The sequence below is a fragment of the Cenococcum geophilum genome (genome assembly GCF_001692895.1).
Source record: "Cenococcum geophilum 1.58 unplaced genomic scaffold K441scaffold_35, whole genome shotgun sequence".
NCBI lineage: Eukaryota > Fungi > Ascomycota > Dothideomycetes > Gloniales > Gloniaceae > Cenococcum > Cenococcum geophilum.
Window position 1 is genome coordinate 1,418,668 of NW_027137593.1, and position 143,362 is coordinate 1,562,029.

The 143,362-nt window shown below is 40.1% G+C and overlaps 17 protein-coding genes across 17 annotated transcripts; 11 read left to right on the forward strand and 6 right to left on the reverse strand.

Annotated features, from left to right (window-relative positions):
* Window positions 1-15,231: 15,231 nt before the first annotated feature.
* K441DRAFT_728136 (PP2C-domain-containing protein) lies at window positions 15,232-18,374 on the reverse strand (the record flags this gene model as incomplete). The annotated part of the gene is made up of 4 exons (XM_067654172.1): window positions 15,232-15,978; window positions 16,038-17,488; window positions 17,892-18,052; window positions 18,325-18,374. The coding sequence occupies 4 exons, from the start codon at window positions 18,372-18,374 to the stop codon at window positions 15,601-15,603; spliced, it is 2,040 nt and encodes a 679-aa protein (XP_067501438.1). The 3' UTR covers window positions 15,232-15,600.
* A 124-nt stretch (window positions 18,375-18,498) lies between these two features.
* Window positions 18,499-20,085, reverse strand: K441DRAFT_698178 (SNF7 family protein). The gene is made up of 7 exons (XM_067653043.1): window positions 20,058-20,085; window positions 19,775-19,991; window positions 19,506-19,720; window positions 19,358-19,418; window positions 19,243-19,306; window positions 18,996-19,204; window positions 18,499-18,944 (listed from the first exon to the last, which is right to left on the reverse strand). Exons 2-7 carry the CDS (start codon window positions 19,778-19,780, stop codon window positions 18,822-18,824), a joined length of 678 nt encoding a protein of 225 aa, XP_067501439.1. The 5' UTR covers window positions 19,781-19,991; window positions 20,058-20,085; the 3' UTR covers window positions 18,499-18,821.
* A 101-nt stretch (window positions 20,086-20,186) lies between these two features.
* Window positions 20,187-26,184, forward strand: K441DRAFT_706977 (uncharacterized protein; the record flags this gene model as incomplete). The annotated part of the gene is made up of 7 exons (XM_067653697.1): window positions 20,187-20,548; window positions 20,610-20,658; window positions 20,709-22,843; window positions 22,894-23,204; window positions 23,679-24,370; window positions 24,420-24,676; window positions 24,707-26,184. Exons 1-7 carry the CDS (start codon window positions 20,242-20,244, stop codon window positions 26,182-26,184), a joined length of 5,229 nt encoding a protein of 1,742 aa, XP_067501440.1. The 5' UTR covers window positions 20,187-20,241.
* A 345-nt stretch (window positions 26,185-26,529) lies between these two features.
* On the reverse strand, window positions 26,530-27,964 carry K441DRAFT_640828 (uncharacterized protein). The gene is made up of 2 exons (XM_067646629.1): window positions 27,520-27,964; window positions 26,530-27,462 (listed from the first exon to the last, which is right to left on the reverse strand). Exons 1-2 carry the CDS (start codon window positions 27,548-27,550, stop codon window positions 26,981-26,983), a joined length of 513 nt encoding a protein of 170 aa, XP_067501441.1. The 5' UTR covers window positions 27,551-27,964; the 3' UTR covers window positions 26,530-26,980.
* Window positions 27,965-28,493: 529 nt separating this feature from the next.
* K441DRAFT_572671 (glycosyltransferase family 15 protein) lies at window positions 28,494-30,240 on the forward strand (the record flags this gene model as incomplete). Its single annotated transcript, XM_067644026.1, has 5 exons — window positions 28,494-28,795; window positions 28,850-29,239; window positions 29,291-29,377; window positions 29,431-29,848; window positions 29,899-30,240. 5 exons carry the CDS (start codon window positions 28,494-28,496, stop codon window positions 30,238-30,240), a joined length of 1,539 nt encoding a protein of 512 aa, XP_067501442.1.
* Window positions 30,241-30,684: 444 nt separating this feature from the next.
* K441DRAFT_195544 (uncharacterized protein) lies at window positions 30,685-34,135 on the forward strand. Its single transcript, XM_067640454.1, has 2 exons — window positions 30,685-30,859; window positions 31,017-34,135. Exon 2 carries the CDS (start codon window positions 31,098-31,100, stop codon window positions 33,633-33,635), a length of 2,538 nt encoding a protein of 845 aa, XP_067501443.1. The 5' UTR covers window positions 30,685-30,859; window positions 31,017-31,097; the 3' UTR covers window positions 33,636-34,135.
* Window positions 34,136-34,553: 418 nt separating this feature from the next.
* K441DRAFT_688654 (putative Ran-specific GTPase-activating protein 1) lies at window positions 34,554-37,258 on the forward strand (the record flags this gene model as incomplete). Its single annotated transcript, XM_067652217.1, has 10 exons — window positions 34,554-34,853; window positions 34,907-35,174; window positions 35,239-35,367; window positions 35,426-35,475; window positions 36,262-36,302; window positions 36,378-36,526; window positions 36,586-36,737; window positions 36,793-36,918; window positions 36,982-37,102; window positions 37,170-37,258. 10 exons carry the CDS (start codon window positions 34,554-34,556, stop codon window positions 37,256-37,258), a joined length of 1,425 nt encoding a protein of 474 aa, XP_067501444.1.
* A 1,728-nt stretch (window positions 37,259-38,986) lies between these two features.
* On the forward strand, window positions 38,987-41,007 carry K441DRAFT_663994 (t-SNARE). Its single transcript, XM_067649281.1, has 4 exons — window positions 38,987-39,151; window positions 39,226-39,456; window positions 39,536-40,090; window positions 40,158-41,007. Exons 2-4 carry the CDS (start codon window positions 39,319-39,321, stop codon window positions 40,521-40,523), a joined length of 1,059 nt encoding a protein of 352 aa, XP_067501445.1. The 5' UTR covers window positions 38,987-39,151; window positions 39,226-39,318; the 3' UTR covers window positions 40,524-41,007.
* Window positions 41,008-42,913: 1,906 nt separating this feature from the next.
* Window positions 42,914-44,882, forward strand: K441DRAFT_688656 (argininosuccinate synthase; the record flags this gene model as incomplete). The annotated part of the gene is made up of 8 exons (XM_067652218.1): window positions 42,914-43,033; window positions 43,112-43,326; window positions 43,492-43,498; window positions 43,593-43,861; window positions 43,952-44,129; window positions 44,352-44,522; window positions 44,578-44,710; window positions 44,797-44,882. 8 exons carry the CDS (start codon window positions 42,914-42,916, stop codon window positions 44,880-44,882), a joined length of 1,179 nt encoding a protein of 392 aa, XP_067501446.1.
* Window positions 44,883-45,627: 745 nt separating this feature from the next.
* On the reverse strand, window positions 45,628-47,182 carry K441DRAFT_195748 (uncharacterized protein). The gene is made up of 2 exons (XM_067640456.1): window positions 45,760-47,182; window positions 45,628-45,698 (listed from the first exon to the last, which is right to left on the reverse strand). Exon 1 carries the CDS (start codon window positions 46,945-46,947, stop codon window positions 45,931-45,933), a length of 1,017 nt encoding a protein of 338 aa, XP_067501447.1. The 5' UTR covers window positions 46,948-47,182; the 3' UTR covers window positions 45,628-45,698; window positions 45,760-45,930.
* A 4,837-nt stretch (window positions 47,183-52,019) lies between these two features.
* On the forward strand, window positions 52,020-53,992 carry K441DRAFT_664000 (glycoside hydrolase family 72 protein). Its single transcript, XM_067649282.1, has 4 exons — window positions 52,020-52,372; window positions 52,431-52,484; window positions 52,533-53,139; window positions 53,196-53,992. The coding sequence occupies exons 1-4, from the start codon at window positions 52,237-52,239 to the stop codon at window positions 53,752-53,754; spliced, it is 1,356 nt and encodes a 451-aa protein (XP_067501448.1). The 5' UTR covers window positions 52,020-52,236; the 3' UTR covers window positions 53,755-53,992.
* Window positions 53,993-54,191: 199 nt separating this feature from the next.
* K441DRAFT_572504 (GTP-binding protein) lies at window positions 54,192-56,187 on the forward strand (the record flags this gene model as incomplete). The annotated part of the gene is made up of 8 exons (XM_067644018.1): window positions 54,192-54,259; window positions 54,471-54,739; window positions 54,880-54,973; window positions 55,040-55,071; window positions 55,131-55,342; window positions 55,483-55,688; window positions 55,809-55,994; window positions 56,049-56,187. The coding sequence occupies 8 exons, from the start codon at window positions 54,192-54,194 to the stop codon at window positions 56,185-56,187; spliced, it is 1,206 nt and encodes a 401-aa protein (XP_067501449.1).
* Window positions 56,188-56,501: 314 nt separating this feature from the next.
* On the reverse strand, window positions 56,502-58,114 carry K441DRAFT_688659 (Pex24p-domain-containing protein; the record flags this gene model as incomplete). Its single annotated transcript, XM_067652219.1, has 3 exons — window positions 56,502-57,633; window positions 57,684-57,761; window positions 57,876-58,114. 3 exons carry the CDS (start codon window positions 58,112-58,114, stop codon window positions 56,502-56,504), a joined length of 1,449 nt encoding a protein of 482 aa, XP_067501450.1.
* A 1,183-nt stretch (window positions 58,115-59,297) lies between these two features.
* On the forward strand, window positions 59,298-64,049 carry K441DRAFT_572607 (uncharacterized protein; the record flags this gene model as incomplete). The annotated part of the gene is made up of 4 exons (XM_067644025.1): window positions 59,298-59,358; window positions 59,443-59,641; window positions 59,735-62,834; window positions 62,895-64,049. The coding sequence occupies 4 exons, from the start codon at window positions 59,298-59,300 to the stop codon at window positions 64,047-64,049; spliced, it is 4,515 nt and encodes a 1,504-aa protein (XP_067501451.1).
* Window positions 64,050-65,530: 1,481 nt separating this feature from the next.
* K441DRAFT_706988 (uncharacterized protein) lies at window positions 65,531-66,738 on the reverse strand (the record flags this gene model as incomplete). The annotated part of the gene is made up of 3 exons (XM_067653698.1): window positions 65,531-66,319; window positions 66,372-66,572; window positions 66,627-66,738. 3 exons carry the CDS (start codon window positions 66,736-66,738, stop codon window positions 65,799-65,801), a joined length of 834 nt encoding a protein of 277 aa, XP_067501452.1. The 3' UTR covers window positions 65,531-65,798.
* Window positions 66,739-76,349: 9,611 nt separating this feature from the next.
* On the forward strand, window positions 76,350-76,909 carry K441DRAFT_664009 (uncharacterized protein). The gene has a single exon (XM_067649283.1). It carries the CDS (start codon window positions 76,540-76,542, stop codon window positions 76,759-76,761), a length of 222 nt encoding a protein of 73 aa, XP_067501453.1. The 5' UTR covers window positions 76,350-76,539; the 3' UTR covers window positions 76,762-76,909.
* A 26,188-nt stretch (window positions 76,910-103,097) lies between these two features.
* Window positions 103,098-103,568, forward strand: K441DRAFT_679339 (uncharacterized protein; the record flags this gene model as incomplete). Its single annotated transcript, XM_067651252.1, has 1 exon — window positions 103,098-103,568. One exon carries the CDS (start codon window positions 103,098-103,100, stop codon window positions 103,566-103,568), a length of 471 nt encoding a protein of 156 aa, XP_067501454.1.
* Window positions 103,569-143,362: the final 39,794 nt, after the last annotated feature.

A 143,362-nucleotide genomic window follows, 5' to 3' on the forward strand; every position in this document is an offset into this window, starting at 1 on the left:
CTTAGCGGAGTAAGGAGTTTAAGTAGCAACTTTTACTACATATTACCTATAGACAAATAGCCAAACGGAAAGATTAAATTAGACACTAGAGCAGTATCTAAGGCATTATGTCAATTATGCACAGAATAATTAGGTATTACTATTACTAGTTATATAATTTATATATAATATAATACCTTAAGAAGGAATAGGCATATTATATAACGGAACCTTATAGCAAGAACTACGATAGGCTCGTTATTAGGCTAGGTGTATAGGAAATACAAGTACAAAAGTCAACAACGTAATAATAACTGGTGGAGTGGTTGCCTAATAGATTAACTCTAATTATATTCTAAGAATTACTATAAGGAAGGAACTATCTAGGTAGGGACTAAGGGTCTTTAAATATATAGCCGTACTCCTATAAAATCCTCCTTGTATATAATATACATCTTATCTATATTAAACGTAGCGTTCCTTATATTTAACGCAGTTAATATATTTAACTATTATATAACTTGCTTACCATTCTTTATTATATAGTTCTACGGGTTCCATCCTAGACCGTACCTAAATTAACCAACTAGCTTCTTCTAACTCTTCTCTAAGTAGTTATAATATTATACTTAAAGCGTCCATAACACCATCTCCCTCCTCTTTATCTTTGTCCTTAAAGATACTTAGTATCTCTAGGTCATTTACTAGAGGTATAATATCTATCTAATTAATTTAGTTAATATTATTACTTATTATACCTAAAGCAATTTCTTCTCTATCTTAGGTTAAGCGTTACCTCCGTACTGTTTCCTTAATACTATTATTAGGTAAAGTAATAGCAATTCCTTACTCTTATTATGCGAAAGAGGGGTTAAGTTATGTTATAATTGCGAGTCCTTTTAGTCGCCAACCCTCTTCTTGTTCTAAATGCACTTGCGCCAATATACGTTTATCCTATAATATTTATTCTATATTTAATGCTAAATATACGTAACCTATTACTCTTAATAGTTGTCTAGTTCCCTAATTAATTTGTCTTAGGGTCTTATATTTAATCTATTACTGCAAAGCTTAATAATAAGCTAGCCTCTACGCTGCTTAAGGTTTAGCGTGCCTTAAAAAAGTCCGCACGTGTCCTTAAAGCTTAATGTTTAGCTTATACTTATCTTTAGCGTCTAGAATGTGTTTATAAGAAGGTTTATTTAAAGGAGTAAAAGCTTATTTAATAAGGTCTTTAGGAACTAGGTAATAAAAGAACGGATTCTCCTCTAATAGAGAAGGAAATAGATCTAAGTAGTTCGGCAACTGCTCTTCTTAGATCCCCCTTAGGTAACTTATTTTTTAGCAATCCTTCTTTATTAATACTGCCTAACCTAATCTCTTCTAATACTCCTATACCTTTCCTATAGTGTTCTTTAGATTCTCTAGTAGCTTTTAGGTAGTCTTAGTATAGCCTATCTACTTAACCTTATACTATATTTCGTTGTTAGTGTCTTTATAATTAATAATCCTTAAAACTTACTATTTATCTTCCTCCTATCCTCTATACGTATCTACTTTATAGACTAGTAGCTTAACATTCCTATATGCTAGCTCTAGCATTACAATATGCTATATAGGGTAGATCTTTATTTTAGCTAATAGGTTTAACTTAAACGTAACTAGTGAAATCCTCTGTATAATTTTAAAAGGTCCTAGTCTAACGTAGTCCAATTTCTTACTTAGTCGTTAACTCTTAAAATTTTTGTATAGTAGCTATACTTTATCTCCCTCCTTAAGATCTAGTCCCTTAGATTTCTTAGCATTATAGTACCTTTTTATTCTTTCTTATACTTTCTTTACTAATTCTATAAGGTCTATATAAAGATTTATTAAATCCTTTATTCTCTTTTTAGCTGTACTACTTGTTTTCTTTACTTATTGTAGTAATAATAATATTCTTAGCTTATATCCGTAATTTGCCTTAAATGGTAATATACCTATCCCTTCTTAAGGTGTTATATTGTATATAAACTATATAACTAGTAATAGTAATACCTAATTATTCTATATATAATTAATATAATGCCTTAGATACTGCTCTAGCGTCTAATTTAATCTTTCCGTTTACCTATCTGTCTATAAATAATATATGGTAAAAGTTACTACTTAAACTCCTTACTCCGCTAAGAATACTTCCTAAAATACTGCTATAAATCTTAGATCTCTATCTGATATAATTTTACTTAGTACTCTATATCTTATAAACACTTCTTTAATATAGATTCTAGCGATATCTTCCGCTGAGATTTCTTCTATATATACTATAAAGTATCCCCACTTTGTAAGCTTATCTACTATTACTAAAATTGCGTTATAATCTTATCCGGTAATAGGATCCTTAGATCTTGGTAACTTAATAATAAAGTCCCATAATATAACCTCTTATAGTCTCTCTAGTATTTTAATAGGTTATAGCCCTCTATATAGCTTATACCTCGTTAGTTTATTCCTTTAATAATCTAAATATTCCTTTATAACTTTTTTAGCTATCCTCTAAATTCTGTTAATAATATACTTTTCCTAAAGTCTTAACACTAAGCTTATAGCTCCATTATGTCCTTAAGTTAGTCCCTTATAGAAGTCTTCTATAAACTATTTTGCTATACTTTTTAGGATATACTTTACTTCCCAATTTTTATATATATCCGTTTATAGATCTTCTAGCTATACTTCTAAAATTCTTTATACCTAAAAGCTTTCCGGTATCTTATAGACTTTCTCTAGTTTATTATCTTTTTAAGTTACTATAATTTTTAGATAATTATACCTAATTAATCTGTCTATATCTTTTTATAATAAAGCCCCTAATAGCTTTTCCTTATTTTATAGTTTAGCTTTACGGCTTAGAGTATCTACCCGCATATTATCTATACCTCTAGTATACTAAATTTTAAAATAGTATTCCGTAAGTATCTCTACCTATTTAACCTATCTTTAGTTAAGTTCCTTTATTATTAGGAATCCTATTAGGTTTTTATAATCTATTTTAACTATAAATAGTTTCTCTATACCTTGTAAAAATACTCTTTATTTCTTTAATACTATAACTATACCTAATAACTCCTTATTATAGATATTATAGTTTAACTCTAGTGGTGTTATCTTCTAACTATAGTATGCTACTAGGTGCCATCTATCTTAATACCTTTATATAAAGTATACCCCTAGTATATAGTCTAATATATTTATCTTTATAACCGTCTCTAGTCCTAGTTAATAGATCTTAAGAACTAACTTCTAGGTAAATAACTCTTTAACTTTCTTAAAAAGTTCTTTTTACTCCTTTCCCTATAGCTATAGTTCTTCTTTCTTTATTAACTATATAAATAGCTTAATATCCTTTAACTACTGCGCTATAAACCTTCTATAGTAATTATAAAACCTTAAGAATAATCTTAACTATATAACGTTCTCTAGTTCCTATTAATTTACTATAGCCTTAATTTTTTTTAGATCTATACTAAGTTAGCTTAGTTTAATAATAAATCTAATAAAATCGGTCTTTTTAGTAAAGAACTCGCATTTTTAATTACTACTAGCATCTATTCCTTTTATAGTCTCCTTAAAACCTATTTAATATATTCCTTATATTCTTCCTCTATTATTAAGTAGATAATAATGTCATTAAGATATACTATAACAAATTCATCTAAGTATTCTTTTAATATATTATTAATACGCTTTTAAAACGTTGCTAGTGCGTTTATAAGCCTAAATTATATAACTAATAGTTTATATAGTCCTTCCTTTAACCTAAAGGCTGCCTTCTATTTATCGCCTTCCTTAATCCTAATCTAATAGTACGCCTATCTTAGATTTATCTTTATAAAGATTTACGCATTGCCTATTCTATCTTAAATTTCGCTAATTAAGAGTAAAGGATACCTATCCTTTCTGGTAATACTATTTAACTGTCTATAGTTAATATATAGCCTTAGTTTACTATTTTTCTTTAGTATAAATAGTACTAGATAACCTACTAATAACTATAATAGTCTAATATATCCCTTTCGTAGATTCTCCTAAATAAACTCTTTTAACACTCTACTTTTTTCTTTAGTAAGCTTATAAATTAGAAAAAACTTTAAACTTATTTCTAGTTCTAACTCTATTTTATAGTCCTATACTGCATATTCTAATAGCTTTTTACTTTCCGGTAACTATAGTTTTTTACTATACTTATAGTATCTCTTTAGTATATAACTTAGTCCTTTTTCTATTTCTTTATAGGTTGCTCCTACTTAGTACTATACTAACTTAGCTTATTATCACATTTTACAACGTTAAGTATCTTTTATATTAACCTAACTTATAATCTAATCAATCCTTAAATTATATTCCTATAACCAAGGTATGCCTAATACTGCCTTATCCCGTCCTAATAGTAGGATATTAAAAAACATCTTAATTTATCTCCCTTTAATAGTTATCTAAATAGGTCCTGTTTTAAGATTAATAATCCCTCCTCTATAGGTTATTAGATCTCCTAAAATTATAACTAATAGGTAAGATTGCTCTTTTTGTTTATAAGGTAGTCCCATTCTTTTAACTACTGCTAGTAAGATATAGTTTTGTATTACTCTACTATCTATTAGCGCTTCAAACTATTAATCTTACTACTTAATCTATAAATTTAGGTATTATCCTTAAATTCCTTTAAGGGTTTAAGGCTTTACTACTAGCTTTCTCTAATCCTATAGGCCTCTACTTTTCCTAACTACTAGCTGCTTAATCCTAGTGCACTTAGCTTACTCTTTAGCCAATACCTAATTCGCTTTTTATCTTTAATATACTATAGATACGTATTTTCTAGGTATTTCTACTACTATCGTCCGTCTAAGTATTCTTTTATAAGGAATCTTCCTAGTTAAAGTACTAAACTTCCTTCCTTTTAGACCTCTGCTGGATACCATCCATATATATATTTAGCATTCTTATACTATTACTTGTCTGTTATCCAGTATATCCTTATAGGGTATTTCCAATTCTTTTCCTTCGGATTCTTATATATGTCGTATATATCGTCCACGCACGCAATCCATAATAACGTATAGTGTGCTAGGTGCTTTAGGTTAACTCTTAGCTTATCTTTATCCCTAAGTTTAAACCTTTATTATACTAATCTAAACGTTGCGACTTTATTCGCAGGTACTAAGATACATCTTTTACTTCTCTAGTCCTCTAAACATTCCTCTAGATCCTTTAACATTATAATTAAGGCTCCTTTAATATGCGTTATAGCCTTTTCTATAATTAGGTGGTCTTAAATAACTTTTTTATCTAACTATATATAGAAATCTTCTTACTTATTATTATACCTCTGCCTATACTACTTTTGGTATAGCTACTAGAGTATATATAGCTTATCCATAAGGAAGTATCTTCTTATTACTATATTGTAATAGCCCTTTATATATTGTTCTTCAAACCTAGTTAAAATCCCTAAATCCTCTTTATTTTCTAGTTTAGTAAGCTATTTAGCTCTTAATATGCCTACTCTCGGCCTATTAGTAATTCTTTATACTAGTACTCTGTCCTTTATACGTCCTAATATACTAGATCTCTTATCTAGTTTCTATTCTTACTATACAATAATTCTTTACCTAAACTCTTCTATAGTTTCTTTTAATTTATGCCTTACGCTCTAATCCTTAAAGTTATTTTACTTCTTAATCCTAGTATTAAACTTTTAATCTTTAGGCTAAACACTACGTTCCCCTAGTAAGTCTTCTAAGTCTATATATCTATCTCCTAGTCTAACTACTGTTTATATTACAGATTCTCTAATCTATAAAGAAGCTCCTTACCTCTTACCTATAGGTGTCCTTATTTATACTCTAAAATCTTAGTCCCTTAGATTCTTTAATCCTAAGCTTGCTTCTAACTTAAGCTTAGCTCCCACCTTAGTCTAACTAGGCGTCTATAGTGTTCTCATCTCGTCTTAAGAGTCTTAAATCTTATTTATCTCGTCTTAAGAATCTTATGCTTATAGGAAACTCTATCCCGAGCTTATTTATATATTTCTAAACTAAGCTACTACCCTACTCCATTAGTTTTCGTCTATTATAGGTCCTTAGGTATACCTTATCTCTTCTTAAAAATCTTAGTTATTTGGCCTTTTGCCTTTATTAAGTGCCGAAGTAGTTTACTATCCTACTTCTTTTATATCTTGTAAAGCGATAGACATTATATCTAGTGGGGTTTCGATCCCTACTAATATTCCCTATTCTATAGTAGAATTATCCTCTACCTCTAGTATAATATTTCCGAGGTCTACTTACTCCTAATAAGCGGCCCTTATTGCCTTATTGTTACGGAATATTTTACCTATATTAAATTTATCGTCCTTAATATCCGATCTATGAACTGGTTCGTTAGTTCCTCTATATCCTATAGGTGCTAGCTCTTATAGCTAATAGCTTACGCTATACTTAGCGTCCTTATAAATTTAGTATGCGTTATTATAACAAAACGTAAAACTTCTAATTAAACATTCTTTTGTTCCTTGCAGTATATTATTATTCCTCTATACGTATATATCGTCTACTAGTCTTATACCTTTTACTATATAATAACTCTACCCACTTCTACAGTCTCTAACATAATAACCCTATTTTCCGCAATTTATATAAGCTCCCTCTTTAAACCATTTCTCTTGCTATAGAGTCCGCCTAAATATCTTCTACTATTAAGATCCCTAATTTAGCCTCTATTTCTTAGACCTTTAATTACTTAATCTTTATTCTCTAGGTTTCTATAGTTTACTCCCTCTCTTATAGGCTTCTTTGGTACTACTTAGGTTTATTAGCTCTACGCCATACCATATTTTCTAACTTAGCTTTAGTTATTACGTGCTTTACGCCTTATATAACTATAGAACTCTATCTTAGCCTTTCTTAGCCTATTCCCTTTAGAAGATCCTATTATTAATCTTAATTACTTAATTTATTAATTCCCTTAGAGTATCCACATCTTCTATTAGAATAATTACGTCCTAAACTTTAGCCTTAAGTCCTTATTTATACTATGCTATAAGCGCCCTATTATTCTACTCTACTTATATTACTAGTGTCTAGAACTATATTATATACTTAATTGCTAAAGTTTATTATATAAGGTTTTAGAGTTTTCTTTTTACTATAGTTATTTCTTCCAGGTCTCTAAATATCTGCGTAAGCCGTTCTATAAATTCTTTCTAACTTAAGAATATAAACCGTATATCCTAATTAGTGGTTATTATTCTATTTGCCTATATCTCTATAAGGTAAGATTTAAACCACTTAAGTACTTTTCCTAATAAGAATAGTCCTACGTAGGCTATCCAATCTATAGGTGTAGGTAACTTTACTCCCTTCTATAAGACCTTAAAATACATCTACGTAAAAAATCCTTTAAGCTTTAACCTCTCTCCTATAAATCTCTTAATTAATAGTAGCTTAATCTTTGCTACTCCTATCCCATTAAGTCTTTCTTCCAACACTATATTATTAGCTATTAGCTAGTTAACTATCTCCTATAGCTATCCGACCGTCATAGGTTGCTATAAGTTAGTATCTACTATACTGGTATTACCTCCTATCCTTAAAGTAGTTGCTGCCGTCGATGGCGTTATAGTAGCTACTTTTAGTAGCATATTGCTTAACTTCTTATATTAATACTATAACTAGGTAGTAATTATATAACGGAACCTTGTAGTAAGAACTACGATGGGCTTATTATTGGGCTAGGTATATAGGAAATATAAGTATAAAAGTTAACAACGTAATAATAACTGGTGGAGTGGTTGCCTAATAGATTAACTCTAATTATATTCTAAGAATTACTACAAAGAAGGAACTATCTAGGTAGGGACTAAGGGTCCTTAAATACACAGCCGTACTCCTATAAAATCCTCCTTGTACGTAATATACGTCTTATCTATATTAAACGTAGCGTTCCTTACGTTTAACACAGTCAACACGTTTAACTATTATGTGACTTACTTACCATTCTTTATTACATGGTTCTACGGGTTCTATCCTAGACTATGCCTAAATTAACTAACTAGCTTCTTCTGACTCTTCTCTAAGTAGTTATAATATTGTACTTAAAGCGTCCGTAACATATTACTATTTAAGGCAAATTACGGATATAAGCTAAGAATATCGTTGTCACTATAATAAGTAAAGAAAACGAGTAGTACAGCTAAAGAGAGAATAAAGGATTTAATAAATCTTTATATAGACCTTATAGAATTAGTAAAGAAAGTATAAGAAAGAATAAAAAAGTACTATAATACTAAGAGATCTAAGGGACTAGATCTTAAGAAGGGAGATAAAGTATGGCTACTATATAAAAATTTTAAAAGTTAATAACTAAGTAAGAAATTAGACTATATTAGACTAGGACCTTTTAAAATTATATAGAGGATTTCACTGGTTACGTTTAAGTTAAACCTACCAGCCAAAATGAAGATCTACCCTATACAGCATATTATAATGCTAGAGCCAGTATATAGGAATATTAAGCCACCGGTTTATAAAGCAAACACATATAGAGGATAGGAAGAAGACGAATAGTAAGTTTTAAGGATTATTAATTATAAGGACATTAACAACAAAATATAGTACGAGGTTAAATAGATAGGCTATACTAAGACTACCTAGGAGCTACTAGAGAATCTAAAAAATGTTATAGGAAAGGTATAGGAGTATTAGAAGAGATTAGGTTAGGCAGTATTAATAAAAAAGGATCACTAAAGAATAAGTTACCTAAGGGGGACCCAAGAAGAGCAGTTGCCGAACTACTTAAATCTATTTCCTTTTCTATTAGAGGAGAATCCGTTTTTTTATTACCTAGTTTCTATAGACCTTATTTTATAAGTTTCTACTCCTTAAAACGAACCTTCTTACGTACCTTCTTAAGACGGATTAGCTGAGCGGACGCCGCCAAACGAGACTTAAGAGCCCGTTGCTGAGCATCGGCAGCCTCCTGTTCAGCGTCCCAAGATCGGTATAATTTAGCAAGAGCAACAGACAGTTTATTATCTAGCCGCGTAGCAGCAGATTAAATATAAGACCCTAAGATAAATTAATTAGGGAACTAGATAACTATTAAGAGTAATAGGTCGCGTATATTTAGTATTAAAAGTAAAGCAAACGTCGCAAGACGAATAAATATTCGCTTTAGTACACTCTAAGTAAGAAGATGGTTGTTATAAAGATGGGTTCGCCAACGTAATATAAACTAACCCCTCTTTTAAATAGCGAGAATATAGAGACGGTATAATCTCACTAAGAGACAATATTGCAGCAATAGTGCGAGCACGACGAGCAGTTAAGGAAGAAGAAATTGCTTTAGGTATAATAAGCAATAATATTAACCAAATTAATTAGACGGATATTACACCTCTAGTAAACAACTTAGAGATATTTTAAATCTTTAAGGACGAAGATAAAGAGAAGGGAGATAGTATTACGGACGCTTTAAGTACAATATTATAACTACTTAGAGAAGAGACGAAAGAAGCTAGTTAGTTAATTTAAGCACGGTCCAGAATAGAGCCGATAGAACTATGTAATAAGGAATAGTAACTAAGGTTATATAATATAATCTATGTAATCTATATAATTTATGTAATCTATATAATTTATGTAATCTGTAATAAAGCAGATAGAGTACGCGTATATTATATACAAGAAGGATTTTATAGGAGTACGGTTATATATTTAAGGACCCTTAGTCCCTACCTAGATAGTTCCTTCCTTATAGTAATTCTTAGAATATAATTAGAGTTAATCTATTAGGCAACCACTCCACCAGTTATTATTACGTTGTTAACTTTTATACTTGCATTTCCTATATACCTAGCCTAATAACGAGCCCATTATAGTTCTTGCTATAAGGTTCCGTTATAAGTAAGATCTTTAGACCCAGAGTTTATCTTAATTTAGTAAAAGGCCTAGCGGATATTAAGCTTTATAAAGACCTTAGCTCTACTTATTTAGGCTAAAGTCTTATTAAATAGAGGTAGTAGATAGCGATCCTTATGGGTTATATTATTTAGCTTATAGTAGTTAATATAGAAGCGGAGTCCTCTATTTGGCTTTTTAATAAAGAGAATAGATAAGGCAAAAGGGGCTTAGCTAGGCTTAATAAAGCCCTTATTTAGGTTATTAATAAGATACTACTTTATGGCCTATAATTCGGTAATAGACTGCTTATAAAGGGGGCTAAAGCTAAGGGTGTTTTTTTTGCCCTACTTAATCTCAATCTTATAGTTATATAGTTAGTGAGGTGGAAGTATATTGGATACTACTTTAGAGAATATGTTCTTAAATTTCTGGTGTTAATAGGGCAGCTTTTGTTTTACTAGTTCCTTATCTATAAGCTCGCTTTCTTGTCCGCTAAGCTTATTTTTTTTTTCTTTAATTATTTGATTAATTTTATATAAGCTCGTTATAAAGGCGACGGTATTAGGCTGAACTAAGTTCTGGTAGAATCCTATGGTACTAATACAGCAGATATTAACTGGTGGGAGGTCTACTGGTTTCCTTATAGCCGTTTTCCGGACCGTATTTTACGGTCTAGGGTTTATAATCTTTCTTAGCTCCTATTCTATCTTCCGCAGGTTATCCCTTTAATTTATTAGTTTAGTATAACGTCCGATATCCCTTGCTATTTTTTGTAGCTATATAGGGCCTAAGCTCTTTATAGGGGGCTTTTCTGGGTTACTACTAACTCCCTAGGTCTTTAATATGGGTGGCGTAATATAGGTAGTCTGGGGGCAACGTAGTATATAGATCCGTTGCGAATTAAGCTATATATCTTTCTTAAAGGCCTAGTCCTTACGCATAGCATTGGCCTAGTAAATAGTATTAATCTAGGGCTGTATAAGGTTTTCTATTATAATGCTAATTTCTTTTATAAAGGAAGGGGTTAGGGGTAGGGTTTTGGGCTAGGTAAGCCGTCTACTCTATATATTAAGCTGTAAGCCTAAATAGGCTAGCCATTTTCGCCTTAAGATTATATTATAGCTACCTAGGTCCGTAATAAGGAAGGGGGCGTTATACTACCTTTGTTTATTAACACAGAGGTAAATCTATAAGATAGTTATAATAGGTGGTCCTATCCGCCCATTATACCCGCGGATAGGAATTGGTTTAGGTAGTTTTTTAATAGGTATATTTAGGAAGTTAACCAGCTTTACAGCATACTAGGTGTCTATTAAGGTAAAGGTATTTACTCTAGAGTTAGCTAAAGTAGAGGTTAAAACTTAGTATCTATTACGGAATAAAGTATAAGGGATAGTGCAGCTTCTTTTACTAACTAGCTAACCTAGATTAATATCTAACATGTTAATCCCTTTTAACCCTAGAAAGGAGTCTTTCTCTAGGGTTCTTCTTTTTCTAACTCTGCGCTATCCTCCTAAATTAATAGAACCTTGTCCACTTTCGCGTTTATTAGGCAATCCTTTATATAGTAACCTTTCTGTCTATAAGAGAAGTAAGCTCCTTAATTACTAAGGGCCTATATATAGGGGTTACTATATATAGGCCGAGCATTTGCCGGACCTATGGTAGGGCTAGCCGTACGGCTAGCTGCTAAATTGGCGGTAGGCTATACAGGTGGTGCTGCGGGGGTTACCAATTGTGCTAGGGTATTATAGGCCGTTCTTATATTACTTATAGTCTAATTTAAAGGGTTTCTAGCTTTATACTATTTGGCGTATACTTTAATTCGGCGGAGGCCTTAGTTAATAGCTAAGCACTAGTCTATAAGTTCCTTTAGCGTCTATACAGTAGTAAAAACTAGTAGTACGGCTCGCTATAGGTCTAGGGTAAGCTTATTAAATAGGTTTAGCATTAGATCTTCCTAGGGAATTTAAGCCTGGCCAGCTAGGTGTAAAAAGCGGGTCTAAAAGGCTAAGAAGGTCTCTATCATTTTCATATTTAGGCTTTTATAATTAAGTTAGGCGTTTTATACTTTAAAGGGGTCCTTATAAATAGAAGATAGGTAGACGATTATCTCTTTTTTAGAGAGGAAGGGCTCTACTAAGTCCTATGCGTACCGCGGACGTAGGTGCGTCTGTGCGTCCCCGCCGGTACGGCCGAAGACGTAGGCTATTTTAGCCTAAGTGGTAGGGAAGTAGTCCGTATTAACTTTAAGCTTATTCTATAATTAAAGCTTCTAATTATTAAATATAGGGTTGGTTCCGTCTGTAAGTAATAGGGGGTCCGTAACCTTTACGGACCGCAATAATGCTAATGCTATATGTTAGGCTAGAGCCTTAAGAACTATAGCAAGTCTCTAGGTATCTGATAATTCCTTACTAGGCGTAGAGGGTTCTCTAGCTTTAAGTAGCTCTTAAAGTTATTTAATTTCGGCATTAGCTGCTATAAGCTCTACTTAGGAGTTTAAGTTAGTTACTATTTCACTATTAGAGGTATTTAAGGGTCTTACGGCTGCTTTGCCGGCTGCTATATTTCTTAGCATTATAGTACAGTTGTTAGGGTAACCTCTAGTAGGATTCTATAGGGGTTCTGGTCTATGCGTATTCTATAGGTCTTATTATTCTTTTTTGTTCTTTTAGTTCTAGTAATATTCTTTAGGTCTAATTCTATATTCTGTTCTAGTTTATAGTCCGTAGATATATTTAAGTTCCTTCTTAGAAAAAAAGGGTAGTTAAGCTTTAGATAATATTAGCGACTTAGTTAATTAAGGCACAAATACGGCAAGAGGGACGCGCAAGCCTATATAATTGGTAGTCTATAAATGAGGATCTAAAGCTAAAGAAAGGAAAGGAGAAGAAGAGCAGCGCCGGTCGAAGTAGGGTTCTTTTATGCGGCCCTCTAGTCACGTGACCGCGAAGTTCTGCCAAGTTCTGCCAGTGCCGTAACACATAATAGTTATACTATATATGCTTAATATAATAGATACCTTAAGTAATTATCTCCCTCCCTATATATATTAGAGCCCTATATTAAGGCATAAGATATATTATTATAAATAGTAGATATACCTCCGTCGCGCTGCGCGGCTCCCTACTCCGCAGCTTTCCTAAACATAAGGTTTTGTGCAGAGCCTCGTGCAGAGCTTCTCTATAGAACTTGTATTTAGGCTTGTTTTTGAAGGCCTTGTAAACGGCTTTGTATAGAGTTTTAAGCAGAGCTTTATATAGGCATTTGTACGGACATTTGTAGAGACGGTCGTTGTGAGGGGATCTTGTAGACAGGGGGCTATAAGGACACGATTGGAACAAGATAGATTGGTGAGAGAGACGAATCCTTGAGGAGGTAAGGCCTCTGGGATCGTGGAGACTATATACTACGGGCACGTGCCTCCGGCACGTGACCGGCGACCATCCGAGGGGCGTCCGGGGGTTGTCCTGAGGGCAACCCGAGGTGTCCGCAATAATATCCCTTACAGTCGTAGAGACGCTTATATAGACGATTATATGAGCAATTATAGAGCCGCTCTTAGAGACGATTATAGAGACTTCCTAGTATATTAGTGCTGCGTGTTAGTAGAACTTTGGAGTTCTGTGTCAAGCTTCGAGTGGAGCTCCAAGTAGAGTTTTGAGCTCAAGGGGGAGACCCCCTTGGACCTCCCTGCGCGCTGCGTGCTCCATTCACTGCGTGGCCAATTCACTGCGTGGGTAGAGCTCTTGTAGAGGCTTTGGTAGAGCGTTTAGTAGAGCGTTTAATAGAGCTTTGTCCTCCATATAGAGCTCCGTGCACGTTACCCCTTTCGCAGAGCTCTCTCAAAGCTCTTGCAAAGCTCGACGCCTCTACGCAGACGCAGAGCTTGAAATTCTATCAGGGCCTCCACCACAGCTTTCAGAGGGGTGCGAGATAGATTCATGGCGTAAGCGGAGAGTTATCTATAATTCTATGGAGCGATTTTCGTAATATCAGCAGGTGAAAAAATATTTGCATATAAACGGGGCGTAAATCCGTGAAGTTCGCCAAGCGTCGGGTAAGTCTTGTTGGAAAGATGCAGTCAAGCCTAATGCAAGGGCATTGCAGATTATCTCATAAATCAGACCCTCATTGGTACGTGCACTAAGCGCACGTGCGGGCATACTGCTCCTTATTAGCAAACGAATTCTCCCGGAGTGTGAGGCATATTTGCCTAGGTGTACGGTAGGGAGCAGGCAAGCCGAGCATGAGTCACGGAGAGTCGATGGAAGAGAGGATGATATGGTAAAGGTATGGCAATAGCCTCGTACAGAGACGCACCGATGAGGACAGGAGGGCTGCAAGCCCGAGGAGCTTATAAGGAGGTGCCAAGGGCCGAAGGCTAGCCTTGGCAGCCCCTAAGAGCCCCGGGGCGTGCACCCGAGTGAGGGGCCAAAAGAGCCCTTACACCGAGAGTCTGAGAGCTTATGGGCCTCATTTTGGTACAAACTAAAGGTTTTAAAAATCGAATTTTGTATATTTCTACGAGCGACGTCCTGACCATGAGAGTTATTATATATTTTATTAATGCAATAGATTCTTCAGGTAATTATATCTATATATTTATAGATTATAACTCCATACTAAGAATACTAGGGGGCGAGATACATCTTCGTGGATTTTAAACTAAAACCGACCGATTGCCTATATCTAACTTCTTATAAAATAAAGCTACGATATTGCCGTAACGTGGAGGCGATAGAGAAGATAAAGAGTTTTTAGCTTATAGTATTTTTGGTTGGTTCGCTTACGATAGCGCCTTTATCAGCGGCGCATGCGATAAGATAAATTGCAGATAAAAACAATTAATCCATATTTATATGCCATGACTATTTTCTCCGCGGTATTAGGCTCGGTTGTAACCATAGAAAACTGAGCCCGCGCTCCACTGATTATGGATTTTAGCATTACGCCCTACAGTTTCATTTACTGAGGAGGTCGTGCAGGGTGTTAATATAACCTAATGCTATCCCATGTGCTCTTTCAAATGTGGCCCGTGCACGAACACCAAAACATTAACAATCGTCTCTACAACCTATTATACAATATACACATCTCCGCGCATAGGCCTTGCTGGCAGGAACACCTCGATCGAATCAAGCTACAATAGGAACAGATTATATATAAAATCTAAGCTTTATTATCATAATACTAAGTTGCAATCAATTGATTAATCCACGGTTTCATTTTGCCAAGACTTGATTGAATCTAGAGCCCTTGGCCGGCTCGGTAAAAGGAGCACCTTTCTCAGGAACTGTGGGTCACAATAAGGCATGTAAAGACTCAACACTGTCATTTCGAGCACGCATAACAACCCGTATATTCCTATCCATCTCCAAGATACCACATATTCTAGCGAATGTGAAGCCCACACAATCCAGCATCGTACAGCCTCGCAACGCCCCACTCATGCCCGAACAAATTTGAACGCTGAATTGGTTAAAACAAAGGAAAACTTAAACAGCAGTCGAGAAATATGGTGGCCTTTTAGCATAAATCATGCACGGATAGACATAATAACTATGAAGGAACTCAGGTCAATATCTGTGACACCCCATCTCAAATAGTCACGAAGCGAAGCAAATTCCAGCATCAAGAGAGGAAGAAGGAAAGAGAAACAGCCAGGCGCCAAACTAAGGCCTCAGCTACTCTTCTGGGCTGTTTTTAGAGCCTCCGCATTTAGCTCAGGCCCCGGCTCTGATTCCTCCATAATCATATCAGCGACAACCTTTTCAACGGTCTCGCCAGAGTCGCCTAGCTGCTTCCTTGCTTGCGAAACTATAGCGTCTGCTTCGCTGATGCCACCTTTCGTACTGAACTGATCCCCATCGACCCCCATAGATGATTCATTCCTGCGTTGTTTCAGTGCTTTGTTGTCGAATCGTACTATCATGCATGATAAATTGTCGGTAGAGAATCGTGCAAGCGCGTGATCAACTAGTTGTTTTGATGCGGCTTGAGGGTCCTGAATATGGCGAACCAAATCTACAGCTTCCTGGTCGGAGCAAACATCCCACAACTAGATAGGTAAGGTGTTAGTATACACCAAACTAGGTGAATAAATGGAAATAGGCGTACCCCATCACATGCTAATATTAAAAACTCATCTTGGTCCGCCTGGATCACTGTTTCGGTAGTGTACGGGTGTCCAGTCACAAGATCCTTCATATAGGCATCCCCAAGCGCTCGTGTAACAGCCAAAACACCGTTCACGCGGTTGTTCAGGATTAGGCCGCCTGCGCTAGCTACACGTCGTCCCTCGTTCTCATCGCTACCCTTATGATCGTAGGACAGTCGAAGAGCTCTACCATTACGGCAAAGGACTATGCGCGCATCACCAACATTAGCAGTATAAAGCACCCGCTGACGGCTAGCGCTGTCCCGAAGTTTTGCTTCTGAAGGATGCTCAATACGTGATTCTGGGTAGGCGGGGGTAGCGGATGTGATATCAGGGTTTGTTTGAGATGAGACGGGTATTTCTGATGCTAAAGCCTGGGCCCCAGTGGACTCAGGAGCACTCCTAACTGCTGCCACGGCTGCTGGAGCATAGAGAATGGACCCAGTGCTGGACTGAGAATTCGGGACCCTGTCCTCCCATCTAAGAACAGCTATCACTGCAGTGCATCCGCTATTTTTCAAAGGAAGCTTCTCAAGTTGTTGATCAACGGCGGTAAAAGTTTGGTCCAGAAGTTCGGGAATTGGAGTATTAGGGTTCTTCCGAATTGTGTCTTCTAGCAAAAGATGCAATTTCTTCCCACACCAATCTGCCGCAAAAGTGCCTGCATGTCCGTCAAAAATCGCAAAATAGCCATTGTCAGTCTCCACAACCGGCTGTACGGCAGGATCTGATAGACTAGAACTAGAGTCAGAGACCGAATTTCTACTCCTAGAAGCAGTGTCTGGGCCATAAGCGGGTGCGGGTGTGCTCAAAAAGTTGTAAAGATACGCATGAGTATCCTCCATGGTTCTGCGACATTTCTTGTTCTTATCTTCGGTCACACCAACCCTGAACGTTGACCTTGGGCCAGGTGCCGACTCGCCTGCAGAGTTGTTCAAAGAGCCCTGAGGTACACTGAGTGCAGGGTCCGACTTGCCGAGCTTTTGTATGGGCGTTTGCGGAGTTTTGTCTGAGTTATTGGACGGCGATGTAGGGGAAGATCCATGGAGATGAAGCGACTGCTTCGCACTAGAAAGCATATCTCTCGCTCGTGAGACTCCACTACTCCTCCTCTTCTTTTCACCGCTGGGATTGCTATCATCATTTGCTTTCCGACTCGAGGGACTACCACTACCGCTGGACCTTTTTTCACCTCCATTATTTGGGTCATTGGAAACAACAGTGTTAGGTGGCTTTTGTACGTCCGTTATGGAAGTAGAGTCCACAGCGGTCTCATCTTCCTTTCCAGGTGTGGCAGAGGTGCCAAACATCCTGTTCAACAGTCCCCCTTGGCTGGAGAAACTCCTGCGCTTACTTCCTGCCAGGTTGATAACTCTGAAATAGAACTCTGCTTGAGTACCGTAGATCGAAACTACACGCGCTTAGGCTACTACGTCGGTGGCGGCTAGATTGTAGCGTCTAAGAGTCGTCGGACAGCGGGCACTCCGGAAAAAGTGATAATAAGCTGTATGTCTATTTGGGAGAATAGAGTCAGCAGGGTTCATCGGAATGGTCTCTATTTTGCGGGAAACGGAGGCCGGAGATGACGATGCACAGGGTATGTAAGGAAGCGGAAGAACGATCAAAGGCTCTATCGCGGAATCCCAGGCTCCACCAACGCGCAAATCGTCGGGGTGTTTGCAAGCCTATTGAACTAACAATTTGATCAAGGCAGGCTTCGCATCCCTAAGGCAATAATAGGTTTATGTGGCGGACGTGGAATAGCAAGAAGACGGACCCTGCACTGCAGATCCGGGACTAGCAAAATGACGTACGCAAAAGGTGGTGCACTTTGAAGGGTGTGGAGAATGGCAGAGCGGCAGTCTGGCGCAAGTTCTTGCGTCTACTTTTTGGAGGGCTATTGTAGAAGTTGACGAATGGGCGGTTGACAAAGCGCGTGCAGTTCTGAGGAGATGGAGGAGGGGTTGCGAAGGACCTAGGAGGATTTGTTCCTTAGAGCGAGTAGTGGGGAGGTTAGATCTCCGAATAGCCTCAACTCGTGGCGGTGCAATCGAGTACTAGCAGGAATCGGCCAAGGCAGACAAAGACAGACCGAAAAGTGGCAGTGCTGAATTTGAGAGATGCAGGGCGGCTTTCAGGCATCTGCCGTGACTTCAGGTTTGCTGAAAGGCAGGCTAACGATCACCTACGGCAATGGTTCATGTCATGGATCCGCGCTAACAGCGCTATTAAGAAATGTTCACTGACATTGTTCCACGGGCAATGCGGTGAAGTGCCCGTCTTCGGTTTTCAATCATGTGGCTTCAGGCCATTTTAACGTAAGGTCAAAACCCGCAGGCTTCGATACATCTTGCCTGTCACAGAACAGTGAGTATTCCGTTGCTCTCCCATCACAGCTCGGCTCCATAATATAGCATCGTAGTGGAATCCTCCCTATAGCACGAAATAACAGGATATAACTTAAAATGATACAGGCGCACTTATAGTGCTACAATATACGTACAGCGTGCCTTATAGCATTCGACTAAAACCGCTATATAAGGTCTCGGATAGATAGGTAGCAACACATATGTTTCTTTACGCATCAAACGCAGCAGATCATCAAGTCAAGACCCAGAAAGCTGGGAAAGCCTCTTTCTAAATTTCCAGCTGTCGGCTTAGATCTACCCTTCGCTGTCATTCGACTCCTAAACGCCATGGCTCCGGTGCAAGCCTACCATACTAAACGTGACTTCAAAATATTTTCATCGTCGAAGACTATCCAGCCTGGCCTGGAGGTCATCGTCACCTGGGTCTCCCCCAACAACCTGTGCCACTCTTCCATCTGCAACGGTGGTCTTCTGTAATCCAGACGGAGTTTCTCCGAGCTATAGGACATTTGTCAGCACAGAGATTGTAAAGAACGCCATCAGACGTACGGCTTGTCCAAGATCTATCCCTATCTCATCCAGAACTTGATTAACAACTTCCTCCCCCTCCTCCTCATCTTCCAGCCCTGTGACATCATCAATAGCGTCGTCCATCATCTCCTGTCGCTGGTCCATAATGTCGTTTTCCTTTTCAAACTCCATAGCGATTCGCTGAAGAGCTGGGAGATTCATTTGGCGGTTCATGCTACCTAACAAGGCTGGATTACGGTATTAGCATTAGTATAGTTGAACGAACAAGTGGATGATATACTAGTAGCGCCTTTCATAGACTGCATCATTTGTTCGTTGCTCCGCACCGTCTATAAATTAAATAAGAATTGCTTCGTAAAAAAGGAACCAAAGATATAAACCTGTATCCTCAACGAGATTGCTTGTAGCTGAGTCCGCATTTGATAGAACTTTTGAATGTACCTAGAGGCGACAGTGATCGTAAGCATGGTGTCCAAAGAAATGAATGCCTTTAGTATGACGAAAGCGCTGGCGACTCGTAATCCGTACCTTCTGGTCCGCACCAAGTCCTTTGCCTGAATTCTGAGAGGTCCCATTTGTCCATTTTTTGCGCTCTTCTTGATGTCCTGGACTAGCTTCTTCTCCTGATTCTCTAGTTTGACCCTTTCTCGATCCAACTCTCGCTGAGTCTTTTCAAGGGCTCTCTGATGCTTCCGCAGCCGCTCAGCTGGTGTCATGCGCTTGCCAAAGGCCCACTCAACGATCTGATGGCACTGTCAGTAGGCTGATCAAGAAGGTAGTGAGATCGCTATCCTGACATTCATCTTGCCCAAGCTTCAGATATTGAATATGCAGGAGGTGCAATGTGTGGGGTATATCTAATGTGTTGAACCGCAGTGGTATTGGGTTTGGTGGCTTGCTGCGGTGATAAGGCTATGAAGTCGGAGGCTGGCTTGCTTCTTAATGGCCTACCGACCTAAGCTCAAATTAGAACGCCCTGCAATTTTCAAAGTCTCGACACAGAGCTCTAGATATCTTCAAAGATGTTATGTTAGCGTATTTATATTAGATTTATAACTTATTAGATTAACGATTGCTTACCCTTTAATTTGTGGTGGCATTCGTAAAGATAGCGGCATAACTCCAAGCGTACAGCCGCGAAAGTCGCCTTGGCATTCGTCGCCACCGAAAAACGTCCGCGCATCATCAATCCCGCATTCCTCTCTTCCTCTACATCTCACGACATGCATCTTTACCCCCCAACGCATGTTCCGCTGCAGTCGCAATGAACCCAGATCGCCATTCAGATGATGGTCATGCCCCAGAAGGCTCTTCCTGCCGCACCGCGGACCCACAACCAGGCTCTATTCTTCCTCATCATGCACCCAGTCGTCCCAATTACATGACAGTTGGGTCGGGTTCGACCCCCGAAGCTGCGGCACGCCTTGTTGCGATGCTTGATGATGATTCTGGGTATGGAGGAAGTCTGGCAGACGGGGAGAGCCTCAGTCGAGGGTGGCACCCGGGACTCACGAGCGACCGGCCAACACCAAGCCATACGCCCGTTCTGCCGGGTGGGAACAATCCTAGCGGTACGCATATACAGCCCATAATAATAATTTTATGTAGCTAGGACTAATTATGTGTTCGCAGTTGAAAACGAAAGACGAACAGTTGCGAGCCATGTTCTACAACTCTACTAGTATAGTCACCTCCATCCAATCGATATTCTCTCGTACTAACCAAAACTAGCAACCAGAATAAGATAGCACTGGGCCGTGCAATTCACGGTACTATTGATACCTTAAGGAAATTCCAAGATATGAACTTAAAGTGGCCTGCACATTACCCTTCAGTTCAAACAGATCCTTCACCGCTATCTCAATCACGCAACGACCCCCGCCCCGACCTTCACCACACCCAATCAACACTTAACAGCCACCTTGATCTAGAGCAGGGCCCACCAAGGCCTCCAGGTCCCCGGCGTGCAGGTACTTCTCTTGGCGAGGACTCTACCCACGCCGAATCCAGCTCTGCCGCGGCTCGAAAACCAGTTACAGAACCCAGACTAGTTTCTCCACAGCTTGCCCATGACTTTTCAGTTTTAAAACTAGAATTGAAGATGGGAGGCCGAAACCAGACGGATCTTGTTCACTCGCTAGAAAAAGGCTCAATAGCATCCTTGCTTGATGGCCAAATCCAACAAAGTATCCGACATCTATATGCTCTAAAGGAAAGAATCGAAGACACTTCAAGTAAGGTCCTCGTAACTGGAGACCTTAACGCTGGAAAGTCGACGTTCTGTAACGCTCTGCTGCGTAGGAAGGTTCTTCCAGAGGACCAGCAACCATGCACCAGCATATTTTGTGAAGTGCTTGACTTCAGGGAGAACGGCAGTATTGAAGAAGTTCACGGGGTCCCCATCGGGTCCGTGTATAATCGGCATGACGAGAGTACTTACACGGTCTTCTCTTTAAATGAGCTCGAGAGAATTGTGACGGACAATGAACACTTCTCACAATGCAAAATATATGTCAAAGATATACGCTCTGTGGACGAATCTCTGCTTAACAATGGCGTCGTGGACATAGCACTTATCGACGCCCCGGGATTAAATAACGACTCGTTGAAGACCACAGCAGTATTCGCTAGGCAGGAAGAGATCGACGTCGTTGTTTTCGTGGTTTCTGCAGCAAATCACTTCACTTTATCTGCTAAAGAATTTATATTCAATGCTGCCCGCGAAAAGGCTTATATTTTCATGGTGGTAAACGGATTTGACAACATCAGAGATAAAAAGAGATGCCAGGAGATGATATTAAAACAAGTGGCACATTTGAGTCCCGCAACGTTCAAAGAATCCGCCGAACTTGTTCACTTTGTTTCTAGCAATGCCATTCCTGTCGCCACAACGGGTCTTCAGGGAGGTGATGGCGGGTCTTCTGGCTCCACTGGCTCTGGCTTCAATGGACTTAGTGATGAACCCGATGATGGAGACGACGACGATGATGACGATGATGAGCTGAAGGGCAAGCATGGTGAGCCCGGTTCCCCCGGAGGGAAAGGCAAAGGCAAGGAGCGTGAGAAAATACGGGACTTTGAAGAACTCGAAGCCTCTTTGCGGCGATTTGTTCTCGAGAAACGCGCACGGTCAAAATTGGCCCCTGCTAAAACGTACCTTATGAACGTTCTCAGTGACATTAACAGCCTTGCCTCGGTCAATCGGGATGTTGCCCAGGGAGAGCTGGACCGCGTGCGCAAGGAACTGGATGAACTAGAGCCAGCATATGAACAGTCTAAGAAATCGAGGACTGAAGCTGGCGAGGCTGTTGACCATACGGTCGAAGAAGTTACCTCCCAGGTCTACGGGTATACTAGGGACACACTCAACAGCTCAATTGAACAAATTGCGGAACGGGACCTTGGAATACCTTACCCTGGTCTACTGAGTGCCTATCAGTACGCTGAAGATATCAGAGACGCTATGCTCCAAGAAATTTCGGAGACTGCGAGATTGTGCGAAGAGCATGCCCGCAATCGAGCAGTGCAAGGCTTCAATGGAATCAAAAGCCTGGGGATTCTCCACCTCGGTAACAAACTATACGCTGACGTTATGTTTCTTCCTGAAAGGATGTTTAGGAAGCCTATGCATGCTCTCGCACGACAAGTTGACGTAGACGTTGAGTTATGGGATTTTTTCGACGTAGCAAACTTGTGGGAGCGGCAGGAAAAGGTTGCAGGGACAGGCATGGCAATGACAGTTGCGGGCGTCATTGGCAGTAGGATGGTCGGAGGCGTTGGTTGGCTCGATGGTGCTCTCGGTGCTATGAAGATCATGGGCTCTAACAACATGCGGAGGCTAATCCTTCCTGGCCTTATAGCGACTAGTAAGAGGGTACTTTTTTTGTCTTGTGTTCATGGCTAACTTTCATTATAGTGGTTATTGGGGTCTCCTACGCACTGACTTCTATACCTCGATCACTACCCCGTCGGCTGAGTGCTAAGCTGTCTACCCAACTCGCTGTGCTTGACTATACTCATACAAACGCATTGCGCATCAGCTCAGAAGTCCGCAGGGCGCTTAAGGGACCTGCAAATGACCTTCGCATCGGCCTGCAGCGAAGTGTAGAGAAGCTGCAGATCAAGAAGGAAGAAACAGCTAAATTTAGGACGGAGGCAGAAGTAGCGAGGAAGTACTTTGCGAATCTCGTTCGTGACAGTAATGACATTAAGCACGGCGTAGAACGAGTAGATCTCGAAGGGTCTCCACCTGGCCTAGCAGCCATGTATGGTAATTAACGACATGGAGAGCGGTTATAAGGGATTTGTTTCCGTGGTATAAACTTTGCCACTTCTGTCATTTCTAGAGTCTTTAACGGCATTGGGTTGGTGTTCGGTGATGGTATTCCCTCAAAGTCCGCTTTGGAATTTTTGGCTTTCAGCTTCTCGTGAAACCCTCAGTCCGCTGGAAGCAAGGCTACCGCAATTCCTCTCAGCACACCTAAGTACACGCATTGAATGCAGAAATCAAATTAGAAAACTTAGTATTGTTTAAATACTTCTGTGTGAAATCCCGACCGTGGTTGAGTCTTGTAATGAAATATAAGGTAGAGTATTATGTAATAAGGCCCAGCATTTACGATTTCCCTATGCGCTCAACATTGTCCTCACCTCTCTCCTCCAGCCCTCTCTATGGCTAGCGACGTTGAATCTGGGCGATAGATGGCGAACACGCGGGATCCTCGACCCTTTATTCTATTCTTAATACTCATATTTCTTTTGAATTCTGCAGAACAGCAACAACAATCCTTCGGTCCCCACTCTCGGTATGATGATGCCATCGCTCGAGAACGTGACGCACTGGATGTTCTGAACAAAACCCATTACGGAAGCTTTGATACTGAACAAGGAAGCTGGTTAAATCTGACAGGATTCAGACATGACGATGGGCTAGCCTGGAGTCTGTTCAAACCTGTTCAGCAGCGAGTGAGGGAACAAACGGTGGCTTTACTAGGGGCGCAAACCGAGGCATCGTTAAACGGCTCCCTAGAGGACTCCAGCTATACTGCCGTATACCACAATGTCACTGGCCACGTAAAGGGGGAGTGGGTACGGTCAAAAGTTGGCCATGGTCTACCTGCACCGCACCTCAACATCTCCTCCATGTTGCCGGAAAACGCCTATCCTTTCTCAGACTATGATAGAAACCTCACCGGCACCGGTGGTAGTGTGCGTCTCCACTTCAATGAGGCAGAAGGACGAACACGGGCAGATATGAATAAATCCATCTCTGACATCAGCGCTCGCATGGTCATTGGGGATGATACCTCTCTGGGGGACTGGTGGGAATTTACGCTTCATGGTGTACATTTCCTCAAGTTTGGGGGCATGTTACTAACGACTACAAGCGAGAAGTAAGTTCTTTCCACATTGTTCCCGCATGTTGTGTGCTCACAACCTTAGATTCTCCGGAATCTTTGCGCTTCCACATCTCACGTTAAATGAGCACCTCTACTCTATCTCTCAAGAGATATTAAATCTTACTATTCAAGATATGATTATACGTCAAACATCTCGGTCGGTCGTTACATCGAATCCATGGTCCTCTGCAGTAGATGGCTCAAGTGACAGCCTAGTACCGGCGCTGCATTGCGAGTATGTAGTGTATTTACAACAGCATCCAGTTCTCTTCCATTCTCCCTCCAAACTATACCCTAGCAGTAATCCGTACTATCTAAAGTTCATTGAAGATGAGCTGCGGTATCCCACCGGATCTCCCCTTCCTGGTCCGTCTCAGTTGTCTATGTCTATGGTTGCATTTTCGCCCGATTGTGGGTTCGTCATAGAATCAAAGGGACCTCCGGATTACACGCGGCAGGAAGGCTCTCATTTAAAGGGATCTAAACTCGACATATCCATGAGCTTGGCAAGACGTAGTACCCTCATTTTTGCCGTTGTGATAGCTGTGCAACTCATGTTCCTCGTGAGGCAAATGAAAGAAACATCGACACCATCTACACGCAGCCGTGTTGGCTTTTACACAATAGCTACGCTAGCTTTAGGGGACGGCTTCGCCTTTTTAACGCTTGTTTTCATGCACATCTACTCTGGGACATCGCTTCTCGCTTTGCATGCCACTACATTCCTCGCATTATTCTCGGTGGTTTTCGAGTTGAGATTTCTGATGGACATTTGGACTGTCCAGGCTACTGAACGGAGGCGGCAGGAAAGGCAGGAAGGCTCTGAAACCGCCACGAATTATATGAGTGCCCGAACACCCCAAGATATGCAGCCAATGGGACCAGTCATATCAGCTGCAGGTAGTGACAGCCTGCCACTGCCAGTTACAGCAAATCGACCTGGGGTAGATACCGGGACAACGCCTATCATTCTTCCACCTGATCAAGACGGAGATGAAGCAACGGAGAACACAAACGTCGCAGTTACTGGCGCGGCTGGAACCGCTCCAACTGGTGCTGAACTTGGCGCTCTATATACACGCTACTGCTTCCTCCTGTTCGTGACTTGCTTTCTAACTTTACACTCTACCTCTTGGCCCACCGCCGCTCGCTCTATTTACAGCAACACTCTTCTATTCATTTATCTGTCCTTCTGGTGTCCACAAATATACAGGAACATCATGCGCAATTGCAGAAAAGCTTTACGTTGGGACTTTGTCATCGGCCAAAGCGCTGTCCGACTAATTCCTATCACATATTTTTACGCAGTATCCGGTAACATCTTCTTTGCCCAAACTGACCTTCGAGCGCTATCGGTCTTGGTCGGATGGATCTGGATCCAGATCATGGCTCTTTTAAGCCAGGATATACTTGGCCCACGATTCTTTATCCGGGAAGGGTGGGCGCCACCCGCCTACGATTACCATCCTATCCTGCGGGAAGATGAGGAGGGCGCTAACATGCCCATCGGATCTACCCAATTGCCTGAAGATGATCCTGTGTCGCCTTCTGCCATAAAGCCAGGAGAGTCGAAGGAAAAGGGCAAGAAAATTTTCGACTGCACTATCTGCACCCAAGATATTGAGGTGTCAGTAATACCAGCTGGGGGCCCTGTTGAAGGCACCTCTGGCATCGGTGGCAACATCTTATCTCGGAGAGCGTATATGGTTACCCCATGTCGGCACATATTTCATACGCCGTGTCTTGAAGGCTGGATGAGATATCGATTGCAATGTCCTAACTGTCGCGACATTCTTCCCCCTCTCTGAATTATTCCAGAAGAATTCATGGACCGGATGGCTCGAAACATCTAATGCGCCTCCGAATTTGCATCAACACGCCAATCAAAAAGATTGAAGGATACGAAACACTTCTTTATCCTTTCAGTAAACTAAGCAACTACATAGTAATCAAAGTAGCCTTTTATTAATACTAGGCAACCATTTAAGATCGCAGTTGCTCGTCTAACTGACACCTGGAAAACTCGTTCACTTATACTTTAGTAATACTTGATTGGGTTCCGGTGTCTATGTTGTCTTGGAGAGTTACAAGGGCAAACATACGAATGATGAAAGCTGCACAAAAGCTTAGACCGATCCAGGGAGTGATCGTCTACAGTGCAGAAGAGTAACAATTAAATTGATCCGGTGTTGTTGTATCAACTCCCTGCCTAAAGAATCGGTTACCCCAAGTCTCAAGACTCTTTACATGAGTTGATGATGCTATATGTGATTTTACCTCCTTTAGATACCAATGATTCCTTAGCGGTTCCATTGAGCCACCTAGGTGTCTCTACACTTGCTCAATTAAACAATAGCGTTGTGCACCCTTCCCTACTACACCCCCAGGTGACCATCTTAAAATCGACCTTGACCTAAGCAACGAATCCTAATAAAAGGCGTAATACCATAAATAATTAGCCAACGCTAGCCCGAGGCGCGGACAAAGAACATTGAGATTTGAGGCCGCCTATTAACAGAAGCCGTGCTTTGCAGTAACAAAAGACACCAATCTCAATGATAGATCTAACAGCCAAAAGCACTAGAACCGCATCATTTGATATGTTTATGCCGTTGCATCTTCATCAAACGATAATTTGATGGTCTTCGCTTTCTTTTTCGGCTTGCCGACAGGCTTGCTGTTCCCGACTTTAACATCTACATCGTCATCTTCACCAATAACTTTGACGGCTTTCCTCTTCTTAAGGCCTTTTCCAATTTCCGTTAGCCGTTGCTTTGCTGATAGATCTCCCTTCTGGTTGGATGGATTATCTGCAGGTAGTGCAATGGTAGTAGATAAGCCCTCCTTTTCGTCAGCGTCCGCACTTTGAATTCCGCGCTCTTCGTTAAGGGTGTTTCCTGCTAACAGTGCTTCATATTCGGATTTTGACAGGGCCATGTTGCTATCTTCGAGAACATACGTTGGGCCATCATCCTCGTCTTCTTGCTTTTCCCGTTTCGGCCTTGCGAAAGGGCGATCATGGCGATCCGAGTCCGTACCGCTCACTTCACCTTTCAACCTCCGCAAGAAAGCAGGCTCTTTGGCATCTGTAGATATTACTATGTAAATAGTATGTTACAAACAACCACGCGGGGAGATAGTACCATAGCTGAGGTTTTTGGCTTTGAAGCTCATTTTTTTTACGACTAGACTTGTGTGGCAATAAATAGATATTTGCAAATTAGGTATTTTTCCTGTTTAGATACAGAGCATGATGATGTCACGTGGTGTTGAAGGCCTGATTAAAATTTTGGCTTGACGCGTAACCTCGACGGGTGGCTTCAAAGAGTGATACGAATTGACTTGGTCGACCTGGCCTTGGACTTCCCGAGCGTGCGAGCTTGTAATTAGTACCGTGAATGTATACAGATTAGACGCGCCGTGTGAGGGGCGCTATTGTTGAGGTGGCAATAGAAGTAGCAGCAAAATCGAAGGAAAGGGGCGCCCATTTAGGCGCGCTCTTGGCGAGGATCCAAGGCGGAATTGGCATGTCAATTTTGGTGTTGACCTCGATGGTGCTCCGTGATTGATAGTAGGACACATTGCTGTGTCTTACCCTCTTGCAACAAAGCGCCTTTAGGCTCAGATCTCTCCAGTATCGTTGTCGCTGCCGGACCGTTGTTCGTTGCCCGTCCCTTGTCTCTTGGCATCGACCTCCTGGGTGAGATACGCTTTCCTCACAACGGCGACACCTCAGCATCAAGACCTTCGTCTAGAAAAGTTTCACCCTTCCACCATACCGCTAACACCTCCCACCCACGACTCTAGCTCTGTCTCGCAATTCCTGTGGGCTTCACATTGGCGACCCTGCCACCCTCGCCGACGGGCACTTTCAGACCTGCTCACATTTTGGAGGATTCTCCAGCCGTTCGTTACTTGCCTCACCTCTTATCTACTTCAACATTCTGTTACGGAACGATCTCCCAGTCACATACGCCCTGCGCTGCTGGCTCCTAGTTCCCTCCGTTCTGATCTTGGTCTTCTTGTAGAGCATTCTGCTCCACTGGCTGGATCCAGAGCGGCATAGTCGCAGCACTTCCCCCGGGCTAAATTGACGCGCCATCGACATCCAGCACTGATGGGGCTTGTACAAAATCTTGTCAAGAGGATACCATCTTCTCCCAGTCTGCCTTCCCTCGATGATCTCTCACGCAGAGCAGACAAATTGTCCCCTCGATTAGCCTTTTTCCGCCGCCGCATACGCCTAAAAGGCAACTCCTCCATCTCGATACCCCTTGGGCTTGTCCTACTTTTCCCTTGTATTGTCATAATATTAATACTTATTCTCTTTGTACGGCATCCCCAATCGCCTGGCATAATATTGATGCCCGCTGGGGCACCTCCGTCAATACGGTATGACCGACAAACCCGCATGCAGCTGTCCCCACATATAATATTAGTTGCTAATAAAAACATTATCTATAGGCGAATAAGTGACAAGCACGACAAAGTTTTCGTAACTGGCTGCTTAGAACCTCAAGTAAACGCTCCCCGGGCGAATGCGGCTTTCGTCGTGCTAGCAAGGAACAAAGAGCTAGAAGGAGTAATACAATCAATCAAATCGATCGAGAGGCATTTCAACAGGTGGTTCCACTACCCATATGTCTTTCTCAATGATGGCGATTTCAATTCTACCTTCAAGGAGACAGTCCTGAATTACACTAGTTCAAGCGTAGAATGGGGGAAGATAGATTCAACCATGTGGGGATATCCGACATGGATGGATATGGCAGTTGCAAAAGAAGGAATTCAAAAACAGGGAGACGCTGCGATTATGTATGGAGGAATGGAGAGCTATCACCACATGTGTCGGTTTTATTCTGGGTTAGTCATGTGCCTCCGTTTTGCATGCTTCCAAACTAATGCTCTGTACAGGTTCTTCTACAAGCATGAGCTCCTCCAAAAGTACGAATGGTATTGGAGACTGGAGCCGGAAATCAAATACTTCTGCGATATTACTTAGTATAAACCACATTATCTCGACATATTGCTCAAACGGCGCTAACAACTGACAGTGACCCGTTCATTCATATGGAACGTGAGAAAAAAACGTATGGTTTCACAATCGCTGTCAAAGAACTGAAGGAAACGGTGCCGAATATCTTCAGGTACGCGTCGGCGTACAAGCGAATGAACAACCTCACCTCTAAAGGCCTGTGGGAAATGTTTGTAGAGAAGCCTGAAGAAAAGCCCGATGCGCTCCCGAAAGACGATCTAAAATATAAAAAGCCTTTGCCTGAAGAGATCCTTAGTACTGAGCCTGGGACAGGTTCATTACCTGATATTGATCCAGAGGCGATGGAGGGAGAGAAATACAACATGTGCCATTTCTGGAGCAATTTTGAGATTGCCCGCCTGGATTGGTTCCGAAGCAAGGAATATAACGACTTCTTTGAAATGATGGATCGTAGTGGAGGGTTTTGGATGGAGCGGGTAAGCTACCACTTGAGAATTTGGACAAGCTCAAGCTAACATTCAATCAGTGGGGAGATGCGCCCATCCATTCACTCGCCGCCGGAGCTCTCCTAGGGCCAAAAGATATCCACTACTTCCGTGATTTCGGCTATCGTCATACTACCATCCAACATTGCCCAGCAAATGCACCAGCACGTCAGCTTCCTCGGATACCTTTTCTTGAACAAACAACGCTAGACGAGAAGAAGCGCATCGAAGAAGATGAATACTGGGCATCGTACGATTCTCCGAAGGAGAACGGCGTTGGTTGTAGATGTAAATGTGATACGGACATTGTGGATGTAGAAGGCAAGCAAGGTAGTTGCCTTTCGGAATGGGTCGATGTCGCTGGTGGTTGGTCGTCTCCATAGACTGGACAAGGCGGTCACGGATGTGTTTTATTGCTTCATAATACCTTTCAAACATGGTTTCATCTTGTCACTGCTTGCTACAGCCCGGTGGCTTGTCTTTTTTGCGCAACCCTTTCGTCTGGATGAGGTTGCATACTTCTGGGATGTATCATGGAGTTTGGAAGGCTGCACAATGTACTTATTGCTCGATTTTTACTGTCGGCTCGACAGGACAACAATACCACCATAACGTCGAAAGGTGAGGAGACAGTTCACCCGGGCGGCTGTTAGTTAAATGCATGCTTGCAAGACTGGAGAATGATACTCGGCTGAAGATAAAGTCGACGCTTATTTTTGACCTTTCTGGTGGCCTTCGTGGGAACTCCGGCATGTGGTCCTAGTGGATGTGATATCGCCGATAAGCTTGACCTCTATCGCGGGGCTCCTCCCCGCCTTACAATACTCAACACCTGCACGTCGAGCATAAATCCGCATTACGGCTTGCTGCGGATAGGTGCTTCCCTGAAGAAAGGCGTTTACCCTACAGCCAACACCAGCAACCGTCAGACTCTTTGGCCAACTCAACGCTCGCCCCGCTCTGCGTTTCACAAGGCTCCGCTAAGAGCCATTTCACTTTAAGGTTAGGCAGTCACCCCCGACACGTTGAGCACCGAAGGATATCCTCTCTACTTTCCCTTAACTTCTCTCCTTTCTTTCTATATCCTTCCCTCTTCCACCATTTCGTCGAGTCTGCTCCTTCTTAGGACACCTCGCTAATTATGTCTGAGGACAGCCAGTCAGCATCTTGTCACGCCCTGACGTATCCCGCTGTCGCCGTGCACGGCACACTTGCCAGCCTTGCTTCCAAAAATCTCGATATGCGTTCAAACACGAAGAGTCATGTTGAGGAGACGCCCAGCTCGTTGGAAGATAGCACTTACGAGGTGTTGGGTGACAGCTCCTTCGAAACCTCCGATGACGAAGAAGGACGCACTGAGTCCTTAGCCTCAACCGACGGTCATACACCGGACGACATATCAAGCATTGCAGATACAGAAGAGTCCGATGATAGCTACACCTTGGGGGCTTCTGAACATCACCCCGACCCTCTTGCCGACTCGGCAGTGGCGCCATTCAATCACCACGTTTGCGATGAAGCCGGTACTCATAGCGATATAACCACTCGAGCTGACGTTCGCTCAGTAACTTCATCATACATTCAGTTTGAGGAACCGCAACCTAGCTTGAGGGAGGATGAAATGAATGTATGCCGTGTTATTCGGGCTTTCGATGCACACGAGATACCTGATGTTCTACGACTCTACAACTGTCCGCAAATCCGAATTACTGCAAGACAAGCCCTATCGAAGAACTACCTTACTCTAAAGAGGCCATTCCGTATAATGTACGTCGGAGAGGCCACTCATTGGGCTAAAGAGGATATCATTGGCAAGATTGCTTCTGCTTTAACCGCCGGTTCCGATTCAATGCTAGACTCACATTCAATATCTGAGAGTTCCTCAAGATTCAATGTATTCCCAATCACATCCTTTGGTGAGGAAGGATCTTCGCCTCAAGTGGAGCTTATTGATTCCTCTGGCATTGAGCTAGTGGTTCATCAATGTACAAGTGCTCTCAAGATCCATTCTACCAACAGCGACACATCCTCTACCATCCAGCTTACACTAAATGATAAGACTCGCCTTATCTTCACCCCTGACAACTCAGTAGAAGTCATAGGTGAAGCACCACTTACTCATTACCTACCTGACCTTACAATTATCTGTCATACCTCTGGGAGCCGTCTTTCAAGCTCCTATGAAGAATCGGGCCAGCACCAACTGATCCGAGAAGCGTTGAGGTCTCAGTCGATACCAATTCTAGATATTGCCATGGTTGTACCATTCCACCAATGCCCCGATTCCTATACCTTCAGCTCCAAAAGCCTACGTCTGTGCGTCGAGGGTCGTAGTTCTGAGGAGCCCAGCCACCGTATCCTAGAAACGCTCCCCATCAATATCTCCTCTCTCCTTGAGATTGATGCTGGCCAGTTGAATCGGCATCTGGCGTGCATTACCAAACTTAATCACGAGGCCAGCCAGAACCCAACGCAAGCTCTGACAGGTGGTCCTCCTCAAGATTTAGGAGAAACACTAAAAGGGAAGGCCGTGGATTCCAAATGGAATATCACCGATATGTTTTCCAATAATGCTGGACCGAAGAACTGGTGCGGATATGCGAAGAACGCGGCACTTGGAAGGGGCCACTCGACGACATTACGTCGAACCCTAGCTCTTGCTGCTCTGGTTTTGATGGCTGTCTTAGCAGCCATCTCTCTGCAAGCAATCAATTATTGGGGCACCAGGATTGAACCAGTATGGGAAGATGCTGCTCTCAGCTCTGCAATATCAACACTCACTTCCTCTTCGAATCTATGGGCCCAGGCTCCTATCACGGAATCGCCCAAGTTCCCAATCGCAACGATTCAACTTCCATCCAATCAAGTCACTAAAAAGGAGCTCAGTATGGTTAATCCGGACAAGTCGTTAGGACGACCCTTAGTTCATACGTTGTCGCCGAGAGCAAACGACTCAGACCAGTTTAAGATCCATGTTATCGGTGACTATCACTTTGTTCTCACACCCCCGCAGCATTTCGCAAAGCTGAAAAAGCCACCACAACTCCATGTACGAATCTTCCGAGGATCTAGATCCATCCCATCACAGTTATCAAAATTAGTCGAAGGGGTCCATGCCGTGGAACTCGAAAGAGAAGATGCATACGGCCTTCTTAACGTGACAATATGGACAGATTCAAAGCCTGTCATTTTGCAAACTTTTGGCATTAGGCTTGGTTCTCCTTGGCTCAAGCTATCTGCGTGGACCAATAGGGCTGAGAGGCTGTCAAATATTGTCAAACGCGACATAACTCTGGCGCAAATCGGGCTCAGAAGCGTTCCCGGCCAGTTATACCAGAGTGTCTTTGCAGGGATGAGTCAAGTCGATGAGGGCACCACAACCGCATTCAAGCACACGAGATATTGGAAGGAAAAGGTCAAATCGTCGACACGGGGTATCTCCGAGCAAATCCAAGCAACGAAACGTGAATCGATACAGCAAATAGCCAACCAATACCGAGCAAGCAAAGATATCTCGAGGAAATTTCGTCAATTCAAGGACTTGTGTGCCGGACAGGCTTCTGAGCTGGCTCAATCAATACGCATCATGGATGTGATGAAGGTTTGGCGGCAGACTTCGTCGTTGAGAACGTCGCGACCTCTCTTGGATGCTCGTAGGAATGCATTGAAAATGTGGAGAAAGTTTGGCAAAGAGTCGCGGGAAGAGCCCGCAGTTCTTATCAAGGGAAAGAAGGAAGGGAGAACTCGTAGGGGATGCAAGAAACAGAGTGGGAAATGATATGGTCATAACGCGGCGTTTTATTTATTTAGGGGGATTGTGGAATAGCTTACCGGTAAAGGCGTTCACTCTAACCTGCCCTTGCTTTCTGAATTTAATTATGTGACCATGTTGAGGGCTACATCTTATCGATCCAGCTGATAGAAAGAGTAGTTCAACGGATTGCATGGGCCACTGGATACAGGGCTGGGTTGAGAGTGATAAGCGGCTTCATTGTTAGTGCCCTCAGGAACTGTGTTACATGGGCCACTGGATACAGGGCTGGGTTGAGAGTGATAAGCGGCTTCATTGTTAGTGCCCTCAGGAACTGTGTTATGCCAGGACTAGATAATTATTTATCACTTCAAGTGATCAAAGTAACCATCGCAGCCTCAAAATACTGCAACAAATCTGGAAGCGGTTTTATTGCCTAGTGCAAAGTACAATAGATTTAATGCTAGGTAAAACTTGGTGGTCTACCAGAGCCTAGCTGGTGACCGGGGCCCACCTTGTTTAGTCGTGACCTTGTAAAACCATGTCACAACTGTTTAGCTGTAAAGTCTTCTAACAAAATTAAAAAAAAAATAGCTGTAATATATTTTATTACTAATATTATTGACATAGAAGTTTTTAAGCTTTTGAAATGAGCTATTCTAAAGTTGTAAACCTATCTTAAACCGGTGGGTTTTGGTATGAGCGAGGCCACGACTACACGGACATTCCAGATGTCGCCAGACACGTGCTCGGCTCTGCAGCCTGCAGAAAGCCAAGATATCGTTTTGCTGTTCGGAGGGGAGGGGCATGTCAAACCACTCCCACTTCACCTTCTAGCTAAACTTGAAACTTTTATCACGTTTTTCTCCACCATAATTTTGCAAGCTTTACCCAATCCCCGCCATCCTTGTTTGCAAACTGTGATACAGCACTACATCCTTCAAAATGGCTGACACCGAGACCAAACCTGAGCCTGCCCCCGAACAGCCTGCAGCACCTGGTCCTCAACTTGCGGAAGATGAAACGAATAGAGTCACTACTGCCACCACCGAAGCGTCTAAGCCCTCAGAAGAAAAATCGGTACCCTCCATTTCGGAAATAGCTTCCAACGCAGCATCCTCCGCTACCGCAGCTGTTAAGGATAATGTCTTTTCAATGTTTGGTGGAGGTCCCAAAAAGGAGAAGAAAGAAGAAGCAGAGGAGGTTGACGAGCCTTCAGGATCATCAAAGGCTAAGGCTGCAGATGTGAGTCAAGCCTTATGCTAATGCCTGCCGTACAAATTCCAATAACACCACAGGACGACGAGTCCCCTGAAAACCACGAGCCCGACATTCACTTTGAGCCTGTTGTGCGCCTCACTGAAAAGGTTGAAACGAAAACCAATGAAGAACTCGAGGAACAAACCTTCAAGATGCGCGCCAAACTATTCAAGTTTGATAGAGAATCGAGGGAGTGGAAGGAGCGAGGCACTGGCGATGTCCGATTACTGAAGCACAAGGAGAACGGCAAGACGCGCTTGGTTATGAGAAGAGATAAGACCCTCAAGGTTTGCGCCAACCACTATGGTAAAAAAAAATAATATAAAGATCTCCATTCCCTCATTATGAACAATTGCTGATACACAGGCAGTTGTTCCCGACATGAAGCTCTCCCCAAATGTAGGCAGCGACCGAAGTTGGGTCTGGAATGCTGCCGCAGATGTTAGCGAGGGCGATCCAGAAGCTCAGACTCTGGCTATTCGCTTTGCCAACAGCGAGAGTAAGCTAGCTACTGTTTTCGTACTGAGAGCATATTCGTTGACCTTCTATAATCCCAGATGCGAACCTGTTCAAGGAAGCCTTCATCAAGGCTCAGCAGGAGAATGAGGTCCTATTCAAAGCGGCTGAGTAGTAAGGTTTTGAGATGCTAAGGTGTGGAGAGCTCGGAGGGATGGTGAGCTTTGAAGAAGCTATGGCGATTATTCGGGAGAATACTATAGAGCACTCATACTGCACATACTAGCAACGAAACTGGCTTGGCTATACCTGCAAGATCTCTGGGTATGGTCTCTTTACGCCCTTAACATGCGAGTATTCCACTTCCAAAACCATTCGCGAAGTAGGCATGTTAGGATATGCTCCCAGTCGAACCCATCTCACGTCGTTACTTGAGGCCAAATTTAAACAATTGTTTAGCAGTAGCAATACACGTGTTGAACGGCTGCTTGGAACGTCTTGCGCCCGTAGAATCATATTTGAAACCTTGTATACTGCTTCTCCTGTGCTTCAACTCACTGTCTCGCTCTCTTAGGAGCGACTACTTTTAACTATTTGTACCCGCAAATCATGTAACAAGCCCCACAGCCCGTNCATGCGAATGGCGCCGGATAGTCGAAAGCCGCCTGGCAGCCAGGCAGCTTGGCTGTTCGTCGCTTCGTTCCGCTCGGCTAGCTCACCCCGCCAGGCCCGCCATCTTTCTTACGCATCCAAGCATCAACCTTAGGGCAACCTCATTGCATCACCTTGCCCATTGCCGTGGCCACGAGTCTAGCCTCCCGCGCTTCCTCTACTATACATCATTTTCGCAATTGCGGCGACAAGAGGTCCTCAAAATGCCTGACGTGAGCTACCCGGCTGCCATAGCGTGCGATAAATATTGATTCAACTGGTCCAGGTCAAACGCCAGGTCAAAATCATTACCCGCCAGAGGGCCATGTATGTTAAGTGCCAGCTTGCGATCAGCTATGTTTTTGTTTTCCTGCGAACTTGTCGCTGACTCTCCCGAAATAGAGATGAGCCATCGCCAATGGAAGGCTTTCCAATGCGCTCATGGAGTATCGAGATATGCCTGCTTGATGAGCATGGGCAAGAAGTGCCAGCCAATGTTTTCGAGAAGGCTGTATACAATCTCCATCCCTCTTTCGAGAGACCGAAACAGAGTATGATGCTATCTCTATCCACGGACCCTTCAGCCACAACTAATGCAGCTTGTGGCTAGCCTTCAAAAAGCCGCCATTCCGGATCGAAGAAAAAGGATGGGGAGAATTCGATATGCAGATTGTTCTTAGTGCGGTGCACAAGGGAGGTGACCACACTCTCGAGCACGATCTGAACTTCCAGAGCGAGCGCTATGACGCAAAACACACGGTCGTAAGTTAATGCTAGACAAGGCGCGTTTTAATGGATACGCTGACACCTAACATAGACTTTCAGGAACCCCAAGCCAGATCTTCTCGCTGCGTTGAGAGAATCAGGACCTGCAGGAGATGAAAATGGTGTCCGGGGAAAGCGCGATGATCCATCAAGGAAGAAGAACCGGAGAGAAAAGAATGTAAGCCTAGGCTACACCCGCCCAACTGTTTTAGCGTTGCTGACGCTTTCCCCGTGGAACTAGGTTGATATGGAGAAGCTCGCGGACGGTCTGCAGAGGCTTGGCGAGGATGATCTCCTCCAAGTCGTTCAGATGGTTCACGACAATAAAACGAATGATACGTACACAAAAAATGATGTGGAAAGTGAGTTACTTAACCGAAGCCAAAAAAAAGAACCCTGGCACAATCAGAAGATTAACATATTACTCAGATGGTGAATTTCACGTCGATCTTTACACACTTCCTGACAGTCTTGTAAAAATGCTTTGGGATTTCACCGCTTCGAAAACCGATTTATAGAAAGCGGCGGTCGCCCTTCCTTGTCCTTGAATCTTCTCTTCCTCCTGCTAAAAGACAGGGCCCTATTTCATGACCTCGAATCCTACAGTTCTGAATATCCCTTGAGACCACCACTAATTGGGCACCTTTGTCACCTTTACATCATTTTCATATTTCTGTCCTCGACTACCTATGAAGGGACGTACCGGCATATTCTGGCAGAAACCCTTTGCCCAGGTATGATCACATTACAGCTGAGAAATTTCAATTACCAGCTCGTATTTGCACGAGCATAGAGGTAGCTTATATTTCTCTTCCCTTCTGGTGGCCTCAAATTCTAGCATACCCTTCTCCGGACCCATTTATCTACGAGCGCTGGAGTTTAAAGGCGGACAAAACAGTTTAGGTGGCATGTCATTATCTTCAAATCGGAACTTTCATAAAATTGATCATTATTCTAACCTCTAGTTACTCCTGGACCACCCTGTATTGTGTTCAGTGCGAAATCGATACCTTTTTAACGACATCACTCTTAGCAAGTCTAGCATAGTCAAATATCTAGCTCTACACTTGGCTTATGTTATGCTATTATCGGTGGTTTTGCATGAAGGACTTGGACGGCTAAGCATGCAAATTTCCAATAATTACCAATAATCGCCAGACTCGAAATAGGTTCAACATTTGCCAAATCTCGCCCCAAGAACTCCGATACGGTCCCCAAATTTTGCTAGTATAGTCGTAGCCAAGTTTCACAAGATACATTAAGAACAATAACTTTAATAAAGTTAAATCCCTCTACGCGATTAAATTAATTCATTGCCAAATGCTTGAAATGAGTATAATTAGATCAGCCTTCCAGTAAGCAGGCCTTATTCCTTACAACCCTAAATCGTCCTTGATTCTACGCGAGGCGCATCCCACTACTTCCCCCCTCTACTATCTTATGACCTACCATCTATACTATATATACAAAGATCTTTGCGTACAGTTTAAAAGAAAGGTTTCCGCTGGCTTGGGAGGTATATAAAGATAATAAGGAGGCCATGAATATCTTTATAAGATTTTGCAAGAGGTAGTTCGGCAGATATGCATGCATAACTATCCCTTGCAACGTCAGGGTCCTCAGAGCAAGCGGTCTGTGCGGGAACACCGTCTTTAACACAACCCGTATATCTATATAGAATTTAATTATCAATTACACCTATATCTAAAATACCGTTCTGCAAGAAGGACGGCTGACAGAGGCCTTATATTGAGTAACTTAACTCCAAAAATTAATCTTATATAACAATTTTATATAGTATATGATGAATATCACCAGCCTTGTATATCTGAGTACGGGCGCCGAATCTAGCTAATTTAATTGGCTGGTCCTTATCGATAACCTGAGGACCCGATAAGCCAAACGCAAGCTTGTAAATACATAAGCAGTTGCTAAAGCTCATCGGCAACGCTAAAAAGGTAACAGAAAGATTGTATAAAAGGGAGGAGTTGTATATGCGGCAAATTCACGATCAATTGTACAAAAGCGTGAGCAGGAGGAGACTCTGAAAGCTGCGCGTGCATTACTGAGGAAGGAACGGGCAACTGCAAAGCAGCTTCTTCAGGAGAGGCCACAAGGCGGCCAGAGCCTTAATCTATTGTATATAGAGACTCCATCAAGAAACCAGTACTACACCACGAGATTCTAAATATTTGGCTTTTGGATAGAGCTCTACGGCTTCAAAACCACGGTCTTGGCAATCTATCGTTGAGGTGGGCTCTACTCGTTGACCGGCACTTACCGGAGGTAAGTGCGATCACGATCAAGTCAGCTCTTGACCTTCCAAAGGGCTGTGCTCGACTGCTGCGTTGCACACAACCCACACAAGCTCAATTGGCATTCCTGCGTAAGCTCTGAACATAGTTTGAATGGTGAATACCTTGCGACTCTTGCTAATGTAAAGGATATCGGCACCCGAATTGCTAACTTGACCTTTCCGTCGCAGGTCCACTGCCTAGTCACATCCGTCAGGCTCCGAGAGATCCACAACTACTAAATCCAGCATCACGACTACTTCTAAAACATACTTCAGCGCGTCATGTCTCACGGCGGATATCAACAATACGGAGGTAACCCATACGGACAAACTGACGAGAGTGGTTATGGCGCCTCCAATCCCTACAGCCAGGGTAACGAAGAAGGTGGCTATGGAGCTTCAAATCCATATGGCGCTCCTGTAAGCACATAATTGAAGCGCTTAGTTGTGTATAAGCTCGGTTAGAAGTCAAGGATTTCATAACTGACGAGTTATCTAGCAAGGACAGCCTCTTAATCGTCCACCACCGTTGAATCACCAAGAAGCGTCGAACTATTCTCAAGGCTCTCATTACTCAACGCCCGCTGCACCGGTGCCATCCCAATCAAGCGCTCCACTCAGTCAATCCGATTTCCTCGCACGTATTGAAGGCACAAAATCTCGAATTAGCCAGTTAACGACCAACATTTCATCGATTGCGAGCATTCATCAACGTATGCTTGCTTCTCCAGATAGCAATGTGTCTGCACAGCTTGAGAACATCGTGACGCAAACCCAAATTCAGAACACTGGCATCAAAGACGAGATCAAGTTTCTCGAGAGGGATGCAGCGCGAAGCCCCGATAGTACTTTCAAAGGCACCCAAATTGCAAACCTCAAGCGGACATTCAAGAAGCAGTTAGAAGACTATCAGAAGGAAGAGCAAGATTACGAACGACGGTATCGAGATGCGATTGCAAGACAATTCCGTATCGTGAATCCAGATGCAACGGAAGCCGAAGTGAACGAGGCCGCGAACGCGAACTGGGGTGACGAGGGCGTTTTCCAGACAGCTGTATGAGTATACCCTTCCCCCGGATTTTTCGCTACTCTGGTACGATGCTGATGTTCTTCGTTAATAGCTGAAAAGCAACCGTAGTGGTCAAGCGTCAAGTGTGCTGGGCGCTGTCAGGGCGAGACACAATGACATTGTGCAGATCGAAAAGACATTAGGAGAACTGGCTCTACTCTTTGAACAATTGAACGAGGCTGTAGTTTATCAGGAAGAAGCAGTAACTCAAACGGAGAACCAAACGGCTCGTGTCAAGGATGATACCGAGAATGCTAATACGCAGCTGGACAAAGGAATTGCAAGTGCAAGGCGGGCTAGAAAGCTTAAATGGTGGACGTTACTCACTGTTCTTGCCATCATCATTGTTTTGGGGCTGGTACTCGGCCTGTACTTTGGGCTGCGTAGCAATAACAAGAGTAGCAACAATGGGGCCTAGACAGGCTCTGATATGGTTAGAGGAACAAGATGGGAGGGCCTAACGATTACTAGTAATATGTGGGGGTAATGATAGTTTCACTCATGATGAGCTTGGAAAGGAATGTATATCAAGTCATTCGCTCGAACGGAGCTCGATATTGTCTTCGTGTCGTGGAATGCTTCGTTCGATAGGGAAGGGTTTTTTCTGGAAGACGGACTTTGATTATGACATCTCGATTCAAAGCCAACTGTTAATTTTAGCATATTGCGGCAGAACTTGAACAACTAGTCGTCTCAGGGCTACAGGGTTCCTTCGGTGTCAGACAAATACTCTGTCTATTAATTTATCCCTCAATCTTCAGTCTGAGAGATTACAGGGTACAGACTCTTGATATACGGGTGTGTTTGTGTTTGGATTTCTGCTTGGACCTCTGCCTGAGGCTGTTGTGACGACATCGCTTTGCCCGGTTTCAAAACGCTGGGTGCATGACAGGATCAACAAGGCACGAGCTTGTGTGCAAGGGCTGAATCCCTCCTGGAAGCTTTATCTGCACCATCTTGATGTTTCTTCATACTTTTAGCGTGATGTAGTGATAATGGAATAGTTATTTGGATTTTTGAGGTTTCATCTTAGGCTCTTCTCCGCCTTCGCATTTTCTGGCACCATCACAGTGCCAAGACATTGGTTTCCCGACACGCGAATTCTCACCAAAATCGACACAACTTTAAACAATAGTATAACGCCGCAGCAATCAAATACAGTCAAATGAGTATGTAGATTATTTAATTATTATTATTTTCTGATTAACGTCTGATGGCCTATCTTGCCCCGTCTGCCATTCGTACCATGCTTCCGTGCTTTTATAGATTGCCGTAAGATTGCCGTATGTATTGTGAGCCTGACCCCCCTGCCCTATATACGTGTATACGCCTGTGGTCCCCCTGCATGCAGCATGATCCATTTCCGTACGACCTGACCTTCCACCCCAAAGGAACAGCGGGATAAACTAGGTGTCTTGTCCTAGGCCCCCAACCTAGGTTCCCTACTGTATCTCCCAGCCAAAAAGATGTGTAGAGGAAGACGAAAGAAATATATCGTTCGATTGCGCGTATAGTGGTTATACCGTACAGAAGGAAGGGGGTCGCCGGAGGTAGAGATTGCCGCGGTTCGATGGCTTGAACGTACGTCGAGGCATAGTAGTTGTAAGTCTTCGCTGGGGCTCACCCTCCCAGCAAGAATTTTTTTTCCGGTCACCACTACGTCGCAGCACCCGCGATGCGCTGCCGTACGTCTCTGCATTTGCCCTAACAGTCTATTGGCACAATCCTGATGGAACGCCAATAGTAGCTGCTAGGTTCCCGAGCTCCACCACGTGGAGGTGCAGGGGCCGATTTCATGGAGCCCTAGATTATTTAATTATATTTAATACTTTGCCAGTTATATGCTTTTCTTACTGCCCTTAGCCTTCGTTCTATACTGTCGATTAAGCGCTGTATAAGGCCTTAATTAAGGGCTATCTACGCCTCCTTACACGCCTTAATTACACGCTCTAAATCCTCCGAACTTTGTCCTATTTCCTCGAGCTCTAAAGCTTAAGGATCTTCCTTTTTAGTGCTAGTTTAAGGTATTTAATTGGTTTAAGTTTAGGTAAGTAGGGAGGGAATTCTAGGGTCTAAACGCCGTGCGTTTCTAACTACTTCTTCACGAGATTCGATTCATAGATTAGAGTGTTATCTATCTAGTAAATACCCAAAGGGTTATAGATTGGTATAAGACCGTCTTTTAAGGCCTAGACGTAGCTTCGGGCGCTATAGCCTTCTTTTGCTGCCGAAGGATCCCTTTCTATAGTAATTAACTCCGAGCGACCGTTATTAAAAACAAGTGTAGAATATCCAGGTAAGATCCTTTCCGTTAGACACCTCTTTAATAAATTTGTAATACTACTTTTATAGAGACGTTCGGAAGACCTAAATGGGCTTCTTTCTAGAGCCACGTTTGTAGGAATATTCGTTAGAAAACTTAACTTTTGTCCAACGAAGCCTTAATCGAGCTACCGCTGGCGTTAGCTTTAGTCTCCTCTTAGCGCGCCAGTTCGTAAACTTCTGTCCAGGTGCGCTACCTCTTTAGATTTAGCGGGTCTCTTCTAACCTATTTCGGTATAGCGCTACTCTGCCATCCCTTCCAAAGATAATCACGTGCAAACTATGCAACCTACTGCGTAAAAAGGGTTTTCCCTGCAATGCACATGGCGAACCGCTGATCGAGCAAACCTGAAAGCAGCCCCGCAAAATTGTGAATTTAAATACCTTCTCAACCTGCTCGTGCTCCCCTCACTCCCATCCTCAACAATTTCAATTTCAATTTCAATTCTCGCCACAACAAAAGCACACCCCAAATTAACGGTAGAAATGACGTCCAAGGGAAAAGTCTGCCTTGCCTATTCTGGTGGTCTCGATACGTCCTGTATCCTGAGATGGCTCCTAGACCAGAGGTATGAGGTGATTTGCTTCCTTGCCAATGTCGGTCAGGTGAGAACATTCCCTTTCCCATCCCTCTTCCTTAATCTAGGCCAGGACATATACAATTGCTGACTAGAAGGTTTGTAGGAGGAAGATTGGGACCAGGTCCGGTCTAAGGCGACAATGATAGGGGCATCCAAAATTTTCATCCCTGACCTGCGCCGCGAGTTTGTAGAGGATCTATGCCTCCGTGCCATTCAGTGTAATGCACAGTATGAAGGCAGATACTTGCTTGGAACTAGTCTCGCTCGCCCTGTCATTGCTCGTGCTCAAATGCAGGTTGCTGCGCAGGAAGGCTGTGAGTTTCTACCTCAAATCCAGGCTTCTTGCTTCTTCTAACAGCGCTATAGGCGAATATGTTAGCCATGGGTGAGTCTCAACTTCTTTTTGGATTCCACGCCAGTAACCTTGCTTTGGGTTCTTAACTGAACTACGAGAAAGAATATTTGCTGACTTCCCTAATCCAGTTGCACGGCAAGTAACCTGCTTCTTATCGGAACCCTTTTCTCTCAATTTGGGCATTTTGATCTTTCTTCTCGAACCAACCTTTCCTAATAGGCGATAACAGGGCAAGGGCAACGACCAAGTCCGTTTCGAGCTAGCGTTTCTTACCATCAACCCCAAGATCAAGATAATCGCCCCATGGAGAATGCCAGAATTTTTCGAACGTTTCGAGGGCCGTAATGACTTGCTGAATTACGCCGCGGAGACAAACATTCCAGTCACCTCTACCAAGGCTAAGCCATATAGTATGGACGACAACTTGGCCCACTGCAGCTACGAGAGTGGACAGCTGGAGGATCCTTCCCAGCCTCCGCCGAATGATATGTGGACTCGGTACGTGACTCCTCGAGGAGATCGTTCGCCTCTGTTTCTCGGCATTCTACCTGTCTAGCGGATAGTGGAGCAAACTCTAATATGTAATAGTACCGATGATCCCATGACTGCCCCAGATACTCCCCAAGATATTACTATTCAATTTGAAAGAGGCATCCCTATTAAGCTTCTCTTAGAGGATAGGGAAATTACGGATAGCCTAGAGCTCTTCGTCGCTTTGAACGCAATTGGTAAGACNCATGGAATCGGTAGGATTGATATCGTCGAGGTTTGTATTTTATGGCGTAATCACCGTGACAGCTGCTAATCAGGCTTAAAGAACCGCTATGTGGGAATCAAGTCTAGAGGATGCTATGACGCACCTGCTATGACAATCGTGCGTACTCTCGATTTTCCTTTTTACTCTTTCTCCGAACGGACCATAAAGCCTGAGTCCCTCTTCCTGCGTTTAAATTTTAAGTTCACTATAGGAACTAACTTCCAGATGTAGCTTCGACTAGCGCACTTGGATCTTGAAGGTCTCGTTATGGACGGAAAGGTCCGGTCTCTTCGGGATCAGTTCGTGACCCATTCGTGGTCCGAGATTCTGTACAATGGACTCTATTTCTCGCCGGAACGCGAGTTTATAGAAAATTCCATCATCTTCTCCCAGCAGCGCGTGGTAATTATATACTAACGTCTGTATTATCTTATAGTCCTATTTCTAACAACTCTAGAACGGCGAGGTACGACTGCGCTGCTATCGCGGCAATTGCTTTATTCTTGGCCGATCCTCTAAGACTGAGAAACTGTACTCTGAGGTGGAGTCTTCGATGGATAGTTTAGTTGATTTTAGCCCAGTTGACACAAGTAGGTTAACTGTTTCTCTTTGTTCTTTCCGTTATAGCTTGTCCGACTCTATATTTACTTATCTAACTATTTCTAACACCGAATAGCTGGCTTTATTAACATTAACTCCATCCGTTTAAAGAAGTACGGTCTTCAAAAGTTGGAGGAAGGTAATAGCCTTGGAAAAGTCTAAGAACCGGGACGGACATGTTTGGGGGTGCTGAGATGAAGTGAGCCCTTTTGGGAAAGATATAATCATGCTCGGACTAGAGACCATTTCTCTTCTTGAGGTGACAGACTCCAAGTTATTACCAGTCCTTGGCATCTGAGTTGGGTAGGCAGGATGAAAAGAGCTCATATTTTAATTGATATCTACACCAGCTGAGTAGAAGCGCGCGTTCTATGATCGAGGGGGCTCCGAACTATTTCGGAGTTTGACAATATTGGTCCTGTGTCTCAGTGCGGACGGGGTTCGGCGAAATCTAAATTGGGCCTTGAACAGAATAGCCAGACCCTCCCAATGCCCCGAGCGGCTTTTGTTCCCATCATATGCCTGTGATACCAACCATGACTCCTGCTCACCAGTCCATACACTTGGCACGGGTGATTTTGGAGAGTGCATTCTCCGGCGGCCCCCAACTGCTGTGGAAGTGCGGCTGATACCGAAGGTAGCATTCAATTCGATCGCGATTTCCATGAAAGACTTGTTCTCGGCTTTCAGTTGAAATAGAAGTTCCAACTCCTCAGCGGACCAACGTTTCCGTGATGAATGTACGAATGCAATTTTGCCGCCAGAGGTCGATCTCGTGCCCAGCTTGATCGCTCGTGGTCGGGTTTGGCGGGATCTGTCTGTTCGACCAAGCTCTGGTGGAATAGCTTGAGGTCTTCACTGGACCATGACGCTCTGAAGTACTGGTTGAACTCATTGCTTATATCCTCCCAGTTGCTGCTCTTTTGTGCAGCGTTGGCAATCCAGTGACGCTGCTCCACAGTCCAGGCTGTTTTGTTTCTGTGCAACCTCTTGTCGATGAATCTGCGGATGTCACCTGGAGTCTTGGATCGACCCATACTGTTAAAGGCAGCTTCGAATCTGGCTGCGAGTTCGTTGAAAGTGGTGTCCACACCTATCGCTTGATCAACCCACTCTGCTTCGTTCTTGTTCCAACCTTAACTATCAGGGTCTGCCCGTTTTAACTTCATCCCGCTCCTACTCAATCGTTGTGCCTCACAAAACTTTGACTTCAAAGCTTCTTTTTCTGCTGTAGTAAGGTCTGACTGAAGGGAGCGCTCGTGATTATGGAGAAGACGGCTAAATTGGGGTCGTCATCCTTTTCCTCTCCATCAGGACCGCTTTCCATTGCAGGCTTTTCCGGCGCAGACAGCCTGGTCAGGTGATCCGCTTCCTCCCAGACCTGTGTAATCAGGATGCCATAGTGAGTCTTTAGTCGGGCCTCGTTAATGTGAATATCGTGGTGTTTCGAGAGCCACTCCAACACCTTGGCTGCCAGTCCTTCGCGCGCCATGTAGAAGCCAAGCCAACCGGACGCCAAATCAGGGTTGAAAAAGTTCTTCGCCGTCTGGCTTTGGCGGTAGACTTGGAAAGGGTGGTCCTCAGGTGGTCCTGACTTCCTGTTTCCGTGCATGATTTGTAGCATCGCGTGTTTTACAGAGAGCGCTTCAACAGGCATGCTGCCTTCCAGAACATACTCCAATATCCATGCGAATCGGTCTTGAAGTTGGGTCCCATTTTGGACCCCCCAGTTGTTCTCTAGACGAAGGTAGAGCTGTTGCCAGAATTGCGGCTCGGACAAGTTGTGCGTTCCATCGAAGGCTCCTTGGTGGACTTCTTTTATGACGCGTTTCAAAACTCGGAAAGTAGAAACATGATTCTGGATTATATTTTTTTGTGCCATCAAGTCGTACGCTGAAGTCAGGTCTAAAGTGACGTGCCGTTCTGCCTGTTCAGCTGGTGCCTTCTCCGCAGCGGCCTCGTTGACGGTGAAACATTGACCCATCGACAACATGTCGAACCGTTTCGTATCACTTGGCCAGGCGTAAGTTGCGTCTTCATCATCGTCTCCTTCCTCGGGTACGTCTATTCTCTCCGCAATGCCTAGATGCCGGATCAATTGCATGTCTGGTGTTGCGTATTGCTCTGGGTGGAGTGAAATAGCCTCAATCCGTGCGTTGTTATCTAGTTCGGGGTCGTAATACCAAGGTGAAAGGACCGGTGAGGGCTGCCACTCTGCCGGAGTCATATATTTCCACTTGTATCGATTCCATAATTGAGCACGCTCAGAACACCCGATCGCAAAATCTGGTTTACCGGCACGTTTTCCGAGCGCAGTTACGCGGTAGCTTCATACAAAGCTTCGAGTAAATTAGACCACGATAACTTCGGGAATTGGAGCATTCCATTCTCTGACTTGACAATGGAAATCTTTAGCTGCCTCAAATGTTCCCAGATGCAATGCAGCGTCACAACGACGACTCGTTTTGAGGCGTAATGCGAGAAGCGCATACGACGAATAGCGAGAGACTAGGGTGGCTCCTCTGTCGTTTGGTCAGTTTACCGCACAGAAGATTCTCATCTTCGAAAGGACTTCCTTACTTTGAATGTGGTCCCAAACGTCCCGGGCAAGCATGGAGAATATCAGAACTGGGCCTTTTCGGCTTATCAACGATTCGGTGCGCACAGGTAGATCATCCTTGCTAAGGGTAATATCTCCAAGGACCAATGCCTTTAGCTCCATGAACGTTTGAGGTCCATCCTCAAGCCCTGGAATATGATAGCGATCGTCTTTGTCGTCCTTTGGAGGCCGTATGAGTTTGAGGCTCTCAAGACATCGTTTGATCTGGTAAACCTCCTTCCAGCGATGCTTGAATCCCGCGCGCCCAATACGTCATTTGTAGGATCAGCGGTAAGGGCAGAGTGTAGTGCCTTGAGATGAGCGTGGAATTTATCAACTCCTTGCTTTCGCAACTTCTCCTGAATAAAATCCCAATGAATTCGTCCTGCTCGGTAGACTTTAAACTTACAATTCTTTAGTATTTCGATGAATTTTCTCGCCTCATCTGAGGTCTAGAGCGTTAGACAGCTTGTATAGCATCTGATCGGTTGGTTGGTAGGGAGTGCGCGGTTCGTTGGTTCCATATCATGCTTGGGCATGTCCAATGGCCAGAGGCTCAAACCCCAGTTGACCCCTGGGTCGGATTCACCTTTCTCGGGACAGAGAGTGTCCAAGAATGCCATGTCGATGGTCTCTGCCAAGTTGAGTAGGGAATAGCAATGAGTGCAGAGGCTGGCGTTGTCCATGAGAGGTGGTAATACCGAGAGAATGCAATAGAATACTTCGCTGATACCCTCATGGGATAAGCGACCATGCACATGGAGTCTGGCCGATTTGCGGTCTTTTCTTTTTTTATTGTCGCTTTGAACCTCCCTTTGGTCCTCCCTTCTCTCTTCACCAGCACTGAGGCTGTATCTTCGTGCTCGACACCTTCGCTACCCTCAAACGCCCAATGATCCGCCCATGGTTGCCAAGTCTTTTCGCTGCCCCGCGACCTTCGCCGTCCTTTTGGACTGCTCTTCCGGCCGCTTGGCCAACATAGCCTATGTCTTGGTGCGGTCCATTTGCATTCACATGACGTCTTCCATTAAAAAAGTATACCGCAGCGACATTTGGTGCTGTTGTCTCGAGCTGTTCGAAAGGTAGGTCGGCATACAACGATGACCAGTTACGACGTCCTAGAGCTGCCCGAACTTGAACGGCTCTGGCGATTCTCTGGCGATGAGTTCGCTAAAAGCTACTTATAGAATGGAATGCTGAACTTTCCATCTACTTCAATCGTCTCGAAATTCGACAACGTCGCGGCGTCAAAAATGCCATTCAAGATTGACATGTACCATTGGTCACTTCGGATAACTCGGCGTTGGAGGTAGGAGGGGACTGCTCAAGGTTTCGCACTCAGATCGGATGTGAGGTACAAGGGTGCTAATTACGGGCTTTCACTGACGGGATGCTCCATGAACGCTTCGAAGTGATGCTGTTGAAAGGACAAGAGTGCAATATCGTGTTCGCGTAGCTTCGTGCGGTCTGGGGTGCCGTCGCTGACTTCTTGCATGATCGGGTACTGAACGAATGCACCGGATTCGGTATAGTCATCTTCTTTTTCGTTGCCCGAGACTCCATCAATTTCCAACGGCTCCGCTATAGCTTCACTCTCGAAGTCCGGAATCATATTTCTCGCGAATTGTAGCAGCTCGTGGTCCAAAGGTTGCCGCTCGCTAATGTGCCGACGTGCTTCTCGACTCGTCTTTCGTGGTTTCTCTGGCTGTGTTGACCAGATTGCTCGTTTCTTGGTTGCAGGGCCAACGAGGAAATCTGGCATCTTGGTGCCCCATGCTCGCTTGGGAGACGAACGGGGGTTGGACGAAGAGGCTATGGCAAAGTATGTGGACATGACTGTGGAGGCACAAAGGTATAAATTGAATGCATGTAACTAGAATGCCTCTTACCCAGCAAGCTCAGACGCGATTCCGTTGGTGCGGAGTCAATCGGCCCGCAAGCGAATGACTAACCACGTTCGTGGTGCACCACTTACCTCAGAAGCTCAGACTAAGAAATCGATTGCGGATATAGGAATATCCGCACCGTCCGCTAAGCTGATTTAGGACGGTAATCGTTTTCTTAGTCTGAGGCCCTTTGGCGAGATTTGTAGAAAACCTAAACACTGTTTATATGAGAAGACCTCCTTAACTTTGACGAAATTGATCTACCCTCCCACAATACCTGTTGACATAAAAATTACACCAAATTATAGAGAAAGCCTACTCTATAAGTTATAAGATCTTCAGCCCTTATACACGCGCGACGTTAAGAGGAATTCGTCGCGGTAGAGGCCCCAATTCTACCTCGCCGAGCCGCGCAGTAAACACAACGCTGAACGCTTACGCCCACGCCACCAGCCCTCTGCGTAGAGCTGTGGAGCTTTGCGAGAGCTCTGCGGAACGAAGCTTAGGGAGACCTGCAGGAAGCTCCACTAAAGCTCTGCAAAAGCTCTGCACGAAGCTCTGCACGAAGCTCTGCACGAAGCTCTGCGCACGAAGCTCTGCACGAAGCTCTACACCAAGCTCTACACGAAGCTCTGCACAAAGCTCTACTGAGGCTCTGCACGAAGCTCTGCACGAAGCTCTGGCACGAAGCCCTACACAAGCTCTACACGAAGCTCTGCACGGAGCTCTGCGCGAAGCTCTACACGAAGCTCTGCGCGAAGCTCTACACGAAGCTCTACTAAGGCTCTACACGAAGCTCTGCACAAAGCTCTACTGAGGCTCTGCACGAAGCTCTGCACGAGGCTCTGCCCAAAGCTTACCCCCTAGTAGTAGCAGAGGCACTCCGGGCCAAGGGAGGATATTTTCAAGGAAGGACCTAACTATAGCACCTTCTAAGTGTTGCAATAGCTTTGAGTAGTAGATATCTATATATCTGTAGAGTTTTATCTATATTAGCGGACTATTTAATAAGATACAATATGTGCTTACGCTTTTAACAACGCGTTTTTTAACTTTGACGAAATTAATGTCAGGACCAAGCGATAGCTGTATTATAAAATTTATACCATTTAGAAGCCCTAAGTCTTAAAAATATTGTATTAACTTTTGGTAATAATAACGCGTTGCGTGAATAAATGAATTAGATATCCGCAATATCCGTTTTGCGGATTTTGCTTACGTTTTTAACAAATCTCGCCAAAGGCTCTCAGACGTGATTTTGCAAGAAGGAGACGGCGTAGCTGTTATTCCGGCGCTAGCCAAAAAAAATCACGTCTGAGCTCGCTGAGGTAAGTGCACCACCGGAATCACGTCTGAGGCACTTTTCCAACGTTTATTACGCGCTGTTTTGAACCTTATAATAACAGTGGTACAACTACTCAGAAGGGACTTAGCACGGGACGTGTTCGATGAGGTCGAACCATGGGACGAGGGCTAAGCGAGTCACATGGGGCGCACATGACATTGTACGTGGTATAAGCAGGCTCCGTGAGCTTCGTACGTACAACACGTACAAAGCGTACAACACGTACAAAGGGATTTCCTAGGGGCTAGGGAGAATACTTAATGGATCACAGTCCCTACCTTAGATAGTGTCAGACGCTGAGCAGGCTGATGGAAATGATACATATGATACTCTATGAGGAAGAATCTCAGGGGCTCGAAGGCCCCGAGAAGGTATCTCGATGGCCCGCGCGCTGTCACGTGACACGTCGCTGAGCTCAAAGAGACTGCCCAAGTACTCCCCCCTACCAACAGATAGCCTTTTTGTGTAGTAAATCTTAGAATATAAAGGAGTTAATCTGTTAAGATACTTCGCTTAGGTTAGCGCATGGAACAAGCGCTGCTTAAAACAGCGAGCAAACCATCTGAAAATGGACGCTAGTGTCCCTGGACCAGAGTTATACAGGTAATATAGTATTTTTTAAGGAGACGATATCAAGTTTTGTGCGTAACGTTAACCCCTATAACCTAGTACTTAAGAGCTGTATAGTCAATTTAAGGGTTCCTGCGTATAATTCGAATAAGTAGACGCATCTGGTGTCGAGTAAGCTTTTCGAGCTGCCGGGTCTTAGTAGGGATTCGAGCGTGGTTTTACGCGATACTCTGCGGCAATTTCAGGCTTTAATACTTCAGCCTCCGCAGCAGCAATAATTCCAGCTCTTGCAACTTCTAAAAGCTCAGATTTTCTATTTCCACTAATTTCGGTGTCAAACGAGCGTTGCATTGTGGTGCAGTAAGCTTGCGATCTTGGGGTTGGAATTTTGACAATCGCGATTTTGTGTTCCTGTCGGGAGACTAATGTCTTGGCACTGTACTCTACTCGTTAATGATATCCTTACAAAGACGGGTTTAATGGAAGATGTAGAGCTAGTAGTGTTGAGTAATGGTGCTGATGTCTTGGATTGTTCTTATTGAGTAAGAGTACGTGTTCATTTCTTAGCCGTCGCCGAGTTTGATGTCTCCAAGTAAAACCAAGTCGTTAAGGTCATCGTAATGGCGCTGTTGCCAAGTCATTGCTGGAATGGGTTACCAGTTAACGGAAGAAATTGCAGATCAGTTGTTCCAGGTAGTGAGGCGACGGCCGCAGACCTTGCTTCTGGACGGTTGAAAATAGAGGGGCAAATTGGCTGTCTTGTTTCAGGAGGGTGCGGGAGGTGGAGAGAGACAAGCTGACTTTCAGGGGACGCGCTTGATTGGCGATCCACCCAAAATGGCGCAGCGGCTTCTTTGGTGCTCCGCTTGGCTAACATTGGTACAAGCCCCTTATCTTCCAGCACCACCCCGGCACGACATCAAGTCCTTCATTCATCACAGATTTGACCTCTTCCAAGTTTCTTCCACTAATTGATATTTCTCTGAAGGCCTCTCACTCGTTCGGGGCTTTCAATTTTTGGGTTTTCATTACCCAATTTCGTGACTCTCGCTCTTCCAAACCTTGTCTGCTTTCTTCGTTTACGCTAACTTTGGATCCTCCAACTATCTCGCCATTATGAAGACTATCAGTGCATTCGTTGCCTTATTAGCGGCGCTTTCTACACCAGTCCTCGCCAACCCAGCCAATATCGCTGCGCGTGCAACGGCTACGAGCTCCAGCACGCTACCCGCAGTTAGCATCAAAGGCAATGGTATATAAATATATGACATCTCCATAACAGAAAGTAGTAAAGCTGACATTTCGGACAGCTTTTTTCGCCGGAAATGACCGATTTTATATTCGGGGAGTCGATTACCAGCCCGGTAAGCCAAGCTCAGACGTTCACTGAATAAAGCTTATGACATGTACAGGTGGATCCTCTCAGGCGGAGGACCCGATTGCCAATGCGGCAAACTGTAAACGGGATGTTGCAGAGTTTAAGAAGCTGGGGCTAAACACAATTCGTGTCTACACTGTCGACAATACGGCCAACCACGATGAATGCATGGCCGCACTTGCTGATGCTGGAATTTACCTTGCTTTGGACGTCAACACACCTCTATACTCGATTAATCGTGCGCAACCGGCAGAATCTTACAACGATGTCTATCTACAGAGCGTTTTTGCTACGATTGATGCATTCGCAAGCTATAGCAATACCTTATTGTTCTTTTCGGGCAATGAAGTCATTAATGATGACTCAACGACATCCTGTGCGCCGTATGTCAAAGCTGTCACTCGTGACATGAGACAATACATTGGCAGTCGTGGATACCGTCAAATTCCTGTTGGTTACTCAGCCGCTGATGTTGATTCGAATCGGTTTGAGATGGCCCAATATATGAACTGCGGGACGGACGACGAGCGTAGCGATTTTTTCGCATTTAATGATTACTCTTGGTGTGACCCTTCCTCATTCCAGACCTCTGGCTGGGATAAGAAGGTCGAGCAGTACAGTAACTATAGTCTCCCTCTTTTGTAAGTTAGGCAACCTCCCTGCCACCAGAGCAAAAAGGTTGCTAACCGTTGTGAAGCCTCTCGGAATACGGCTGTAATAAAAATACTCGTAAATTCGGGGAAGTTGCATCATTGTACAGCACTGAAATGACTGCCGTGTATTCGGGCGGCCTTGTTTACGAATACTCTGAGGAAGGTTCCAAATACGGATTGGTCCAAATAAACGGCGATAGCGTTAAGGAACTGGCAGATTTTACTGCTCTTCAAACAGCTCTTCAGAAAACCGAGGCTCCGTCTGGCACCGGTGGCTACAAATCCTCGGGCGGTGCCTCGGAGTGTCCAGCAGAATCTAGCACGTGGAATGTCACAGGTAATGGCCTCCCGGCTATTCCTGTACCAGCAAAGAAATACATGACCCAAGGCGCTGGGAAGGGTCCAGGTCTCACTGGTGCTGGCTCGCAGAATGCAGGTACTGCCAGCACTGGCACTGCTTCCGCTGGCTCAGGCCAGATCTCAGCCACTAGTACATCCAAAGCTTCTGCTGGCTCTCTCCACGCTCCGGAGCTCGGTTTTGCTCCATTTGTTTGCGGTTTTATTATTCTGGCATCTACCCTCTTCGGAGCAACATTGTTGTAGATATGGGGCGGTTGTGCGTTTGTTCTTTAACAGTTGTAACCCAAGTATGTCTTAATTGGCCTGCAGCTAGATCTGTTGATTGGACCCACGGTTGGGTTTAACGTTCGCATAGACGGATTTCCTTTTGGTAGTGTTCTGCCTCTTGCAATACTCAGGAGGGTTTTGTTTGAAAATTACGAATATACTCCCTAGACAGTACAAATTCTGACTCCTGCGTAAATATTTGATATACACGTGCGATATAATTTTGAGTTATGCAATGGGAATTTCTCAATTGCCGCAACTGACCGCCCAATGTCAACCCACATCTATCGATAACAAATGTGCGCCAGCATTTGATACAAGGTACACCAAAGCCACTTCTATGCAAATCAAGGAGCGAAACGGACATCGTTCTGCTTAATCGTTCCTAATTCTCTACAGCCTTGCACTCCGCCATGCCTCGAGATCCCCTAATCGGCCTTGTTGGCAAGCCCTCGTCGGGAAAATCGACCACACTCAACAGGTGCGCTCGCTTCTCCACTCACTTCCGCATGGAACGGCGCTCTGAGGCATAGCGTGGCAGTTTGACAGATGCATCGTCAAAAGTGGGTTAGTTGACTCTATCTATTGTCAATTCTCTCAGCATACTGACACGCTCACTCAGGGAATTTCCCGTGAGGCTTTTCCGAGCAGAGAACTTGATGAAGTGCTGCTGTCTAATAACCCCTATCTAGCTTTACAACTATAGACCCGCAACGAGCAATTGGGTATCTTCAGATCCCTTGCGCATGTTCGCGCTTTGGCCTTTCAGACCGATGTAAACCAAATTATGGGTCCTGCGTTGATGGCAGGCGTAGCGTCCCTATCGAGCTACTGGATGTAGCGGGTTTAGTCCCTGGCGCTCATTTAGGAAGAGGATTAGGAAATAAGTTTTTGGATGATCTAAGGCATGCTGATGCGTTGGTACATGTGGTGGATGTGAGCGGGACTACGGACGCGGAGGGTGAGTGTTTCAATTATTGCTGAACTTCCACCGGAGATCTCACCTTTAGAGGATTGAACCAAAATAAGAGAGGAAGGCGCTAGGAGTTTGTCTGATAGATAATTCCGAGGTCGAGGCTGATAACGTCATAATACTTATAGGGAAGGCAACAAGGGGTTATGATCCCTCGCAGGACATAGTATGGTTAAGGTCCGAGATCGTTCGATGGATACAGGGAAACCTTATGGAGAAATGGTGAGTCCTCTTATCATGAATGTACTTCTTTGGACCGTAGATTTTATGCTTATATTTTCTGAACAGGGGTTCCATTAAACGGCGTCATGTTGCTGTGAGTGAGTCAACTCTTGTCCTATTAGCTCCATTACATCACTTACAGAACGCCCAACCTCAGAGGCTACCGCGGTTGAAACATTACAAAATCAATTTTCGGGATACGGTAGCACAGCAACTGTCGTAGCCCGCTGCCTTGACAAATTAGGACTGAAAGAGCCACTACAAGATTGGTCTGATGAGACGATCGGAACAGTTGTTAACGCGTTCACGGACGAGAAGTTCCCGACAGTGATAGCATTGAATAAAATTGATCATCCGGATGCTGACAAAGTAAGGATTATTCACATTATTAATACTTTAGATTACTACGTAACGGGACTGCTACAAATGGGGGATCAAGTACAAGCAAATCAGCAACTCTCTATAGCAAACGAGTCTTCTGAGATAGCTCTAATTTGTGTGCTGCCTAGAATATTGCAAAAATAGCAAAGTCCCACGATCCAGAATCCCTCGTGCTTACTTCAGCTATCAGCGAAGTGTTTCTACGTCGACTAGCCAAGCAAGGCTTCGTGAAATATACAGAAGGTAGTGAGTTCGTTGATACGCGAGACGATCTGATCGAAGCTGGCGATCCAGACGGAGGGGGCTTAAAGGAGATGGATGAGAAATTGAAGAAGTAAGAAAATTGTGTTTTGATGACTGACTCCTTGGACTCTCGTAATTTACTTAAATTAGCTTTCGACTCACTGCTTTCCCCAAATCAGGATAAGATGCTAACTAAAATTGCACTTGGTAGTCGGATCGAAAACCTGAAGGATATGGTCCTCTATCGCTTTGGTAGTACAGGCGTTGTGCAAGTGCTCTCTCGAGCGGCCGAGCTTCTTGGTCTCGTACCCATTTTCCCTGTACGCAATGTAAATACTTTCACTTCGGGTTCTGCTGGTAGCAGTTCGGCGTTTAGAGATTGCGTTCTCGTAAAGAAGTGAGTTCCGTTGTCTTTTTTATGCGCTGAAATATATTGATGATAGGTTGCTAGGGGCTCCACTGTTGGTGACGTATATCGTAAAGTAATGGGAGACGCTCCGTTGGCGTATGTAGAAACGACCGGTGGGGTCAGGGTCGCGGAAGATAATGTAGTCGCTGTGGGAAAGAATGATGTAAGTTCATTTCTGTAGATAGGCCTCTTTAACCTTATGCCAGCCCTTCCTTACGGTTCGTGGCTCAGACGAGTTTTGTAATAATGGACGCCCACTAATACACTCTGATATAGGTCCTTTCGTTTAAGGTAGGTCGAGCTTAATGTGTTGGCGGTGTGTTTCAGCCTACCCTCAGCTGGCCACCATTGTAATATCGTGGTGTAAGACAGGCGTGATCTCGTTAGGTTTCGCGCAAAAGATGCCAAGGACCCTAGGTAGGGGCGTTGCGATGGAGAGCGTCTTCAGATCTAGCATCCTACCCGCTCGAGGGGCTGCGTTACCATATTAGGAAATTAACTGTCTCCAGTGTTCCCTATGGCCATCCGCTCTACAACTCGAACCCATCTTCGCCTCCTCCACTCTCCTTTCTTACCTAAACCGTTACCTTCTTCCCACGTCCTCTTCACTAGCTTCTCCTTGCTCTTCCCCTTATATTTGCTATGCTTTGGACTTGCAGGTCCGCCTTCTTCCATGCCTTCTTCGTCATAAAGGATATCAGTGACCCATCTTTCCCCCTCAGTTTCAACTTCTACCCCCGTCACACACATTTCTTCGACCCATTCCCTGCTTAATAAATCTAGTGTCCATTTTTTGTCTCCCCACCGCCAGCCCTTGGGCGCTTGCACATCCTCGAAAAAACGTGTTCCACGTGGCCGATCTCCAGCAATGCGCGCGGGGGAAAGCGGGGTGTAGGGTGAAGGGCTGAAAAGAAATAGCTCGTGTTCAGCATTTTCAGTATGTATAGCTCGGTACTGTAGCTCAAATATTTCCACCTCTCGCGTTTCTGGCGCGGATGAGAGCGTCATATCTGAGTTAGAGAGACGGAGTAGCCAAGATCGAGCTGTAGCCTCTTGGTCTTGAATGAGCGTGTCTGTATGCGTGGTGTGCATCAGGGATTGAATTGCCGGGTGACCAGCACATGTGGCGCTCCAGCCGGACACGAGGAAGATAGCCCGCCAGGGAAGAAGATGTGAAGTTATGAAGAGCAAGCAGGCTGTTGCGCTAAGTATGAGGAACAAGACTGAGGAGAGAGCTTCGTTTGAAAAATTCGTTGGTGGGGCAAGGAAAGTTACAAGGCTGTCGTGAAGGCGGCTGAAGTCTTCCATGCTATTCTGCAGGTCACGCATGTTGCGGAAAAAGTCTTTGCTCAGCTCTGGTGCCGGCTTTATGTTCGGTGCAGGAGCAAGAGCGGGCCCAGCAAGCGGGTAGAGGTCTGTTGGGTGGTTGCTGGGCGGTGGTGGATGTCTTGTGAGGAATGCTGGAACCATTATGAAAAATAGGCAAAGAGCAAGAGGAAGCACTGCTAGAAGCGTAGGTTCGAGGCAGAGAAATGTATAGATGGCAAGGAAAGAGAGTGTTTGGGTGGGGAATTTCCAGCTGAACAGACGTATCATGTGGTTTTGGAAGATAAACGCAACTCCAATTCTACAGATGAAGTTAGACTGAGGGAAGCTGCGGTAGGAAGGAGTGCATGCCTTGCATTGAAGCGCCGAAAGTTGTTTGACATGACGGGCAAACTGAAGCCTGGGCGGTCAACATACTTCCTAGACCGTCTATCTTCAGTAGAGGAGCCTTCCGGGATATATTGTGAGGGTAAGACCTGCTGGAGGAGCCTGAGTATTCAAGTTAGCACCGTGTTTGGCCCGGATCGTAGGTGATATCTATACATTGTGAAGAGACGATCAGGCATGGTGTTGGGCGACTCTGGCCTCTCAGCTTGGCTACTCAGGCTTTCCAGTTTTTCTTTAAGTTTCCCAGTAGGGAGTGCTTGCCTCAAAACGTCGCGCTTGCTAGGCGATCGCCCACCAGCTTCGGGCGTGGGTTCATAATCCTCGGGGCCGGTGATGGAAACGATGGGTATTGCTTCGTTGCGGTTCGCTAAAGGCTCCGAAGCTTGACCATCCATGGCGTTGGAGAACCAGGCATGAGGTCGAGGTTGTGGTGTAACTGACGACATGTGGACGGGCGGTGGTGTGGCGTCCGGTAGTGCGCTTTGTTGGAGAAGACCAAATGCCGATCTGCGCGCGTTCCTAGCATATTCCTGTTATTGTGCAAAACTGTGGACTGCTGTACATAAGTGAACATATCCAGTCTAGTATGCTCTGCGTGCATAAGGCACTCGACATTACGGGCTTGTTCGGATGGCTGCCACCCGCACCGGTTTCTACATTCGTCTTTCCTACCTGTGGCAAGAACTATGAAATACTGCTGCTCATTAAAGGATGCGCACAAACCAAAGCTCGAAAGCCATAGGATTAGAGCAATCCTCTAGCAAAGCTCCAAGCCGAAACTATAGACGCCTGTCTGTATCTGCCATAGTGCCCGTTCCAGCGGCACCTCGTTCCTTGACGAGCGTATTCATGCGGTGTAGATTTCCACGCGTTGACAGCAGAGTACTTGTCAACGCTCTGCCTAAAGTAATTACCCTCAAGTGGTGGCGTATGTTAGGCGATGATAAAGTCCTGTGGTGACAGGACAATTCATCTTCTCTGCATATCCGGTCGCTCTGGGCGGTTCCCCGGTGAGCCTGTTGTTGTGTATATACCACGCCGAATTATCGAGCGCATTGTCCCTTCCCGGGGCCAGGGCACCAAGGACATCGCAGCAGCTAGCCGGCACCGCGCTCCCAAGCCTTTCCGGTAGCTTCACGACTACTCCCAGCTCCTCATAATCTTCACATACTCCTTGATAATTCCGGACCACCCCGTTGTCAGATGCCGCAGTGCTGACATCCCGCCAACTGTATTTCTGCTCCCCTATCGCCTTCGCCACCTTGCTCTTGAACAACGACATGCAATCGCACCCGTAGCCTCAACTCCAAGCCTCGAGCTTGGAGAATCAACGTCGGCCAGAAGAGAGACTTTTGGGACCGTGGAGAGCGCTTTGATCCTACTGCTGGCTCCATTGAGGCTCTCTAGCTCGGGTAAACCACTGCGAGCCATCTCTTACGCCTCGAAAAACCATGAGTTCAAAGGATTCTAGCGCTTTGATCCTACTGCTGGCTCCATTGAGGCTCTCTAGCTCGGGTAAACCACTGCGAGCCATCTCTTACGCCTCGAAAAACCATGACCACCCAGCTACATCGAGCAATGGACACTGCCCTTCCTGTACCCAGGACCGATACTGCTGAGGAATCGAGTGGATCAGGAGGTAAGCATTCCTCCTAGACGGGTACTTTGCAGGACAATACCGATGCCTTAAATCATAGAAGACAAGGGAGCTAACGCATCACAGCGGAGGGACGTGTCCGGCGGAAATTCCAAAGGGCGACGAGTCAACATGAGAGTGGTCTGCGAAATCAGAGTGGCCCCATTTCTACGTCTACTACTCGAGTGCCTGTAGAATCAAAATCTAGCTTCGCAGTGAGACGCCGATCTGTAAGAGAACATAAAACGCCTTTAGGGCCCCGACCGCTTGATCATTCTTCTAAAAGGTAAATAAATGCTATGTGGAAATCTGAGCACCTCCTTATATACCGACAAAGCATGAGAAAGCTAATAGACGGCAGGGTCATCAGTGATGCGAGCGCCCCTTCCAACAACGCCTCATCCACCCGTTCCTTCCTCCCTACTTCCACCAGTGAGCCCTTTTTGAACAATTCTTTGAGAGGGACAAATCCCCGCTTCAGCTTTGGAAAATCTTCTGATGGCTCCAAAGACCACACCGACATCAGTGGCTCCTATGACTTCCTCCCCTCGGTTAATTTTGACGATTTTCACGCCAGCATATCTTCATACGAACCTGAACTGAGCGATTTTCCGGCCCCTGGAGGAGATGGAGGTATAATTACCAACACATCGGCGGGTAATAAGACCATTGGAACCATGGGGAATGGTGCAAAGAGCGAGAGCACCGACTCTCGGGTTACGAGAAGCACATCTCTTATACGTCGGTTGAGTAACGCAAGACGACCGACTGCTCAACCGTCCGTAGCTTCCACAGACTCGACATCAATGCCCCCACCAAGTGCTCCATTGTCGGTTAGGACCCGTCGTCAGAGTCAGTTCCCTGCTCCTGCGCCCACGAATCCGGCAGCCCGACCACCTCGGAAATCAGTTGGCCCTGGAGTCATTACTGCAAATATAGAGACACGAGATGGCCGTCACGATTCATCAAAAATGGCATCAGATAATAATCAAAGTAGCCTCGGCCGCACATCATCAATCGGAAATGCCAACCGTCGTGGAACTCTTTCTGCAAGCCTTGGTGCGGGCGCTGAAGTTCCGAGACTGTCAAGCACAGCCCGAAATGTCAAAGCAAAATCACTCCAACCCCCATCACGGCAAACGCCAGTGCATCTTACTACTCCATCAATGACTCCAGATCACGGCCGTGGCGTGTCCATAGGCCAGGCCCGTTCGCCAGGCAGATCACCTGGACAGAGGAATCCCACTCCCTCTTCCTCAGCAGGTAAAAGACAGTCAACTGCACATGCACATATGAGCGGCCTAGGTGCGCGAACTATCAGCCCAACTGATGCCCGAAGGCTGAAGCGTTTGTCTATGCAGCCAAATCCTCCAGGTGTCCCACAAACACCTCCAACACCTCAACCGGACCTCCTACCTGATAATAGATCCGTAAATCACTCACCCGCAATGGCTTTCAGAAAAAGCGTTACCCCGTCTTCAGCACGTGCTACTCCTGATCATAATCGTAAATCATTTGGCTCAGTCCTTTCTCTGTCATCGAGTTCGAGCTTCAACTCTTTGCGCGCAGGGAATGGCCCCTTGCAGCCCCGAACAAGTCACATCCTCTCTACATCTCGCTTGCCAACTCCAAAACCAAGGAACGTTCATAGCTCTGCTGGTGGTGATGGAGGAGAGGTTCCACCTGTCCCTGCAATCCCGAAAGCCTACGAATCTCCGAAGGACCCTGAGAATAGCAACTTCGCGTCTTTAAGACCTCCATTGCCATCTGGAGATGAGAGTGTTAGTCCAGTTTTTACTGAGAACATCAACCAACGCGAGCCAGCCGCCCTTGAGGGAATTGGCTCTGAAAGTTCTTATGCAGATAACCGGACAACACGAGGAACCATCCGGCACCGTCGAGGCCTAACAGTAGGGTCTGGCTCGGATACCGATAAGACCCCTGTAATGCAAAATTCGAGTAAGAAGAATTTACGACCAATCCGACTTCCTCCGTTGAACCTTCTTCCACTTGGGACACCATTCAACTCGAAAATTGCATCGTTTCCGGTTCCATCTGCTGAGGTGGACCAACGTCATGCAACGCCCCCTCCAAAACGAGGCAACACTAAAACTCCTAGTACACCAATGACTGCGTCAAAAGCAACTTTCTTCTCGAAAAGTCACCATGGAGATGAGCAACGTACTTTCAACACATCTCTTCGGAGCAGCAGTTCAGCCTACAATTTACGTTCTGATGGATCTACCCTTCTTCAGTCACATGGTTCCTCGACTATGCCAATACCAATTTCCACCGGCAACAGCCGGCAGATTACAACTCCTTTTGCATCTGCTTCATTGCCAAAAAATAGTGGCGATTTTAGTCACTTGCGATCAAGACCTAGCGGCGAATACAAGCACGGTGATACGGACACAGAGATTCACAGTTCAAAGCTGACAGGACCCCGGGTGTTAACTAAAAAGGATAGCTCCTCGGCGCATACCTCGACTTCCACAGAACCAGAGACCCCTTCTTCTGGATCTTCACTAAGGCGAAAGCTTAGCCTAGGCGGGTGGAGGAGAAGCTCATCCAAAGCGTCTCATACATCGCATGCATCACAATCTCACATCTCTGTACAGAAAGGTGATGATCAACCACCTCAACCGCCAAAGCACAATGATATGCCGCCCCCAAGGCTACCAGCATCTGCCACATGGAATGGTTCTATTGGAACTAGTCCTAGTCCTTCTCATAGGCCTCGACCTTCGTTGGAGTTTAGACGGCGGAAGCCTTCTACCACTACTGTAATGAGTGACACTGAAACGGAAAGATCATATAGTCATAAGCATAGCGCCGGTACTAATACACAGGCGCCACCGGCTTACTCCGAACAAGCGACTATTGCACCTAGTTCGAAATCTAGTTCCTCAATTCTTACACCCATGCAACGGATGCTTGGTTCAAAACCCTCTCAAAGTGCCTTGAAAGCTCGCAATCTAGACCCTAATCTGGATCGAGATGATTTGGCTGCGGACGAAGAGATGAAGAAGCTAGCATCAAAACGAAAAGATTTTGAGGCCGCAGCTAAGGATGTTGATGACCTCCGCAAGAGAGCCAAGCCACAGGATCGTGTGTCCCCAGCTCTGGCTCTTCAAATGGTGAATCTCAATATCTTTGAACGCGGTGAGATCATTGACTATAAGGAAATATATTTTTGTGGTACGAAAAGCGCCAAAAAACATATCGGCGATCTCAATGCACAGACAGCAAACTTCGGCTATGACGATGATCGAGGAGATTATAACATCGTTCTCGGTGATCACCTCGCATATCGATATGAAGTTGTGGATTTACTTGGCAAGGGAAGTTTTGGACAAGTTGTGAGATGTGTCGATCACAAAACAGGCCAACTGGTTGCCATCAAGATAATTCGTAATAAGAAACGATTCCACCAGCAGGCCTTGGTGGAAGTGAATATTTTGCAGAAGCTGCGCGAGTGGGTGAGTTTATCCCTTGTTAAGAATGGCATATATCAAGTGGAATTAACAGAAGTCATGCAGGACCCTGAAAATAAGCATAGCATGATAAATTTCACACAAAGCTTCTACTTCCGGGGGCATCTTTGCATATCTACTGAGCTTCTTGGCATGAATCTCTACGAGTTTATTAAGGCTCATGAGTTCAAAGGATTCTCATTGAGGCTTATCCGCCGATTCTGCAAGCAGATGCTTAGCTCCTTGGTACTCTTGAAGAGCCATCGTGTCATTCACTGTGACCTGAAGCCTGAGAATATCCTTCTCGCTCATCCTCTTCACTCTGAAATCAAGGTCATCGATTTTGGTTCTAGCTGCTTCGAAAACGAAAAGGTCTACACGTATATCCAGTCCCGCTTTTACAGATCGCCGGAGGTAATTCTCGGAATGAGCTATGGCATGCCAATCGACATGTGGAGCTTAGGGTGTATACTTGCTGAACTTCTCACCGGATACCCAATTTTCCCTGGCGAGAATGAACAAGAGCAGTTAGCCTGCATCATGGAGATATTCGGTCCACCGGAAAAGCACTTGATCGAGAAGAGCAGTCGGAAAAAGTTATTCTTTGACTCGCTTGGAAAGCCGCGTGTTACAGTCTCTTCCAAAGGTCGGCGGCGACGACCAAGCTCGAAGACCTTGCAGCAGGCTCTGAAATGTGATGATGAGGCTTTTCTGGACTTTATCTCACGATGTCTTCGGTGGGACCCGGATCGAAGGATGAAGCCAGATGAAGCCGTGTTACACGAGTTCGTGACAGGAGCAAAGCGAACTGTGCGGCCACGACCGCAAACTAACGGCAGCTCTGCTCTTGCGTCGCCGGTGAAACGTTATAATATAGTCCAGACACCACAGCGTACTCGACCGTTACCGGAGCCTCCTGCGACTAGTTTTAAAAACGGAACTGCTGTTACTACGAGTCGAGACATTCCAAGCAGCTCCCCGGTCAAGGGCGCTCCGAGACGACACTCTACCGTTCAAGGCTTACAGCCTGGTGCTGGGGTAAAGCGGGCAGCAAACGGAGCCCCTTTGAGTGCTACGAGCAGTCTTCCTCGAGTTGCTCAGAGGAGTGTGTCTGGGAAACCCGATTTGGCTTCTGCAGCTGCAATTGCTAGTCTGGTAAGTCGGTACGGAATTCCTGCATTGAGGCCAGCAGCACTAACGTCACCGCAGAGGTCGCGGTGATTTGGTTGGCTCATCAATGTGTCTGGCGTTATCGGCGGAGCTGTGCTCCTAGGACGAGAACGTAGCTATATGACATTTTTATTTAAAGACTTTTCCCAATCGTAATTTTAATCCTGCATATATCGGGGTGTTTTCATTGTCATCGTCAACAGTCACTCTTATACCCGCTTGCTGCTGGTTGCACGGCTTGCTCGGTGACTTGTACTTGCGTTCATCTGAGGGTGGGCTTGTGGCTTCGTTACTTTACGGTTAGATAAGAAGTGCAGCATGGATTGCAACTCTATAGTTGTAAGAGACGTGCTATTGTGCTTCGATGGCGTCAATGTGTCATGTTTTTTGTGCCGATGTGGGAAAGAGCTGGTTTGCATTTTTTAAGCTGTCATATACCTGTTAGGCTTATATGAGAGCACGGAAAAGGACGTAGCAGGAGATGGAATCAACTCAAGTGACGACAATTGGGAACCTAGGGTATTCATTTTAAGCCGCCTTGGTGTGTGCAAAACGCGAAGGAGTGCCGTGTGGCTCTCGTTCTCAGTTGGCCTTTTCTTCTGGTCAGTTCCGCAACACCGGTTTTCTGCGTAGCTCGTGGTAGGTCCGCAGGAGGCTTTTCATGTAAAAAAAACATACAGATTCTATAGCTTTTGAACTACGTGCTTCAATTAGCTACAACACTTGATCTTCTGCCCGGGCTGCATGTTGGGTAACTCAAACCACCGGTTGTGGAAGGACACTGCATGTACAACTCCTTTGGGACACTTCACCCCAGCTTTGAATTGATTACTATCCTACGCGCTACTAATATTTTGCAGAGGCTTTTGAGTGACTGCCAACAAAACCATCTGCGGCAATGCGTTACGAATTCGACTCGATTTACCGTAAATTGTTCAATCACGGCGTCACTGATAGACAAATATATGAAAAACAGTCTATTTGGTACAAAAATGCTAGACATCCTTTTATCTACACGCAACTCAACCCACGCCAATACTCTGCTCGATTCGAGGAGCGTGTAAGTGAGTATGTACAGTCGAAAACAGAGTTGGGAATAAGCAAGCGAGCCAAGCTGAGCAGGCTCAGCTTGCTGGCTTGCAATTTTTGACACCTTGAGCTTGCTTGCTTGGCTTGTTTGGCCAAAATCGTCGGCTTGCTTGGCTTGCTTGCCCGCTTGATTGATTTTTGTATAGAAGTCCTGGGGTTGTATACAAAATCAAGGCTATGGCCCACCCCAAAATCCCTCCTCTGCGGCCCGACCCGTAGTTATAACGCGCAGTTACGCAGGGGTGGTTATTATAAAGCTTGGTAAGGTAGTGAGGGAGGCTTTGAGAGGCTTCAAGAGCGTACCAAAGCTTAAAGACCTCGGCTCTCAAATTTTGTAGTGCCAAGGATATAATTGGGAAATCACGTGAAAAGAACCACAGAGAAGCTTCGAAGAGGCACGTGATGGAGATGCACGGGCAGTCGGCCCGGAAAAAATAACTAACCGGTGCTTATTTGCGGTATTTATATGCAAAATTATCGAACTAACTACCAAATTGTATATATATATTACCTATCAAGCGGGCAAGCTAGCTTGTAAGCTGAGCCTCATTTGGCTTGCTTGCTTGCTCAAAATAGGCCTTCCAGCTTGCTGGCTTATTCCCAACTCTGGTCGAAAACAAGAAAATATGCAATATAATATCATCTCAACATAAGAAAGCCCTTGCCGCACTCGCTTACGAAGTTTGCCCAGCAGCTGCCTGTTGTGGGGGTCTAGTCGGCTTTAAGCTTGCCCAAGATGCCCCGGGCTATATGACGCATGCCAAGGTTGTACTTGATGGCTCGCTTCTTGGCCGCTGCGCTCTGAGTGAAAGCTGGGGAGCCGCCGAAAGGACCTGCTAGAGCGCTGTTCTGGAGACGGACGATGCAGGCGTTGCTTGCGCCACCGACGGAGCCCGAGCGGGTCATGCCCGCTGGCATCTGGACTTTTACTGGGAATTCGGTGGTTGTAGCGTCAGAAAGGTCACCGACACCAATGCCTAGGATGTTTTGGGTGACTTGAGCGGTCTGGAAAGCAGCTGGATCAGTGCCTCTGGATGTGGGGTTGACTGCAGCTGTCAGGGAACTGGCTCCGTCTTGGTTTACTTGGCGGAAGGTCATAGTGATGGTTCCATCGTCGGCACAGGTGGGTAGGCCGAAGATGGCACCAATACCTGCTGTTTTGGCAACACCATCTTCAGTTGTGCCCTTTGGAGTCTTTGTTCCACCGGACGTGGCACCGCCAGCAGCGGCGCCTCCGCTAGTTTTACCACCAGCGTTACCACCACTAAGGGCACTGAGAAAGACCTCGCTCCTTGTTAGCAGTAGCATTTCCGCTGCCGCCCATGAACGCTGTAATAGCCTTCGCGGCATCAACTGGTCCACCGCCGTTCGTTCGGCCAAGAGCGGTGACCTTGTTTGTGCCCAATTCTTTCGAGCGGATGATCGATGTGTCGGCTTCCGAGCCACAAGCTGGCGTAGCACAGTCTCGAGGTGTTCCATCCGCAACTACAGCAGGTGAGTGTTTAATCATTGTGAAGGATATACTAGCTGATGTCATACCAGAAAGATCTGGCATGGTCACGCCATTAGCACCTTGAATCCTGACGATGACACTGTGAGCAGATGCATAAGCAGCCAAAGCTGCGATCAGGAACGCTGAGGAATAATGCATTTTGAAATGGGCGTGTGATTCTGGACTGATTCAGTGCTCTTATCAATATTCAATATTCGTAAAAGGCCATATTGATATTGATATTGAAAAGATATTGAATATTGAATACAGTACAGCCTCAGCATAGCGCTCCATCTGAAAGCAGGCTCCGTACACCCCTGGGCTCTAGTAAAGCTTCAAAATAGCTACTCTCTTGCGACTGCTCTCTCACCATTATCACCTTCGTGATCCTTGGCGTGGTGTAGTAGATGTCGACTGCTCTCTAGATTTTGCCAAGGCCTCCGAAGCCTCTTGTACCACATTCGTCGCCATAAGCCCACATTGAACAGTACCATATTCGATTCTTGCCTTCGCGAATAGCTTTATAAGGGAGAGGATCACGAGAAAGCTGCCACGTAGAAGTAGCTAACCAGCGCCTTTTACGAGGCAACTTTGGGGTGGTTACATTTGGTGTAGAGTCGCTCGACAGAGTCAACACGTCGTCGTCGTCGCCACCAGAGTGGGTAAATCAATCAGAATTAAGCTCTGAAATAGCAGAGGAGGATGTATCATCATCCCTAATTACGTCGGTAGATAAGGGAGGCATGGCGTTAATTAAAGGTAGAGTGTACAGGGGGTTGAGCTCTAGGGGGTGTAAAAATTGTGCGCAATGACTAGCAAGATTTAATTTAATATTTGGTAATTTTTGCTTTCTATGGGTTTACCTAACAAATTTGAAACGAGCACGTAGTGTAAGGAGGCCCGAGAGTCATTTACCGATACATCTACCTTATTTTTACCACCTTAACTCTAAAAATATTCAATATTCAATATCTTTCAGTATTGAACATATCGTATTGATATTGAATATTCAGTAATCGATATTCGATATTGATAAGAGCACTGAGATAAAGGATTATATGCGTATGCTAAGCTTAAATATACTCGTTATCTGGCGTAGGAGGATATATAAGGGAGGATAGTATTATTGCCTCTATATAGTAAGTTAGAGGCGTAAATAGCTTAATAGATATAGGCTGTTTAGAGTAGCGCGTAAGGGCTTAATTTAGGTTAAAGGGAAAAAGGCCTATAGCCTTAAAGGCGCTTTTAATTAACTCTAAATTATATACTTATAGCTAAATCTTACCAAGTATATATAGAAAATAGTCTTTATTAATACTAGTAATACTATAGATAAATATAAGCGCTTAATAATTAAAAATATAACTAAGTCTAATAGCTATAGAAGGTATGTTAAATATAAGGGGAAGAAGATTAGTATAATCTTTTTTAACTAACAGAACTTAACAAACTTAATATTAATGTGGCTACTATAGCCGTCTATAATTAGAAATTAATAGCCGTTATATTTTCTATTAATTCTATTTTTAACTGCCCTCTTTTATACCTTAGTTTATTAGGTATAGCGCTTAAAGTACTCTAGCTATCGCACGCTAAGCTCTTAATTTAACTATCTATTTTTACTTATTGTAATTATACACTTCCCTATAGCCTTATTAGCTTCCTACTATAGCGAATCTATATATTAGCGTCCTTTAAAGATAATAAATAGTAGAATCGTCTGCCTATATATACTAATTATATTAATCTATAAGACCTACTCCCTAAAGCCGTGTCACGGAACCCCACCGCAGGGGCCTCCATAGGAGAGCCCCGTGCTCTCGCGTACACCTCGCGTACAGCTTATGTCAGCTACGCGTAGGTATATNACCTCCTTACGCCCTNNACCCTTANNATNGATCGCGNAANGTCTTNTAGACTCCTCGAATACATACGTCTTGTAGCCACTGCCCCGTCCCGTGACATTACGTTGCGCCTTTTTACCACTGACACCCAGCCTACGACCAATTCTATGTCTCTGCAATACTACAGGCGCTGCCAGAAGTAGCGTGCCTACGAGTTACCTTACTTTATACTTTTAAGGAACCTATAATAGTAAGACGATATTCCTTACTAGCTACTATATTAAACCTAAAGAATAATCTAATACCTATACTTAACCTACGACGCTAATTAATCCTAGGAGAATTTGATTTATTAGCCCTAGCCTTAACCCCTAAGGAGATGGACACCGATAATGTTTTATCTTTTATTAACTATATAACTACGGACAAGCAAGCGGAAGGGCTACTACCTATTAAAATTAAAATACGAGACGCCGAGATGTTTATAAAAATAGTAGCATGAGAACCTAATAAATACTACCGCCTTCTATAGAACTACTACCTAAAGCTTATATAAGCTAAGATGCGTACTGCCTAAGATCGTAATATTATCTAAGACCTATAAGCTCGCGAGGCGCTTGCCGATAACACGCGTTAAGAAACCGAAGATGACCTCTGCGTGTCTAAACGCGACATCTAATAGTTAAAGAAGGCTAAGATTGCACTTATTGCTATAGTCACTAAAAGAGAAGGTATAATTAAATACCTATAATCTTAGCTTAATGAGTATATTCGTAACAACGCTAGACACCTCTCTACTATATATAATGCTACTTAAGTCTCTACGCCCCCGGCAACTTTACCTACTTAATACTTAATAGAGAGTTAGCGCCGAGCAGCCTTACCTAATAGGAACCCCTACTAAAGCGACGATGAAAGCTATAATGACCGAACCTAAGCTGCTACTGTAGGGTCTAATACACGTTACCCTGATCCCCTAGTTTTCTAGGGAGACCGTAAAGAATACAGCTACTAAAAGATACAAATCCGCGAGAAACTAACTTAGAGCGCCTGCCTTTTTCCTACGGAAGATACTAAGATTGGCTACATTATCGGGTGAATAAAGGGTACACTATTTAATAGACTCTTCGCCCGATGGGAGACTAATAGCCCCTAGAAGTGGCAGTCCTACTAAGAAGTCCTTAACGATCTTGACCTAATGTACCGCGACTATAACCTACTGGCTACCAACTAAGCTAAACTACGTGCTCTAAAGATGAGCCCTACCAAATTATTTAATGAGTTTTATATTAAATTCTAGGAATATACCGGAGCCCTCGCCTAAGACGATACTAAAGACTAAAAAGATCTCCTTAAAAAAGTTACTTATCGCCTTAGTTACGCAGCCGCCAGCCANAACTATAATAATGTTTATNATATGGTAGCAGCTATACGGAAGATTAAACGATAACTAAATTAGATCGCTACTGCAAACCCTTGCCCAAAGACCTCCCTATAGAAGCCCTTTAGACCTACTAAACTACTGACACCTACTACCCCAAGTAATACTACTGGTCCTAATATCGACCTTTTTATATTAACCTTTCCGTAAAAGCTACTAGATGGAGAACGCGAGCTACTCTAGAAGCTAAAGTGTTACTATAGATGTTGTTAAGAAGGCTATTATAGCTATAGCCTAAACTGCCTAATAGTTAGGTTTAGTAGCTGCCGCCTAATACCTAACCTAGTACCTTGAACACTAAATACATTGCTATGTACTACTACTGTATAAGATAAAGACGCAGTAATAGTAGTAGAGTTGGATACGGAAACGGAAAACGCCAAGTCCTAGCCCTAAGTTGTAGGTTGGGACGCCTTAATGATAAGGGGATCTATATATCGGCCTGCTTAATAGATGACTTAGTAAAGATAAATAGACGGAAATAGATAGTTTTACCCATAATAGGAACTACTGCCAAAAAATAATATAAAAGCCGTTCTATAATTAATTGCGAAGCTACTAATAAATTTATAGATACCTAATTTGTACGTACTTATAACCTACCTACCTTACCCCTTACTAAAGCCCGCGCCCTATAACTTACTAACAGTAGTTATACCGCATAGAAGATTACCTATATAGCATAACTCCACCTAGATATAAATGGGCACCAGGAAGAACTCTAGGCCTATATTACACCACTTGCTAACTACCCTATTATCCTCAGAATAAACTAGCTCGAATAATACAACCCCGCCATTAACTGGAAAAAGAGAGAAGCAACCTTTAACTCTAAATACTGTAGAGAGACCTGCCTAGGATATAGCCTAGCCGCCTCTATCTACTCCCTAGGATACCAACCTAAGGAACCCCTTATTACCCTACTTACGACTAACTACTACCACGTAAGTGCCGCGGCCTTCTACCGCATAGCACGTAGGAAAGGCTGGACCGTTACCGTAGCCTCCTAATTATAACTATATAAGCTTAATAAAGAACAGAACTACGTCCTCTACAGTAATAGGATAGACATAGTTGACCTCCTAGAAAATGATGCCCCTGTAGAACTCTACGGACTTTCACCTTTAGACTTTAAGAAGTTTATAAAGCTTAAAAAAGGACTTACCAACGAGGAACTCCGCAAGCTCCTCCCTAAGAGGTACCATGACTTTATTAACGTGTGCTTATAAAAGAGTGTAGATATACTCCCCCCACATCGACCTAATAACTATGCCATTAATATTAAATAAGGAAAAACGCTACCCTATAAGAGACCCTACCTAATATTAAAAGACAAACTTCTAGTTGTTAAAAAGTATATTAACAAATACCTTGACAAAGGGTTTATTCGCCCTAGTATGTCCCTAGTAGCCGCCCCTATCCTCCTTACTAAGAAGCTAGGAGGAGGTATTTAATTCTGCGTTGACTATAGAGGACTTAACGCTATTACGATTAAGAACCGATACCCTGTACCGCTTATACGTAAGACTCTTAAGCGGCTTAGCTAAGCCAAAATCTATACTAAGCTTAATATTATTGCCGCCTTTAACCGCCTCCGAATATAAGAAGGTGATGAATGGAAAACCGCATTTGTATTATGCTTTAGCTAATTTGAATATACCGTTATGCCCTTTAGCGTATATAACGGCCCAGGCAGCTTCTAAAGCTATATTAATAACGCCTTATGGGACTACCTTAACGACTTCTGCTCTGCGTACCTAGATGATATACTTATTTACAGCGATAACCCTTCTAAGTATACTGAGCACGTTTAAAAGGTCCTACAGCGCCTTAGGGACGTAGGACTTTATATTAATTTAAAGAAGTGTGAATTCTTAGTTATAGAAGTAAAATACCTTAGACTAATTGTCACTACTAAGGGTATCCGTATAGACCCCGAGAAGGTATATATAATTACCGAATGGCAAACCCCTAACTGCATTAAAGACGTATAAGCTTTTCTTAGTTTCGCCAACTTCTATTAAAAATTTATATATAACTTCTCGGGTGTTATAGCACTATTTATAGTAATGATGCGAACGAAGGGCCTTTCCGCGAAAGGAAGAAAAATATATCTACGTTTTATCTAGACGCCTAAATGTAAGAAGGCGTTCTAAGACCTTAAAGATGCTTTTACTAAAGCACCTATCCTAGCTTACTTTATACCAGGACGACAACTCTATCTTAAGACTAACTCCTTAGACCACGTTAATATAGGCGTCCTCTCCCAGATAGGTAATGACGGTCTCCTCCACCTAGTCGCATTCTATTTATCTAAGCTTATACTATAAGAATATAACTACGAGATTTATAATAAGGAACTTCTTGCGATTATACGAGCGTTTAAGGAATTCTAACTAGAACTTTTCTTAGCAGAACCTAACTAGCTAACTAAAGTCCTTACGGATTATTGTAACCTTAAGTACTTTATAACTACGAAATAGCTAAACTAACGCCAAGTACGCTAAAACGAGTTCCTTTCTAGTTTTAACTTTAAAATCGTATATAGGCTAGGAGTATAAGGTACTAAGCCTAATAGCCTAATACGCCGCTTATAAGACCTTCCTTAGTCTAAAGATAACCCCTGTAACTAGTTCTAACAATAAACGATCCTAAAAGTACGGAATTTGGCCCTAGGTATGCTACCTATAATAGAGCCAACTATACCTTAGCTCCACACCATAGAACTAGAATTACCTCCCGAAATCAATAAGCTTATTACTACGGCATATAACACCTCTGTTAACCCATTACTATATTAACTTATTACCGCAAAGACCGCTAGCGCCTGTACGCTACCGACTAAACTCTAAAGCTTAGGCTAGATTAATATGGCAGCCTTAAAAGTAAAAGAGAATAGGCTCTATTATAGAGGCCGTCTATTTGTCCCTAACTTAGAAAATCTATAACGGCAACTAATCTAAATGGCCTACGACCTCCGATTAAGCGGCCACCTAGGTAGAGAAGGAACCTATAAGCTTCTTAGCCAATACTACTTCTGGCCTAAAATAATAGACTTAGTTGAATGCTTTATAGGCGCCTACTACGGTTATAAGCGCGCTAAGGCCTTTAATATAAAGTACTAAGGACTACTGCACCCTTTACTAGTACCTATACAATAATGGGCAGATATCGCTATAGATTTCGTTATTAACCTACCACCCTATAAGCGACATGGCCGTACCTATAAGAACATCCTTATAATAATATACCGACTTATAAAAGAGCGCCACTACGTCCTAACTAAAGGCGTAGCCGTTAGCGACGTCACTAACGCCTTCCTTCGCGAAATCTACCGATTACATGGGTTACCTAACTTAATTACGTCCGATTAAGGCATATAGTTTAGCTCTAATATATAGAGACGAATCTGCCAACGCCTTAGCATCTCCGTTAAGATGTCTATATCCTTCTACTACGAAACTGCTAGGTAACCGGAAAACGCTAATGCTAGTATAAAAGCGTACCTATAATAGGTAGTCGCCTATAGTCAAGATAACTAAGTAGATCACCTCCTACTAGGTGAATTCGCAGCGAATAACTACGTCTTAACTACTATAGGACTTACCCCGTTCTTCGCGAACAAGGGATATTACCCCTAATCCAGTATAGAACCACCAGAACCTATTAATAAGAAACTGCTATATGGAAAACGCCTTAAGATGCTACTTACTAACTAGCATATAGACCGTATAAAAAATCTACTTAACTACTATAAGGGAGAAATGGCCTGGGCTTAAGCAAAGCAGGCCTACTTCACTAACTGTCATAGAACGCCACTACTAGAGATGCGTGTTAGCGACTAGGTATAGCTAGATATACGCAATATCTCTACGCAGAGGCCTATAAAGTCACTTAATTATAAGAACCTTGGCCCCTACCTAATTAAACAAGTTATTAATAGGGGAGCCGTATACGAGCTAAAGCTCCTGCCTGCCCTAGCCACCCGCGGGATATAGCCTATATTTTACCTATAGCTACTACACCTTCACCAGCCTAACCCCTTACCGGGGCAGATATAGCCTAAACCCCTACTAGTACTAATCTAAGATAAGAACGAAGACGAAAACCATAAGGAGTGGACCGTTAAACGAATTATCGACTCTAAATACTTTAGTAAAGGTAGAGGACGACGGCTTTACTACAGAGCTATATACATAGGATTTAATATAGACTAGCTAGAATGGCAACTATAGGAAGACTTTAAAAATGCAAAGGATTTAATTAGCGACTTTTACTACGCGAACCTACAGAAACTGGGCCTAAGCAGAGATTTTATACCTAATCCTCTATAGGAGCCCTTATAGAGTTAAACCGTTATACATTACCATGTAGGGGCAAATTACCGTTAGATTGCCGTCAGATTGCGGTAAAGTGCGATTACGTAACCGGAATATCGTTAAGATGTCCAGGAACTTCGACCGGTAGTTAAAGTTGTTTAATTAGTCGGATTCTTAGATGCTAAGCCTTATTACATAACGTTGTTTTAAGCCTTTAGCAATACCCCCCTTTTCTTCTTTTTTATACCCTAAGTGTCCCTTCTATATATATATAGTAACCACAGCGTTGCCGGAGCTCCGCCTTTATAGGAGGGGGGGTAGTGTTACGGAACCCCACCGCAGGGGCCTCTATAGGAGAGCCCCGTGCTCTCGCGTACACCTCACGTACAGCTTATGTTAGCTACGCGTAGGTATATTACCTCCTTACGCCCTCGACCCTTACGATCGATCGCGTAACGTCTTGTAGACTCCTCAAATACATACGTCTTATAGCCACTGCCCCGTCCCGTGACAAGCCGTTAATTATCTTAAAATTAATAATATTACCTCTTAATATAACTACTTTAGCGCTATAAGCGAAGCCTATAATATAACAAATTTTATCTATATTCTATATATTAGTATTATTAATTGTCGGAATATATAGATAGAGGTTATATAGTTACGTATCGTTGACGTGTCGTCGTCGTGTCTTTGATTAGTTATCCTTATGGTGACTAATTAACCCCCTTCTTAGGCACCGCGATCCTTATAATCCTCTACTTTCTCTACCTATTAGACAAGAATTAATTTAACAGTTAATAGGCCATACAAGTGCACTTAGGTGATACCGATATTAATTAATAGTTAACCTTACCGGTTGGCTATAGAGCAATAAGGTTTACTGCCGCCCCAGCAGCTTTGTTTAATTAAAAGCAGCACTCTAATACCTAGCAGTAAAACTATACTAGCAGCTCCGGCAGTACTTAACCCCAGCAGCTTAAAATATACGATAAATACGCAACGCATAAGACATTCTACAGCACGCAAATTAACCCCTAGTACGGCCTCTTCACTGAGTGCTAGTACCCCTAGCTTTTAATAGTACCCAACATCCAATAGCCCTTGGGCAGTACCCTAGCAGTAGCTACCTTAGCAGTACTACAGTAGCGCTCTAGCCGTATACAGCATACCAGCTTTTACAGCACCCAATATTCAACTACCTAACTGCTTTACGTAGTACCCTAGCGTAGCTACGCAACTTAGCAGCAAACCACCCCCTAGTACGCGTCTCAGCATACAAATTAATATCTAATAGCCTCGTGCAGTACTCCAGCGTTACAGCAACCTAGCAGCGTCAGTAGCACCTAATACCCAATAACCCAGCAGCGTCAGCAGTAAACCATCCCATACCTACCTACAATCCTGACACCGTCTGCTATCTTCCTTGCAGATCTGCCACGTCGAAAATCACGTTAATAGCACGCCTACAACGCCAACGCGCTCCCCATCCTCTGCCCTTTGCCGGCGTCTGCGGCAGCTATAAACCCTTAATAATGGCACTACCTTAACTTCCTAAAGGATACAAAAGCGGGAGCTGTACAACCACTAGGCGGCCTTACTATATCAACATTTACAATAACAAAGCCTAATGGGAGTTTCTAAGTACAACTGCCTATTAAAAACAGATTTAGGATATATAAGATATGGTTTAACAACAAGAGCAGACTTTTGAAGTAAAATTACGCCGATAGTAAGATATTCTAGACCTACGTCAACGACAGTACGAAAGAATCCAGAAGGCATATTAAGAACAAAAGGAAGAGATTAAGGAGTTACAAAGCGTAGTTAAGTAATTACAGCAACAACAAGCTTCGTCCGCACAAGCTCCGTCCGCACAAGCTCCGTCCGCACAAGCTCCGTCCGCACAAGCTCCGTCCGCACAAGCTCCGTCCGCACAAGCTCCGTCCGCACAAGCTCCATCCGCACAAGCTCCGTCCGCGCAAGCTCCGCCAGTTTTACCCTCTTCATCAACCAAAGCCAAAGAGCCACGGCAGCCAAGCTCGTATAAACCCCCGCAACCTCAAACCTGCGAAAAGTGCTCTACTACATTCCCTTCGGGTTAAGCGCTCTTTAGACATTTGCCAGATTGTTAACTATTTTAATATACTAAGTGCGGATCTATATTCCCCTTAAATACTACTCTCCATAAGCATATACGGGGATATCGTCGTCTAAAAGATGTAAACGGGAATTCGGGTGTTAAGCTTTGTTAAGATAGAGGTCTACCGACTAAACGATTGTGTTATTACGCCTACAATCCACCTGACGCTAGTACCGTACTGCCACATACCATTAACAAACTGATAGCGCCGCTATGCCTGCTATTACGATACTGATCGCGCCGATACGCCTGCGATCTACTAACCAAATAATCGTGCCTATACGCCTGCGATCTACCGACCGAATGATCGTGCCAATACGCCTGCGATCTACCGACCGAATGATCGTGCCGATACGCCTGCGATCTACCGACCGAATAATCGTGCCTATACATCTGCGATCTACCGACCGACTGATAGACAAGCTCTATGCTTGACCACTATCACTACCGCCGCTGATACCGTACTACCACCCGAACAGACCTTTACTGCTTCCACCTCCAGCTAAACCGATACCTTACTACCTTGCTGCCTTACTGCCTTCCTATAGCACCACAAGCATAAAGAAAGAACTGCCAGTGTCGGAATATATGGACAGAGGTTATGTAGTTACGTGTCGTCGACGTGTCGTCGTGGTGTCTTTAATTAGTCATCCTTATGGTGACTAATTAACCCCCTTCTTAGGCACCGCGTTACCTCAGAAGCTCAGACTAAGAAATTGATTGCGGATATAGGAATATCCGCACCGTCCGCTAAGCTGATTTAGGACGGTAATCGTTTTCTTAGTCTGAGGGCCTTTGGATTAACTTTAACGAAATTAATCTACCCTCCTACAATACCTGTTAATATAAAAATTACACCATATTATAAAGAAAAGCCTACTCTATAAAGCTATAAGATCTTTAGCTCCTTATACGCGCGCGACGTTAAGAGGAATTTGTTACCGTAAAGGCCCTAATTCTACCTCTGCACCGCCGAGCCGCGCAGTAAACACTAACGCTAAACGCTTACGCCCACGCCGCTAGCCCTCTCTATAGCCAGCGGATATTCCAGCGGATATTTTAGCGGATATTCCAGTGGATATTCTATCTGCTAGTCGGATAAAGACATTAAAGGAAGAGAAGGTTAATATTATTAAGGACCTTCTACGTTAATAGGGCTGGTCTTTTTATAGGCTGGTCTCTAAGTACTTAGAAAGCGAAAACGGGTATAGAGGCAATAGGAAGAAGAAGAAAGTAGGGGACCTACTTATTCCTTTACTAGAGGATAAGGAAATATAAGAAGAACTTATTAATAGGGCTGATATTTATATAACACTAATAACCTATACTATCCGCTGTATCCGGAAAAAGCTTCGCTAACTATAATTATAACGCGGCCCCTTTAACACATGGACTCCAGATATAGAGTTTTAGGATATTAACCTTAAGAATGCGGCTAAGTTTGTTTAGTAGTACGGTCCGCTACTATTCTGGCTTATTAAGGGGATATCCGCACTAAATAGAGAGGAACGCAGTTAAGATCCATATAGCGGACGTATAGTTATAGTTGCCTCTATATTCCTCCTAGGGTTTACTTAAAACTTTACAAATAGTTTCGCCCATCTACTTAGTTTATATCTTTAGGCGCTTAGTATAAAGCGCCATATGCTATCTTTTCTATATGGTCTTAGTCTAATTAATAGTTATATAACTCTTAACGCTAAAAAGCTTGGGCTAGCTAAATGTTCTAAGGAAGGTCTTATTAATTCTACTGGTACTTCTAGCGCTAATAACCTTTAAGAAACTAATTAAGTCTTTATCTATAATAACTTTAACTATTACTAAAAGACTTAATATTAGGTTATTGGCGAGATTAGCGAGTTTAATTTATATACTATAGGAAAGATCTTACGCGGAGTATACATGCCTAAAGGGGGCCTTAAGCAGTTAATATTAAATAACACCTGTTAACTTAAGCTAGATAAGGTTATTAATGCAGCTAGGAATAAGTTTAATAACCTCTAAAAGCGGATATCTATAAGTTTTATTATAGACACTATCCGATACGCGTATCCTACTGCGGTTAATAGTATATTTAACTCTAACGTAGATATTAAATATCCGCGTATACTAGTAGTTAATATTCTCCCTTATAAAAGGATAGAGTATATAACTCTAGGACCTATTCTAGATAGCAAGGCTTTTATTAACGGCAATTATCGTGTAATAGAGAATATCTTCCTAGACTAACTACAGTATAATCGCGAAACCACTTTTAATAACCGGCTATTCCTAGTATACGGAGATTAGAAGACCGTAAAGCTTATTTAATTATATAAAGAGGAGCAGGTTAAGGCGGAAGGTGCGTATAATAGCTATAAGTAGGTGTTGCCTATTCTAGGGCTATAGTATATACGATTAAACTTCCTATATATAGTTATGCGTACGTTCTATAGGGGTAAGCAAGCCACGTAGCAGTTTTTAGCGCTCTACACCTATATAAATTACCTAGGTTGGCGCAATATTCCTAGGGAAAAGGCTTTATTTTATTATATAGAAGAGCTAATCCTCTAAAGCTTTAACGCTTATATTGTTGCGTTATTTCTACTCTATATCCACAACAAGTGTAATATTAAGGCAGATAGTAAGGCCGAGCAATATATATAAAACCTATCTCCGCAGCAATTTCTAGAGCATATTAAGGATATCCGTATAGCGGCTTTTTTAAGAGATATATGCCGCAATGCAAATTAGCGCACGTCTAATTATTTAGAGCCACCTACTAACGCACGTTAGCTAGCAGCGACGTTATCCTCTACGGGTATATTAAGCTCCGCCGCTAATAACCATAATATAGAGTTATTTAATTATATCTGGTTCCTATAGGTTATTAATACTTATAAGCTTCTAAAATACGCTATTAAGCATATAGATATCGGACTACTAAAGTATATAATCCCCTGCCTTTGCTTATACTTTGCTAGAAGCTTATTAAAGAACTATGCATATAATATGCTAATCCTATAGTAACTAGTTAGAATAAGCGCTTGCGATTTAGTGCTTTAACGGGCTATCCTTACTAATAGTTTAGTTAACCTCTAAGGGCGGCTAGATAGCTTTTTTGAGACAGATCGCCTTAATAAACTGCTAAATTTTTAACTTAAGGAGTTACTCTAGACGCGCGGGAATTTAACGTTTGGTATAGACGAGCTGTTTAAATAGAGTGTTCTTATAATAAGTTATACTAGTATACTCCGCGATATTTTTAAGCGTATATTTAGTAAACGTATAAATAGTAAATATATAACTAAGTCTCTAGTGCTGGATATCCGCTATCTTGCAGATTAGATTAGGAAGGATTTAATCGTGCAATATAGGCGGCGCTTAGCAGATTTTAAGGCTCCTTTAATTCTACAGCGCGGATATAAGAAACTCGCGAAGGACGGCGTAAATACATTTAACGCCTTCCTATTAACTACAGCCGGTTTGCCATTTAATCCCCTTACGTATAGCTTTGGTGATGTTAATAAGAATATAGAGGTACTAGGAGAAGCTACTAAATATATTTATATAGTTTATTGTCCTAATATTATACCTATACCTCTGCTAATGTGTATAATAGTTAGTATATAACTTACTTAATAAATGCTAAGAGTAATAGTAATTTATTATTTTAATTGCGGATATACTTTTATTATGCGTTAGTGTGTATAGGACGTTAGGTTTAAAGCACCTACTATTTTTTAACTTAGATTAGAGCGGCTCTTATAGGGTAGCATTACTGATTTTAATATACGGATGTTTTATATTAGCGGTTTACTATACAACCCTTATAAGGACGGATTTAATAAGGCTACAGATAATATGCTAGAGGACTTTTAAATACTTAGGCTTATAGTACGTTTCTGTCTTAATATATTAATTAAGTTCTTTTTATTAATATTAACTCTAGCTAGTATATAATCTTCTTAATATATAGTATATAACGTAGCAGTAAGCTGTTTTATAGTGCAGATATATAAATATCTTTATCTTAGCTTATGCGGATATTATTATCTTAGCTTATATAGATATTATAATATTAATTAAGTATATCTATTAAATGTAAGGCAGAGACTTAATTCCTATAAATGTAGTAGTAAAAAGGTATAAGCTATTATTTTATTATTATAAACTGGTAATAACGGCTAACCCGCAGTAACAGCTAACTTTTATATCTACCTATATTTGATATCTAGTAGCCTAGTATTGCGTATAAGTGTAATAATACTATACCTTAGGAACGCAAGCTTATCCTTTATCTTACTTAGAGAATCTTTAAACTTATTAAATTGGCGATCTATAGCTTGAATATCTTTCGCTATATTAGTTACCCGTTTATAAATTATATTAACGCGCGCAGAAATAGCAATTGTTAAATACACCCTAATAGACCTGGCGCTAGCGGAAGTGGTAGCAGTAATAGCAGCACCTAGCGTGCTAGTAATTGCTAAAAGAGTTAGAGGAGCGGCAGTAGAGCGGGTACCCCTACGGCTGTATATACTACTACAAGTAGAAGTCTTAATAGGAGGGGAGGTCTTAATAAGGGGAGGCGTGGTGGCGTAGGCGGGGATAGTGCGAGAACGAAGCTATGCGGATATCAGCAATATCCGTATTATTAAGATGCGGATAACATACCTTCTTAGTAGGTATTCCAGCCAGACTACTAGCAGAAGCTAATTGCGCACGTTTTCTGCCCTAAGGTGTGACCGGCTCCGGATTTAGTAAACTTTTTTATACGCGTGTTAGCTAACAGAATAATAGTATACTATTAGCACGTACCTTTCCATACGGCCTACTACCTATATAACATCTTAAGCACGCGCCCCTAAAATATAGCCTAGAGTCCTTCTTGTAAACGTGACATTTGTAGCTATACTTCTTATATAGAGTATATAGCGGATTACGCAGCTTACTAAAGCTACCCTTAATATTCTAGATATATATTAATATCCGCTAGCGACTTTCCTTTATATTATCCTAAATACTAGCCTTTAGAGTATACCATTTATTTACTAACGGTACTTAGATAGGAAGGCGCTTATTTATATTAGGAGTACTATAGAGGTTATAAGGGCTACTAAGATTTTAAAGGCTGTGGAGATTATAAGGGCTACGGAGATTGCGAGAGTTAGCGTCATTAAGGTCTTTATCTTTGTCGCTATCTAAAGATTTGCTATCCGAAGAAACCTTATATATAGTGTTTGGGTCACTATAAGAGGTAAATTAATAGATAAGATACTAAAATAGTATAACTAACATATACGATTTAATAGCTATCTTAAGCTTTATATTTATATTAGCAGCCTTTTTAGCCCGCTTTTTAAGAAAAGAAGATAAATAAGCCTTATTAAGCCTCTTTTTAAAAGCATTAGGCGGCGGCGGTAAAGAGGCGGATAGTAAAGTAGTGGATAGTAAAGTAGCCTATAGTAAAGATATAGGCAGCGGAAAGGTATCCAGTAAAAAGGTGAGCGGGTTTTTAGCGGATTTTGCTCTATCCTTATTATTATTATCTACTAAATCCTATAAAGAGCGCCTTGGTATATATTTCCTAAAATTATATTAGCTATAGGCACAATTTAGTATTAAAAAGCTTACTCTTTAGGAATAGAGCCTAAAGGCTTAGTAAGAGCAGCTATAGCGTGCTTAACAGCATCGAACTCCTTATTGTTAACGTCGCGTATATTAAGTTCCTTAACCGCCTAGTTACTGTTATTTACATTAATATTATTTAGAGGTGTAAATAAAGGTATTATAGATTATAGTATTCTAAGGGATAGTATATAAAATAATAATAATAAAGTTCGTAGTACGGTACTATAAGGTAAAAAGTTAGTGGAGGAAAAAGAGGTACGGAGGTTAATTAAGGTAAATATCTACGCTGCCAATTTTATTAAATTAGCTCACTAACAAATAATTGCTGCTATAGTGACTTACCTTAGTAAACATTAATGGTGCGCGGATATAAATATCTTTATCTTAGCTTATGCGGATATCGTTATTTTAGCTTATATAGATATTATAATATTAATTAAGGATATCTATTAAATATAAGGTAGAGACTTAATTCCTATATACGTAGCAGTAGAGAGGTAAAAGTTACTATTTTATTACTCTAAACCTATAATAATAGCCAACCCGCAGCAATAGCTAACCTATATCTACTTAAGTTCTATATCTAGTGACCTAGCGTTATATATAAGTGTAGTAATACTACGCCTTATAAACGTAAGCTTATCCTTTATCTTACTTAAAGAACCTTTAAGCTTACTTAACCGGTGGTCTATAGCCCGAACATCTTTTACTACCTTAGCTACCCGTTTATAAACTATATTAACGCGCGCGGAAACAGCAATTACTAAATATACCCTAACATTTTCCGTGCTAGTAGGAGTAATAGTACTAGAAGCAGCACTAGGCGTACTAGGAATTAGTAAAAGAGTAGGAGGAGCAGCAATAGAGCGGGTGCCTTTACGGCTGTGTACATCGCTACAAGTAGGAGTCTTAGGGGAAGGGGAGGTCTCTAGAGGGGGGATAGTGCGGGTACAAAGCTATGCGGATATCAGCAATATCCGTATTATTAAAATGCGGATATTATACCTTCTTAGTAGGCGTTCTAGCTGGACTACTAGCAGAAGCTAATTGCGTACGTTTTTTGCGCTAAGGTATAACTAGCTCTAATATTAGTAAACTATCCTATATACGTGTTAGCTGATAAAATAGTAGTATACTATTAGCACGTACCTTTTTATACAACCTACCACTTAAGCAATATCTTAAGTATATACCTCTAAAATAAGGCCTAGAGTTCTGCTTATAAACGCGATATTTATAGTCTTACTTAATATATAGAGCGTATAGCGGATCGCGCAGCATACTAGAGTTACCCTTAATATTCTAGACGTGGGTATATATCCGCTAATAAGCTTCTTTTATATTTTCCTAAGCACCAGCTTTTAGGGTATACTATTTATTTACTAACGGCACTTAAATAGGAAGGCGCTCGTTTGTGTTAATATCCGACGTTATAGCTTAAGTTGTATAAAGCTTATAAGGGCTGCGGAGATTATAAGAGGATAAAGAAGAGCTTTTGGGAGAGTCGGCGTTATTAAAATTGCCCCTTTTATCATTATCCAAAATCTCTAACATTTCTATTAGGTTACTATAAGAGGTAAATTAATAGATAAGACACTAAAACAGTATAGCTAACACATACGATTTAAAGGCTATCTTATATTTAACATTTTACGCAGCAATTCTATTAGCCTGCCTCTTAAGAGAAGCAGAAGTATAATAATAATAAAACTTTTTAAAGGTAGCAGGTGGAGAAATAAGCGGCTTAAAGGTACGCGGTAAAGAGGTAAGCGGTAAAAAGGTAGGTAGTAAAGAGGTAAGCGGATTTCTAGCGAATTTTATAATAGCATTATTATAGTGCTCTACTATATCTAATAAAGAGTGCTTTAGTATATATTTCCTAAAATTATATTAGCTATAGGCATAATTTAGTATTAGAAAGCTTACCCTTTAGGTAAAAACCCTAAAGAATTAGTGAAAGAAAGAGCGTCCTTAAAAGCGTCCTTAATTATTTTATCGTTAACGTCGCGTATATTAAGTTCCTTAACTAAATAGCTATTAGACGTATTTAGAAGTGTAAATAAAGGCACTATAGATAGTGGTATGCTAATAGACAGTAGATAAAACAACAACGGTAAAGTTTACGGTGCGGTGCTATAAGGTAGAAGGTTAGTAGAAGAAGAGGTGCGGAGGTTAATTAAAGGTAAATATCCGCACTGCCGATTTTATTAAATTAGCTTACTAACAAATAATCGCCGCTATAACTTACCGTAGTAAATATTAACTACCTTATATACGCTTATTTATAATGCGCAAATCCTTTACTATTAAGTTGCTACTAATTAAACTAAGTAGGCGCCGTCTAGTTAACTTACGAAGTGACATTAATATAGAATTACTGCTTAGCTAAGGTGCTAAAGAAGGGTTATAAGCGGATATTAGGTTTACTTGGTAAGCGAATTTCTTACTTTTAAAGTGCGTAGATACGTCCTTTTGTTTTTTCTTACTGTAAGGTAGACCTAATAGCTATATTATATCTAAAACCGAGGGCGGAGATTAAGTACTAGGCTATAGGTTTTAAGCTGCGCGTAGCTTAGAGAGCGGAGATTAAATATTAGGCTATAAACTCTAAGCCGCACCTAATTTAGAAGGTGGGGATCGAGCATTAGTACGCGAATTCTGAACTGCGCCTAGTTTAAAGGGCGGAGATTAAGTATTAGCCTATAAACCCTAGGCCTTAGAGTTTCCTAGGAGCGGAGATTTAGTATTATAACTTAAATCCTAAGCCTTAGGATTTTCTAGGAGCGGAGATCTAATACTACGTTATAAATTCTGAATTTTTGGATTTCCTACTACCTAGGAACTAGTACTACGCTACAGATCTTAAACCTTAGGATTTTTTATAATTGGAGATTTAGTGCTATATTACGAATATTAAACCTTAGGCTTATCTAAAAGTTAAGACTTAGTGTTATACTATAAGCTTTAATACTCAGACTGCCCTAAGGATTTAGATTTAATGCTACGCTATAGGCTTTAATATCTAGATTGCTCTAAGGGCTAAATATATAGCTGTTAAAATAACTGCGATAGAGTAGTATGTATAGTTTAGGACCAGTTTACCTATAAGTCTTAGGTTAATATAAGCTAAGATATTTAAGACTTAGTAATATCCATTTATAAGCTAAATGCTAATAATAGCTATAAGGGCGGTAATACTTCGGTTTATAACGGTTAATTAAGACTAGCACTCTTTATAGTTAATATACTAACGGGTCCCCTTTGACCTATTAATGGCAGAGGCGTTTATAATAAGCTTCCAGATATAGTAACACGTTTACTAGATTATAACGTAGCCTATAAGACACTAGTACTAAAGTATTACGTTTCTTCCTTATAAATAAAGCGGATAAGTATATCTACTTTATCTCCTAGGAAGCTGTAATCCTATTTAGGCAATATCCGCTTAAGGCCCTTATAAGTTAGCGGAGGTTAGATACAGAGTATATGGATTTAATTATTGGATATAATATAACTGGAAATTAGACTCTAAACTATATCCTAGTATATTATATTAAGCTATCCTTTAATCTACTTCTTAATACTTATAAATAGATCCTTTAAGTATTTGCTCTTTATAATATTCCTAGTATATAGTGCGATAATATTATACTCCTTATAAGCCTATAATAAATTATTATAATTAGAGTAACAGCGTGGACCTCTAGATAATGGACTCGTCTCCTTATATAGCTTAAGTAGAATATTGCGTAGATATCTAGTAGCTTTATTCGCGAGCTTGTATAATATATCTAGAAGTACTACCTGTTTCTCTATATTAGTCTTTACCCTCTTCTGTTTTTCTATATACTTAATTAGTAGGGCTAATAATATTATATTCTTATTAAGTATTCGATTTTCCTCCTCCTAGGCAGATACCTGCGAGATAATATTACTGTTAATTATAATAAATAAAGCCAGATCGCTGGCGAAATCCACTGCCCTATCCTTTTATATCGCCATCCTAGTAGTAATAAAGTTATGGCCAAGTCGGGTAGATAGAGGGGCTGTAGGTTTTTAAGACTTTTGCTTTAGCGGTGTAATATCCGTAAGAGCGCCCTTATACCAGTCTTTAATAAGGATAATTGCATATTCGGTAATACTATTACGTTAGGCGGCCCGTCTAAATCGCTGCAGTATTATATTTAGGCTTTTATTGGGATAATAACTATATATAATAGAATGGATAATATCTAGAATATCCGCATTATAAGCTAGGGCGTCTAACGTAATAAGAATACGGGTAGGTAAGTCTTCTATATAGAAATTTTAATACTCCCTACTCTTATTACGTTTGGATAATATCACATAATAACTCCGCACTGCTATTTTAGCTTACTTTATAGTATAGCCCTTAGTTATAAGCTATAAACGGATCGTGTTTATATACCTACGGATATAATTTTTAGCATAAAAAAAGATAATTATCTTAGAAATTAATTCGGGACTTGGAACCTTTTGTCCCTTTAGCTATATAGTACCTTCTACTAGATTTTAAATCCGCCCAACTAGTTAATAAATAGAGGTAGCGGATATCCTACTAGATGCTGCGGGTGTTTGGCTAGATAATACGGATATCTGGCTAAGGGTTGTGGGTATATAATCCTCCTCTACTACCACCTCCTTAAATGCCTCTTTAATAATAAAGAATAGTGCCTTATAATTATTCTTATCCCTCCTCTTAATATAGCCCTTAATAATAGATAGGTTAGGCTAATTAATATTTATTTATTTAAGATCTGTTATACTCTAATAAAACCCTACTAGCTTTATTACCTTTATATATATCTTCTTATTAAGTATTACAGTATATATAAACTACAACACTATTAAACTAAGCAGTAATCGGACCTTAAAGAGCTATACGTAATAGGGCTAGAAGCTCTTACCCCAGTTAGCAACTAGATAATACTTATTAATTATAACTAAGGAAATATGCAAGTAAAAAGCAGGCTAAGTAAGGATATGGTGGAACTGTTTACTTAATAGTAACTCTAGTAATACTAGAATATATATAAACTAACCCGCCTTAATATATTTTAGGATATCCGTATACGCTTTTATTACCTCCGTATATATTATTATTATTATTATTCATTACTTAACGTCCAATTCGGATCCCTATTAGGCCCACGCGGACTACTCCTTATATACATATAGGGAGAAAACTCTATTTAAGAAAACCCCGTAATCTATCTCCCCGCCTTTTAGGACTCGCCTATAAGGCGCCTGCGAGGCGCCTACGAGTCACCTATAGTGCTCTACTACCTTACTTTTTAACCTCTTTAAAAACCACTGCTGCCGTAATAAGCCTACGGACGCGCTAGTATTGTAAACTTTACTCTACCACTATAGAGTTATTAGGGGGCGCCCATTGCTCGCCCCCTCTGCCCTTTATTACCATTTCCCTTATAACCCGGAACTAGTTTAGTACATTTTAGCTAATAAGCCACTAGGTAACCGCCTTAAGGCCTTTTTATATTAAGAGTAGTGTATTATAGTTCTCTATACCAGCTACTAAGAGCATTACTTCTTAGTTAGTGTGTAAGGGGCATAACAGTATTATATATTTTGGTGTCTGTCTTAGCTAGCTATATTTGTATCTTAGGCTACCTACTAGAATACCTACCTAGTAGAGCCAATCTTTTAGTCCTATTATTCCTATTCTTAAGAGTGTTACTATTATATTTTCTACCTTCGTTAGGCCTTCTTGGAGCCCTAAAGTGTTTACCCCCTATAGCGTTAACTATGCTACGGCTTGGGTTCCTCTTGCCTTAGTTAGCCTTTATACCTTTAACTCCTATACACCTCTTCAGCATTAGTCCAGCTAGTGTTATATTACGGTAGATAGTTTCCCGGTGTTCTTTTATACTCTACTTTAGCTCCTTTCTCTCTCTTGCTATTATTTTTACTGGCCTCTTACGCGTCTCCCTTCCTCCTCTATATGGGCTTGAGCCCTAAAGTAGCACTATTTTTCTTTTACTTTCTTTACCTATTTCTCTAATATGTCTTCCCTACTTTAGGGTTATTAGTTTATTCTCCTATAGGGCGCCCTAGGGTCCCTCTATAGTTTATTTAGGCGTGTCTTAATATACTTTATAATATTAGAGTTATGTTTATTTTGCGCCCTTTATATTACAGCGGCTTTAATATATAGTTATAGGGGGGGAATATTAGCTTCCTTTTTAAGTAGTGCTGTGGCCGTTCGCTTATATCCGCCTATTATACTCCGGAGGTAGGCTATTTAGACCTTTTAGAGTGGTTTAAGGAGCGATTTAGGGGGGCCTTTCTTAGATTCTCTAATGGCCCAAATACTAGACCTATATATTATAGTTAGCCGGACAACTGCTGTATATAGTAGGCGTAACCTCTAGAAGTATAGACCTTATATAAAATTAACGATCCTAGATAATGCGATATACTATACTTAGCCCTTATGGACCGCTTACGCTATATATGCGCTCTACTAGAGCTTACTATCTACCTATACTCCTAATACCCTTAGGCCCTAAACTAGTTAACCCCTAAAGCCTTAGATACGAATTATATGCTAGAGATCTATAGATTAGTTGCATTTTTTTATAAAGTAGATTAGCTAGTATTTCTCTAGTAAGAATTGGACTCTATATCGTCTTACCTATTCTATATAGGTGTTATAAGCTTTCCCTAGTGTTCTGCAATTCTTTGCGGCTGTTAGCCCGTATATAATTAGGTTTGTATTATTAATAAAGCCTATCCCCTAGGTCGCCCCTTCCTTAAAGAAGTTAAGCAGGTTGCTTATAAAGAAAAGGAAGAGTATAGGCAAGAGGGGTAATCCTTATGGTATTCCTGTTATAACTATAATAGGGGGGCTCTAGTATCTGCTAAAGACTAGTAATATTTTTTTCTAACCTATAAACCCTTAAATAAATTATATAATTTATTCTAGGAAGCCTTTTACCCTAAGGATATATAGGAGATGCTTATAGGGTACGTTATTATAGGCGCCGCTAATATCTAGGCTAAGTATTAATACTATAAAGTCTCTTCGTATCGCCTATACGGATTTAATAGTGGCAGTAAGTAGCGTAAGTACTAATAGTATTAAGCGGTTCTTTCTTGCCCCTATTTAGCTTTGTGGTAGTAAGTTATATTCTTTAGCCGTGTCTACTATACGGTCCGCTATTACCTTTTTTAAGATCTTGCTAAGGGTGTTTTCTAAGGCAATAGGGCGGTAGCTTCCTAGGATTAAGTAATCTGCTTTACCTTCTTTCTATAAAATAACCGTCGTTATAGATCTTCCGAGTCGCGGGTAGTAGCCTATAGTAAAGCATACCCTAGCTATATCTATAAGCTAGGGTGCTATAAGTAGTCTATAGGTTTTTAAGGCCTTATTTAGAATCCTATCTAGTTCTAATACTATATTATTTAAAAGGCGGCTAATAGTTCTAGCCATTTCCTCTGTTGTTATATCGCTATTAACCCTTAGGTAAGTCACCGGTGTTTTACCTATAATATTGCTAAGGTCTACCGGAGCCGGTTAGGGGAAGAACCTCTCTATAAGGATCTTTACCTTCTTATTATTATTATTAGTAGCCTATAATTCCCCTGCTCTTTATAGGGGTAGTAGGTATAAATCTTCTGCTAAACGCCCTACCTTTTTCTTTACCTATTTTGCTATAGCCTAAAGGCCCTTATTATAGGGGAGGCTCGGGTTAGAAGTGTGCTTATTTATAAACCATCTCTAGTTATTCCTTATTTTTTTCTTTAGGGTATTCTTTAACTGGTTTCTTATATCTTTGTATTATCTCTTATCTTTAGGGTTATAGCTACTTATATATTTCCTTCTTACTTATTATTGGCTAGTAATAAGAACCGCGTATTATATAGACTATATATATTGCGTATAGGGGCCCGGTTTTAAGACCGGGCAGTGCTCTTTTAGCCCGTTTTTAATCGCTACCTAGATCCTTTCTAGTCTTTGGTTAATTTCCTTAGGGGTAGCTAATAAGCCTCGCTTGTTTAGAATTAGGTGGATTTCTTCTAGGTCTTAGAATTATTGTTTAACTATATTAAGGAAACTATCTGTCTTAAGCTTCCTTATTGCGTATCTTTTACTACTTAGTTACGCCTTAATATCCAAATCTAGCTATATTTAGATGGGGATATAGTCTAAAGCGAGTGCCTATTCTTCTTTAGGGTTGCACCTTTTAAGTCTCTAGTATAGGCCTTCGTTTATAAATATAAGGTCAATTATACTTCTAGAGGTTCCTTATTACCATATAGTTGCTCCTAGGGGGGTAGCTAACTTAAGGCCCTAGGTGTCTATAGCTCTTAGTAGGCACTTTACCTATTAATTAGCAGTAATATAGATACCCCCCTACCGCGGGTGGTAGAGGTTTATGTCTCCTAATAGAATAGACTCTATGCCTTTAGTTTTTAGCAAGCTTATTACTAATATAATATTCTCTGTTTATGGGACCCCTTTAACCCTAGGGTTATATACATTAATAATTTATACCGGTCCCCTATATATCTAGATTATTATAACTGCAATATCTAGGTTAACTGCCTGCTATAACTATAAGGATAGGCTAATAGCCTTGCTAATTATAAAATATACGCATATAGCTGCTTTTAGTTTATATAGAAGCTGGAATCCTTAAGGGTAGTATATTAATTATATATAGGTATTATAGTACGGCTCTTATATAGTAAGGATATAGTGTTTCTCTAGGTCTAGACTGTCTAGTAAAGGCCTTATAAGACGGTAGTTTGTGTTGCCGTAGTTATACTATATAATGGATAGGTAGTGGACCCCCGGCGAGGGTCCTTCGCCTCTTCTTTATTTCTCGCTTCTTCTATTTCTACTTTCTCTAGGATGTTTAGAACTTCTATCTCTTATATTTATACCCTAGTTACTACTTATTTTATATAGAGCTTTCTATTCCCATATCTTATATTCCTACTAGCGCTTCTATATCTAAATCTATTATTATTTCCGGTTTCTCCCCTATTCTTACTAGCTGGCTATACGCCCTTTATAGGTTGGCTGCAAATATTATATTTGCCGCGTTAAATCTAATTCTTAATTGTCCTGGTCTTAAGCTTACTATAGCTGTCCATAGGGGTCTTCCTACTAGGCGTCCTCTCCCTTATGTCCCCTGTGACCCTTATATCCCTATATAGTCTAGTAATGTTACGCGGCGCCGCTTCTAGCCCGTTAAGGCTTGGGATAGCTAGCCTAGCCCCCTAGTACTAAAGGTAGGAAACGCTAAAAAGGCACCTATGTCCCCCTAGCTTATTACCTGTTATTTCCATTTATATAACCTAGCGTATAGTTATTCCCGCAGCTATTAAGCCCTTACCTTCCGCCTCCTATATTTAATGTAGTCTTCTCTCTCCCACGCCTTATATATACTTTAGTAGTAGTTTACACATTTTGTTTAGTTTTAATTTAAGCAGTGTCTTATATTGTAGGGGCCTATATAGTGGCCGCAGCACACCTATACTGCGTATGTGGATTAGGTGTATCCCTATTATACACAGCGGTAGCATCGTTTTAGGCGTAGTCTATAGTTATAGAGCCTTGCGTTGTATATAAGGCTATTTATAATTATTCCTTTTTAGATAAGGAGTTTTTGTATTCCTAGTGTATATATACTAATAATAAGGGAGCTATACATTTAACTAGTGTCTCCCTAGCAAGTCTCTAGCGACCCTTATATCCTCTTATTATTCTTATTATTTACTTAGTTTACATTTTCCTATTAAAGCTATTAGATTTAGGTAATCTTAAAGCCTGGTATAAGGCGTTCTATATATTTTACTATCTCCTATATAGTTGCTGTGTTATCCGCCTAGCGTCCCTTTTTTACCCTAAGGCTTATAGAAACCGCTAGGACTTTAACTAAGTAGTTTTTATAGAGCACTTTTATGCTAATACGTTCTCCTAGCCTGTCCCCTACCCTTACGGCTTATTCCTTTACCTATTAGTCTTTTAGGGTAACTCTAATATCTCCGCTCCTAAGGTATCGGACTATAATTATATTATAAACCTCTTTATAAATCTCCGTAAGGACTTCTGTTTCTAATTATCCCCTAAGCCCCTCTACTTTTTCTATATTTAGTTATATTATAATTATATACCCGGTTATTGTCTTAAGGGGGATAGGTTCCCTATACTGTGGAAGTATAGCTATAGCGGCCTAGATGCGGTTCGCCGGTAAGGGGGGTTTTTATTTATTTTTAATTTTGCTTAGCCATTAGAGGATTTAATTAAGGGTTTGCTAGAGGGGCGCCTAAGGTTCACTAGACTAGCGGAGCTATTCTGCTAGCTATATTAGTTTATTATAGCTAATAGTTACTCCCCCGCAATTCTAGATACTAAATACGTCCAGTAGGCTTTATATTTTGTTAGATGCCTTCTTAATAGAGGTGTTTCCGCTTTATAGTATGGTATTCGCCCGTCTTTATTATGGAGGGCCGTTGTTGGGCGTGGATCTGGCGGTTGCGCGCGAGTATAAGTCACCGTCAGTTGACGTATGCCTCCCCTATGATGTATGCATCTTAGGGGGATTATCTGGGTGTTTTTTAGGGTTCTTTTTGGTTGGTTTTGGTCTTTTTAGGCTAGGTGCAGTAAGAGCTCCTTTCTTACCTCTGTATATATAAATACGGGATTTACTTCTAGAATAGCCTATATCTTTAATAGCTACTCCTCTCTAATTGCGTTTAAAGGTAATATAATAATAGTAACGGAAGCTTAAATTAGTAATGGAATCGCCTGTATTATTATACTCTTACTCTATAACGTCTTCGCTACTAGAAATAAGTCCCTCTTTTTATATATTACCCGTCTTAACACCTTAATTTAACTAGGTCGTCTGCTGTACGGATATAGAAGCTTAATAGCTCTATCTATCGCGCTTAACTATTCCTCCTTACTTGCCTCCTGTAAGGCTAAAAGCTTATCTTATATATCCTATAACTGCCTCTTTACTAGGGATATAAGATCCTCCTATATATAATTATTTAGTTTCTATAAGCTTTATAAAACCTACTAGCGTTCCTATTTAACTATAGTCTTCCAACCTTAACGACTAGTGTTTTTCTTCTAAGCTATAGTGGTTTTCTATACGGATATAGCGTCTAGTAGTAGTAGAGGCACTTTAGGCTAAGTAAGGATATTTTTAAGGAAGGACCTAACTATAGCATCTACTAGGTGTTGCAATAGCTTTAAGTAGTAGATATCTATATATCTGTATAGTTTTATCTATATTAGTAGACTATTTAATAAAATATAATAGAGACAACTTAAAAGCCGTAATAGCAGCGAAACCAGCCCAAAAACTACTTAATAAAGTAATCCGATATTGGAATTCTATTCCCCACACTGAGAGACCCTATAAAACCACGTCGCCCCCATCTATAGTATGGGGGACGACGGAGGGGCGCAAGCTTCCCGCTAGAGCTATAAAAATCGCGATATAAGGGAGCTGAACTATAAACCAGGCGGGTAATAACACGGAAAGGACAGCTGCTAGCTTAACCAGTAATGGCAAAAACTAAAGGAAATACTCGGATAAATTAAAGATAATCTTATAAAAGAGGAGGAAGAAACCCCATAACACTAGATACTTATTACTGTTTAAGAGGTAATATAATGCGTTAAAACCCTCTTAACGCGTTAGATAACCTAAGAGAAGGAGACTAAAGCCTAGCTTAACCGGATTAAAGCTAGTATTATAAAAATCTAAAAGGAAATATATAAAGGAGGACCCCTAGGTCTAGGAGTTTCTTTAGTATAGGGCTAGACCTAAGTAGCTGTTACTGCGCAAGCGGCCCGTATAGTAAACGCAGTCGTAGCACTATAGAGAGCGACCGTACGCGTTCGGCTTAAGGAGCCCTAGGGCTACGAACTAGGGGAGCTTCTTAAAAATATTTAGAGAATAATACTAAGCGTATACGCCGTACGCACCCTTAATAGCGGGGACATAAACGTTTATGTCCCCTCCTAAATAATAAAGGATTAAATCTTAAACGGACCAAACACGCTAGGACTTAAAATACTAAAAAAAGACTACCTCTTAGAAGTACCTAGGGTCCTACTTAAGACCCTAATTAATAGCGGAAGGAATATAGATAACTTAGAATTAATCTAATCTATTTGCAAAGCTATAAAGCGCCTCGTGCCTGGAGTAGCTATTAGCTAAATCCGATAGCTATACAACCCTAAAGCGCAGGCGAAACGCTAGGAAAGCCCTAGCAGCACCTAAAGAGAACCTAAGAAGACTAGAGGAACACTTATAATTGGCGTCTTAACCTAAGCAATTTAGCATAAAATTATAAAAAGCGGGATAGTTATTAAATCTCAGCTTTTTAAGACTAGGCTATTTAAGAACAGCCTAATTATAAAGCAATGCTATAGATATAATTAATAGGGATATATATAAAGCGTATATGGAAAACAAATAAAATGCGGATAATATGTAGGGCTATATAGCACCACGGATTGCCCTAAAGAAAGGGTATCCTGCGTTAATTGCGGTAAAGCCTATAAAGTATAATAAAGAAAGGAGTGTAGGACTTTTTAAAGCTACCTTAAAGGTATCCAAATAAAAAGAATAGCCCTCTTAACGCAGTTGCTCTGTATATAAAAAGCTATAGAAATAATATTACACCCACCCCTAATACTAGGAAACTTTATAATCATTACTAATAAAAAAAGAGAATAAGAACTATTAGGGACCTAAGAATAACTACTTAAACGGGGACTAGGTAAACTATCTTTTATTAATAAAGTAAGCAGAGATAGATCGCAATTAAGGCTCCGGCTGCGTGCTAATAGAGCAATAATAGTAACTAGTAAAAATAAAGAGGAGCAGGATATAGATATAGATAAGCCTATACTTACCCTAAATAAATAAGTATATAATTATCTAGTATAACTGCGGAAATGCAAATTAAGGGGTATATCGCCCCTTTTTTAATAGCGTTATGCTGGCGGATTACTAGGTCCTTACAGTCTAGAAGCCGGTATTTAATAGGTACACTAAATTAATATACTGCCCTAGGGGATTTATACTTACGTATAACGCCCTCCCCATAATAAAAGTCTGCTTTATAATTAGCCGGAATATTAATGCCGCGCACTAGAAGTGCAGATAGTACGGCCCCTTTACTACAGCCCTCTGGGTGCGCCTAGAGGGGCTAAAGATTATAATTATTAACGTCTACAACCCGCGTAAAGATGGCCCTTAAATTAGGACATGGCCGGAGGTTAAAACGGCCATTAAGGAAGCTAAGGGAGAAATCGTACTTTTAGGCAACTTTAACGCCTACTACCTAAGGTAGGGCGGAAAGCATATAGCAATAAGAGAGTGTAATTAACCTTATATTTATATCTCTAAATCTATATAGAAGAGTTAACTTCTATGGTATAGTTAAGGAATGGGCCCTTATAAGAGACTATATACCTATCCGCATCCAAATTAACAACGCTAGCTGTCCGCTAGCGGAACGCCGGCGCCTCGCCATTAAAAAACTAGACTTATAGGGCCTCCTCTAAAGCATTTAGGGGCTTAACTAGGCCATATCTAAAGACCCCCTTTAAGCCCTTTAGGAAGGGATTAAATAAGCACTTAAAGAACACTGCCCGTAAGTATAACCTAGCTAGTAGGCCCGCCAAGAATGGTCACTAAATGCTATACAGCTCCACGCTAGCGCCCGCTAGGCGCGGCAATAGTACTAAAACTATAACAACCCCTAGGACTTACAAAGATACCTAATACTAAGTAATTAACTCTAGAAAGAAACTAGGAGAGTTAATTATAATAACTAGAGGCGCTTTATTTGTAAACTTACCAAGGATTAATTAAAACCCTATAATAAAGGACTTTAGATCCTATTAAAATGGAGTAGAAAAGTAAGCATAGCGAAGGCGGACCCCTATTTACTAGACCTTAGGAGGTCCATTAAGGACCCTTTAATAGACAATAATACTATAAAAGTAGATATCTTTATAGCCAAATTCTTTCCTAAGACTGGAATAGCGGACCTTAGCGATATTAAGATAGAGGTAATAATAGAACAAAGAGCACTTAATATTAGCCCTATTATCTTAATAGAAGAAATTAGTAAGCTAATTAGGAGCCTTCTAAATGGAAAAGCCCTAGGGCTAGATAGCATACTAAACGAAGTTCTTAAAGCAGTTGCCCTAGTTATTATAAAAGACTTAGTAGAAGCAGCTAGCTACTGCTTTGCTAATAGAACAATACTAAAAAGTCTTAAAGAATCTATAACTATGGTATTACGTAAGGAAGGAAAGAAAGACTACTTTTTCCTAGGCAGCTATAGACCAATTACCCTTAAAAATTCGCTAGTAAAAGTCCTAGAAAAGCATATAGCTAATATTATATTAGAAGCAGCGGAAGAGCACGGTCTACTTCTTTAGAACTAGATAGGAGCAAGGCGCAAGCAATCTATACTATTAGCAGTAGGACTGCTTAGCTCTTACGTACAGATAGCGTAGCGAACGCGCCGTGGGTGCGTGGTATTAATGCTAAGCTTAGACTTAATAGGAGCATTTAATAACGTGTCCTATAAAAGGCTCCTTTATATTCTAAAAAGAAAAGGCTTTTTAAAGTAGCTTATAGACTTTATATAAAGCTTCCTAATAGTACGTAAGACCCGTATTAAGTTTATAAAATATAAGAGTAATTAAATTTAGACACAGACAGGTATCCCCTAGGGGTCTCCCTTATCGCTAATTCTGTTTCTCTTTTTTATATTAGAACTTTTAGAGAAATTCCAGAGTCCTAATAGCGGCACGCTAGGGTTCGGCTTTGTAGATGACACAAATCTTATTACCTAGGGGGACTCCACGGCAGAGAACTGTTAACGATTAAAAGCTGCCTATAACTACTGCGCTGCATAGGCAAACCAATACGGCGCGGCGTTCGCCCCTAAAAAGTACTAGCTTATACACTTTACAAGGCGACGGCGCTACGCCACTGCAGACCTTGCGTCCACCGTGCGTATCGCCGGCTGCGAGACAGCTCCCTAGAAAACCAGCATGTAAATCCTAGGGATTTAGGTGAACCCTAAGCTTTAGTAGAAAGAATAGATTAAGAAGGCAGTAACTAAAGGATTAGCAGCCTTTAAAGCGATGTTAAGAATTACTACGTCTATATAGGGCCTATTAATACGCCGCTCGCGCCTCCTATACACAGCCACTATCTAATTAGCGATGCTATATGGCGCCTAAGTGTGGGGAGTATAGGACGACGGCGGAACGCTAGCAAAAAGCTTGCTTAAACCGCTATAGAAAGTCTAGAACTAATGCCTCCGTAGGGTTATAGGAGCATACCAGCAAACACTAATAGCTATAATTAAGAAGGAAGCGGCCATTCCCCTAATCTAACTCTATATTAAAATGACAGCCCTCTAAAGAGCCGCCAAAACAGCCTCTAATAGGGTAGAAAAGGAATTAGTAGAGGCACCTAAGGGTATCTAAAAAACACTAATAAAGCGCTAGTGGAAAATAAGACGGCTACTAGTACTACTAAAAGTGCTTAGGGACCGCGTAAAGGACTATAAGAATAAAATATAGGGGTTTCTTATATACTAGAAGAACTGTATAGAGTAGGAAGCTGTAATAAACCCCTATAGGTGTAGCTAGCGGAGCGCTAGTAGAGCGTAGACGGAGCGCCGCTACTGTATAAGAGGCCACCAGCACTACTGGCGGGAAACCACCCTTATCGCGAAATGGGCAGACCTAGAATAGCGCTAACGGTAATAGGCAAAGGCCAAAAATCGCATAGAAACTATGTGGAAGACCCTATAGGGGAAACCTATAATCCCATTATATAAAGATCTAATAAAAGTAGAGGTTATAGTACTATTCCTTCTTTATATAGAGGTAATAGGGCTTAACGCATAGCTTACATCTATTAGAGTATTAAAAATTCTCCCGCGATGCGAATATAGTTAGATAAGGCAGATAGTACACTATATACTATTCTAATGTCTATAATACTAAAGGGCGGACCTTATAGCATAATGTACCTCTAAATACCTCTAAGACGTCTTAAATAATAAAAAAAGTGCTTAAGCGGCTGTAAAGTGGCTAATATAGTTAGGTACTTTAGCCTAGTTCTAGGCTATAAAGGTAATAGATGTAGAGGATATAAGAGGATACTAGCCCTTTTAAAGCTTAGAGGACTAGTAAAAGAATATAGGCAAAAGGATATTAGTAAAAGGATAAGGGAAGAAGGGGTAGTATGAGATTGTCCGTAAAGCGCGGTTAGTTAGCTTAATATATAGACTCTAAGCCAGGCAGAAGGCGAGTTGCTAGCGCCCCAATATCGGAACGCCGTCGTCTCTCCAGCGCGGCCCGCGATTAGGTTTTCTCTAAGATAGAGTTTTTCCTATAGAAGGTATTAGCCTATATGGACCCACTAGGGGGACCGGGACGGGCGGTAAATTGAATTTATTATTAATAAGATATAATATATGCTTACGCTTTTAATAACGCGTTTTTTAACTTTAACGAAATTAATGTTAGGACTAAGCAATAGCCATATAATAAAATTAATACCATTTAGAAGCCCTAAGTCTTAAAAAAAATGTAACTATAGGGTTTAATAATAACGCGTTATGTGAATGAATAAATTAGATATCCGCAATATCCGTTTTGTGGATTTTGCTTACGTTTTTAACAAAACTCGCCAAAGCCTCTCAGACGTGATTTTGCAATTCGGAAGACGGCGTAGGTTATTCCGATGCTAGCTAAAAAATCGCGTCTAAGCTCGCTGAGGTAAGGCACCGCGATCCTTATGATCCATTGCTTTCTCTACCTATTAGATAAGAATTAATTTAACAGTTAATAGGCCATACAAGTGCACTTGGGTGATACCGACATTAATATTATACTAGGTTTTAGCCCTAGAGTAGTTAGTAAAGAACCGCTTAACTAGGGTAAGATTATTATTAGTAATAGCGCGTTCTAAGCTAATTAATTATATATAGTAAGTCTAAAGCTCTTCCTGGCGTCCTAAAAAGGATTATACCTAATTTTTACCTAATAGTGCGATTTTATAATAGCGAGGGATATTAGAGTTTTCCCGCTAAAAGATAAGGGAGGTAATTGTCTAAATTATATAAAATTAATATAGAAACCTAGCTTTAGTAAGATATATACAGTATTAAACAATTATTGCCTCGCCAGCGAGAGTTATACGGTATTGGTTAATGCGGACGACTTAGTAAGATTAGCATTTACCCCGGAGTCGTTTTTAAAAGGTAGTAGGAACTCTATCCCTTGCAACGTTGGTGTCCTACTGCAGGTGGCCTGTGCGGGAACACCAGAATCAGAGCTATGTAGAAGCTTCGCAGATAATATAGGTTAACTTAATCATCAATTAATTAACTATAATGCCTTCTAATCGTGCCTTTCTTGATCCTAATATTGTCCAACCTACTAAATACATCGTTCCTTTAACTTGTGTAGCAAAAGAACTACCCCTAGAGCCTTGGCAGCTGCCTAAATTTAAACCCTTTATTATTAACGATTATAATACCTATAGCGAGCCAATCCTCCCCCTAAATACCAATATAAGTGATCTAATGGCGCTATTCAATCTATTTTATATAGATGAGATAATGGATAAGCTTATGGAGTAGATAAACGCGTATACGGATAAACAGCAGAGCCTTAAGGATGAGGACGAGCTATAAACGCGTTGTAGATGGCTCCTAATATCCAGAAAGGAACTATACGCATACTTTAGTATACTAATTTATATAGGCATTACTATTAAATTAGCCATTAAGGATTACTGGGGCGATTTAGAAGAGGATGGCTGCAGTTATATGGTGAAAAAATACATCTTAAAAGACCGCTTTTAGCAGCTTGATCGTTATATTAGAGCTACTAAATCCCAGCCCTAAGACAATAATTCATCTAAATTAACCTTTAATCGTATTAACGACCTTTTAGAGCACCTATAAGTCCTCTACTATAAGCTCTACAATCCTAGAGCTTACCTTGCTGTTAATAAGACAATTCAACGCTTTATGGGAAGGGCTAGTGAGATAGTTAATATTCCATTAAAACTAACACCTAAAGGCTTTAAAATATGGGTTCTAGCTAATAAGGGCTATATATTAGATTAGATCTATTATGCTAAAGGCAATAAAGGTCCTATTGACCTAGACTCCCACTTTATAGAGGTAGAAGGATTTAGCAATATACAAGCTATCGTCCTTAATTTCCTTACACAAAAGCATAAGATTACTTAGCAGCGACTCTACCCTCTAGGAAAGCACATCATGTGGCTTAATAACCTCTTTACTAGCGTTAAACTATTTCGAAGACTTTGTAAGCTTAAGGTTGGAGCGGCTAAAACAGTTAGAACGGCAAAGACATAGAATAAGGAGTAAGGGCAGGATTCTATAGATATATTAAAGGATTCCAAGGGCCGAAAAAGGAAGGAACCTCTAGAGTAAATTAATGTTAAGCTCTTAAAACTTAAGCTTGTGCATTCAGCCTAAATTCCATAGGGGACGCTCTACGGATCTACTTTAAAAGATCATTAGGTAATAGAGTTTGCTTAAAAGAACGCGAATATAGTCCTTTTTATAAGTACTATACACAACGGTAAGCTCTATAAATTATTCTATATTATAGACAGCCTTAATACCATACTAAAACCGTACTAACGTTATATATCGCTAGGTTAATCCTACGTTATAACTTAATAACGATGACCTATAAAAACGGCTATAGGAGCCGCCTAAACCCGTAAGATCTTTAGTAATAACGTCCGCAAAGAGTTACCTATCCCTGACTTTATAGACGAGTATAATTGCTATATATATAGAGTGGATATTATAGATTAGCTGCGGAGCTATTATAACACACAGAGAGCGTATAGGAAGACTTGGAAGCCTCTATTCCACTTCCTACTTAATACTATTATTAGTAATTACTATCTGCTATTATCTTATAGGCTAGTAGATCGATATTACTGCCGTAAGAAGTCGCATAAGTAATTTAGGAAGGACCTACGCAAAGCTCTCTTCCAGAACTCCACACGGGCTCAAAAACACCCCTCTTACGCTATACCTTCTAGGCCGTTAATTAACAAGATAATATAGGAACCTGTAGTAGAATATAAGCTTATTAAGCTTGGCGAACGGCAGCAGAATTGCTCTGGCTGTATTAAAGCTAGAAAGATGACTACAGAGCCTTATATGGCAAGAAGGAAGCCTTTGGCAGATCTCTCTATTAACACCACTCGGAAAGAGAGGACTAGTAAGGACTGGAAGCATCGCCAACGCGTGCCAAGAACTCAATTTGGGTGCAGTGTATGTAGAATTCCGTTCTGTAGGAAGGGCGATTGCTAGAGCGCCCATATTAAACGAATTTCCACTAAAGATTGAGTGTAGATATTAAAATATATATATTTATTGAGCTTTATATTTCTTATCACGGCTCTAAGATTCTAACGATCTAATTGGCTGGAGCTTATTGATAAGAATAGGACACGAATCAACGTTGCAAGGGATAGGCATCCGCGTAAGCTTATAGGCTGCGATATAAGCCACCTACTCGCTAGGTAGTAAGAGCAGCTTATATACAGTCTTCTATATCTAGCGCTTAAGGGCAACGAGGCATAGGTATAGATTGGTGTATTTTATAGAGTTAAGATAGAAGAAAGTCAATTGTTTACTTCTAAAACGGCAGTATACTTCTTTAGGCAATAAGCTAGCCATAAGAAGAAGGCGGTCTGCTAGCGCGGTCATAACTCAGTAAGCGGTCAAAACCCCGTTAACCACGTTAGATAATTTATTTTTGTAGGGTTAAGAAATAACAAAATTGTTCTAGGTATTTAGGTTAAAAATTCGTCAGCTTTGCAGGTCTAGAGACACAATAATCATTTTCAGTAATCTGGTAGTGGGAATTGTTCGAGCGCGGCGGAGCACGTTTGCCAAGACTAAAAAGCGTCAGAGCGTCAGAGCGTCAGACCCTGTAGTGCCGTGGTGATAGCCATATAGAGCTGATGCAAGGATTTCCCCTAATGGCCATTGCATGTCATAATATTCTGAGGTTTGGACTTCTATTGTTTCGTACTGGAATACAGGCCACTGTTAATTCCCTAGCTAACGTCATTTGGCAGCCTTTAATACGGCGGTGATTACCACGATAGCGACAGGCGAACAGAGAAAGGTGTGGATAGCGCATCGTATAGTATCGAAAGGCAATAGCGCTGGGGAGCTGGGTATAACACGAAGGTAAACAAGTGACCTTGCTGTCGGAAGGATCTCGAGTCCAAGAAGGTGGAGAGGCAGCCTATTCGAGGGCTTGGGTCGACATCTGGTTGCAGAATAATCGTGGCTATCATTGAGAGATTGCAGGGCTACGGGAGCACCCATTCATCGAGTAAGTTCTATCTCCTTCAGTAACATATCAAACCCACATTAACAAGCATGTTGAGATAGCCTAGCCGCGAAGGTCACCAAGACGGACTCGAGAAGACAGACTGAACAGCATCTCAGTAGGCAATGTCCTATCCTTCTACAAATATTGTCCCATTCAACATATACAGTATTCGAAAACTTGCGTCGAGGACAACGCAGTGGCGGTTGATATTCTGGCAAGGCTGAGATCTATTCGGGAAAGCGGGTGGCTCGGATAGAGGCCTTTTTCGTCTTGGATAAGAGTCATGTCAGGGAATAGTAGGCCTAAGCTAATGATTCCGTCTACGGCACACGTTAGTGCTAATGGCAGTGAAATGACATAGGAAAATACCCTGCTGATCCCACTGAAGTGGCATCACCCAGGCCAGCAGGAGGTTGGTCTAAAGAGGCTATACTCAGCGCTGCGACTTTGATCGTTATGATCCTGCTGCCATGTATAGGTGTTCTGTGGAAAAATAATAAAGTGAGGGCGTTCTGCAGGAGGTGGTGGGATCGAGTGTGTGGACGAGCATCTCGTACGTATTAGCTTCGCTAGTCCTTGCTCGGATCAGTCTTCCCATCTACACCTTCGCCGGCAAAGGTCGTACGGCTATCGTTGATGCCAGACGGTGTGGCAGCCAAATTGATCAAAGCGCCACTTTCCTGATAAGCCTAGCGCAATGCGCTCATGTATGAAGGCATTTTACGTCGTTCAAAGTTCTAGTAGCACTATAGCTCTGAATGAGCTAGCCGAAGAGTTCCAGGGAGCCCCGCTGACCGATGTAGGTACCGATTTAGACATTGAGACGGGTATGCTACCCAAAAATCACGGGGATGATGGGGCTCTTATCATTCTTGATACGCTTATATCAGAGACCGTAAGGGAGCAGGAAGGCCGGGCTTCGACAAAGAGACAGCGCTTGGTATCTGACCAGGAAGTAAAGCCAGAGAACGAATCGAGTGCCGGGCCACAAGCACAGCCGAACGTTGTGCCGAAGGTTCCTCTAGCAGGTGCTGAGAGCAATAGCGGTCGTTCAAGTGTTGTTGTAGCATGGAATGTCGAACTACCTGCCGCAAGGATAAGACAGCAAGAGGACTATCATGACACGGTCAGTCGGATGCGAGGGTTCCGGCTGGAACGACATCGTTAGTTCGATTTAGTAGGAGATGAGAGGGATGAGTCGACTTAAGGGGAAATGTTGCGGTCGGTGCGGAGTGAAAACGTGTAACTAGGCAAGACGGGAGGGGACGGTCGCAGTTTGCGACAAGCTGATTTAAGGGAGAGATAGCTCGGGCTGTAATGTAATAGAACCTCTATGACTTGTGAATGATGAGTTTGGAGACGTAGTGTGATGACTTCAGAGGTAGAGGGCCATCAGACGAGAAGAACAAAGGTGCGGAGCTGAGGATTTGTCGGGTGCGTCAGGTTCGTAGGAGGGTGACGGCTATGCCAGTGGGCGGGCAGTTTCAATACCGACGCTTCAGTATCGTACCAGAGCGTCTGCAGCTTGACTTTGTCCCATGGAAGCCGCCCCGGCCAGCCGTCACCGCTAGCTCTCATGATTGGCCAGTCTTCTTTTGTTCACCTTGGCATGCAGAAAGTCAAATCGTGGCTTGCATTCGCTAGCTCTCATAATTGGCCATTCTCCTAGCCACTGTTGCAGTTTTTACGCCCAACGCCTAATTCAATCGATTCAACAGCCGCAAACGCCATCGGTAAAAACATGCTTCCGCTAGAGCGCAAGGCAAATGGTTGCCTTTTGCGAGCTAGGCTACTCACAGCCTTATGAAATCACTCCGGGACACCGTTCTTGGGAATTCTTTCCATGCTTCCTCCCGTACGTAAGTGATGGGGTTATGAAGGTGTCCCTAGTTATGAAGGTTTCGCACATCAAAACAAGCGCACAGACAAAATTTGTTTGCAAAACCTGCAATCCTTCATAACTAGGGACACCTTCATAACCCCATCACTTACGTTAGTGATTGCCCTTCCGAAGCCGGAGCATTTGACGAAGAACACCGATGAATGAAGAGGAGGTTAGGAAGCTGGTGCCATCAGTGGTAGGATGGACTGTCATCGGGCACGAATGGTCATTATATATTTCCAGCTTGTTACCTGACAACAGTATTATACGTCATACCTCCTCTCTCTCTTTGGAATCTCCTTGCTTTTAGCTAATGCTTTATTTGTTAGATGTGCCAGGGTCCCTTCAACCGGTTGCAGGCCAGTACATCCACCCGCCACGGCATACTCCTCCTTCTTAACTTGTTGAAACGTGTCGCTGTCATGGCTTCCAGTAAGCTATGGCCCGCAATGCGAGAGATACTTAATGGGGACAGGGTTCGGGGATGGGGACAGGGTTCGGGGATGGGGACATCATTTCAGAGAGCCAGACGACAATAAGCTATAAATTAAAGAGATACGATTAACGACCGTTATAAACATCGTGAAAAGTCTTCACCTGCATCTTCCATTTCCATGTGACTTGTAACCTCGGACTTTCATGCTTCAGCACTTTGCTAGACGTCTGCCTCACCTTCGCATTCAACTTTATCGAAGCAGGGTCTTGCCGCCGCAGTTCTTTTCCGAACCGCCATATATTTTGTTCCAAGTCCACCCGCGATTACCGCGCAGGCCGGTACTGAAAGTTGAGGACTCAGCCAATAAAGAAGTGAGCCTTGGCGAAAAGGCAATGAGATGGTTGAGTCGGTGTGTTTTGCTGCCCGGCACAAGGCAACAGCGAAACACTACTCCAAGTACACGTTATGGTATAATGCAGGATCAAGGATATTTGCTACATAAGTGCACGATGTCCAAGCCATGATGCGATATTATTATCTCTTTAGCTACTTCCGTCAAAGTCTTGCACAATAGCTCTTTTGCTACCGCAGTGGTCATTGCTTTGCTCGGAGACAGCACCTAAAAATCCCCCAAATGCCCTTGTTCCGTATGCTGCTTGGCTCGTTTCTTAGCCTGGTAAGCTTTTTGCCTTAACTTCATCTATTTTTACCTCTAATTGTGTGTTTACCGGGAGCACCTGGCCTGCGTATGAGCACTCTATAGCCCGGGCTGTATTGGGTTTTGGCTCTATATTCACAGCGGTGCGGTCGCTTTCTTTTAACTGGAATTAGAAACACCATCTATTGTATTTAAACCATCTACTTCCTTAAACACCTTATCATGCTCTAGGTTGCTCCCCTCTAACTCAGACGCAGAGTTTAACAGGCTTTGGCCTGCGTTTGTGGCAATATCTAGGTGGTCAGGGCCAACAAAATTCGTCAATACTGTGTCGCCTTAGCTGGGCTGTGTGTTACGTTCCTTTCAGCATCTTCAATATGGTGGAACCGCAGCTTGTCGGGGGGTAAATGGTGGAGGCGAAGGCGAGGGGTAGCCTTTGGCTTAATAGGTTAAAGACCGGGGGAGCGACGAAGTGCATCATCAGAGTCGTAGTATAAGCTAGACATAGGAGGACACAGAAACGTGAAATGTAGTCGGTTAGGAGGTATAGGTAGGAGAGGGGATCCTTAGAAGTATTTGCTTGTTGTTCGCTTGGGTGTAAACGTCCTACTTCCTCTTTCGTAAAGTGGATCGTAGCTTTGACCGCGCTAATGTCTGGGAAACGCCACAAAACCAATGGTATGGCTAGAGCGGGTCGGCCACCCTCCCTACTAGCGTAGTGAAGGGGTAAGAACCTTTGCCACGTATATCGCCACGTTTTGTAGAAACCTCTAGAATCTCTAAGCTAGCTATAAGACCGGGACGGAACTAATAGAGCCTACTAAAAAAAGGCCTTATTATAATATAAATTTATACTATCCTCTAGACCCCTCTATAAAATAGAGATTATAGAAAATATATATATATATTATATTACTGTTACTAAAATAGGTTTTCTAATTAAACTTTAAGAAAGGCAATATAGCTAGATAAATACCTAAAGCATATTATATCCCTATAAATAGCTATATGTAAGGGTACTTTTGGTCCCTTACTCGGCTACATCCCGGGAGCTCTCAGGGGCTGCCAAGGCTAGCCTTCGGCTAGGCCTTGGCCACCCCTTATAAGCTCCTCGGGCTTGCAGCCTCCTTCCTCCCCCATCGGTTCGTCTCTCTCCGTACGAGGCTATTGCCTACTCTTTACCATATCGTCCTCTTCCATCGACTCCCTATGTGACTCATGCTCGGCTTGCCTGCTCCCTACCGTACACCCTGGCAATACTGCCTCATACTATATAAGTTGGCTGATATTTAGAAAGGAACTAAAGGAGATATTATTCTATAAAAAATACCTAATATTCTATTATAAAGATAGTAGGGTGTTTTTTTCTCTAATAGGAAGGAGTATTAGAGAGAGAGATAGAAAGAAGGATTTGTTCTCTATTTATCTCTAGTATCGGAGGTCCGGGTTAGGCTTGGCATAACCTCGGGCTACGCACGAACCCCCTAAGGTCCTCGACATATCGTCTACATATTACCCCCCCCCTCTAGGGGGGTGGCCCCTACTTTTCGGACGCGTTTTTGAGGCCTAGGTTAGTACTGGATTAGTATGGAGGTTTTTGTCGCGCGCCCTCGACCTTATTGTCGCCTTAATAATCTATTTTCCAACCCTCTTCTGTCCTCGTGCCCGCGCTGGCTCCTAGCTTACGCGGGGCTTCTAATTTTATATAGAAAGGCCTACTGTAATTCTAATTCTATAATATAGAGCCCTCCTCTTCTTCTTTAATATTTACGCGTTTAGTAGCTTTATTTACCCGCGCCGCGCTTATTGACCCGAGGTACGAGTGGTCTATTACTTTCCTGTCCCAATTTTCAAACTTCGCCAAGCCTATCTTTAATTGGTTTAAAAACTTTGCCAAGCTCGCTTTTGATTGGTTTAAAAAATGTAGCGCGTGGTAAGTTATGGCAGAATCCACGTAACGAACATTAAAATATTGCGAACGTCAAAATATCTCAGTATTCCTTTTTTGTTAATACCTTAATTAATACCACTATATACATTATAAACGTAGTAAAGCCTACTGTAATTAAGTATATCAAGTACTATATCTATAAGCCCTGCATTAACTTTATTAAAGACGGCCCGTTAAAGAAGCTTTTAAAGCTATACCAGCTATGTTAGTTAAAGGCACGTTTTACCTATATATTACTTTTACTTATACTTACTTTTCTAGAACTCTATATCTATTTAAAAAAAAGCGGAAAGCTCTTATAGGGCTAGGTTCTACTACTAAGAATTATTTTACAAGGCGCTAGCGAACTACTTAACCTAAAAATGACCCTAAGAACGCCTTCCTGCCTCGCGGCCAGAATAGCCAAGATACCCCTAAAATAGCTTAACGGCGGAGGATAATTAGGGCAATACAATGGGAGCACCGCATTCTTATTTGGCAGGGTAAAGCTTACTCGCCTACTCCTCTACTATATACTATAAATAAAGCTAAAAGGGGCATTTAAGAGAGCCTAAATGCGTCCTTGCTAGGACTAGCTCTAATACCTACTCTAGCGCCAATACCTACCTTAGTATTAATACCACCTTCCTCACAGCAAGCTCCGGCTTCAGCTATACTATACCCCATTTTAGCTATTAATTGGGAGTAAATTAAGAAGTTTAGAAGTATACTATAGGCTAAATATATAGAGATATATAGTTATTATAAAGAGCGGTGGTTCTAAATAGGCCTAGCTATAAAGGGTAACAATATAGGTATATACAAAGCCTACATTAGGGACGCTAATAGCCTTAATAATCTAACCCTTTTTTCCCTATTTAGTAAAAGCAACGAGCTTAATCTGGGGCCTATTCCTAGCTTCCTACCTATACTTACCGCGGTAGAAAAGCTTCTAATTACACGCGTATACGTTTATCTGCAAGTTATACGTATACGCGGCCAGTAATATCGCTATATTAGCTATATCTACTACTTTAGCCAGAATATACCAAAGACTTAAAGGCAGCTACTACGACTACCTACTAAACTTAATATACTAGTCGTGAGGCCTACGGCAGTAAAGGGTGGTAAATACCTAAATCGGCGGTTTACCAAGCGGTATACTACAAGGCGCTCTGCTATAGTACAGTGGCTTTACTTTCTAAAGGTTAATTATCCTAATTATTATAATATTAAAATATATAGTACCTGGCTTACCAGCTTACCCAAAAATAGCTCTATATTAGAGTAGCTACCTTATATTAATAAGTTAGAGTTAGAGTCTAATTTTAATAGCCTATCGGCTTACCTTACTACTTCTATATAACGTCCTTCTGCTTTACCTACTAAGCTTAGTAGTAATATACCGGACAGCAAATTTAATAATAACGTACTAGATACTCTGGTTCCTAATCTAGTGCCTAACCTTAATAAATTAGAGCTTTTAGGTCGCAAGGTTTAATACTAATAAGACCTATAAGCAGGGCTAGAGGCTCCTACTATGCGGCAAATACCTCTCTTTAAGCAATTAGCTAGTTTTATTATACGCAGCGCCTTTCCTACTCTATTTCCTTATAGTAAAGCCAACTTTAATATACTACAAAGCCATATAGTTACCCTAGCTGCGTACGCCAAGCATATACTTAAGTATTAGGACGGTCGGTTTAGCCACTATCCCTTATTTCGCTACTATATGTTTAATTAAATTATAAAAAAGTAAGCCCTTAACACCACCCGCTTCCTTTATAGCCGATTAAATAAAAATAGTCTATCTTTAGATAAGCTNNNTAATCTTATAAATAGTAGTNNGGGTAACTAGNTTCTAAATAAGATTNTANAGTATATANNGAAGCTTAAGGGCACTAGGCCTTACTAGAAGCAGAAGAGAAATAAGCTTATAGCTTATACTAAAAATATTAAGAGCGGGTCTCTATTCTTTACACTTAGCGCTACTAATCTATATTAGTATAATCTACACTCTTATATACCTTAATTTAATAAATATAAGGCTACTAATAAGGCTTAGCGCTACCGAATTACTTCTTAGAATCTTAACAATAATTTACATATTGCTGCTTACTAGCTGCATTGCCGCTTTAATCTATTTAGGAAGCACATGCTTATAGGTCTATTTAATAGCACTAACTTTTAGTCCTAATATAAGTGGTAGGTATAAGGTAGCGGCTATATACATAGCTTCTTATAGAGTTTAATAGCCCTAAGGCTAGATCCGTTAACTAGTAAATTAAGGACGGCTTTTACTAAACACTAGGCTACTTTTATATCTATAATAAATCCTAATCAATCTAGGCCTCCCAATCTTTAATATCCTTTTACTCTTAGCTATAAAGAACAGCTTAATACTAGTAAGCTTCTTACTACCTGCCTTAATTAATTTTAATAGCACCGTAATTATACTAAATCTTACTGCTTAAGATTAAAGAAAGGCTCCGCTAAAGCGAAGGAGTGCCGCTTTTACTTTTTACGCTCTCTCTGCAATAAGGCCGCTGTATTAAAGGATTAAAATCTATATCACTAGACGTTCTATCCACAGCGTAACAATGGGCTTCTTAATAGCTATAATTCAGCTATAATACTAGCGTAGATAGCAAATATTAATACATCGCCCGCTATAAGCATATTAGTAATAGTTAACTATATAGGCAAATATTGTAGCAAGAAAGAGAAGAAGTTAACTTCCTACTAGGAGTTACTCTAATTAATACAGCCGCACGCCAACAGTCTTTATACCTTTAGTTTAATAGTAGCTAAGTTTATAAATAAGCTTATTACTAAACGCGATTAGTTAGCATAGAAGGTATACTATTTACTTCTTAATATTCCCCTTTCTAAAGGCTTAAGGAATGTAGTAACTTTAAACTACCACTAAAAGGATAATTAAAGCGCTATATATAAGCTTAAGGATAGGCAACTAAAAGGGTACGGACTATCTAACTATAAGAAATATAAGCGCCGCCTAAATAGGGTAGAGGACGTTACTTTCCTTAATTTTCTACTCTATTTTAATTACTTTACTTATAAGCGTTAACTAAGAGCAAGGCCTTAAGTTATATTATACTTTCCGCGATATAAAGGCGATCCTTCCTATCTATAGTATCCTAAGTTCTACCATATAAAGCTTATTCTTTATCATCTATAGAAGGAGTATAAGGAAGTGGCTACTTATACTAATAGATTTGGGGCCCTTAATTATATAGCTTCCTATTAGGCTTATATTAACTCTTATTAGTATCTACCTAACTACTTCTATAATCGGAAACTAGAGGAAGGTTATAAAACTGCTAATAATATTAACAAGTTTAAGGGCGATTTCGCAGACGACTTAAAGCTATACTAGTCCTTTAAGGCCCTATATACCCGCGTTTAAAATACTAATAGAGTTAAAATTAAGGATCCTAACAGGCTTAGTAATAGGGAGCTTAATTATAACTATAATTAGAGTACGCATTAGGGTACATACCCGCAGCTTAATAAGAGGACTTATTAGCAGAAAGTATGGCTACAGCCTCTACTATAAAGCCGCCTATCCTAAATAGTAACTCCGTCCTCCTTATAACTAGGTTACGTCAGGAAAACGGGAGAGTGGTAGGGGCTAGCTAGGGGCTGGCCCGGGGCTGGCCCGGGGTCATTTTAGCTGGATCCGCTGATCTGCTCATGTACACTTCTTTACGCTAGCCCCAGGCCCCATTAGCAACATTAGCAACATTAGCAACATTAGCAACATTAGCAATATTAGCAATATTAGTAATATTAATAATATTAACCCCAAAAATTATAATATATCTTTTTACTATAATAGTTATAATATTTTCTATAACTGCAATATTTATATAAAAATAATAATAAAATTTAAAATTTAAAATTTGGGTATTAAGCAATTAATTAAAATAAGTGGGAAGCCTCTTGCAGAGGCTCTAAATCGTCAATTAGCGATATTCCTAACGATCCACCGGCCGTGTACTGATTTCCTAACTAGGCCTAGCACCCGCCTACCCGCCTGCCTGCCTACCTACCTACTTGCTTACCTGCCTGCCTACCTACCTGCTTGCTTACCTGCCTGCCTACTTGCCTGCCTACCTGCCTACCTACCTGCCTGCCTACCTGCCTGCCTATACCTACCTATCTGTGCCTACCTGTCTATGCCTACCTGTCTATGCCTACCGTCTATATCTGTCTATGGTATCTAATTCAATTTAATTCGCTAGCGGGCTGATATCAAAACTCTGGTTTGATTCGATCGATCGATTAAGTCGTTCGTGGTGTTGCTGACTGGTTGTTCGAACGATCGTCGTCTGGTCCTAATAACGGTCGTCCTGATGACGGTCGTCCTGATGACAGTCGTCTGGTTCTAACGACGGTCGTCTGGTTCTAGCGACGGTCGTCTGGTCCTAATAACGGTCGTCCTAATAACAGTCGTCTAGTTCTGGCGACGGTCGTCTGGTCCCGATGACGGTCGTCTGGTTCTAACGACGGTCGTCTAGTTCTGGCGACGGTCGTCTGGTCCTGATGACGGTCGTCCTGATGACGGTCGTCTGGTTCTGGCGACGGTCGTCAGTTCTGGCGATGGTCGTCTAGTTCTGGCGACGGCCGTCTGGTTCTGGCGACGGTCGTCTGGTCCTGACGACGGTCGTCTGGTCCTGATGACGGTCGTCCTGATGACAGTCACCTAGTTCTGGCGACGGTCGTCTGGTTCTGGCAATAATCATCTGGTTCTGGCGACGGTCGTCTGGTTCTGGCAATAATCATCTGGTTCTGGCAATGGTCGTCTGGTTCTGGCCACAGTCCTCTGCTAGCTGCCGTTGTAGTGCCTCCCTAGGTAGAGAGGATGGAAGGAAGGGTAAAAAATAAGTGGTATTTAGGTGTACAAGGGGTATGCAAAGACACAAAGAGGCTGCCGGGAATATAGTGGGGACCCGATAGCACTGTGGGCCGCTATCAGGACGATTAAGATAACTAGGAAAATCAAAGTCCTACTAGGAGCCTGCTAGGAAGCCTGCTAGGAGCCTACTAGGAGGCCTTTAGGATTTTAATACCCTAATAGCAATAAACGCAATAATAGTAATAATATTTATTTTATAGCCATAAGCTAGCATAATGCTAGCGTATAGCTCTAGGGCCTAGCTAATATGACAGAAAGCTGGCGTAGAGCTCTAGGGGGTTAGCTAATATAGCGGAAAGCTAGCGTAGAGCTCTAGGGGGTCAGCTAATATGGCGGAAAGCTAGCGTATAGCCCTAGGGGGTTAGCTAATATGGCGGAGAGCTAGCCCTGGGCCCTAAAAACACTTTTAGCGAAACTAAATTTCGTACGCCACCCCCCGTTTTCCTGACGTAGCGTTATATTTATAATATTATAGTTAATTACTACAGGCAGATCTAAGTAGGCGTTAGCCCCTCCCTATTATAGATTAACGTTAATAGAGAGGTAGGAACTAGTAAATCACATCTTATTACTATCCTCTCTACTACGCTCTATAATATAGTAAGGGCTAATAGCAAGCTAATACCATTAGCTTAAGCGGCCCCTACTAGGGTAGCTGCCTTTAATATTAACGGTAGAACTATATATAATCTATTAAGGTTGCTAGTAAATTACCCATTTAAGGACTTACCTACTACCAGTCTTACGCCTCTATAATAGGCTTTTAAGAATATTTACTATCTCGTCCTTAATAAGAAATCTATAATTAGGCAAGTACATCTAGCTTAGATCAATCGCCACCTCTATTAGATCTACCCTATATATAATAATAACTACTTTAAAGGCTTAAACATCTTACTAATAGGCAATTTCCATTAGCTTCCCCCTAAAAATTAGGCGGCCTTATATAGCAATCTATTTACTAGGCTGTTAGAGCTTACTAGCTATAAAAAAGAAGCCTATAAGGCAATTAACCAAACTGCTATTCTAGATTAAGTTATGCGGTAGGGTAGTAATAACGCTAAGAGCTTTGTATTTAGGACTGCCCTTATAAAGCTACGTAGTAATTCTATAAGTAAATTAACCTAAAAGTTTCTTTTAACTAGGTATAAGCAGGGCCTATCCACTAATAAGGTTACGGGCTTTAATAACGCAATTCGGTTATATAGCATACGCGCTACTATAGGTAAGTATAACACTACTTAGCTTCGCAACCTTTTACAGCCAGTAGTGGCTATTAAGTTAGTTAATACTAGTATAGGTATACAGAAAGTCACTCCTAATTAGTGTAATACTATAGAGAATTTATCCCTATATATTAGCGTAAAAGTAATACTAATATAGAATATCTGGATTAAACTAGGCTTGGTAAACGGTACTACTAGTATAGTTAAAGATATTATATAGAAGGAACACGCGGATATTAAAAAGGATCAGCCTTAGTTACGACTAATTATAGTAAATAGGTATAATGGACCTACCCTATTCACTTAGTAGGATAGTAAGAAAGTTATCCCTATATTTTCCGTGCTTTATAAGTAAAAGGGTATAAAAGGCTCTTATTTACGGCGTTAATTTCCAATTACTCTAGCTTTTACTCTTACCGTATATAAAAGCTAGGGCCTAATACTTAACTAGGTAATTCTAGATATTAAGAAAAAGGATAAAATAGCCGGGCTAACCTATATAGCAATCTCACGAGTTAAGAAGCTTTTAGGGCTTATATTTAAATATAGGTTTAATATAAAACAATTTCAGTTATCTATAAGTAAGACTAAAGAGGTATAATAAGAAGATTTTATACAGAGGCAGTAGCAACTACTTATAAACGACTTTTCCTAATTAGGAAATTATATACTAGCTTAGAGGTAAGCGGAGAATACGGCATTTATCTTAGTTTCCTAACTTTTAAACAGCTTAACCACAAAATCCAATTTTTTAAATTTTAACCCCCCTATCTATTCTACCTTCTTACCGCTTCTAGAGCTATTAGATATACATATAATAGTATATAAGGAAAATTAGCAATATTACCGGATTAATATTACTGCTATCTATAGCGTTAATTAATTTTTAGAATTTTTAAATTTTTTTTAAAGGGCGGAAATATCGCTTATATAAGAAGTTATATAACCTCTAAGAATACTTAGGACCGTATATTAGCAGCCATAACTTCTCTACACTATAGTTAAGATTTTATATATACTGCACCTGGAGCTGCTTATAATAACTATTACCTATAAATCTACCAATTTACAAATTAAAAATTAGACATAGTTAGAGCTATTAGTAGGGGTTATTAATCGCGCTCCCTATAATAAAATTTTAGATTTTGGTAATCTAAACTAATAAATTAAATTAAAAGTTTAGAACGTCTAAATAAGGTTTTACTAAAACGCTAGCTAAACCCTAACCTAAACCCTTCCTAACCTATTAAATTCTAAAAATAACAACCTCTACTAAATTAAAAATCAACCTTATCCTTAACAAGCCATCTAATTAGATTTAATAGTTCTTTATTATTTAAGACATAGCTAAAACTAACGAGGTATAGCAGTATATTAACCTATTTAAGAAGAAAGACGATCTTCTAAAGCTAGAACTATTAAGTCGGCCTATACTAAGGGACATACTACCTATAGCTATATTAATAGCAAAGCTAGACCCAAACTAGCTTACTACCTATAACTAGCTCTACGCCAAATATAAGGACAATCTACGTATATACTAGAAGTAAAAACAGGCTATAAACAATATTAATAACTATATTATTTACACTATATTAGTAGCCTACCTTTTACTTATTAATAGCCTTAGTAGTTAGTTACATTAAATATTTAAGGCGTCTCTACTACTATAGTAGCCACTATAGTAATAGAGACACCCCATATTTTAGTAAGTAATTAAGCCCATCTTATATAAGAATCTTATACTATTAGTACTTACTAAATCACATACTCGCAGGGCCTCCTCCTATCTATAAATACTCCCTCCTCTATACTTTTCTCTCTTCTTCTTTCTTCTTCCTTATAAGAGCTAGAGGTGCTCTAATACCCCTCCCTAGTCCCCACTAAGGGATTTATTAGTTGACGTAGTAATATAAACAGTATTAGACAATAAGATAGGCGAGAGAGGATAGGAAAGACAGAGGAGCCTCTAGTATATATTAGTTAAGCAATATTACTAGCTATATTATAGCTACCTAATCTCCTATACTTGCTGGCCTCCTCCCATCTATAAATACTCCCTCCTTTATACTTTCCTTTCTTTTTTTCTTCTTCCTTATAAGAGCTAGAGGTGCTTTAATACTCCTCCCTAGTCCCTACTAAGGGATCTATTAGTTAATATAGCGATATAAATAGCATCTAACGAGGAGACGGGTAAAAGAGGAGATAGGAAGGACGGAGGGGCGTCTAGTAGGTGTTAGTTAAGTAACGTTAATATCTATATTATAGCTACCTAATCTCCCGTTTATAGGCCTCCTCCTATTTATAAATACTCCTCCTTTATACCTTCCTCTCTTCTTCTTTCTTCTTTCTTATAAGAGCTTAAGGCGCTCCAATACCCCTCCCTAGTCTCTATTAAGCGATCTATTAGTTAATATAGTAATATAAATAGCATCGGACAAAGAGACAGGTAAGAGAGAAGATAGAAAGGACGGAGGAACCTCTAGTAGGTATTAATCGAGCAATATTAACGGCGGTTTTTGTTACCTAAAAATTGCGTTATATAATAATATTTAGGAACGTAAATATATACCTCTATCCCATATTTATACCACTACTAAATATTCTAGATTTTATACTTAAAGCTACTTATAATAGGCATTTCTAAAAGATCTGCCGATTTAAAGCTCTATAATTAAACGTTATTAATGTTTTATATAGGGGTCGTTAATTAAGCTCCCGGGATATAATTTTTAAAGTTTAATACTATACTAATATTACAACCTTCTTACAGTAGCTAAGCCACCCCTAATCTCTACCCCCTCCTCCTCCCTCCCATTACTCGGCGCTAAGCTATTATATTATTGCCGAGCTATCGCGTTATTATACGTCTAAACTAGGTAGGCAATAACGTAGTTACTTAATTATATTAGACGTCTCTATATATAGTTATATCTCTTCCTATACGCGTATTTAATTAAGTTAAGGTAGTAGACTTACTTTAATTCTAGCTATGCGGCGATTTAGTTATTAGGCATTAAAAATATTTAGTATATAAAGCTTTAAATTAGAATTATAATCTACTATATCAGATCCTACGTAGAGGGCTCTATATTAAAGCTCTGCAGTCTAAATATATACTAGATTCATAACTAATATAATTCTTAAGCCTAGCTTAAGTAGGGCGCCTTAGTTACTATAGTAAATCCTTACCTAGCAGTAACTAAGGCGCCTTAATCTTACTACTACTTCTAAATTAAGTAAAAGCTCTATATAGGGGGGTCATAGGGGGTCTCCCCCTGGAAAACCTTATCTCTATATATATTAATTAAAGTCTATATAATAAAGCTTTAAAATTAATTAGCTTATTACTTATAAACTTCGGTTAAAATTTACATTAGGGGATTAACGTTCCGCATGTTATATTTCCCCTATTACCTCTTATAAATATAGAATCTTTTAAGAATCTTCTTACCTTATAGTTTACTTTACGGCTAAAGGAACCCCCCTAGCCTTCTCCCCCTATAGCCTATAGAGCGAATTTAAGGCCTAAATAGTGCGGCTATAAGATATTTATAAGGCCTAGCGCTTAAAGAATACTATAAGAGCGTATAAGCTAAAGTAAAAAGAGTGGGAAGACTAGTATATAAGACTAGAAGGCAATACGGACGGCGCCTAGGTAATAGAAGATAAGCTTTGCCTATTTTTAGAGTAGTAAGTTATTAACTAAAAATTATAGGCCGCCAGCTATTAAAAACGCAAGTTAAAACGGAAAGAGATATAGAAAAATAGCGAGTGGGTAAAGAAGACATAAAAGACAGCTAAGCGGGTAGGAGGGTAGCTATAGCCGCAGCTATAGGGGAGGAAGCTATAAAGGACGAGGAAGGGGAGATATAGGATAATAAGGCCTTAGACGCCCTATTTAACGAGATAGTTTAATATTTAGTTATAAATAGCTATGTCTCCGCTATTACCAAGCTTTATATATAGTAGTTAGAAAATAAGACCTCGTAGCCGCTATAGGAGGCGAAATTCTTAGCGATACTAAATAGTATCCGCTATAATAAGAACTATATTTAACGCGTTAAGTTTATTAATTAAGGCCTGTTTATAATTACTAGCGGCTATAACTTTAAAGGGCTTAAAAAGGTAATTATTTAGTACTAAGAGACGGGCTCTAAGATACTGGGTTTAGTTAAGTCTTATCTTTAAACAATAGCCGAGTATTTATTAGATTTGTATATTACTAGTCTATATAGCTGCTATTTTTTAACCTATTTCTTAGGCCATACTACTATTATTTAGGGTAAAAGTAGATAGGACGTTTAACTTACTAACTTTATTCTTATTAAACTAGATAAGCTAGCGCTGTATATAATTATATTGATAATATAAGGGAAGTAGAATTAGTATAGTAAGGTTAAGTATATAGGCTCTATGCGCAATACTAACCCTATCCTCTACCCTATCTCTATAATACCCTTTTACTTTTTTAATCGCTAGGGTAAGAATAGCGCTAAAAGCTTCCTATCCTTTTAGTAGCTAGAGGACTACTATAATCTATATATCTTCTCTAGTAGTATTAAAGTACCGTAACGGCCATTAAGCTATTATATATAGTTTAAATAAAATTAGAAGATATTTTAGGGGGTAAGGATTTACTTAAAAGAAAAGACCTATAGTACTTATAAGTAGAGCGTCTGGTATACTAAGCTTAGCGGCGGTAAGGAGACCTAAATTAAATAGACTGGACGCTAAAATATAGACGCGATAACGGGAGCCTACCTTAGCTATCTACCCTATATATTTATATAGTTAATTACTGGCTTCCTAAAGGAAGAAAAGGGCTACTTTCTCCTCTATACGCGGGAGGTGCTAAAGAAGGCCCTTTGTTTAAAGATATAGCCTAAAACTAATATTTAGCTAAAATATATAGAGACCTACTACCTAAATAGGGCCAATAATAAGGTTATATAGCTTAACTTTATAAGCTTAGGATTTCTACGCCTCCTCTACGCGCTTAGGGTAATCTTATTATAGGACTTAGTAATCCTATATAAGCAGCTCCTGCTCTACCCCCTATATAAGGACTCCTTTTTTTAGCTATAAGGAGTACTAGAGGGTTACTATATAGATAGAAAGCTTACTAGCGAATATAGTTATACTAAATAAGCTAATAATGCGGAAATACTAGTCCGCCTATAAGGCCGTAGCTAAGCTAAGATATAAGGCTATAATCTTAGAGATTAAAGAGGTTTAATTATACGTGTTAATAAAATAAAAAGGTTATTAGTATTATTTGTACTTATACCTATATAGATTTAGTAAGGAAAGATAGGCATCTAAATAAGGCCTATAGAGTTTGTATATCCACCTTTAGGCAGGCCTATACCGTCTACTATAATATTAACTATATCCACGCTACCTACTTAGCTATTTACTATATCCACACCGCCTACTTAGCTATTTGCTATATCTATACCACCTACTTAGCTATTTGCTATATCTGTACTACCTATTTAGCTATTTACTATATCCGCATCGCCTACTTAGCTATTTACTATATTTATACCGCCTATTTAGCTATCTACTATATCCGTGCTACCTCCACTAGTATAGGTATAAGTAGATACTTAACTACCTTTCCTATTTATCCTTAATTTATAGGCGCCGCTAAGAAAATATAAGATGCTTTAGGGTGGTAATTTGGTATTCTAGCTTTAGGCTAAGTGAACTTTAGGGTTAGTAGATAGGCTGTTAATTAAAGCTCTTAATCGCTGCTAGGGGGCGCACTAGCGGGTTAATAGCGAGGCTATATTCTACAGCCGTTACTATAGGATAATTAAATATATAAAATGGCGCGTAGAAGACGGTATGGTAAGAGGTAAGAGATAGGCTATTAACTAGCTAAAGCAGCTACAAGGCTGGCGTTCTTTAGATCAGCTTTATAAGAATACCTAAATAGCTATTTTACTATAGTAACTAAGACGCCTTAATATAGAACTGTACTATAGTGACCGAGACGCCTTAATATAGGACTATACTATAGTAACTAAGACGTCTTAATATAGGACTGTACTATAGCGACTAAGACGCCTATTACGTAGAAATGGAATACGTTTAAGTGTTTTAAATTTAGAGTAATATTACGTAACTGCCTAGAAGTACTAATTAAACTTAAATTATATACCTTTTCGCCTAAAATCGCGTACGAGGGTACTTAGGGGTAGTTGCTGCGTGACCTTATATAGGGTTTAGGCGTATTATTAGTAGGGGTGGCCCTAACCTCGTATTAACCTAGGTCGTAACCGTGCTAAATAACCCCCCCTAATATGTAATAGATACTAGCTATCTAGCAAAAAGGTGACCGCGTTAACGTAGCTTAAATTGCCTATAAGCGTATTATGACAAGACCCTATCGCCGCCTTTTATAGCTAGATAGTGTTATTACTTAACCTAAACGCTACTAGCTAGCTATCCGGCAAAAAGGCGACCGCATTAACGTAGCTTCAATGGCCTATAAGCGTGCTATAGTAAGACCCCATTACCACCTCCTATAGCTAGACGGTATTATTGCTTAATATAGATACTACTAGCTAGCTATTCGGCAAAAAAGTAACCGCGTTAACCTAGCTTAAATAGCCTGCGAGTATACTACGATAAGACCCTATTACCGCCTCCTATAGCTAGATAGTATTATCGCTTAACATAGACGCTATTAGCTAGCTATTTAGTAAAAAGGTAACCATGTTAATATAGCTTAAATATCCTATAAGCGTACTGCGGCGAGACCCTATTACTGCCTCCTATAGCTAGATAGTATTATTGTCTAATATAAACACCACTAACTAGCTATTTAGTAAGAAGGTAACCGTGCTAATATAGCTTAAATAGTCTTTAAGCGTACTATAGTAAGTGTTCTAATCACTTTTTACTTTTAATAGCCTATTAATCTAACCTAGAATATAGTTATTAAAAATTTTCTATATTACGCTTTATTTTAGGGTAAAGATAAGAGCTAAAGCGTATAGCTATAGAGGTACGTTTTTAAAGTATTGCTTAATTTCTTAAAATAAAGCGCTTTATATTACAAAAAAAGCTAAATATCTTAATGCTTTACTTTAACTATATAATAAGTAAATATAAAGTAGTATAACTAATAAAGCAACTAAGAGATTTCTTATATTTATAAGTAATTATAAGCTATTAATTATATAAATACCTTTTAATACTTCTCTAATAAGGCTTATAGCTTCTAGCTAGTAAAGAAAGATCTTTTATAAAAACTTATATACTATATTATTGTTATAGATTTAGCTTTAACTCTACCCTAAATAATATACCTAATATTAGTAGTTATATTAGACTTTAGATAGTAGATAGTCCGCTATACTCTATTTATTAATATTACTTTTTAAAGTTTTAGGTATTAGGAGGTTATATATATTTTACCTTAAACCCTTTAAGCTAGATATTAGTTAAAGGTACTTACTAGCTAGTATCTTATCCGTTTCTTTCCTATTTATTTAGTATAGGTTCTTTTTACACTTTTTAGGATTAATAAGAAAGTTATAAAAAGAAAGGTATAGAAGCCTTAAAAGCATATCCCTATTAATAGGGATGCTAAAGATAAAATATAATAAGTCTAGCCTATACTTAATATCCTTTTTAGATATTTAGAGAAGGTATATAAGTAAGGTTATAAAGAGAGAACTCTTTAGAATAATAATACTCCTAACTATTTCTCTAAATTTAATAATCTGCCTTATCTTTATTATTAAATAACTAGTTTAGAATAGGGAGGTACGTTCTATTAAGCTTTAAAATATAGTATACCGTTTAATATTAAAGTATAATAGCTAAGCGCTCTTTAGGATTATTTTACTAATCTCTAATATATTAATAGGCTGTAGTAGTAAAGATAAAAAAAATAGAATAGCTAGCTTAACTAGTGCCTAAATTTAGTCCTTACTAGGCTAGCCTAAGGATAGTAAGCGCTACTTTTATACTACATTAAGCTTATATTCTAAGAAGAGAGCTATATTATATTTAATTGTTTTCTTTAATATATTATAAAGAATTAGGTCCTAGTATATTCTATTTAATATTTTTTAAAAGCTAAGATAAATAGGGAGCTCCGGTCTACTTATTATAAAGACTTATAATAACGCTAGCTTAAAACCCTTAGTTTTTAAAAAGGTTTAAAATTTGCTTATATACCTTTATCTCGCTTATATTTATCTAACGTGTTTATTATAATAACTAATTCTAAAGCTTAAAGAGGTTCCGCTTTTAAGAGTAGCTAGAAAATTAACTTCTTAAACTGGTTTTTAAGAGCCTTCTTAGAAATATCTAGGTTAGTATTAATTATTTTCCTAATACCTAATCTTATTCCTAGTATATAACCTATTAAATCTAATAACAAATTATATAGCGTTATCGTGCTTTTCCTTACTTCTCTTAAAAAAGAAGCTAGCCTTTAATTAATATTAGTTAGCAAATAACTAGGTAATAGTTTATATAATTATAGACTTTCCAGTACCCGCTATACTATTTAGCTAGAATATAGGTTTACCATTTCTATTCTTCGCCTATTCCGTTATTTAACTTAGTAGCTTAACTAATATATTGCTAAGATATCTTAAATTATATATTTTTTTATATTATTACGGCACTGTTATAGACCTAGTTAGGGACTTGGCTAGAGCCTTGGCGCTATATATATAGACGTGTCCTTTCCTTAACCTTTTTCTAGTCCTTATTTTGGAATTCTAGTTTACTAGCTACTAATAGACTTTGTTTTTTTTTAACTAAGCCTCTTTATATATAAGAGTTAAAAAAAACCCTTCTTTTACAATTAGTAGGTTAATTAACTTATTATCTTTAATCTCTTTATAAAGTTAATTTAACGCCTTTTACTGCCCTTTGCCGTAGATAAGCAGTATATAAATATTAAAAATGCCTAGTAGAGAGTATGCTATATATTTTTATATATTTTATCTAGCGTTTTACTACCTATAATATACGCTTATTTATACTAAAATAAGATAAAGGCCTTTCTTCGTTAGGAAAAATTTTACCAGCATTTTTGCAGCATTTGGCGGCATTTAGCGACTAAATGCGTAATTCGCGCACTGTAACGTGTAGCGTATAGTATTAACTTAGGTGCGGCATACTGCCGCATCTAATAACGTAGTGCAGTATACTACCGTATCTAGTAACGCGGTGTAAGCATACTGCCATATCTAATAACGTGGTATAGTATTCTGCCGCATCTAATAACGCGGTATAGCATTCTACCGCATCTAATAACGCGGTACAGCATTCTGCCGTATTTAATAACGTAGTATAGTATACTACTATATCTAGTAACGCGGTATAAGTATACTACCGCATTTAATAACGCGGTGCAGTATACTACCGCATTTAATAACGCGGTACAGCTAATTACGTATTTATAGCTACCTAGATAAGTAGTGCCTTTATTTTATTAAGCTCTCTATATTTAATACGTAATTAATATATAATACCCCCCTTACGTATTCTATATATCTTACTTACTTTAAGTAATAGATAAGCGTTACTCTTTCTACGCACTTAATAGTATTTACTCTTTCTACGCACTTAATAGTATTTACTCTTTCTACGCACTTAATAGTATTTACTTAATCTACGTGGTTAGTAGTATTTACCTATTCTACGTAATTAGTATACTTTATTTAGTCTACGTAGTTAGTACCCTTTACTTATTCTACGCAGTTAATACCCTTTACTTATTTTATATAGTTAGTATTCTCTACTTATTCTATGCGCCTAGTATATACTATATAAAGAATATATTTTAACCTAATAGTAGTATAGTATAACCTTAATATGCCTAATAACGCCCTTTAGTTAACCTGCTATTTTAAGTTTAATATTTACATAAGTCCTACTATAATAGTAGCACCGTACTATTAAACCCCTAATTGTCTTTATTCTTGCTATTATTTTTACTATTATTTTCCCTATTTATCCCACTGCCTTCTCTACTCTTATCCTCTTTATTACTATTATTTTCCCTATCTATTCCACTACCTTCTTTACTCTTATCCTCTTTATTAGCAAATTTTAATATTACTAATCTATCTCCACTCCGTAGGCGGGCCTTTACATCCTTTAATATAGCACTATTTATAATATCTATAACCTTAGACTTGCTAGTAAAAGTATACCGTAAGATATAGTAATTAATTCCTATTTCCTATTTATTATTACCTTAAATTTATTTAAGGCGTGCTTAGATAGCGTTAATGTTATAGTTATATAGTATTAAAATTATCTTATTAGTATACTGCGAGAAGGAGACCTTATATATAGTTTTAAGGTTTATTCTTTATAATAAATACGCTAGTCTACTATTGTCCTATTATATTATCTTTATTAGCCCGCATATAATAATTAAAATAGTATAATATTGTAATATAGGAAACGGTGGGAAAGTGCTATAGTATATAGCGAGTATTGTAATATAATATTATAATATAATTAATGTAATATTATATGTTTATACTTATAGTATACGGTTATTAAGTAAACCCGTTATTATACTTAGGATCTAGTTCCTCTAAATCTTCTATAGTATTTTTAAACGGATCGCTAATTACCTATTAAGTCTATAGTATCTTATCTCTGGTTATATTTTGTATCTTATTAACTTATTATAGAAGTAGCCTACATAGCCTTTTATTATACTTAGGTTAGTAGCTCTTTTAGGTATTTTATAGTTGCTCCCAACTATCTATAATACGCTTTAGTAAGTATAGTAAGAGGCTTTCTATGGATTTACCTATAATTATAGCGTTGGCTTTAAACTTATAAATAACTTATATTCCGCTTCTATAGTCCTTAAGAGTATATTAAATTGCTATATATATAAGCTATATTATATTAGCTGTAATAGGCAAAAAGAGGTTAGTACTATTTTTATTAAGGGTAAGTAACCTTAGCCTAGTATTAAAGAATATATACTTAATATAATATATAATAATTAGTGCCCTAAATCTTATCTCTCTATTCTAGCCTTAGTTAGTTAGGTATAATAAAAGGTAGAGTACTAACCGGGCTACTAAGTATAAAGCGGTTATCCTTAAGTAGTTCCGCTACTTCCTCTACTATAGCCTTAGTATTTAGTTTAAGGTAGTTATAGCTCTTAGTAATAGTATTGCGCACTACGTTTATTATATAACACTAAAATACGCTAAGCTAGTTATATAGCTGGAAAATTAGTTAGTATAGTGCTACTAAATTTAAGGACTGCGAACCTTATATACCGCTAGCCCCAGTAATATACTTAATACTCTATTTATTAGATTTTTATAACGGTCTATAATAGCAATTACCTCTTTCTATATCTGCTTTATTAGTGTATTTAGACCGCTTATATTTATTTCTAGTTAGGGAAAGAGATAGAGCTTTTTAGGTATAGAGCCTGTTATTACTTATATAATAAGACGTGTCTAAGCGATATTATATATCTTTATATTAACTAGGCTAAGTAGCTGCTTTATATATTGTCTAAAGTTATTCTATAGCGGTTATTTATTTAAGTAATATATACGTTTTTTTAAAGTGTGAGTTTTAGATGTCTTGCGGTTGCTTAGGGTTTATAGGCTTTTATCTAATAAGAACGGGACTATCCGTTAGGATAACGTTATTAAAATTAATAATAATAGGTTATACTATAGCATATTAATAACAGCCTTACCTTTTAATAGAGATAGTTATAGTATAGAGCCCGATATTATCCCCTTTAAGATTTAGATTATTTTAGAAGCTACTACTTAACTTATAGCGTCTTTGTTTACTTTTTTACGGAATGGGTAGAGGATAAGTATATTAGTTTAGTAGAACTATTTGGCTTTTATACGCACCTTACTTCCCTAAAAAACGCTAAATAGTCTAAAGTCTTATACCTAATATGCTTTAAATAACGACCTAGTTAACTTTTATAATATAAATTAGGTATTTCTTACTAAGTATATAAAAAGGAGCTTTAATAAACTTATAATAATAAGTTAGGAGGGCGGCCTAACTATTTATTAGGCTTTATAACAGAGCGATTAGATTACCTTACTATGGCATAGGGTCCTACTTTATATAATATTTTTTCTATATCGCATAGAAGCCTAGTTCCTCGCAATATTTGCCTACTCTTAAGGTAGATGGTACGGTATATAAGATATAAAGGGTAGCTAGCGCGTAAAGGGCGATATATAGTAGTATTATATTCTAGTTTATTATAGTCGCGGCAATTTACCCCTTTATTATAATCTAGCGCCACTAGTTATAACTTACCACTATTTTAGCTAAGTCGTATTTATTTACCGCCTAGTATAAGCCTATTTCCTTATATATATATTAACCTATAACCTATTTATTCGCTCGAAATCTTTATTATATATAGTATTATATATATCCTAATTGCTATAGTTATTTATAAAGAAACAGTTTATAACGTTAATATCTGTTAGTATAAGTAAGATGGGCCTTATAATATAGTTAATGTTATATATCTAGAGGGCATCTAGCGTATATTTCGTCCTACTGTTAAATAGCTTTATACTCTACACTCTAAGCATTCCGGTTTTTATGTTAATCTTACTATTATTATAAACTTAGAGGGTCTCTACTAACGCACTGGCGTATTTTGGGTATTTACCCTTACTATTTAATTGCCTAGTATCCTAGATTATAAGTAGTAAATAAAGCCTCCCTACTTTATTACTATAGAGGCTGTTATTTACCCGCTTATATTCTTATATTATTATAGTATTATAGTAGGGGGCTCTAGTATTAGCCTATAATGGGGTATATTAAGTAAATACCTTATTAAGCTTATTAGTGTTAGTAGTATCCTTTTTAAAGTGAATATAGTATATAACGCTATAATATATACTTAAGGGCATCTTTAATACCCAATTATTATTGGCCTTTAGTTAGTTAACGTCCTAGTCTATTTACTAGATTCCATTAATCTACTTATAGCATTCCCTTATAAAGGGGGCTAGTTTAGATATAAGGTCGGTAATCTCTATTTGGCACTATACCTCCTTAACTATACGCTAGATAGATATATTAATTTTTTAATCTTAAAGTGTCTAAGTTATATAGTTATTAAAGTTCTATATATATAAGCGATGTGCGTATATATTAACTATAGGGCCTAGTTATATTGTCTATATTACGCTTATTAGGTCTACTATATTAATTATATTAGTTAACGCCTATAGCTTAAGTTCGTTCTAAAGTATGGTGTTAAGATATATAGTATTATATTATAGCATCTACTCTTTATAGTTGTTCCGTTTATTAGTTCTGCGGTAGAATACCTTTTATAGCTTATATACTTGCTCTAAATACTCTATATTTATGCCTCCAATTACTTTTAATTACTAAATACTCTTTAGATAGTGGGTAATAGTATATAGCTTAGGAATATTAAAGTGTAGTAGTTCTGTCTTGCTTAATTAAAATAGAAGGAATATATTCTTTATCTTGTCTATTTTATAAATAGCTACTACTAGGTACCGGATAGTTAATTCGTTATATAATATATATTAAGATAGTATAGTAAAGTCTATAAACGCCTAGATAAATAGTATAGCGCCTTTATTCTATTTTAGTAAGGGTATTATAGTAGGGACCAATTATTATAATAGAGATTTATATATCTTTTTTATTTATTGGCCGACATTTACCTAGCTATCCTATACTATTATATTAGTAAATTATTCCACCTATACAAAGCGGGTAGTAATAAGTGTATTAATATTTAATATCTCCTAGCCGCAACTATCTATACGCGGGATATTAAGGCCCTAATATTTTCTGGCCTGTATTTTGCTTTATATAAGCCCCTTAATCTAGTATATAAGATGTTTACTAGTAAGGCCTTTAAGCACCTAGTGCAAAAAATTAGGCGCTATTATCTTATAAATATTAGATAGATTATAGCCTTATATAAAGTTATAGAACGGCTAAATATAATCTAAGTTATCCTTTTTATTAGTATCGCAACCTTCCTACTACATTTATATTTGGTCTTTTGTTAATTAGTATATACAAAACGGCCATAGTCGCTAGATAGTAGTTATTAGATTATACCGTTTATTTATATATATATAATAAGTTAAATATTTACAGCTATTTTTAATACCTATAAGCGTGACCTATTTTTTATAATTAGCTATAAATATAGCTAGAAATAGAAAGCAGTATTAATTCTAGCTATTCGCGTATAGGAGATATACTCCTTCTTTACTAGCTTTCTCTAACGCTGTAGGCATTATTAGCATAACTATACTAGTAGTAGGGTTGTCGCTAAAGTATACGTTTAAGGATAGCCGTAAGGGTCTTATATTACACTGCTAGTTATATTATTTAGTTACTAGGTATATAGACTAGGAGGTATATAAGCAGTAATAGGGCTAGTTAATTTACGGATTGTTAAATATATAGTTTAATATTTCCAATTAAAATATAAAGCGGCTATACTTTTTTGCCGCCGGCGTGTTGTATTAGTTAAGTCTTATCGCTAGCTAATATAATTGGCACTATAGTTACGCTAAGCGGTAGCTACTTTTGCGTCTCCTACTACTAGTCTACCGTATTAAGCTTATTATATATTCTTATTCCTACTAATAAGTACTACCTTACTAGCGAGAAAGTTATATTTCCTTAGAAAGGGCCGTAACTAATAAGGAAGGACACAATCTTTAGAGCATTTTGGTAACATACTAGCAGCTACTAGTCCCCTACGGTTATAATTATTTTAATCTACTACGGTTAATTACTCTTAGATTGTATCTATTTTAAAAGTAGTTTTGCTTTAATATTATTAGCACTCTAATAAGAAAAATAGTTAGTAAACACTCCTTAAAGCCTAATATTATTAAACTACTCGTTAATAGCGCGGTTAGAAGTCTTATAGCTTACCTACTATAAGACCTATATATATTCTACCTTACTACTAAACGGATAAAATAGGGGAGGTGTCTTATCTAGTATACTACTAGTACGCTTAATACGCGGCATAATGTCGCATACTGCTGTAATATTGTCCGCAGTTTATAGATTTCCTTAGTTCCGTCCTAGAGGCTTTTCTATAGCACAGCTAGTGGCCTCTTTAAATGTTTTAGTTTAAAAGACGTCTATAGATATTCTAGTTAAAGTTTACTAATCAGTCTTAACTATTACTAGGTTATATACCCTATTAAATATTATAGAATTATTATTATAGTACATATCCGCAGCCCCATTGTTTAGCTTATTAATAATAATATTATTTAAAGCTTATATAGGTGGCTACTTATTACCTTACTCTAATTCGGCCTTATAATTGGTTATATAATGCCCTTCCGAGGTTTAATAGTATAATAGTGCATTATCATCCATATATTATATAAGTGGCTACTTATTATATTACTCTAGCTTAGCCCTATAATAGGCTATCTAATACTCCTCTAAGCTTTAATAGCGTAAGGGTGTATTATTATTTATCTCTTTAATATTAACGCCCTTATATCTACCCTTCTTCCGTTTCTATTATCTTAGACAATATTATTTATAATAGGTTAGACCGCCTATACTTTTTACTTTAGTTTTATACTTTCCATATTACCGCTAAATAGAGCTTATTTATAAATTACCGCATTAAGCTATAATTTACTACAGTTTAGTTAGAAGGAAGCCAAAAATAACATCCGCGTGGAACCGTATGTTTAAAGTAGTATTTATAGCTTATACTACGTTATAAGCTAGTTAAAATAGGAGGAGTATAGTAAGAGTACGGCGATGTCTGTGGATACTAACGCGCTAAATAGCGCAACCCGTTATATTTTACGCTAATTTACGCTAAATCGCGTTACGTTAGGCTAGGAGACTCTACTTATTACTAATATCGCGCCGCCTCTCTATTATACTAAGCACAAAATTCTAAATACTACTATTCCCTACTTAGGATACTAGACTGTTTTTTATAATAGGACGCGATATATAATAGCGGTATGCTATAAATACGGCGTAGTATAACTCTATAAGCGCTATAGACCCGTAAAAAGATATATAGCTTATTACTGGCTTAGGCATTACTATGGAGAGACTTAATACTATTAAACGGACTTTTAAGTAGGTTATTATTAAGAACAGTATCCTATACGTTTTATTTTACGGATAATTAAATAATTTACTACGCAAGCAGGCGATCTAGAAAGTTATTTATTAGGTAGTAGAATGCGAAAAGGTATTAGCGCTATAGGTATATAAGGCTATGTAGAACATACTAGCCCGCGTATAGTTAAATATATATAAGAAGATAAAGGTACTAGGGCGGCCTAGTATTAACTATATAGTGGATACGGAAAGGGGGTATATAGCTACTATAAACTTATAGAGTTTATCCTAGCTTAACTATATATAGAACTGCGGCTATAATTTTAAACGACTTATTATACTATTTTATAAGCGGAAACTAAATAGTACGAACTTAGTCCTAAGTATAAACGTAGCCTTAAGTTTAGTGTCGCTGTCTAATGCGCCTTAAGACCTACGCACAGTCGAATATTAGCTATTAGTTAAGATGTTTTTAGAGGCTAGGGTGGATTATAATAAGGAGTAGATATAGGCCGCCTATATAGAGACTATGCCTATCCGAAACAATAGGGCCTTAAGGGCTACTTTATTAAGGGTAGTTTATTATAGGGTAGGCTAGGTTATATTTACGGCTATCCGCAGAGATGGTATACTGGTGTCCGTTATAATTATAATATATTGCTAACGTTTATCTAGCCCTATTTTTAGCGCGATACGTTTTACTAGGCGGGCTAAAAGGTATTAATTAATTATAGCTGATCTAATCTACGTGGAGATAGTAACTTTAGTCGAGTTTGCCTTATAGTAAGACCTCCTATTATACTAGAAAGCCCTAAGATTATTACCTATATATATAATCTTAGGTTATCCAAATATAGTATAATAAATTGCCTTTACTATAGGCTCTTTTATTGGGGGCAACTATATAGATATTATATTTATTTTATGTTTTACTAGCTAGTAGCTAGTATAGTAAAATAGGTATTATTCTAAGGGCCTATAGTATTAGCAACAAGTTTCTTAAGATATAGTAACGGCGTGCTAATACTAGGAATAGTATACCTAATATAAGTAGAAAAGGGCGTTAGGTTATATTACCTTAGTAGTAGCTATAGTAAGAAAAGGATTAAATCCTATTTAAGGTTATTATAGTTTAGCAAAAATAGAGGCAGCCTATACTATACGGAGAGTAATTAATAATAGTTGCGGTTACTAGTAAGATATTTAGACTATAATCTAACTGGTTAAGTACTTAGGGAATATTTGGTTGTAAGTTTAAATTAAAATAAGGGCTTTAGAATGGAGTTAATCTAAAGCTCTAATTTAATTCTAAGGTGATTATTTGGTTAAATTCTAGTTTAACTTAACTTTAGCTATAAATTTTTAATGTTCTAAAAAACACGCTAAAAGTTACTAAAAAGTTGGCAACTTTATTATATACAGAATCTAAACCGAGGTCTCGGCGTTAGTTTAAATTAGAAGCTTAAAGCTCCTTATTTAAACTCTAGATTAAATCTAAAGGCTTTAGATTATATACGTCTATATAACCCGTAGAGCTATAAACGTGTATTAAATCGGGAAGGAACGCGTTCTTTCTACTAGACTTTTAGTTTAGATTTAAAAGTAATAAATTATAACTAAATAACCCCTTAAAATCTGGATTATAGATTAGCATTAATTAACCGCTAGCCTAAAAGGGATAGAAACTAGGATTACTAGGCTTTATAAATTAGGCTATTTTTACTATAATACGCTTATCTGTTTTAGAGATTTTATTTAGCTGTAATATATAATATCGCAATATACCGTATTTTATTTAGTGCTATAGCAAAATTATAAATATTAAAGGCCTATAGCTACTACCGCTCTTAACTTTTATCTAGTGTTTTTATTTAAGGGTCTTATTACTAGTAAAGTCTATAATATTTATCCTTACTACCCTCTTTATGTTCCGATACCACTAACATCCTTTTTATCATCGTTATCCTTGTTATTATTACCGGCACCACCCTAGCCGTTATTATTAGCGCCCTCTCTATTAGCCTTATTTTACGCTTCGGTATAATTACCAGTGCTACTAATATTTGCTATACCCGCGAAGTTAGGGATAGTAATATTAAAGTTAATGTCTATGCTATATAAAATGGGCGTATAATTGGCTGTATGTTGGCGGTAAACACGCTATATAGTTTCGTCGACGTTAAACGGGGTAATAAGTTACTAGAAGTGCTTTTTTCGCTTAAGATTCTTAAGGTTAATAAATACCTTATTATCCTTATACTACTTCTTAATTTTATAATACGCGGTATTTATAAAGGTCTTATTGCTAGTATAATAATTATAGACTACTTAGGGACTATTAATAATAATAAGGCCCGTTTATAGTCTAGTAATTATAAGAAGGTTCCTTACTATATTCTAGATAAATTTTAGTAAACTAGCGACTATTATATTATATACTAATAACTCCACCTAGCCGCCTTAGATGCTGTCAATAGTAAAGACCTTAATCTCGCTAACTACTAGTATAAATTCCCACTACTTACTGCTATCTTACTGGGCGTAGTACTATTCTTTAAGCGCATACAGCACTGCGGAGTAGACGGTAAGTTAGGCTATATATAAAACGGTAAGGCTAACCTCTAATAGCTTAAATCTAAAGTTTATTAGCGCTATAGCTACTTAGAATACGCGTTAAGCGTAGACTAGGTTATACGTTAATTAGCTAAGCTTATTTACCTATATAGTACTATTAACGGCAAGGAAGGCGATAGGGTGGTTATAGCGTAGCACATCCTTAAAAAAGCTCGCCGCCAGCTTTAACTGCTCTTAGTTTTTAACTATTAAGCTTATCTAAAGCTGGCCGTACGGTAGGACGGTATTTATAAAATATATAATGTCTTTAACAAATTAATATTATAGCGAGAACTATACTATATCCATATTAGCTATAAGAAGATATATATAGAGGGAGATGGATTTCTAATAGTGGAACGGATTATTAAAATCGGGACTAAGGATTGGTTTTAGTTAGTATATATTATTAAGAAGAACCTAAGGTATAGGGTTACTAGCCTAGATCTATAGACCTCCCTAAATTAAATATAGTCTACTTTAGGCAAACCTAGCGAGATTGCCTAGCTTAGACGCCTTCCTAGCCTTATTATAGAAAACTATATATATAGCGCTAATAGAATATACATAAGTCTATAAGACTATATTAGGTGTTATAAGAATAATATTAGCCTTCTTAGCTAGGTCTATAATAACTACGTTAGCTACGAGTATTAATTCTATTTTATTATTTTATGTTATATTATTACTAAGCGCAAATTAGTATAAGTATTAGCGGAATTTGGCGTATTTAGTCGTATTAGGGTCTGTAATAGGATATAGGTTTCCGTTACTATTTGGGACACCTATAAGGCGTAGTAACTACTAACCTTTAGATAAATCTATAACCTATAACCGCTTATTAAAGCTAGTGGCATTGCTAGCCTTAAACGTACGGTAGAGCAGGAATGCTATATTTAGCATAGACGCGTCCTTATTAATTATAGCATAGTTATCCTGTTCCTTAAAATACTTAGGACGAGTATTAATACCTACCGCTGTTTGTTATATAATGGTATCCCGCTTATAGACCTTAGTTTCTGTTAAGCGTATATAGCGGTAAAGGGTAATAGGAAATTTGGCGGGACGGCCTTATGTAATTAGTGCCTTATAGTCCTCTATAAGCGTATTATTAATTATTTTACTAGCATATTTAGTTAGCGATTAAGCGGCGACAGGACTTAGATTCTAGTAGGATCTTACTAAGGCGACCTAAGTTAATACTAGTATCGTACTAAGATAGTTAGAAAGGTTAATTTCCTAACACTACTAGGGCCTTATATTAGCAAAATACCGCCTATTATATATTTAAGCGCAGTATAGGCACCTATTTGCTCTTTGTTAAGTAGCAGTAAGACGGCCTTAAGGGCATTATTAACTAAGTTCTTCCTATACTTAGTGATATTATAGTTAAAGTAATTAATACGCGGGAGATCTGTGAAGTTATTAGATAGCGTAATTTGGCGCTTAATATAGAAACTATTACCTCCTTACTATAAGTGGTATAGAGTGTTAATCTCTTAGGAGATTTTAACCTTAGGGATACGCTTGGTTATGAGATATTTAATACCCTATACCGTAATTAGGGCTTTACTTAGGTTACTAACTATTATAAAGTTATTACTGCTTAGGATATGCTCTAAAGCGAATATAGGGTTTAGTGTAAACTTATAACTTACCCGTAGTTAAAAGATAAAAGTATAGTAGTTATAGCTGGAGCTAAAGGGAGTAGTATTAATAATGACTTCTTTTTAGCTAGCCTAGCTATCTGCGTCTTTACTTAGGAATAAGATATTAATAATAAAGTCGGTGTAAAGGGTAAGACTATTAACCATCTAAATGGTAGCGTAGTAGACTCGGTCCGCGCCACCTAGGAAGGTAATAAGATAAATAATAATAGGTACCTAGGGGTTCTAATTAACGGCCTTAAGGCTTATAACTACGGCATAGAACTAGATTATAAAATACTTAAGAACGCTATTAAACTAATACCTTATAGGGATTTTATACGATAGTCGGTCCTCTACTAAGAGCTATATACTAAGCTAGATATTTATATTATGGTTCTTCTATTAGCAACCTAAAGGATTATTAACGCTTTGCTGTTATAGGCTCGCGTTTAAGCTCGCGATATAACTATTAAGCTATTTAGTGCCTAGTGTAAAAAAGTAGACAATAACTATAGGACTATTTAATAGCATATCCTAAGCTTTATAGATTTGCGGCATAAATAGGCCGAAGTCCCTATTAATAAAGAAGTACTCGTTAAGTAATATATGCGTACCTAGTATAAGTTTGTTAGAGGCGATAACAAACCTAATATAGTAAAGTTATAGGGTTATAGTATCTTGCGGGAGAATACGAGTAAGATATTTAAGCGTAGTTAGACGTAATAGTTATTAAGTAACCGGAGAAGTAGCATTAGTAGTATTAACTTTAATATTACCGGTAATGTTAGTATCTATAAATCGGATAGACGCCATCTTATATAAATAATAAGTAGGCATTTTACCGGTCTTATAAGATACCTAGAATGTAATACTATATGCTATAATATACTCTTTAATAATTTGCATAATAAACTAAACTATAAGGTAGTTATTATTTAGAAGCTAAAGTATATCTAAAGGTTCGGCTATTATAAAATCGCTATCCTCTATATAGGTGTTTAGATTATTTACTAGGCCATTTACCACTAGATAAAAGCCGGCTGTATTAAGAGGTTTGGGCGATAAAGAGGTGGCAGCTATACTTAAAGCAGTAGTACCTAGTATATCTACCTTGCCTAGAGCGGTTGCGGCATCTATCGCCCAAATTAAAGTAGGTCCACTTATATAATTATTAATATTATGCCCTATAACTTTATAGTTCTTATATACCTAACTATAGAAGATAGTTTAATAGTCTAGGGAGCTATAGTTTAGGTAAGTCTGCTTTTTCTTACCTAATAGCTAGGGACAGTCTCGCTTTTTATGGTTTATAGCACTATATTAGTTGCATATTACACTAAAATAGTTACTCTTAAAATAACCGGCTTTTCTATAATTATTATATATAGGGTTAAGGTAGTTAGCTTTAAGATAACTAGCCTTACTATAGCCGTAATAAAGTTAAGAGGCTTTCTTAAGAGGATAATCAGCGCGTATATAGCCAGTAAATAGATAGAGATAGCATTTTAGAGCGTTATTAGCTAAGAGGTATAGACTACTAAGCTTTAAAAGAAGAGGCTTATTAAGTATAGGGCCCTTACCGTTACCTTACAAGATATTAGAGCCTATAGTTGCTATAGTTAAGGCAATCTTAAAAACCACAACGCCTTTAATAAACTTTTTGTGGTTATGAATGTAGTTAACGTTATAAGTTATAAAATAATTAGTGGGTAGGTTTATTTTAATAATAGGCTATATTAAGCGGTAGTTTATATAAACGCATTAGTAAATATAAACCCTTTATTATATAGCTAAGGCTAAAAATAAGGTAGCTGACTTACTATATTATAAGGCTTTATAGCTTAAATAGATCTATAAAGGCACTAGTTATAGAGGTAGATACTAATAGGGTAGAAGTAAGGGTAAGTAGTTAGTAAAGTTAGGTTAATTAGTAAAGGTAAGGAAATAAGGCGCGCCCTAATAAAATTATATAAGTAAGGCCTTAATGGTAAAGTATATAGTTATATACTTTATAGGTTAAACGCGTATAAGGGTAAATCTATAGTAATAAGACTAACCTATAGAGGAAGACGCGGTATAGTATAAGTTACGGGGACTACCTTACTTAGCCTATCTCTTAATATAGGCTAGGCGATAGTTTAGCACTATTAAGCTTTTATAGTTTATAATGCGAGTATATAGATATATAGAAGGGTAAGGGAAAAGAGAAGCGAGTAGTAAAGTAAAAGTATTTTACTATAGGTAGGCTAATTACGTTATAGGTAAACGGAAACTTAAATACCGTAATTTATTAAAAATATTACTAATAAGCACAGCCTACTACTACTAGAAAGTATAAGTCTTTTCCTCCCTTAATTAGTAAGAGAAAAGGTATTATTAACTAAATAATCTCTTACTAGAGTATTAGGTGGGGAGTAGGATATTATAAAACTATATATAGTTTTAAATAGATCTAAAATAAAGATATTAAATTTAAAAGACTCTAACGTAATAAATACTATAGTAAAATACTAACCTCTTATATAATACTAAATAGATAAATAGCGAGATAAGTTAACGTTACTAAGCGGCTAGATGCTAGTATATATAATATATTTACTATTTTAAAATGCCCTAAAATGCCGCAAAATGCTATAAAATGCTATTAATTATATAAACTTATAATATAAGATATAAAACCTTTTACTATCTTTTACGGTAGATATACATTTAAATAAGCATTAGATATTTATATATAGATATAAATCCTACGCACTAAATAATTATTATTTTAGATAGATTTATCTAGTAGGCCCTTAAGTGCTATATAGTGTAATAATAACACTAGTTATTTTATTGTGTAGGAAACTGCATTAGGAAATAGAGGCTTCCTTTACGGGCAAGGCGCCCTCGCTTATTAACCCCAGCCAAGCCAAAACTGCCCCTTAACCTTAACCATAAAAGGCCATTTCTCTCACTACTTTTCCTCTTATTCTCCATCTTTCCTTTCTCCCAACGCTGCGCCTCCTCCTCTTCTTACTGCTAGTCCCTGGCATAGTCGCATTAAGGCATTTCTGCCGTCCCTTTAGCGCTAATACGTATATAAGTCTAGCCCGCTTATTACTTTATTCCCCTATATTTTAGACTAATAATTAATATAATTAACTGCGGCCTTTCCAATAGGCGAGTCTCTATTCTACGGTAATATATAAATAGTCTTAGCCTTCTCTTTTAATTCCCGCCTCTGGAGCCGATGGCTTTAATTTTTATTAAGCTCTTTTAGCGCCGCCTCTATCCGCTAAGCGCGTCTATATCCTTATAATTCTATCCTCTCTCTTATATATACCCTCTCTCCTTTTGCCTTCTAAATAGCGCGAGTCCGCAACCGTCCTATAGGAAGGGGGTTAGGGGAATTCCGCACTTACTAGCCGCGTTAGCACTATTATCTTATTTAACTTTACTATATATCTCCTTCTAAGGTAGGGAGGGATAGGCGTGCCGTATCCGCCCCCTTAAGGGCTTAAGCGAGCTTACGTCGCACTTATTTTAGCTAACCTACGCGCTGTTTTCTTACCTATAATATACTATTAGTTAAATAACCCGCTTTAGCGTTTACTAATGGCTAAAGCTACCTATATTACGGCTAGTATGCCTACTAGGCTACCTAGCGGAAAAGTAGCTAAATATTACTAATTTAAGCAACTACCCTATACGGGGCTATATTAGGTATTATTCGAACGGATATTATATAGAGTATTACCTAGGTGGCCATATATACCTACTTGGCGGTATAGTTACATTACTACGGATATTTTAGAGATACTGTTTAATCTGCTAGTTTAGGGCTAAGGGGCTATTAGCTCTACCTAACTGCTTAGTAGTAGAGCGGTAAAAGATTAATAATCCGGCCTTCTAAGCTATAGGGCTATAGTGGGAACCACCTAAATTAAAATTGGAAGGTTGTAGCTTTTGGGCGCATAATAGATCTGCGGCACTGCGGTATAACTATAAAGGAATCTCTAACACCAGCTAGCTATATTAGGAGGGCGAGTATTATATAGCACCTCGTGCAGCACCCTATATAGTCCTTTACCTAGCGCATTTATATATCTATATATAATCACTATGTGAGTAGCAGGCGTATCTATTACTAGGCGGTTAGTATTAGAGAACCCCGCCCACTACTAATAATAATACTACCTCCTTCTATTATAGATAGCTCGTAACGCATACGCATAAGTAGGGCTTTATATCCTATTAATATAAGTAGCGCAGAAGATTAGCTAGATTAGCATTATTAGGAAGTAAATAGATATATTAGCACTGCCCTTTACTAAGAAATAAGGGTAGAGAACTTAAGCCACTAACCTCCTAATAAGGGGCTAGATGCGATAGCTGTATTAGAGCTAAATATACTAGCTTAGACGGGCGGATACGGTTTAATTGCAATTTGCTAAGGGTGTTAATTAAGTACTAGGAATTTAAGCCCTTGTAACCCTTTATACCCTATAAACGGCAATTAACCCTAGTTTATGCTGGAGGCGTATATATTAAATGCTTTAATTTAATAAGAAACCTAGGTAAGGGGTAAAGGGCAAGGGGTAATAGGCGAGTGCTAGTGGCAAAGGGAGGACTAACGTGCACTTAAAAAGACCTTTAATTCCCCCTTAAAGCTTTTAAAAGCTATAAAATAATGGCAACTCTAATAATAATAACATTAGCACTACCTTAGTCTTTATTTTATATTCCTTCTAAAATTTCGCTTAATAAGAACAATTTCTATACTAATCCCCCTAGAAAATTAACAGCTTTATCTTAGCACTATATAATTATAGCCCCTAAGAAAAGCGCGAGCAGTAAGCCTAAAAGGAGGAGTAGGAGAGTACCTCTTTTCCCCCTAAAAAGTTAAGAAGCATTATAAGCTTAGGCACTTAATGGTATATTATTCTACCTAGGGCCTTAATTTAGATATTCCGTCTAATAAAGCGCCTATAGACCCTATATATAATTATAAGAAAGCTAATAATAAGTATTATAAGGATAATAAGGATAATAAGGATAATAAAGAAGATTTTTATGGGGATAGAAATAACAGTTAAGTCTCTAGAAGAAGTAATTAAGGTAATTATCCTAGCAATTACCCCACTACTTTTCCTTTTTCCCTAGCAGTTCTAAATATATAGTTTTAATAACTAGTAGTAAATCTAATAGTTATTAAAGATAATATAGCCGATCTGGACTTGGAAACTAAGGGTAATAAAGCTAGTAACACTAATAATAAAGCTAATAAAGCTAATAATTAACTAATACCTTATGGATTAGGTATACGCTTTCCCCTTAATTTATAATAGCTTGTTTAATAATTAGTAGATAATAGAAATAATAGTAGTGGTAAGGGTAATAAAGATAATAAAGAGCTACCTTCGTTAGAAGCGCTAGAAGAGGAGGTATACGTACCTACATATAATTATACTACACCCTTAACGCTAGACGGCAATTAAACGGATAATTTAGCTAAGGGGTGTTGTATTAGAACTGCTCCGCAGTTTAGGTAAGAGCTTAGAATATTAGTAGCTGTCGGCTAAAAGTCTTTAGAAGCTAAAAAGTTAAAAAAGCGGAGGTCCGATTAGCTTAATTAACTAGGTAGCATTAATTATATCTTTAATACTTCTGTTAGTAAGAGCAGCGAGAGCGTATAACCTAAGAAGTAATAAAGGTTACCTGCTTCCCGGAGGACTACGCCTTCTAGCTTTCCTACCCTTAGCCTTAATAACCGTAACAGTATTAAGGAGCGAGTGGTCTCTACTACGCGGCCCACTAGCCCCTCCCCCTGGCACTATATATCTCCTTATAATACTAAACCACCAGAATATAGGGCTAATAACCGTTATAATTATATTCTGGATGATTTTATAAACAGCTTAACTAAAGAAAGCAATAATAAGGACGGCGAAAATGTTATAGATGAAAGTAAAGCCAGGAACTACGGTAACGGAAGTAATAACAGTAATAATACGGATAATGACGACTCTGGGGATAGTAATAGTAGTAGTAGCAATAAGGATAATAAGGCCTGTGGGTATATAGGGCGATAAGGATTACTAACCCCTATTACTAGTTAATTAAAGGTAAAGCGTACTGTAAAGCATTATTTTTAGTAGTTTTACTATTCCCCTTTAATTTTATCCACGCATATATCTGACTAAAGTACTACGCTTATTAGCAATTATTATAAGCGGGTTGCATCCCCTATATATAATCGCCTCTATACCTAAAAACTGCTGCTAAGCGCTACCTTTAGCTCTAACTCTAATAAAGCAATACTAAAAGCCGCCTTAAATACTAATTTAGAAGAAATTTTAATTTAAGCAGCTTTTAGGCGCTAGAAAGATGGGTTATATACACTAGATATCCTTCCTTAACGATTTCCTTTACCTTTTAACCTAGTTAAGCAGCCCTAGGAGCTAAAGCCCTAAGGGCTAAAGTTTAAAATAAAATTTACTAAAGAGGAAAACGCGCTACTTACTAACCTAAAAGGGAAATAAAATCTTCTATAGGACTAGATTAAAGATAGCTTTCTAATAAGAAGTCTTAGATTACTATAGGGGCATTACTATTTAAAACTAAAGGCTTAGCCTATTATATAGAAGAAATAGGGGCGGCCTATTAGGCGGAAGAATTAGTAGTAATAGTGCTGTTCTTTTTAGCTTAAAGTTTTATTTTTAGCTTAAGTTCTATTTACGGCGCATTTTGTAATTTCTGGATTAATAAACTTAGTCCCTGTGTAACCTAATAGGCCAGTAACTAGAATTTAAAAATTGCTGCTAAAGAAGCCGTGGTTTAAGGCCGGAGGCGTAATATCTGCCTAAAATATTAACTAACTAAGGCCCGTTTTTAGGAGCGTAAACATTATTATTTTTATTGGGGCTACTTAAGGTATGCTTTACAAATTTAAGTATCTAGTTATTAAAGAAAGTCTATTACGGGGAAATGAATATATATTGCATAGCTAGATTAGTACGTATATCCCATCTATTAGTATATAATTCTTAATGGCTTTAAGGACTTCTTTATACCGCCTATCCTTTTTATAACCAATAAACGCGAAACTACATCTTAGTAACTACCTATTTCTTTTAGCCTTATCTAACGTACGCGTAATAACTACCTTTGGCGATAGATACTAGACTATCCTTATCTCCTCTTTACCCTTATTTATTTTAGTTTACATTATAAGTATAGAACAATGCTAGTGCTTTAGAGAATTATTATAAGATTTATCTACTACTCCGTTAAGTATAAATACCGGCCTATCTTTATTCTTAGAAATTTCTATTAGTATTTACTTACTAGTAGGGCTATGGATTATATTAATATACTTTAGGAGTTTAGGATCGTCTAATAACTAGTAGATAATCTTTATACCGTGACGTCTATATCCTAATACTACTTTAAGCCCAAATATTTAACAATTATTAAGATGAAGTTTTGCCGTTATAAGAAACTTATTAACAAAATCCTTATAGCGGTTAGTTTTCTTCTATAAGAATGTAAACTAGTTATTTATATAAACTTTTAGATACTCCCTAACTAGTACTCCTACGGCTAAACTAAAAATGGTCGGCTAAAGGACGTAGTCCCCGACTAGTGCTACTAGAGTAAGGTAAGGTAATATCTTAGTCTTATTATCCTTATCCGTTAGGGATTTAAGAGATAATAATTACGTAGGGGTTAAGGGTGCGCTTGGTTTCTCCTTAAAGTGGCCTTAAGTAAGCCTATCCTCCACTCTAGAGTATATAGAGGGGGTTTTAATATTACTAGGGTAGGTCGGGTCCTTATTAGCATTTATAAAAGAGGGAAAGGGCTAGCTCGGCGTGCTAATACTAAAAGGAGTTACCATCGCTCTAATACTGCTGGGAGAGTTAAGCTTAGAAGGCATCGGCCTCTTATTAATACCTACTAAAGGGTAAAAAAGATGGGGCTAAACGCTTATTATTATATTATCCACACTAGAGTTAGTAGTAATTACCGTCTCCCTAATACTATAAGAAGAGTTAAGCCTAATAGGTATTAGTTCCTTATTAATATCTACTAAAGAAGGGGGATAAAGATAGGGCTAGATATTGCTCGTTATATTATTAACGTAAGAGTCTATAGTGTTCTCGTTAGCCTTATCTAATAATAAGTCTCTAGTGCGTATAATTTACCTTTAGTTACTTATAGAGCTAGCAGCCTAATAGCTTAGAGTTTCTATAGGAAGTTATTAATAGATTTTTGTTGCCGGTTATAGGAGGGAAGTATTTATAGGAAATAGGAGTGGGGTAAACTAAGTATATATTTATATAAGGGAAGCACAGCAGAGCTGCTAGCACTAAGCGGCTTTCTATATATAGGGCTGCTTAAATCCTCCGCAAGCTAAAGCGTGTAGCGTGTACGCCTATAGCTAAATTAAAACACGGTAATAACTTAGAAATACTGCAGACGTTCGTATATAAAGTTTATTATTAGTTATACTTATATCTAAATACCTTATTATATCCTAAGGGAACGGCTTAGCGTTTAAATGCGATAAGGCTAAATAGAAGCAAATGGTAAGGCCTACTCCTATAGTTCTTAGAGCTTAAAAAATTGCGCTAAGATAGTTGGCCTATATAGGACATTCTACTCTTAATTTTATAGTAGAGACTTAGCGACTGGAAGAGCAAATGCCCTGCATTTTTAGGTACTACTTATATAGGTAGTAGCATTATAGGGCACAAATTTGCATAAGGCATAGCTGCGTTAATTAGGGTATGATACGCTGCTAATTTCATAAGGCGAGACAGACACTACTTGTATTAGGCTTTAATTTAAGCGCCTATCTTTAATAATCCGTATAGCTACACCTCTATACGTACTACCCGCCATTTATTTTTGTATATTATCTCGTATAGGATCCCACGGGAGCCCCTAAATAGGTTTATCGGTTAATTCCCCTTAGGATTCCTTATTTTCTGGAACTAAAATATAGCTTAGTAAAAATGTGCTAGTTATAATATTTATATTAAAACTAACCAGTAGCACTTCTAATAGCTTTTGGTATACACCAGCTTATAGCCTTCTAGTTTACTTTATTTAACCTATTATCTCTTAGTCTCTCGTTTACGCGTTCCAAAATTTCCTCCCTTTTAGGTAAATTTATATTATTCCAGCTGCGCCCTAAGGTAATAATATTTCTAGCTTCCTTATTTATAAATTTCTGCTAATTCTTATTAAAAAAAGGCACCTTAGCTTAGGCCTATATACTTGCCAGAAAACGCTGCTACTGCTTTAAGTTATACTGAACTGCATCCTATACCTGCTTTGTAGTAGTATTAGCCCTAATGTCTATTATACGTAGTGGCGTTTAGAAATAGGTATTGGTGAAATTACTAGGTCCTAATATATTGTAGCGAAGCAGGGTTTCGCGAATAGAGAATTTTAAGTTATTTAAGTGTCTTAGCTAACGCCACTAGCATTACCCCTGCTAGTTTGGTTTTA

Coding starts and splice junctions, on each gene's coding strand:
- K441DRAFT_698178 (XM_067653043.1), bottom strand. Junction 19,419..19,505: donor GACTTGGTGCGGACCAGAAG/GTACGGATTACG, acceptor TGTCGCCTCTAG/GTACATTCAAAAGTTCTATC. Junction 19,205..19,242: donor TACTAGTATATCATCCACTT/GTTCGTTCAACT, acceptor ACCGTAATCCAG/CCTTGTTAGGTAGCATGAAC.
- K441DRAFT_640828 (XM_067646629.1), bottom strand. CDS start 27,550: ATGAGCTTCAAAGCCAAAAACCTCAGCTATG. Junction 27,463..27,519: donor AGCCAAAAACCTCAGCTATG/GTACTATCTCCC, acceptor TAATATCTACAG/ATGCCAAAGAGCCTGCTTTC.
- K441DRAFT_195544 (XM_067640454.1), top strand. CDS start 31,098: ATGCGTTCAAACACGAAGAGTCATGTTGAGGAGACGCCCAGCTCGTTG.
- K441DRAFT_663994 (XM_067649281.1), top strand. CDS start 39,319: ATGTCTCACGGCGGATATCAACAATACGGAGGTAACCCATACGGACAA. Junction 39,457..39,535: donor CAAATCCATATGGCGCTCCT/GTAAGCACATAA, acceptor CGAGTTATCTAG/CAAGGACAGCCTCTTAATCG. Junction 40,091..40,157: donor AGGGCGTTTTCCAGACAGCT/GTATGAGTATAC, acceptor CTTCGTTAATAG/CTGAAAAGCAACCGTAGTGG.
- K441DRAFT_195748 (XM_067640456.1), bottom strand. CDS start 46,947: ATGACTCCGGCAGAGTGGCAGCCCTCACCGGTCCTTTCACCTTGGTAT.
- K441DRAFT_664000 (XM_067649282.1), top strand. CDS start 52,237: ATGAAGACTATCAGTGCATTCGTTGCCTTATTAGCGGCGCTTTCTACA. Junction 52,373..52,430: donor AGTTAGCATCAAAGGCAATG/GTATATAAATAT, acceptor CATTTCGGACAG/CTTTTTTCGCCGGAAATGAC. Junction 52,485..52,532: donor GGGAGTCGATTACCAGCCCG/GTAAGCCAAGCT, acceptor TGACATGTACAG/GTGGATCCTCTCAGGCGGAG.
- K441DRAFT_664009 (XM_067649283.1), top strand. CDS start 76,540: ATGCCTGCTATTACGATACTGATCGCGCCGATACGCCTGCGATCTACT.